This window comes from Dromiciops gliroides, chromosome 2, assembly GCF_019393635.1.
Source record: "Dromiciops gliroides isolate mDroGli1 chromosome 2, mDroGli1.pri, whole genome shotgun sequence".
Classification (NCBI taxonomy): domain Eukaryota; kingdom Metazoa; phylum Chordata; class Mammalia; order Microbiotheria; family Microbiotheriidae; genus Dromiciops; species Dromiciops gliroides.
The window spans coordinates 94,923,809-95,044,457 of NC_057862.1; the positions used below are offsets into that span (position 1 = coordinate 94,923,809).

At 38.7% G+C, this 120,649-nt stretch overlaps 1 protein-coding gene across 1 annotated transcript; it reads left to right on the plus strand.

The window, feature by feature from the left end:
• The first annotated feature begins 15,765 nt into the window (after positions 1-15,765).
• HSPA12A (heat shock protein family A (Hsp70) member 12A) lies at positions 15,766-115,516 on the plus strand. Its single transcript, XM_043985630.1, has 12 exons — positions 15,766-15,980; positions 71,853-71,938; positions 74,307-74,434; positions 79,146-79,332; positions 81,408-81,512; positions 83,859-83,975; positions 102,602-102,773; positions 106,025-106,111; positions 106,674-106,778; positions 108,182-108,440; positions 109,957-110,060; positions 111,018-115,516. The coding sequence occupies exons 1-12, from the start codon at positions 15,941-15,943 to the stop codon at positions 111,653-111,655; spliced, it is 2,028 nt and encodes a 675-aa protein (XP_043841565.1). The 5' UTR covers positions 15,766-15,940; the 3' UTR covers positions 111,656-115,516.
• The last annotated feature ends 5,133 nt before the right edge of the window (positions 115,517-120,649 follow it).

Sequence of the window (120,649 nt, forward strand, 5' to 3'; positions counted from 1 at the left end):
CCTGCGCAGAGAGCGCTGCCCTTTTTGGCTTCCGGACTTGATGGTGGTGGCAGCAGAGGACTTCACAGGAAATTTGAGGAAAGATAGGAATGCCAGGCTGTTAGAATTCTGTTCTCAATCTTTTTCTTTCTATTTTCCAATAAACCCTTAAAAACCTAAACTCGTTTTATCAGTGATTTTTAGTCAGTTTCCCCCAAACTGGGGGAACACATTAGAATCCACATTTAGTTTTTTTTTTGTTTTGTTTTGTTTTGTTTTGTTTTTATTTTTTTTTAGTGAGGCAATTGGGGTTAAGTGACTTGCCCAGGGTCACACAGTAGAATCCACATTTAGAATCTTAAATTACACAATATCATCTCCCTAAATTCAAGGTCATATCTAGCATAGGTAGGGAATACATTGATCACTCAATATTTGCGAAGTAATTCAGTTCAGTGGAAAGCACACTAATTTTGGGATTAGAACTGATTGAGGTTTTAATACTTTGTTGATGTGTAATCTAGGCAAGTCATTTATCATTTTTTTGTTTTGTTTTGTTTTTTTGGTGAGGCAATTGGGGTTAAGTGACTTGCCCAGGGTCACACAGCTAGTAAGTGTTAAGTGCCTGAGGTTGGATTTGAACTCAGGTCCTCCTGAATCCAGGGCTGGTGCTCTATCCACTGTACCACCTAGCTGCCCCCTAGGCAAGTCATTTCTAAGAGTCTTCATTCCTCATCTGTAAAATGTGGATAATAATATTTGAACTACCTGCTTCACAGGCAAGCGCTTTATAAAACTTATAGTGCAATAGAAATGACTTCTTATCTGCATGGTTTTTTATTATTATTATTATGGTGATAATAACCAAGGAGGAGAAAAACCTGAGTGGAATAGGAGAAAGGAAGGCAGAACATAATTCTTAGTGGGATATATTAGGTTTTTTTCCCTTAGTTTTATGTTCAAACCTGCAATTCCTCTACCTAGCCTCCCTCTTCATTTGTTAGGTTGTTTTTTCTTTATTCTAATGTAAGTGAAGATCTGAGGTATTCAGCCCAAGAGAATTTAATAGACCAGATGCTCATCTATCTAAGATGTTTTATGGCCATGCTTGGAAATATCCAGCTAGGATTCTGTGATTTGCATAATAAAGAGACTAAGGAGAAAAACCTGGCCCTAGGGGTGGGAGGGTGAAACTAGGCTTTTTCCCTATTCCCAGCAGCTTTATTGCTTGGTCATTCATTTACAAGTGATGCCAGTTTTAGACAAGCCTGCATTGTCATTGCAGCTTCCCAAAAGGGGAAATATTGTTCTCTCTGCATATCAAGCCTAGCTTGGGGAGGAATGGTTTTTCTGGTCTTTAAAGTCACCGCTGGATTTTGGAGTAGGGCTTTGAAGGAAATAACAAACATAGTTACAGAGCTTCTTGCAGTCTGGTGATACCCATCCAACCCCTTGAGGGTGTAGAAAAGAAAGTATAGGTATGTTTCACTTAGGAAAATATTACCTGCTTGTCAAGTAAGGAAGGCAGAGACGCCTACATTGCTAGTCCCAACACAAACCACTTCCAATTCAGGTAGCTGGTGATGATGAAAATGGCGACAGTTGTAGGTTTCCCATAAGCTCAGTTTTCCTAAGTCATGCTTAGGAGCAGACCTGTGGTTTGGGAATATTTTCTTTCTTGAGCAACCTTGTGACATGTCCTTCATGTGCTGCAAAGTTATCAGCTTGCTGTTAAAAATAATGATATCTCCCCTTTTATTTAGTCTTTTCTCGGTTCCACAGTCAAAATCCTATTGAAATGTAAATGTTATAAACAGTGAGCCAGTCAGGGAGAAGCAGGCAGCTCCTGAAGACTAGACTTGATTTTAGTGAAGGCCAGAATGTAATAGCAGAGGCAAACTGGGCAAACATTTCTCCAATCCCATTAAACAGTTTAGATAAACACTGTTATGTTATTAAATAGTAAGGGACTTAAAGTTAAGGGAATAAAATGGGAAGACTTTGATGGACCAATCTTGTATTGAGTTCTATCAAATCACTTGCCCATAGCAAGCAGTGTTCTGGAAAGAAAATAGATATCAATGATTGAGCTTGCCTTCACAATGCCAACCTAGGAGCACAAAATCCACAGAATGTGAGAGCTAGAAGGGAACTGAAGTCATCTAAAGCAAAGCTTATTAAACTGTGGGTTGAGTGGCTGAATGTGGGGCTCATGAAAAATTTGACAACAGTTAAAGGTCATGTATTATTTTATATACCCATATACCCAAGGTAACATAAAAATTTCTCAGGCAAAAAGGGGTTGTGAATGGAAAAAGTTTAAGAAGCCTTGATCCAGGCCAAATCTCTCACTTTCCACATGAGAAAACTCAGGAATCAAACCCAGTTCTTCTGACTCCAAGTACAACGCTCTGTTCACTAAAGAAGACAAAGCAGAAAACTGAACAAAAATGAGAAAGTATAATAATGATAATCATTTCTTAGCAGGCAAAGAGTCATTGATGGCATAATTATTCAGAATTCTGATGTCTCCTGTAGGCATTGAGATTTCCTCCTTTCTAGTAATCTAGCCCTTATACACAGAACATTATTCCACTAGTGGTACTCTATAAGCAACTTTCACTAAATGAATAAATAAATAAAGCAAATAAATGAAAATGTATTTATTAAGTACTTATACTAAGTACTGTAACGATTGGAGTGACATCACCTGCTGGAGAGTTACTGTAGGAAAGCTCTGCCATGAGGAAAAGGCGTCTGAGGGCAAGCCATGTGGTCAGTTCCTTGGCGTGAGGAAGTGATGTTTGCTCATGGGTACTGTCTATCAAAGCTACCAGCCAATCAACTTGAGGAGCCTCCCATTTCTGGGAGGAGAACACGAAGTAGGAAGCTGAGGCTGGCAGACGGGATCTTTCTCTTTTGGTTCAAGACATTGGCTTGGTGGCAGATGAAGACGTGGAAGGCTAGGATTTCCATGCTATAAGAAATCTGCTCTCAATCTTTCTCTCTCTTTACTATCTTGTATCTTTTAATAAACTCTTTTTTTTTTTGTGGGGCAATGGGGGTTAAGTGACTTGTCCAGGGTCACACAGGTAGTAAGTCTCAACTGTCTGAGGCTGGATTCGAACTCAGGTACTCCTGAATCCAGGGCCAGTGCTCTATCCACTGCACCACCTAGCTGCCCCTTAATAAACTCTTAAAAAGTCTAAACTCTTAGTGAATTTATCAGTGATTTTAGCCAGTTTCCCCTAAAACTGGAGGGGACAGGTTAGAACCCATATTTAGATTTTTAAGCACAAAAACCAAAAGTAAAAGCCCTTAGGGAGTTGATATTATTATAGGGGAAGACATTAAGCAATGGCGAACCTGGGAAGGGTTTTGGTCTGGGGAGTCACAGTAATGGTGGGCCAATCCATAAGGTAGTTAATGACACACCTTTTCCAGAATAATGGTAGCATAATAGTACTGAATTGATTAATAAGCCCAGGGCAACAGGTGGAAAGCTGAAGGGGGCAGGGTAGGCTGAGAGGAAAATATAAAGTGTTAGATGGGATGGGAAACATATTCTGGTATTCATGGTGTTGGTCAGGGGCCAGCTATCTACAGTGGGCTAGCTGAGTTCACCTTACCATTCAAGACAGCCCAGCATTATGGTGGTATAAGACAGTGGTGTCAAATATATAGAAATGGATTCCTGGGGGTCACATATTAGCATTCACAAATTAGCATTATTTACCTTCTATTGTAGGTTTTTTTGGTGAGGCAATTGGGGTTAAGTGACTTGCCCAAGATCACACAGCTAGTAAGTGTTAAGTGTCTGAGGCCAGATTTGAACTCAGGTCCTCCTGACTCCAGGGCCAGTGCTCTATCCACCGCACCACCTAGCTGCTCCCTGTGTTTGTTTTTATTAAACACTTCCCAATAACATTTTACTCTGGTTTAGGCTTTACTGGGGAGTTTCTAGCTGCCTGAATTTGATACCTCTGGTATAAGAAATACATACATAAACCACTTGATGAAGAATACAAGGCAGTAAAGTATCCTAGATCCATTATATATGCAATAAGAGAAAGGGGAAGATCAGTGTGACCAAAAAGAAAAAAAAAAGATGAATAGGGAGTGGGAATTGAAGTATGGGAAGAATTTCGTTTTCAGAGAGGAGAAAGTAGCTATAATTGAACATTCCTTATCCCTATTCTTGAAAAACAACTCCATAAGCTCATCTTCATCATAAGAGGTGATAAGAAGTGGAAAGAACATAAATTTAAGAAGGCTAGTCAGGAAGGTAGGTGGTGCCATAGTGGAGAGTGGTGGGGCTGGAAGACTCATCTTCCTGAGTTCAAATCTGGCCTCAGATGCTTACTAGCTGTGTGATGCTGGGCAAGTCATTTCACCTTATTTGCCTCAGTTCTTCATCTATAAAATAAACTACAGAAGGAAATAGCAAACCACTACAGTATCTTTGTCAAGAAAACCCCAGATGGGGTCATTGAGTCAGAAACAAATGAAAAACAACTGAACAACAAGTCTAGATCAGAGGCTCTTAACCCATGATCCACAGCATCCTAAGGGGTCTGTGGGGAGATTTCACAGAGTCTGTGAACTTAGATGGGAAAAACAAATTGTATGTTTATTTAAAAAATGATTGGTATCCTAAGTATTTTTTAATGTTTTTAAAAGGATGTTTGTGGGGGGTCCATAGACTTCTTCAAACTATCCAAGAGATCCATGGCATACGCAAAATTTAAGAACCCTTGTTCTAGAGGATCTCTAAGGGCCCTTTGGAATCAAACACTTATGAATATAAATGCCATCTTATATTCTGACCATGGCTCAATATTATCAAGAAAGCATTTTTTCTTCTTGATGGCTTAGAACCATATTTTTAAAACCCTACATCTTACACTGGACTTTTCCTGAGTTCAGATTATTACCAAGATCATAGTAATAATATCCTTAGTATGTTCCTAAACAAGGGAAGTATGGGTTGCTTAAACATGAGTATAAATACTGCCCGATTTTGAAATGAGGCTGGAATTAATTCCCTCCCCAGATAGGTCACTGGCCTCCTCTCACAAACTGCTAGACTGTTTGACTTGGCTAATGGGCCTGACTCAGGTCAGGAGCTTTGAAAGCCAAGAGGAAGGGAAAAGGGGCTGCCTAGTATGCTTTGACTGCAGGATAGATGAATAGACATTTACCCGGGGTCAGATTTCACAACACTGCAGAAATCTAGTTTGAAACTCAGGAAATGGGCTGAACACTAGATTTTTAGTCAGAAGGTATAGGTTCAAATCTCACCCCTGCTACTCCCTACCTCTGCTTCTGTTGAGGAATCCCCCTCATCTTCCTGGGACTCATTTTTCTCATTTATAAAATGTAAGTGTGTGTGTGTGTGTGTGTGTGTGTGTGTGTGTGTGTGTGTGTGTGTGTGTATGTGTATGTGTGTGAGACCAGAGGGATTCTAAGGGACTAGCCTTAAAGCCCATGATGCTGGATTTCTGGTGGCTCCTAAGATAGTTGCTGCTTTAAGCAAAATTAAATTGGTTTCAGTAGAGAAAAAGGGAAAGGAAAGGAGACAATGGTCTTATACTTCAAAGATGAGTTGCCATCATAAATAAAAATGAATGGTACAGACAAAAAAAAATTCCAGGAAGGCAGATAGTTTAAATATTATGATCCTCATTTTAGAGAGAAGGAAACTGAGATTCAAGAAGCATTCTAGTGTTTTAGATCATTTTAGTTTTCTCTTTCTACACCATTTCTAACTTGGTTGTGTCTTTTTTGAGGTATGGCAAACAAGATTGTACTCAGTTCATCATTAAATACTGTATGAACAAATACTGGCCATACGGTACTTAAAAATGTAATCTAGAAATTTGTAGGGCAGCCTACTTGGGGATATTTAACCATTCGTTCATTTAACAAATATTTATTAAGCAAGTACATCTCTGAAGTGATAATAACCACTGGACTGTTTAAGATTCTGATGAAAAACATTTTGCTAACTCCCTACTAACTCAGTTGATATTAGTAAAGTTTACATTTCAGGACTATGTAATTGTAATATTTGGGGATGTAACTACTCCCTCTCAGAATGATTTTTGTTTCTCTCTGAACGTCAAGATTATGCAAATGATGCATATACAAAGTGTATTTTGGAATGCCAAAAGATAAGTGATTTCTGCCAGCTGGGGAAGACAAATTAAAGGAAAGAGAAGAAGTAAAATTAGTCCTGATGATTATGATTTGGAACTGAGATTTTTGAAATGTGACATAATTCCATAGATCGTAAAGATCAGGGAATTGGGGTATGTTTAGTATTTTAAGAGACACTGTAGCATTATGCTAAGAACACCAAACTTGGAGAGGCCAAAGCCACTTACCAGCTGTGTGCTTTTGGGCAATCATAGGACCATAGAATCTTAGAATTGCAAGGGGTCTTAGAGGTCATTCATCCCAAGATGAATCTGACCACTGATCCTTTATGTAGAATATCTAATACAATCTTCATTCATCCTCCTCTTGAAGAACTATAGTGATGGGGAATTCACTAACTGCTGAGGCAGTCCATTTTACTTATGGGCAGCTATAATTATGAGTAATTCATTCCTTACAAGAATTCAAATTCTTGGGGGCAGGTAGATGGCACAGTGGATAAAGCACTGGCCCTGGATTCAGGAGGACCTGAGTTCAAATCTGGCCTCAGACACTTAACACTTACTAGCTGTGTGACTCCGGGCAAGTCACTTAACCCCAGTTGGCTCCCCCTCCCTGGGCAAGTCACTGAACCCTCATTGCCCTGGCCACCCCCCCCCCCAAAAAAAAGAATTCAAAATTTTCCCCTTTGCAATTTCTGGCCATTACTTCTAGCTTTGCCTCCTAGAGTCACATAGAACTAGTCTAATTGCTTATCCTTTAAAGATAATTATCCTGCATATCCCTAAGTTTTCTTTAGAATAAACAGTCCAATTTTTTTTCAATCAATGTTAAGGCTGTTCCCCTAACTGGGCACTCCCAGGTTTTCATGTTAGGTAATAACTAATAACTCAGGGGCCCCCTCCTTCAGGCTTCCTATTAACACTTACCTAGTAAATACAATTAGCTCTTAGCAAAGGCATTTATTCATATAGCATAGTAAAAACAGTAGCTGTAAAACATTCTCCCCATAAACCTGGTGTATACTTTTTCATAAATATGCAGAGTCTATCAGAAGAATAGACACAGAATACAGGGATAGTAAAGTAGGGCAATATGAATGGAACACAGGTGGCCAAGGCTAATAATACCAATAACTAGCATTTATATAGCACCTAATATGTACTGTGCATATATCATCTCATTAGATCCTTACAACAACCTTAGACAAGGAGGTTATTATCTCCATTTTACAGATGAGAAAATTGAGGCAAACAAAGGTTAAGTGACTTGCTCAAGGTCATATAGCCAGTAGGTATTTGAGGATGAATTTGAACTCGTTTTCCTGACTCCAAGTCCAATGCTCTATCCACTTCACCCCTTAGCTGCCAGACACCTAGTTGGCTATTCACTCCTTCAGTAATATGGGGCCTGGAAGACCTTCCACTCCTGGTGTATTCCTCTCTTCAGTCAAACTCTTTATTGCCAGAGTTAGCTGTCTCATGAGTACATAGACAATTTTCTTACGTGATGCCAAGAGTCACTCCATGAAGCTTCTTCTGCCTTCTAGTGACTGCCTCATATCCATGACTGTCTGGAGTATTGCTCTTCTTCTTCAACTGTGCTACAAACTTTCTCAAATTAACAAATTCTTTGATGTCTGAAGCGGATGAGTCTTTCTGAGCAAGCAGCTATGCTGCTGGATGCCCAGGTTGATGGGGATAGGGAAGAGAAAAAAATTCCTTTCTCTCAATTCCAATCCCAAGGTAGGGTAAGGGCATTGGATTCTCTCTGGGCTGCTGCCCCTCTCTTCAGCTAACTCTAACTTTTAAGTTCTTTCAACAGTCCAATTATCTCCATCATCTGTGACTAAATAACTCTGCTGGGGCAGGGGGACCAAATCTTCCCCTTGACTTTTCCACTTTAATATCAGGTTTTGAGGTCCCTCTTGCTCCTGGTCATTTTCCTCTGCATTCTACCTTGCTTGTCTTCTTTAAAATGTGGTTCTCCTAATTAAACACAATATTACAGATTTGGTCTGAAACAGAATACTAACTGCACTGAGACTGTCAATTCTCTGATTTTCTACATTATGGTTTTTTTTTCTTCTTTTACCAATGCAGCTGAAAAGAGCGTTAACTCTGGGGTCATCATGTTGACTCACACTGAGTTCCTAATGTACTAAAACCGTGAAGTCTTTTTTCACATATACCACTCTTTGGGTCTGCCTCTTCCTGCACTTGTATACTTGATTTGTAACCTAAGTATAGGATTCTGCAATTATTCCTATCAAATTTCATGTTCTGAGACTTGTCATTGTTTTAGTCTTTCAAGATATTTTGGGAGCCTGATTTTGTGATCTACTGAATTAGCTATTGATTTCAGCTTTATTTCATCAAAATATTTGATAAACATCCAATCTATGCTTTCACTCAAGATGGTGACATAATATTAAATGACATAGGATAAAGAACAGATTCCTGGAGGACTCCACTAGAGGTTTCCTAGGTTTAACCCAGTTTCCTAATCAACATTTTTTTGGGTTTGGTCATCCAACCAAGGTACCACATCCATCTGTCTTGTCATCTAGTCTGTATCTCTCTATCTTTTTCTCAAGCCTACCATAAAACATTAGGGTACCTAGATGACACAGTGAATAGATCCCTGGGCCTGGAGTCAGGAAGACCTGAGTTCAAATCCAGCCTTAGACATTTACTAGCTCTGTGACCCTGGCCAAGTAACTTAACTCTGTTTGCCTCACTCGGAGAAGGAAATGGCAAACTATTCCAGTATCTTTGCCAAGAAAACCCCAAATAGGGTCACAAAGAATCAGATACAACTGAAATGGCTGAGCAACAACTATAAAAGATGCCACACATCTGGTTATATAATTTAACTATGGCATTCCCTAATCTAAATGTTCATTAACTTTAAAAAAAATGACAAGATTAGTTTGGTATGTCTTGTGACTAAATCCATGCTAGCTCTTAGTGATCTTTGCTCTCCTCCTTTTTTAAAAGTTCTCACTAATCATTCTCTAACTGTATATTCTAAACTTGTATTAATTAAAGTCAAGTTTACTTTTAACAATAGTTTTAATAATATACTTTTCCCTCTTCCCCTTCTGAACAACAGGAAACTATTTTCACATCTTCATTCCTTTGGCAACTTTCCCATATTCTGTTGATGTTTTCTTAGTGTTCTGATATGAAGTTCATCCAGGTCTATTGAAGACCATGAGGGAAATTAGGTGCCTTCTTACCATCTCTTAATTTATCATGGCTTTCAATTATTTACCAGTTTTGTTCCCATTCTGAAAACCATTTTCTGTGGCATCAATAATGACAGCAAACAAGTGTTGAACAGTTCTGTCTTCTGTCTGTCATTTATTCCCCATAGGCAACAATCTTGTGCCTTGTTTGATCTTCCTCCTGTCCTTAATATAATTGAAAACAAATCCTTTTTTTTTTTTTTTTGTCTTTACTATTCTGGGCTTTAGCATCCCTTACATTATAACACTGGGTCTTTCTTTGGAGGGGTGGGGGGCTTTTGCCTCTACTTACTTTAAAAATCTCAGTGGTTTGATGCTCTCCTGTTATACCTACATGAGTGTCTTTAGAAATCTTCTCCTCTTTATTGCTCATTGGTGCCATTTCTGTTAGTGCCACAAAAATTAGAGCATACCATCTTTTGGAATTGACTTCCAATTAAGAATTTCAGGCCATGGAATCTCACCTATTTTTTCCCTGAACTCTTCGAAATCTGCCATCCCCAGACCCAGCATATATGTCATATTATGTATAGCCTTCCCTTCTCTGTCATGATCTAAAACATTCTGTGGTCACTTCCTCCCAAAGAGTTCTTCTATTTTTACTTTGGCAACCAATTCCTTCACAGTGGTTAGCATCAGGTTCAGAATAATTTTTTTCCTCATGGCTCACTCTAGCTTTTGAATAATGTAATAATCATTAAGACAAGTCAAAAATTTATTAGCTGCTCTTTTTATTTTTAGAATTTTGATATGTAATTAGCAGGCCATTTACTGACATCTAGTTTCAGTTTCTATAGGTAAGAAATGGGAATAAGAGCACTGCCTACCTTACCCAGATGTTAAAAAGATGCTTTCTCAACTTTAAACTTTTATATAAATAAGAACTATTGTTTTTCCCTGAACGGATTTTTGCATTTGTGTGTATATTATGTTCATATGTCATTTCTGCTAAATCAATCTTATTTTTTAAAAATAAAACTCATTTTATTAGGTCACTCATAAATGGGTCACTCACCATATTACTTAGTTCATATGCAGAACTCCAAGTACTATATACCTCAGAGTCTAAATCACTTTGATGTATCAGTCATCCGAAAATTTCCTCTACCAAAATTCAGCATTTGACCTACACTTAATTCTGCAGTCAGGGGACCCTCAACAACAGGATGACTTATGGTACTTTTGTTCGTTTGTTTGTTTACTTTTTGGTGAGGCAATTGGGGTTAAGTGACTTGCCTAGGGTCACACAGCTAGTAAGTGTTAAGGGTCTGAGCCTGGATTTGAACTCAGGTCCTCCTGAATCCAGGGCTGGTGCTGTATCCACTGCTCCACCTAGCTGCCCCAACTTATGGTACTATTGAGGTTCCTGTTGCTTATCATATGGTTTAGCAGCTGACCAGAAGAAGCTCTGTTGACCATAATAACTATACTGTATATCTGCATAGGGCTTCTCATTTGAGCCTCACAATAACCCTGTGATAGGCAGGACAGGTATTATCATCTTCCTTCTAGAGGTGAAAACCAAGGCCCAGAAAGATGAAATGATTTGCCAGGTCACCGGACAGAAGAGCTGAGAATAGAATCCAGATTTTTTCTCCCCTAGTCTAGTAATTTGCTTCTATAACTACTTTCTGGATGGAACTGTCTAAAAGTGAGAGTGAGGTGCAGTCAACTGCTCCTATGCCTAATACATTAAGTCAACTCCAATTTAAGTGAAACTTAAAATAAAACCTTATGAATTTCAGTTCAATTATTAACTGTCTGCTATATGGAAGTCACTGTGGTAGGTGTTGAGGATGCAGAGAGAAAATGAAAGGTTGATGTGTGTGAAATGTGCTTGGATGTGTGGTGAAAATTATTATGTATGCTACTGAGCTCAGAAGGAGAACTCTCCATAGGCAGTTTTTGAAGGACCTCTCCTTTTGGGGGTGGAAAGATTGAAAACTCCCTGAAGGGAGGTGGAGGGTTCTTCTGGGATGCTGGGCTGCTTCCAGAACTGGCTCTCAGTCTTCTGGCCTTCCGGTGGTGGCGCGTTCTCGAGCTCTCAGACTGTCCAGGTGTTGGTGAGTTAATTACGGGAAAACCGTAAATTCTTTTGAACTAGCTTAATTGGAAACAGTCTGGGGTTCATAGGTTAAGTTTAGAGTTAAGAGCATTTATCTGTATTTCTAGTCCAGACCAGAGTCCAGCTTTCCAGACCAGAGACCAGACCAGAGTCCAGTTCTCCTGATGACATCTTACCACTCCCCAGACCCTGGATGTAAAGCTGTAGGATCTTTGAATAGAAGACAAGAGCTCAGAGACTTTAAATAAACAGTTTTTTTTTTTTACTTCTGTTATTATATATACCATCTGTAACATGTACTCTCTGCAGAGGTCCTCCCTCTGCAGGCCAGTGTCAAAGCGCCACATTCATGAGGGACCACCCCTCTGGACAAAACTTTCCTCTCTCCCTTTTCCATATTGATATTAACATATTGTTTGCTAGCATGGGGTATTATATTCTGTTATTTTTGGCTGTTTCCTTGAGCAAACCCATATGTGTTTTCCAAAGAAACAAAGGGGGGGAATGTGGTAAAAATTATTATGTATGCTACTGAACTCGGAAGAAGAACTCTCCATAGGCAGTTTTTGAAGGACCTCCGATTTTGGGGGAGGAAAGATTGAATGCTCCCTGAAGGGAGGTGGAGGGTTCTTCTGGGATGCTAGGCTGCTCCCGGAACTGGTGCTTGGTCTTCTAGTCTTCTGGTGGTGGCGCGTTCTCTCGCTCTCCAACTGTCCAGGTGTTGGTGAGTTAATTACGGAAAACCCTAAATTCCTTTGAACTAGTTTAATTGGAAACAGTCTGGGGTTGCATAGGTTAAGTTTAGAGTTAAGAGCATTTATCTGTATTTCTAGTTTCCTATTTCCTTATCTTTGATTTTTATTAGTTTCACCTTTGTTGTTTAATTAATTCCCAAGTAATAAAATCTGATCCTTTTGTGAACTAAAGCTTAGAGGCTCCTTTCTTATTGGCCTGAGAGAAATATCTAAAAAGGGCAGTTCAGAGGGGAGGGTGAACCTAAAAGGGTCCCTCATATTTCCGGGATCTCAGTATTAAGGCGAGTCACCCACATAACTCTCTGTATATCAAATTTTGGCCCTCACAGATGTATGAGAATGTTCACCGAGGCTACATCTTGCCAATCAAAAAAAGAGAATAGGTTTTGCCTTTCTTGTTTTACTATAAATGAAGCTGTCAGTTTCTTACTCTCCTGAGGACCAAAGGTCAACCATTGTGCTCCCATCCCCCACTTCCCCACCTCCATTTACTTTTGCTTCTCTTGACATTAATGGGAGTTGTAGGCACATGGTGAGGATAGAACTCTGCCTACGGCATTTTGGAGTCAAGCTGGAGATGGGTGGCACTATTTCCCACTGGATATCATTTGGGCAGCAGTCAAACAGACTTTCTTTGTCTGCATGCCCTGTCCCTGGGACTCAAGCTCTGTCTATCCCAGCCATGTTTAGAGGCTGCCAGGTAGAAAGTGACCTTGCTAAGCAGATAGGGATGTGCCTTGGTTATGGGGTAAAATCATAGAATTTTAGTGCTCGAAAGGGCCCTCGAGATCATCTAGATCTCTGCCTAGCACAGTTAGGGCCCTGCACAAAGTAGGCACTCAATAAATATTTGATAATGATGTGAAGATGATCTTGTCTGTCATACCCCAGATTCTGCAGATGGGGAAGTAAGGCTTAGAAAAATTAAATGACAACCAAAGTAGAACGGAAACAGTACTGGCTTGGAATGAGTGAATATGGGTTTGAGTCCCTTAGCTCTGACACTTCGTAGCTATGTCACCTTAGCCAAGTCATTTCAATTCTCTGGCCCTCATTTTCCTCCTCTGTAAAATGAGGGGGTTGAAGCAGGTAATTTCAAAGGCCCCTCTTTCTCCAAAATACCTTTAAGAAACATCATCATCATCATTTAGTGTTTTAAGTTGTACAAAGCAAAAAAAAAAAGTTTATATATGTTATCTCATTGGATCCTCACAACAATCCTGTAGACTAGGTTTTCGTTTGACAAATAAGGAAACTGAGGCAGAGAGAAGTTAAGTGACTTGCCTAGGGTCATACAGGAAGCATCTGGAGCAGGATTTGAAACCACTGACCATGCACCCAACTGCCACAGCATCAGCATTTAAATCCAGGTACTCTAACTAAAAATCTAATAATTTTTTCAAACTTAGGTTTCCTCTTCAAAGTGAAAACAGAGCATTGATTGGAGTGACTTCTTTCTTTTTCCTCCACTCCAATTCCCCTTCCCCTTTTAAGGCTCTGTCTCCAGCATTTGCTGTACATTTTCTCATCCTTAGTCACATTCAGATACTGCACAGCATTCTTACAACTGTGCTCCTTTCTGGTTCTCCATTTCTCTAGCTCTTGTCTCTGAGGAGCCTAGGTGCTCTGGCGATAGTGAATGATTTTTGTTAACATTGCTCTGTAGGTAGCAGTGATGGATAGATGTCACTGACTTCCTCATGTAAGAGATGCAGAAAGCTACAAGGTTCAGTACATGTAAAGAAGGACATTGACTTGCCCCTGAAATATGGATCAGAGATTTAGAATTGGAAAAGGACTTCCTACATGGGGACGTTCAATTTTCTCTTTTAACAGGAGGACAAACTGAGGCCCAGAGGAGTAAAATGATTTGTCTAATGCCAGGCAGCTACTAAATAAGATGCAAGATTTGCAGGTGGATCTACCGTCATCAAATCCCGGCTACATGATCACACCATCCTAGATTGATAATCAGAAAGAGAAAGTCAGCAAAGCTATCCTTCACCTGCTCTTTCCATATTAAAGCTGCATAGACCAATGGAAATCAGTCCTTATCTCTACAGCAGCTATGTCCTTGGGAAATCCTTCCTTCTAGACACCTTCAAAGAGGGAGAGCTGGGTTTTTGCTAAAGATCTCTCATTTCCCCCAGGGGGCCTTACTTGCCCCATAAGTTTTCCTAGGATCCCACTGGTTCAAAACCGAAAAACAAGACCCCCAGGAAACACGTTTGGACCTTACTTCGGGGAGGTTTATGGTTATAGAAAAGGTCAGGAACTAATATAATAACCAGGGGCAACGGCTGCAAGTTTGTGAAGAAGCTGCATGGGGGGAGAGGTTCATGAAGATGACCGAATTCAATATGAAGCCCTAGCAATGTTAATATTATTATCATTAGAACTTAAAGAGGGACCGAATCTGAACCCACATATGGAAAGTTGCATGCGGCATCCAAGAAAACTTAGGCAAACAGTTGCTATGGAGTTTTTTTATTCTGGATTATTCACAACACCTACAGTGGAAGCTATATTCAGGCAGCCTAGCACCAGATTGAATGCTGCAGACACTGCCTTGACATTCAGAGAGAGGCTTCTATTTCTGGACGACTATTGGGTGGCTCAAAGTAGCTGCATAATCCCATCGTCTCCAGAAAGCATGTTTTCATTCTACGGAATTCTAGAATCTCAAGAGTCAGAACGGGACCTTGGAAATCTAGCCCAACCTTGACCTGAAGTCTGAATTTCCGTTTCTTTTTCGGAATTTTATCTCCTACACGTTTATCTTCTGTTTACATAATGTTTCTGTTAAGCGTCGGAGACAAAAGTCATGGGTTGGCATTAGACACCTCTACTCTCTAGGTACCGGTTTGTTAAGACGTCAAGGCCTTCTGGCTTTGGACAGTGCCGTGGTTCCCAAATTGAGAGGAAAACGTCATTGGGACTGCTTGAGGGGAAACTGAACTTGAGACCCTGGTCAGGGTGGAAATCCCGTGAACGTCAGGGTTTCCTATCCAGAACCAGAATGTCGAGCGCGTAGCTCTCTTTAAAAAGAGTTGCAGGCTCTGACAACAGAAAGACATCGATTTCGAAATCCTTCAGTTCGCTTTCTATCCCGTTAGGAACTCTATGCCCTGGGTGGGATCTGGAGTCAGAGACAGATCCTAGATGGTCTCCTGGTCAAGTCCTGGGAGGGGGGGGGGGGCGGCAGGAGTGGAAGGGTGGCGCGGTGAGCTGTGTAGTGAGAGAATCTTGAAAGGGAGGGGCCCTGCAGAGAGGAGAAAGAGGGGGAAGGAGGAGGAGAGGAGGGGAATGAAGGAGACAGAGGGGAGAAGGGAGTAGAGGGAGGAAGACTTAAAGCTCAAGGGTCAGACACTGAGACTTCCCTCTGGCTCGGCGCACTGGGCGGAGGGAGGGAGCGAGGGAGGGAGCAGGGCGTTGCGGTGAAGGTGAGAAGAGAAAGAGCGAAGACTTTCTTGGGGCTGCTCCTCTGGAGGGACGCAGAGGCTTCAGGAGCAGGAGCTGGAGGCGGGGGGGGGGGGAAGGAGGGGGGAAGGCAGGAGGAGGAGGGGGAAGGAGGCGTGGAGGAGGAGCCGCCGCCTCCGCGTCAGAGGAACCTCGCACTGCCCAATGGCTCAGACCCCAGAGTGAGCTGCGAGCAGAGGAGCGGAGTCGCGGACAAACGCCGGGGCTGGCTTGGAAGCTTTTCCTTCAGGGCTGTGCGGGCCGGGCGCAACCATGTCGGGGAAGGAAGCCGGGGGCGATGCGGGGCCCAGAGGTGAGCCCGCTCTTTCGCTCGCTTACTTGGCCCAGCAGGGACGGGGACGGGGAATCTCTCCTAGGCGAGCGCTGCCGCAAGGGCACGGGTGGGTGGGAGGGAGGAACGGAGGGATCAGTCAGCGACCGGCCAGCCCTCAGGGGCGTAGTGGGTGGAGCTGGAGCTTTGTCAGCATCCCTTTCAGGCTGGAAGCCCCCGGCGTCCGCACCCAGGGTCCTCCACCTAGTCCTCCTGCTCTCCATCCTTTTATCCAGGCTGAAGACTTGGAGATGAGGCGGATGGGGAATGGCCCTAATTCAGGCTGGGGTCCCTGTTAGCGTGGGAAAATGAAAACGTCCCCCGTTATCCTTCCTCTCTATCCTGCCAGTTTCCCTGGGCTCTTTCCTGGAGCCTAGAGAAAGGAGGCGCAGGAAGGGAAGCGCTCGGGCCGGTCTTTGGGCTCTCCAAGCTTTGGGGCTGGGACGGGATGCCCAGCGCTTGGAAGCAGAGGCCAGATCTGTCAGGAGCCCCGGCCTGTCACGTGCTCTCCTTCAGAGGAGACTCTGCAGCAGGGACCGCAGTCCCCCACCCCGCCCCCCTCCTCCCACGCGAAAGCCAGGGGCTTCCTCGTCGTGGGCTCCTCCTCCCTGCCCCCCGCTGCTCCACTCCGCTTTTCCTGACGCCACGGGATTGCACACAGCACATGCGACTCCCAAAGGGAGGCAATGCAGAAGACGCGAAGTGATCCAGGTGGAAAAAAAACGAGGGAGGAAGATCCCGTGCCCTGTTCCTCACCCCTAAGTCCATTTTGTATCCTCGGGTCCTCTTTGGATGGAGGCTCGTTGCTGGAGCTGTACACTTTCCCCGACTAAGAGGTTTCGGTGGTCCAAGGCAGCTCTCTTACCCACCCTTCAGCAACCCCCCCCCCCCCCGCACCTCTGGTCTCATTACCCTCCCTGAAGCCATGGGAAGTGTCTGAAGAATTTGCTGGAGGAAAGACCTTATAATATAGTCTCTCCCAGGCAAAAATAGCAGATTGTAGCAAAGTCAGGTTACCCTTAGCCACACATTTTTCTTCAGACCCACCTTCCCAGAAGATTAAAAAAGGAGTCGGGGGCGTGGAAGGGGAGGGTGGTGCAGTGAGGGACAGAGTCAAGAAATGTTAGAGGTCCAAACAGAAAGAAGAACTGGATTATTCTCTATCCCCATTCATTTCTAACACTTTCCTTCCTTTCTTTTCTCCTTTCCTCACTATCTTCCCTCCTCCCTCCATCCTTCCCCATGTACCTGAACACTTTGAGTGTACTAGAAGTCTATCTCTAGATATATCTGATTTGTTCTGGGTGGTTCAGAGAACGTTATAATGGCTGGACCCTATGCTGAATAGTGCTCTAGGTGTGTGTGGTGGGGGGAGGGGAGAACTTGGGGTGGGGGTGGGGCTGGAACTGTAGCTGGATGCTGGAGGGACAAAGTGGTTGCTGGGCTGCAGTGCTCATTCAGCAAAAGAGGCAGATGGCTTCCATTTTGAAAATATATACAATGGCATTGGTCTAATGGCACAGTAGACGGAGAGCTAGCCTCTAATCGAGGAAGAGCTGGGTTCAAGGCTCCTTTCTGACACATACTAGCTGTTACATTGGACAAGTTACTTAGCCTCTTAGAGCTCACTCAAGATTAAATATTGCAGAGAAAGTGCTCACCTGCATTGGTAAAGGAAGTTCCCACATCTAGGAGTTCTCGCTGTAATAATAAAATCACAAATTCAATCCCCGTTTCCTACTGAAGAACACCACCTCTTATTGAGGAGGGTGATTAAAATGGGGTGGGGTGGGACTAGGAACTTTTAAAAAAAATTTACTGTATTCAAAGTGAAAAGTCTTTTTGGGAAGACTTGGGCAGGGACTAGGATTGGATACTAACCTTTATGCAAATGTATTTTAAAAACACTTTTTAAGTGAAGACATTTCATTGAATGCTTGAGACCAGTTTCTGACTTGACAGAGCTATCAAAACGCAAAGTGACTAACAAACATTTTTTTAAATGGGGAGGAAAAAAAGGCATAACTATCCAGATGCCTCATGGAAGGGATAGTGCATATTTTTATACAGCTAATTACTGGTCTATTATCTTGTAATGATGAAATTAAATGACTGCGATTTAAAGAAAATCCAACTAGGAAGTGGTTATACTTTAAAAGGACACATGATACCAGTGAAATGACAAATCTGTCAAACTCCCAAATGCTGTCATCTTTCTTATTCTCCCAGGAGCACTCAACCTGTCAGGGAGATAGGAGGCTGAAGGAAATAGATTAATATCCTGACTTAATGATTGGTTAACAGCAGAGAACACCTTCAATCTATAAATAAAACCTCATGGCAGGCATTCTGCCTACCCCAAGCTCGCTCACACCTGCCACCCCAGCCCATTGTTCCTGCAGATGGAAGAGGTAGCACAGCATTGCAGTATCTGACATAGTGGGAATGGGAGGATCCCGGCACCAACTCTGATGAGAAATGAGCAGACTGGAATTTGTTGAGAAGAAACCACCCAGGAACACATTGCTTTGCACAGACTAAGTGCTTGTTGAATTGAATTTAGGCAACCCTAAGTTCCCGAGGGAGTGTTATAACTCTATTCTTCAACCCCAGGTTAAACTAGAATGTAAGATAGTTGAGTGGATCTACCAACTTGTGCTTGTCTGAACCCCGCTAAAGAACTCTTGCTAAAATTTCCCCAACTTCCTTTTGACTGAATAAACTGTTTTTTTGGGAGGTCACATGCATATACCTGAATTTTAATATGTGAAAAAGTTTTCTGTCTTGACTGTAGGCTTTTACAGAAGATGATTAATATAAAGACATGGAAAGATATACAAGTTAATTAAGATATGCACATAAAGCCATTGTTTTTCCTTGCATATGATTTTGCAATGGACAAAAGAGATTTAATCCATTCTAGAACTCATGTTATCTTCTCTGACTGCCTTTAGGATATTATAATCATAGATCTTAGACTCTTAGATCAAGAAGGGACCTCAGAGGCCATTTAGTTAAGCCCCCTCATTTTGAAGGTTAGTAAACTGAGGCCCAGGAAAGGTAAATGACTTGTCCAACATCATATAGGTAGTATCAGTGATTGGATTTGAACCCATATCCTCTTGACTCTAAAGTCAGTGTTCTTTTTGCTGTGCTAGTTAGAATAAACATACTATCCCCTAAGCATTTTTTCATATTGTTTAATATCCAGTAGTGTTCAAGGAAACTCCTTCACAAAGGTATTCATTCCCTAATCTGATTTCCTGGCACTGTGTAGAACTTTGTACCAGTTTGTAGAAGTCATTTGTATATATGATTTGATTCTTCTATGCTAGATTGTAAGCTCCTCAAGGAAAGCCTTATTTGTCTTTGTTTCCCCTCTCTGTACATAGCACAATGGATTCACAGTAAGCATTTAACTGCTTATTGAATGAATGGATGAGTGTTTGGATGAAACATTCAGTGTTAAGCAAAAGTAGCTGGATATGAACAGAGAAAATGCCTTATAAAATGGCTCTTACAAACCAGGCATCAAGTTGGTATTAGTAATAATGACTTTTAGATCAGAGACTGTTGAATAACTAGGACTAGTGTTGAGGTGGTTAAGTGGAAGGGGAAGAATGGTAACTATAAATTTTGTATTTTTGTTGTTGTTTGTTTTGTGGGGCAATGGGGGTTAAGTGACTTGCCCAGGGTCACACAGCTAGTAAGTGTCAAGTGTCTGAGGCCGTATTTGAACTCAGGTCCTCCTGAATCCAGGGCCGGTGCTTTATCCACTGTGCCACTTAGATGCCCTCAGTTGCTATAAATTTTGAGGTCAATGGAAGGGTGAGTTTGCTAGGCAAAGGGTTGGTTCTTCAATGAAGGGTTAGAGGTGGGAGGGAAAGAAAGGGAGGTTAGACAAAGCATGGCAGTAAGGGAGCAAATCGACTTTGCCTAGGGAAGGGTTGTGGTAAGTGTTGGGAAGAGACTGTAAGCCAACTGAATAGTGGAGAAGGGATCACACATCTTTCTTACCCCAGTTCAAGTCAACAATGGAAACAGAAGTGATACTAAAATCACCCAAATATTGCTAATTACACCTCCAGTTGTGGATGTCTGTCCACTCCCTGCTAACCTGTAGCTTAGTTACATCATTTAGATTTAGAAATATCCAAGGAACACTGTGGTAGGACTGAGAAATCCAATATCCCTTGTATCCTCTGTTCCCACATTCTGTGTTCATGTATTGAAAGAATTTTATTGAGTACCACTGCTCCTGAAAACTCATATGCACTTTGAGGAACACAAAGATAAATCAGGAGTCCTTATCATCAAGGAACCTACAAAATAGTTGGGGAGGACAAGCCATATGCTTTACTTTGAAAAGTTAAGCAATAACATAAGGTAGTATCTGAGAAGCACCCAATGAATACTTTTTAGAGGAGAAAAGTTTTGCTCTAGGTTAGCCAGGTTAGGTTGGTTTAGGATCATTTATTTGGAGCTGGAAGAGACTTTAAGGATCACTCAGAGTAAACTACTCATTTAACAGGTGAGTAAGCTGAGGCTTGGGACTCCCACAAGGTCACATAGGTAGGAAGTGGCAGAGTTGGAATACAAATTTAGGTTCTCTGAATTAAACTCTAGCGTTCTTTCCAATTCATGGAGAAGATGTCATTTGAACTAAAATTTAAGGACATGAGAAGTTTTGAGTTGGGGGTGGTAAGGGAAGATGGGTATTTCAGAGAGTGAAAACAACATGAACATGGGAGTTTGGGGATAAGCAAAATACAATTTAGGGAAAGTGGATCCAACAACCTTACCGGAGTGGACAGTTCATGTAGAAGGGTAGTTGAAGATAAGGTTAGAAAGATAGTTGAGGGGCAGCTAGGTGGCACAGTGGATAAAGCACCAGGCCTGGATTCAGAAGGACCTCAGTTCAAATGGAGCCTCGGACACTTGACACTTAGTAGCTGTGTGACTCTGGGCAAGTCACTTAACCCCCATTACCCTGCAAAAAGAAATAAAATAAAGAAAGATAGTTGAACATAAAGTGATGGTGGCTTTGAAAAGCAGAAATAGAAATCTAGATATTATCCTGTGGTCATTTGGGCAGCCACTGAAGGTTTCTGTGCAGAGAAGTGACGTGATGTAAGCAATATTTTAGGATGCTTACTTTTAGGGATGGTGTGCAGGACAAGGAGTCAGAGCATCTAGTTAGGAAGTTTCTCTGGGAGCTTGGATGAGAGCGAGGAAGTGAGAATGGAAAGAAAAAGATGAATTTGGCAGACATTAAAGGATCAGACAAAAATTTGTTTATATCAACTATGTGAAGAGAAAAAAAAAACAAGATTAAGTAAGATTGTGAGCCTGACTGACTGAGAAAGTATGTTGCCACTGAATGAAACATGTTATAGAGAAAGATATGTTCTATGTAAAACATGTTAAATTTGATTTGACTTTTGATATCTAGTTATACAGGTCCTGCAAGCAATTAGAGATGCAGAACTGAAGCAAGGTCTGGACTCAAGATTGGGGGATCATTGTTGTTGTTGTTTGCCCTTTGTTCTCCAAGAAGACCCAGACATTGGGTTGATGTCATGATTTGCAGTGAATTGGATTTAAATGAGACAGGGCTGGAGGATCATTAATGTAGGTAGAATAGATAAAGTCATGAAAGGGTCTCTTCATGAAAGTATATAATGAGAACAGCAGAGGAGAGAATGAACCTCGAAACACGCACAATGAGGGGAATGAGAGGAACCACTGTGACATTTTCAGAAACTTGCATTTATCTGGGGATGTGTTTCAGGCTATTAGGATTCTTCATCCATCCATTAGTGACCCACAGCCTGACTCCCAGTCTCCTCAAATGTTCTGAGGCTACATCACTACTTGGGTCAGAGAGAAATGAGAGACTGCTAGATTATGGCCAACCCAACCTGTAATTTCTGTGAATGCAGGCACCCAGGAATTGACATTACTTAAGGCAAAGAATAGGTTAAAGCTGTGGTGCTAAAAATGATGTGTGCTCCAGTATTCCTTTAGGAGATGCTACTTTGATTCTAAATGTGTTTAAGTGAAAACTTCAAACCTAGTAAGGCAAAATGTACCCTTCTATTTATTAAAGCTGCAAATAATTAAGATCACAGGGTTGAGTAAGTAGCTCTTAATGACTTAATGTCATCATTGAGTATTCCTTCCAAGGGTAATCTTGACTGAAAATTGTTTTTTAAAATTTTCATACTCACCTTTCTCCCTAATTTTGTTTTTTTGGGCAGGGCAATGAGGGTTAAGTGATTTGCCCAGGGTCATGTAGCTAATAAGTGTCAAGGGTCTGAGGCCGAATTTGAACTCAGGTCCTCCTGAATCCAGGGCTGGTGCTTTATCTACTGTACCACCTAGTTGCCCCCCGCCAAGTGTAATCTTAATATGCCAGTGATTATGCTGAGAGTTGAAAGTTAGAAGGTAGAGGATGAAAAGATTAAGGAAGTTGAGAACAAGGTTTAGAAATAAAACTGGTCAGGGCAGCTAGATGGCACAGTAGATAAAGCACTGGCCCTGGATTCAGGAGTACCTGAGTTCAAACGAGGCCTCAGACCCTTGACACTTACTAGCTGGGTGACCCTGGGCAAGTCACTTAACCCTCATTGCCCTACAAAAAAAATTTTTTTAAAAAGAAATAAAATTGGTCATATTGAAATATGTATGGCTCTTCCTTATTGTTTCTACAAATTCTCTGAATTTAGAGAATCATAGACTTTCAGAGTTGGAAGGGATCTCAGAGGACGTCATCCAGTCAAATGCATGCTTTCTTGTTTGAATACCCTCTATAAGATCTCCGAGTCATCATCTCTTCTTCCCTTGAAGTCTTCTGGTGAAAAGGAACCCATTACCTCCCAAGGTAGCCATGACAGTTTGAAAAAGATCATAATTATTAGGCAATATTTCATTATATCTAGTTGAAATCTGTTTTTCTTCAACTTCTACCCCTTGGTCTTAGTTCAGCCTTCTGGAGCCAAACAAGTTTAGCCCCTCCTCCCTGAGACATCCCTTCAAATACTGGAAGATATTTTCCTTAACCCACCTAAGTCTTCCTTCTTTAGTTTAAAAAATCCCCAGTCCTCCAGTTATTCTTCATTTAACATAATCTTGAGGCCCTTCACCATTCTATTTACCTTTCTCTAGATACACTACACTTTGTCTTTGTTCCTCCTAAAATGTGGTGCCCAAACCAAAACACAGTAAGTACTCTAGATGTGGTCTGACCCAGGTATATGATGACTTATTGTGTTCTGGACACGGACTCTCAATGGAGCCCAAGATCCCATTAGCCTTTTGGGCTACCATATAACACTACTGGCTTAAATTTAGTGTACTTTCCCCCCAAATTCCCGTGTCTTTTCATATAAATTGTTGCCTATTCACACCTCCCTCATTTTATTTGTGAAGTTGATTTTTTGAACCCAAAGTATAGGACTTTCCATTTATTTCTTCTATTTCTTCATATTATAAGGTTTAAGCTAAGGTTCCCACTTGTTTTGTTTTTGGATTCTGACTAATCCAGCACTGGCTGCCTCTCCCAATTTTGTCATATGCAAATTTGATAAGCACACCACCTATGACTTCATTGAAATTATGGATAAAAATGTTGAACAACAGCACAGTTTCAAGGATAGATGAACTCAATAAAGAAATATTTAAATGCATTTAAATTAATTACTCAAAACTATAATTACTCAGATAGTCCAAACCTCCAACCTACATTTTATCGTATGGATTAATTCCCTTTGCCACTCATATTCACCAAGTAATTCCCAGTTCTGTTGACTTTCTTTTTCCTTTTTTTTTCCAGGGCAATAGGGGGTTAAGTGACTTGCCCAGGGTCACACAGCTAGTAAATGTCAAGTGTCTGAGGTCAGATTTGAATTTAGGTCTTCCTGAATCCAGGGCCAGTGCTTTACCCACTGTGCCACCTAGCTGCCCCCCAATTCTGTTGACTTTCTGCTGGTCCACATTCATATATGCCTTTGGTCTAGTTTCTTTGGGAGGTTAGAGGTATAGGACAATTTCTTCTCTTTGTTTTCTCTAATGTCTTTGTCTGGATTCTGCTTAATTGTGGTATCCCAGAAGGGTAATTTACTTGGATTCCTTGTTATCACTCCCAGTGATACCTTAAGACTTATGCCATCACCTTTAAATGAATAACATAGAATCTCCCTAACCCTGTGGGGGGCATAAATGTACAGTGATGGAAGGGGACAGTACGTCAGAAAAAGGCAATAGAATAAACAGTCTCATGGAGTTAGAAACCGAAGATGAATTCAAGAAACAGCATGTAGAAAAGGAGTGGCAGATATTATAGTAAGAAATAAGGATGGAAAAGTTGGCAAGAGGCACACTCCAAAGGAATTCAACATAAGATCTGTCAAAAGACATCTGGCTTACATTGGGAAATTGAAAGATCTAGTTTGAATCAGAATATGCCTATTGGGTTTGTGGGGTTGTGGATAATTGGGGTTTTGGAAAGGTCTCGTGGAAATGCATTTGCAAATTCCTTTGAAGGTGAGGTTTTATTTATTATGCTAATAAATATATCTAATTTGGGGAGAGATGAAGTGAATTGGAGAGGTTAACATTATCACTTAGCATTCTACAAACTTCAGACTAAAATGGAAACTTCTCTGTAACTAGTTTAAATTCATACACCTAGTTCAAAGGATTTAAATCAAGGTGTTACCCATTCCAAATCTACCCCCTTTATCTACCATACATGCTGCTTAGGTCAATCATTGAGTTTTCAAAGTTTTTTTTAATAACTTAATAATATCCATTGATATATAACTTTTGTGTTTGTAGAACAGCTGGCATTCATCAGTGGCAGTGAGGTGTCTCGGTGGATATAGCCCTGAGACTGGAGTCAGGAATAACTGAGTTGAAATCTGGTCTCAGATTTACTAGCAGTATGTCCTTGGGCAAGGTATTGAACCCCTTTTGCCTCAGTTTTCTCATGTATAAAATGAGCTGGAGAAGGAAATGCAGATCACTCCAGGATCTTTGCCAAGAAAAGCCCAAACAAGGTCATGAAAAGTCAAACATGACTGAACAAGAACAAATGCATTCATCATCATCTTTGAGCATCACAACCTTGTGAAGTAAGCACTGAACACAGGTATTTATTATCCCCATTTTACAAATGAGAAAATTGAAGTTTGGAAAGGTTATATGACTTGCCTATGGTTACACAACTAATAAATACCATAGGAGAGATGATAACTAAACTCAGGTTGCTACTAACTCTAAATCTAATCCCATAGTACCCAGGATTAGGAATGCTCTAAATCTCTCTTTCCCCTCCCTCCCCAACCCAGGACATTTATCCCCCAACATAAACCCAATAGAATCATAAACTAAATAGATAAATTAGAAGTCATCTAGACCAGCATCCTACCACATGATGGGCTTCCTTCCTGGTTATTTTATTATTTTATTTTTTGCAGGGCAATGAGGGTTAAGTGACTTGCCCAGGGTCACACAGCTAGTAAGTGTCAAGTGTCTGAGGCTGTATTTGAACTCAGGTCCTCCTGAATCCAGAACAGGTGCTTTGTCTACTGTACCATCTAGCTGCCCCTCTTCCTGATTATTTAGGATCTGTCTGAATAGTGAAATGGACCAGTCATTTATTTCTTTGGACAGCTCTAATTGCTAGAAATTATATTGAGTCTTATATTGAACTGAATCCTGCCTCCTTGTAACTTTGATTAATTTCTTTTGCTTCTTCCATCTGTAGCTATACAAAGTATGTCTCATTCTTCTTCCTCACTTGGGTAGTCCTTAACTAGCTGAAGACAGTGATCATGGCCCTGCCTCAGTTTCTGCTTTTCCAAGCCAATCATCTCAGTTCCTTCAGAAATTGCCTTACAGTATGCTTTTTATCTTTCAGAAGTGTTCTCTGAATTTCTTCCTTGTCAGATATTATTTCTAGCTCTGTCACATCTGCTCACACTTCCTGCCTTTAAAGAGAAATGAGGTCTTGGTGCAGCTGTAGAACATGGAATATTTGCCAGACATTTATTGTGTGTTTCTCATCAGGGAACCTCTAAATCTAACTGAAGCTTGAGCCTTCATCCTATGTCCCCTTCTTCTTGTCCTTTTCTCATCGTCATAAAATCTGTAAGTGGGATGATAACTGCAGAGATCATGTTGGGCATTCTCCACCAAGAAAAATAAGTATCAAGCCCAATCTAAGACATCTTCATTTAAAGAGATTCTTTAATTTCCCTTAGCCTATTTCAGGCTTGGAAAAGTTTCTTCTTCTTCTTCTTCTTCTTCTTCTTCTTCTTCTTCTTCTTCTTCTTCTTCTTCTTCTTCTTCTTCTTCTTCTTCTTCTTCTTCTTCTTCTTGGTGGGGCAATGGGGATTAAGTGACTTGCCCAAGGTCACACAGCTAGTGAGTGTCAAGTGTCTGAGGCTTGATTTGAACTCAGGTCCTTCTGAATCCAGGGCCGGTACTTTATCTGCTACGCCACCTAGCTACCCCTTCTTCATATTTTTGTAGTTCATCCATCTACTACCAAGTTCAGTTTCTTTAAGAATTACAAAATTTTCTTGAACTATCTCTCCCATAAGGATTTCCTCTTGTTTCATCTTATTAGGAATTTTGGAGATGTGGTTACTTTATTATCCTTTACTAAGATTTCCCTGTACCAATGAAAGCACAAATCTACCCCTCAAAAGGCATTAATAAGATTGTATTCACACACACACACATATACAAATATGCATACACATATACATATACACACATATTTACATGTTGTCTTCCCTAATATAATGTGAGCTCCTTGATGTTAGGGACTGTTTTTACCTTTCTTTGTATCCCCAGCATTCAGCACAGTTTATGGCATACAGTAAGCACTTAATTAAATACATATTGACTGAATGACCAACTGATTCATATACCATAGTTTCCTTATAGATAAAAAAGTTCTTCTTCTCCTTCTCCTCCTCCTCTTCCTCCACAGGCTTGCCCTGCCTAAGATGGTTAACAATATATCAACATGCTGATTCATGTTCTGCAAATTGATTTGAAAGTCACTGTTTTAAAATGCAGCTTGTCATAGAGTCATGGAATATTAGAGATATAAGGCGCCACAGAGGTCATAGTTCTAGTCTAAACTCTCAATTTAAAAACAAAGAAACAGGCTCAGAGAAATGTGATTTGCTAAAGCTATATAGCACATTAAGGTTTGCAAAGTGCTGTACATAGGAAAGAAGGAAGAAAGGCAATAAGGATGGAAGGAAAAGAGGAAGGAAGGAAAGAAAGGATGAAGGAGAGAGGAAGGAAGGAAAAGAGAGTGAGGGAGGAGGGAATAAAGGATAAAGGGAGGACAGAAACAAAGGAAAAAGATAAGGGAGGGGAAGAGAAGAGGGAGAGAGGGAAAAAGAAGAGAAGGAAGGAGAGTAAGAGAGACAGAAGGATTTATTAAACACCCATTGTGTGCCAAGCACTGTGTTTAGGACTTTACAAATTTTTTTTTAAGATTTGATCCTCACAATTACCCTATGAAGTAGATACTATTATCTCCATTTACACATGAGGCAATGGAGGCTGAGAGAGGTTAAGTGATTTACTTAGTGTCATACAGTTCATAAGGTTCTGAAGTGGTAATTGGACACAGTTCTCCCTGACTCCAAGCCCAACACTCTATCCACTGCACCACCCTCACCCACTGCCACTTAGAGGTTGTTAACGAGGACTAGAAAGAACTCAGTTCTTCTGACTCTTAGTCCATTATTCTTTCCACCACCCCAAACTGTCTTTTCTTTGTCACTTACAAAACTGCATTTGTGTTTCCTTTCCTTTTCTTTGAATTGATTGCTCCAGTGGTTTTTCTTATTTCCTGTATCCTGGTACATGATAAAATGTCTATTTTAAAAATTATAATAATAGTATCAGAGTAACTTTTATGCACATGTATCTGGTAAGTGTAAAATCACATCCAAGTTCTTACTCCATCATTCTTTTTTTTTTTTTGAGGGGCAGTGAGGGTTAAGTGACTTGCCCAGGGTCACACAGCTAGTTAGTATCATATGTCTGAATCTGGATTTGAACTCAGGTCCTCCTGAATCCAAGGCCAGTGATTTATCCACTGCTCTACCTAGCTGATCCCCCCCATCATTCTTTTTTGTGTGTGGTTTTTTTTTTTTTTTAGTGAGGCAATTGGGGTTAAGTGACTTGCCCAGGGTCACACAGTTAGTAAGTGTTAAGTGTCTGAGACCGGATTTGAACTCAGGTACTCCTGAATCCAGGGCTGGTGCTTTATCCACTGAGCCACCTAGCTGCCCCCCCCATCATTCTTAATGAAAGAAAATCCATTTCTCCTGCATCCATCCAAACTTCATAGTATTTCAGGGTATCATCTAATCTTCCATTGAGTTCACAGCCGCATGCAAGGCCTTCCAATGTGAATGAAATATTTGTACTGTGGAGTTTTTCCATAGTTTTTGCTCTGATGTGGCCAGTTACCAATTTATTCATTTGAAATGAATATTATTATTGTTAGGTAATCTACATAAATAAGTGTGCTTGGGAAATTTCACACTAATTGGGGGAGTGGGAAAGGGAACAAGCATTTTTAAAATACCTGCTATGGGTCAGGTGCTGTGGTAAGCTCTTTACAAATTTTATCTAGGGTCTCAGAAGTAGTTATAGAGCAAATACAAATATAAGTAACTTAAGAAGAATATTTTTAGCCAGAACCCAGCCATCCCCAAATGGGATGATATTCTCAAATTTTCTTTTGTTATTGTATAAATTATTCTCCTTATTTTGCTTACTTTACTCCTAATTAATTCATTCAATTAAGCCTTTTTCAATTGAGCAGGTTTTTTTTTTTAAGCAGTCCTTTCATTGTTTCTAATTGCACAGTGGTATTACATTACATTCATATGCTATAATTTGTTCAGCAATTCCCAATTGAGGGATGTCTTCCCCTACCCCCTTGGTTTCCAACTCTTTGCTACAGAAAGCACTACTATAGCCAAATGTCACAGAGGGAAAACAGTTGGTGTTTCTGTTGTGGACCCAGTTCTATTTCCAAGACTCTTCATCAACTGAGTAACCAGAACAATGCTTATAGGACAAGATTTGAATTCTTTTGAATTTTACTATAACTATTTTTGTACATATAGATCTTTCCCCCCTATCTTTGGGAGTTAAGCCTAGTAATGGCAATGCTGGGCTACAGAATATTCATAGTTTGAAAATTTTAAAGTACCCTCAAATATGGATGGTCCAAAAATTGAATGGACTGCTTCACTGACTAGTCAGTTCTGCATCATTTCAAACAGAGGGTGGATAGCCACTTGTTAGTGCTGCTGTAAAAGGTATCCTTGCATTAGTCAGACTTCTCAGCTCTCAGGTCCCTTTTAATTTTCTGAGATATGAATATCTGGGGGTACCCCAGCATGATTATAGCCTTGTTTATCCAAAATGTCACATTTCCACCAATCTCAGAGTCTAGCAAGATACACATTTTATTAATAGAATAATGCAGAATAAAGCTGCAAGACAAATTATGTCTACAACTAAATAATTGGAGGCAATTTCAGTAGGTGACTAATTAGAGCATGGTCAGCTGGTGTGATTGTGTGTGTGTGTGTGTGTGTGTGTGTGTGTATGTGTGAGCACGCATGCACTCAGTGGATGCCATGAGTTTGCCCCAGACCAAAAAGAATATTACTATTATAATATTTTGATCATTGGACATAACCTCTCCCCACCCCCCAACCCACCATTCACACCCTTTCCTTGGATAGGTTACCTCCAGTCCTTCAACAGGGAACATTTTCCATTGTTTTTTCAGTCTGCTAGAAATAAATTCCAATTCAATTCAGTTCAGTTCAATTCAGTTCAACATTTATTAAATGCCAGCTATGTGCAGAGCACCGGGGTTAGGCAGAGGGGAGGGGAATGCAGTGATATATAAGAAATTCTCTGCTCTCCAGCAGTTGACATTCTGGTAGACCTGATTACCAATGAAGACTTTATCTTTTACAAGGGCTGACAGGAAGTCAGTGTGAAGTTGTCTGGATTATGTAGCTCTTTGGTGACTTGTTTTTGTTGGCAGGACAGGAAATAAACTCTGTCCTTCCAAACTGGAGATTGCATCAGTGCTCAGGGCTTGTAGGTCTTCTTTGAAAATGAGAGTGGCTTGGATCATGGCTGTATATACACAGACATAAAGTGGGGAATTGAGGGGGAAAATGCCAACACATTTTTCTTTGATTTTTTTCCCTCCTCATTCACCCTCTTTCCCTCTTGAATTCCTCCGTACCCTTTAAAGTCTCCAGTAAGCCTTCTCTTAGGTAACTGGGTGGCTCAATGAATAGAGCTTTGGTACTGGAGTCAGGAAGACCTGAGTTCAAACCCAGTCTTACTAGTTGTGTGACCCTAGGCAAGTTACTTAACCCTGTTTGCCTAAGTTTCCTCATCCATAGAATAAACTGGATAAGGAAATGGCAAACTACTCCAGTATCTTTGTCCAGAGAACCCCAAATGGGGTCATGAAGAATCAAACAACTGAACAATAAGAAAATCTTCCCTTAGCCACTTTTATTCTTAGATCTCAGCACTTTATTTGGCCCCTTCCTAAAATGCTTAACTCCTACTAGACCAGATGCTATCTAAAGACAGGGATCATATTTTATCTAAACTTTGTATCTGTAACAGTCTATACAGGACTTGATACAGGTTTGTTGAATGAATAAATGAATGAAGGAATAAAAGTTGGGGTAGAAGACTATTTTGCCCCTAAACTCATTAGATAATGACCTTGATTTAAACAAGTTTGTTTTTTTTTTCCTCTTGGTAGATGTGATATGTCCTTTCCTACAGGTTATTGAGCAGAAGAGCCAATTTTATGATCTGACAGGGTAGGTAGTTGCCATTGTGATATAGTGGACAATTGAGAGAGTAGGGATGTGAGAGGGGGAAATCACACTATCCAAAAATTTCTCCTTTGCCCACATGACCTTAGAGGACAGTGATTCATTTAAGATTTTAGAAAGGACACATTCCTTTGGGTGAAGTGTTGCTTCCTTCTTCCTAGGGTTCAAAGCTGGATATGATCTTAGAGATCATTTACTCCCATGGTTCTCAAAGTGTGGTCTGCATACTGCTGACCATCCCCAAGATCCATTCAGGAGATCCATGAGGTTAAAACTATTTTACAATAGCACTTTAATGTTATTTGCCTATTAAAATGCTCCTCAATTTCCCAAATACGTTTCTGTGTGAAACCGGATATCCTTTGTATATTTCAACCAAAACAACATACCACAACAGATTGAATGCAGAAGTAGATATGAGAATCCAGCTGTCTTCAATTAAGCCAGACATTAAAGAGATTTGCAAAAATACATGTAAGAATTCCACTTTTCTCACTAAATCTTGTTTTGGAAAATATCGTTATTGTTAATAAATGGTATGTTGTGGGTTTATTATTATTTTAAAATGAATTAATAAATATTTTAAAGGTATAAGTTTTAGTTTCTAATATGGTGATATATATGTATATGTACATATTTATGTATATTATATAAAAGCTCTTTGGTGTCCTGAATAATTTTTAAGTGTGTAAAGGGATCCTGAGACCAAGAAGTTTGGAATCATGGATCTATTCTAATGCCCTCATTTAAGAGACAAGAGCCCAGAAAGGTGCAGAGTGGCAAGTAGCAGAATCCATACTTGAACTGGGTTCCTTTGACTTTAGATTCAGTGCTCTTTCCATCACTGTGGGCTCTTAACCTGGGATCTATAACTTCAGTGGGAAAAAAAATGTATACATTTAAAAACATTTTTCTAAGAAAGGGCCCATACCAGGCTTACCCATACTGCCAAGGAATTTGTACCAGGAAAAAGGTTAAGTGACTTATACCATTGGTGTCCTTTTTAAAAATGCATATAGAATGGGAGGGGGGAGTAACATATTAAGTTGTTAATACCTTAGTGTGAAATAGTCTTATCTTAGCGTGAAATCTAATCATAGAGGAACCAAGTGTAGAAAAGGCCTTTTGGAGATCTACCCTCCTCATTTCAGATGAGAACACCTAGGACCAAAAAGTTGAAGTGTTTGCCCAGAGGGGCATGATTAGAAACTGAGGCAGATTGCTTTCCTAGCTGAGATCTTGGCTCTAAGGAAATAGAACATTTTGATTGGGAAGTAGGGAGGGCAGGGAAGGGTATGGGGTAGAGTGGGTGTTGGGAGGTATTACCCGTGATTGGCAAACTCCATTAAAGGGCCAAAGGTGGGTGTGCTCTGGGCAGCCAGAGCTGCCAGGGTTAAGAAGTAAGTTACAAAAGGGGAGGTGGGGGGGGCATCAGTCATCAACTAGCATATATTAAGTGCCTACTATGTGTCAAGAACTGTGCAGTCTAACATTTTACCTGGGGCAGGCCCTGCTGCCTGGCCATATCTTTGCAAATAATTATCCAGAATAAGTAGTTAAAAGAGAAAGAAGGCAGTGAACTTCTCATTTTCTGCAGCTCTTTCTGGGCACAAAACTCGATAGTTATGGGCTTAGCTACTTAGCATATTGGGTAGCTAGATGATACAATGGATAGAATGCCAGGCCAGGAGCTCTAAAGACTCATCTAGTTCAAATCTGGCCTCAGACACTTACTAGTTGTGTGATACTGGGCAAGTCACTTAACCCTGTTTGCCTCTGTTTCCTCATCTGTAAAATGACCTGGAGAAGTAAGTGGAAAACCATTTACTAGTCTCTTTGCCAAGAAAACCCCAAATGGGGTCATGAAGAGTCAGACGAGACTGAAATGACAGAGCAAGGATGAACACTTAGCATATCTCAAAAGAAGGTAGGGGCGGGGAAGGGTGTTCCATGTTCAGCCTCAAGCACGAGCAGTGTTTAAACCAACAGTCGTGTTTGTCATTTTTCTAAACGACAATGTTTGTGGAGTTGGAAAGGACTTTAGAGATGATCAAATCCAACTTCCTCATTTTATAGCTGCAAAAGCTGAGTCACAGAGAGTTTGTGACTTACCTAAAATCCCACAGCTAGTGAACAGCAAAACTCTCCATGCTGTGCTACATGCTGCTCTCTATTCCCCCACCCCACCCCCACCCTCAGTTAGGTAAGAGTTTTCCAAAATATGGCCTCTTTCTCTCCAGCAATGAGAGGCCCATTCAGGGAGGGCATGACGCAGTGGTTAAAATTATTGGATATTTTCCAAGTACAGCTCCAACATAAATAAATAGACTTTTTAAAAAAGTGAAAACAAAGTTTAAATCAGAGGCAACAAAAGCAAAACTAACGCAGGGAGTTTGCTCTAACCAGATGGTGATAGGAGACAGAGAACAGGGGACCCTGAGCAGGCAGCAGAGGAAAGATTGATCACCCTCCCCTCCTCCCCCCAACACACACACACACACACACACACACACACACTCCCTGCCTGGGGTCCAGGGCACCAGTTTCTTCCTGCTCTCTGCAGAGGTCTTGACCCCAGGGAGAACACTTAACTCCATCCCTTGTACTAAGTACCTAAGTAACTTGGGGAAGGGTGGGCTAGCTGCCACCATCTTTTTCCCTTTCACCTTTGAGAAGCATTGTGAAATAATGGAAAAACATGTTAAATTTGGAATCAGAGGACCAACATTCAAATCCTGATTCTACCACTTACTGTCAATTTCACATGTGTGACATTGGACAAGCCACTTAATCTATAGGAGACTCAGTTTCCTAAAATGTAAAATGAGGAGATTGAAGGCACTTTGTTATAATGGAAAGAATGCAGGATTTGGTGCTCCAGTTTTCTCATCCCTAAAATACAGTGGAGAACAAGCTAGATGACCCTCCAAAGTTTCTTCCAGTTCAGATTTATGATCTCTGACTAGCTGACCTTGAAGGTTTCTTCTGTCTCTAAATCTATCATGCCATGATTTTATGAGAGTGAATGCAGCACAGCAATGGTTATTTTACACATTATTGTATTGCTTGAGATTTGATTGTTTTTATAAAAATGTAAAAATGTTTAAATCTTATTTGAATAAAATTCAAACTAAGAAAATACTGTATAGCATTTTTCATGATAAATGGGAATGTGTAACTTTTTGGGGGTGATGGTGATAAAAAGAGTATTGCCCTGTAGAGCTTGGAAACCACTGTGTCTTTTCCTGTTGTTCATTTAACTAAGACATCCACAAGGGTGGGTAGCCACCATATTTCTATAGTTGACCTGTCTAGTTCCATGGGCATGGGTATTCCATAAGTATTTCATTTAGCATTTATTAAGCACCTACTATATGAGCGTATAATTGAAAATATAAGGAAACAGATACCCCTAGTCTTACTTATTGGATACTTTCCTGGAAAAATTGTGTTAGGTAAACATTTACACATCAATTGCCACTTTTCCTTTATCTTACATTATGAAAATAGGAATGTGTTTCCATAAGAGAAACTTATCTTAAGATATTCGTGAATGCAGCAAAACTCTGAAAAAATTAAAGCAAAATAAAACCTCTCTTCAAATAAAATAACTTAAGAGTAATACAATTTAAAAATGAAAATTCTGAAGATGAAAACAGTATAAATCCCTGTAGCAAGAGGACCACCTACATCATACTGTGAAGAATACCCTGGATTTTTCAAACAGGCATCCCCAATAGCAACCACTTTGTGCTTCCTCTTTTCCCTGGAGAGTTCCCTCTAGCAACTAATCACAGCATTAGCTTTTTGGGAAAACTATTTATGTTCAACTGGGACATTTTCAGTAAGCATTGGCAGATAATGGCTATAATTGCTAATGTGTGTAAAATAAGGGGTGCTAATGTTCTTTCAAATTTACTCCACTTTTTGAAAATGGATGAAACTGAAAATTTTTTATATAGTTAGAGGAAATAAAGTGAGAGTGGAATTTTTAGAGGTCAAGTAGTCCAAACTACTCATTTCAAGCATGAAGAAGATGAGATCCAGAGAGGAAAAAAAGATTTCCTCAAGGTTGCACAGTTAATACTAACTATAAATAAATAAACAAAAAATATATATACATATATATGTATATGTATATTTAAGGCCTATTGTACATATGTCATCTCATTTGAGCTTCCCAGCAACCCCTTGGGGTAAGTTAAGGAGTATTGTGATTTCCATTTTGCAGATGAAGAAACTGAGACCCAGAGATACTAAGGAACTTGCCCATAGTCATACAATGAGAGATTAGGATGGGAAGGATCTCTTCTTCATTAGGGGATGGCTTGATGGAAGAGCTGGACCTTAAAAGAATGGAAGGATTTCAGGAAGAGAGTGCATTTCATAGATGGGGGAATATTATGCATGAAGGCACATAGATGGGAGAGGACAGGTTGAAACTTAAAACAATGTAGGAATTCAGTTTGGATGGAATAAATACTGGGAAATAATCCTGGAAAGGTAGTTTAGAACTAGATTGTTTTGTTGTTGAGTCATTTTTCAGTCATTTCCAACTCTTCATGACCTTATTTGGCAGAGATACTGAAGTGGTTTGCCATTTCCTTCTCCAATTCATTTTACAGATGAGGAACAAATAGGGTTAAGTGACTTGCCCAGGGTCACACAGCTAGAACTAGATCATGGAGGACTTTAGATTCCATAATAAGGAGTTTGAATTTTTTTTTTCCTACAGGTAGGAACCACTAAAGATTTTGATGTGGTCATATTTGTACATTAGAAAAAAATTACTTTAACAGTAGTAGATTTGAAATAAGTAAATAAGTGAATGAATGAATAAATAAATAAATGAAAAAGCATATGTATATATTTTAAAAATGCATATGTATGTGAAAAGAGTTTTCATCTGAGGTGTCACAGGGATAATGACTTTACCATAGGGCAATCTACTGAAACACCCTTTCCAGAATTAATGGTAGCTTTGCCCAGAGCAAGAAGTGGAAATTGGGGGATGGGGAAGTAGTATGCTGGCTACAGAAAACATGAATCATGGTCTGAGCAAGGGCTAGCTGGATCCAATGAACTAGCTGAGTTTGCATTGAGTCACTCATTTATCAAGACAGATGAGTCCCAGAGACAATGGATTAAAGACAGAGAAGCCTGGTAGAAGCAGGAAGACCAAGCCTAATTTCATTTCTTTGAAGGCTTAGGACAGTAGCACTGATTTAGAATTGTTACCATATGTATATGTATATATATATATATATATGCACACACACATACACACAAATATATACATATATAAAATACATACACACATAACACACATATATGTATATATTTCAAATACAACTTATTTTTAATAATATATGTCATATATTTTAAATGTATATTTATTGACACTTTAAAATATGCTTAACTATACTTCCCCCACACCCTATATTACCTTATTTATTGAAAAAAAGAGGGACAAGTGAAACTTTAGGCATGCTGATAGAGTATGTGGCATTCCTCTCCCGCAGTCCACCAGTTTTATATCAAAAGAAAGGAAGCTGTGGCAATATCAGTTGTCTGGAATGATCATTGGTGATTATATTTGCTCTGAATTCACTGTCCTTTGGGGCTGATTTCATCTGCATTATTGTAGTCATGGTGTATATTGTTCCACTTCTCAGTTGGCTCCTTTGTACCTTGGGAGGTTTGAGGAGGGATGAAAAACCTCCACTGTCTTTGATGGAGAAAAGAATATGATATAGAATATTTGCAGACCTCTTTCATCTGTTAGCTGTCCTCTTTCCCATTACACCCTTACATGTCTTCAGGATGGCTTTGCTTATTGGGGTATCTTGCTGATCTTTCTTCAAACTGGTTTTACCCTTCACTGTCTCAGGGGGCAAAACTGCTCACAATCACTTCTCCCTAAACTTTTACAAAGAAGTTTATATTATAAATTTGTGTTGCCTTTGGTTGCCATATTTTTCTGCTTGGCAAATAAGTCAGGTGTTTGTTGAATGAGATGGTTTAGAGAATTTTTTTTGCTTTCTTTATTTTAGAAGTTGATCTTATATGAAACTGTAATTTTTGTTAATTTCTTTTATCTTCCATTTATGATTTTAAGCATCATGAACTTATTTAAATAAATCATTGGAGTTGTTTTACTGGCATGGTATATATTTTTCTTATTTTCCTTCTTTATTCTGACTGCGTTAATTTTTTATTTGCTTTAACAGATCAGTGGTCTGACTGGACACAGGCAGCTGATTCAAGGACTCCCACATCATTAACAAATCATTTCTTATCTTTTAAAAAATGTAATCTAATTTTTTCAGTTAACAAAAATGTATCTTTTCTTTTGAAACATCTATGTATGTATATATGTGTGCACATATGTGTATTATGCACGCAAAAACATTGTAACCAATAGGCACATTCAAGGAAAACAAATTCTTGCATTGGTTTGGTCAAAAAAATATGTCTCAGGCTGTACCCTGAGTTCATCACCTGTCAGGAGGTAGGTAGCATGTTTCATCATGGGGCCTGAGGAATTGTGTATAGTAATTGTCTTAGTTTAGAGTTTGAAAATCTTTCAAAGTCTTTTGATTTTTATAGTATAAATTGCTCTAGTTTTCATTTCCTTATGCATCGGTTTACACAAATCATCTGAGGTTTCTCTGAAATAATCATCTCCTTCATTTCTTATAGCACAGAAGTATTCCATTACCATCACATACCATAATTTGTTCAAAAATTCCCACACTGGTGGACATCCTTCAATTTCCATGGAATTTTTGCTAACAACAACAACAACAACAACAACAACAAAGCAACAAAAAAGAGTGGCTATGGGCCATTTTCGTCTTTCTTTGATCTCTTTGGAGTGTAGGCCTATGTAGGGATATCACTGGATCAAAGCATGTTCACTGTTTAGTAACTTTTTGGGCATAGTTCCAAATGACTTTCCTGAATATCTAGGCCAATTCACAACCACCACCCCGCACAATGTAATAATGTACCCACTTTTCCACCTCTCCTCCAACATTTCTCATTTTTTGTTAACTCAGACAATCTAATGGGCAGAATCTCAGTTTAATTAAAATTAAATTTGAATTTCTCTAATTATTAGTGATTTGGGGCATTTTTTCTCATGGATATTGATAGCTTCCATTTTGTTCTTAGAAAGCTGCCTGTTCCTATACTTAGACCATTTATCAATTGGGAAATGAGTCTTATTTCTTAAAATTTAAATCTGTTACTTTTCTTGAAAATGAGCCCTTCATCAGAGAAGCTCACTGCAAAGATTATTTTCTAGTTAACTGTTTCCCTCCTAGTTTTAATTTCTTTGATTTTGAGGGTGGAAAGTTTTTAAATTTTGTAAAATAAAAGTTGTCTCTTATTTTCTGTGATCCTTTGTGTTACGGATTTTTCCGTTATCCCTAGATCTGAAAGGCAATATTTTCCTTGCTCCTCTAATTGGTTTATGAGTTCACCCTTTATGTGTAAGTCATATATCCACTTAGAACTTATCTAGGCATATCATGTGAAATATTGATTTGTACCTAGTTTATGCACCTATCTTTTATTATTAACTTCATTTTTTGGTGATGTCATTTGGTATTTTCCATGTCCAGAGTATTCTGAGTCTTTTTTCAAAGAAAGTATTCATGAGCTCTAGGTGTGAGACTTCTGTGTAGTCACTAAATTTTGGATCTCTCTCACACCTTAGTCCAGAATCATATTTTTTGTCAACTGTCTATTTCTATCTTGCTTTAAACGTGTCAGTTTAGAGGATTTTATTGAATTATTTCTGTACTTTAAGTGATTTTATACTCTATAGTAGATGTTGGTACTTAAACTATTTTATGACAGCTTTTTTTTGCATATATTTAGCCATGAGCCCTATAATATGAGATTATCAAATGCCCCATGAAATGATGGGTTGTTTTTTGTTGTTGTTGTTGCCTTTGGCTACATGTTCAAAACCAACCGAAGCCAATGCCATTATTTATTTCTCTAAACAGAACTTGTCAGTTATCCATCCATTTTGCTGTAACTTCCTTCCTTGATGCTGAGAATATCAAGGTTGATACAATTCTATTCTTCCAGTCATAAAGGTACTTTTTGGTCTTTGGACAAAGTTCTCTCATTTGGAGTAACAATAGCTAAGTTGATTTTTAAAGTAAGTCTAAAATTTCACAAGTTGAGTGGCAAGGCAGTAACTTTGAATAAAAAATAAAAGATTTGGGAAGGTTTTAGTGATCTGAAAGCTCAATAGAACTCAATAGTGTGATGATACTGAAGCTGGGAAAGCTACTTTAATGAGAACTATACTCTCTAGACCTAAGATGAGGAGTTTATATTCTAGTTTATATCATATCTATTTGCAAAAATCGCTTTACTAGACTATACGCTCCCTAAGGATAAAGACTGATTCTTCTTTGTATCTCTCAGAGTGCTCTGCATAGTAAGTGCTTTGCACATAGTTGTTGTTCAGTCATGTCTGACTCTTCATGATCCCATCTGGAGTTTTCTTGGCAATGATCGTGGAGTGTTTTGCCATTGCCTTCTCCAGTTCATTTTAAAGATGAGGAAACTGAAGCAAATTGGTTAAGTGACTTGGCCAGGGTCACATAGCTATTAAGTTTCTGAGACTGGATTTGAACTTGGGTCTTCTTAACTCCAGGCCCAGCACTCTATCCACTATGCCACCTAGCTGCCATTGTACATAGTAGGTGTCAATAAATGCCGAGTGACTGAGTGAATGACTATGGTGCCTTGAAAAATATCAAGAGCTAGTACCAGGCCTAGTACCAGCTATGGGAATATAAGAATATACTTTTCAAAGATGCCCAAGTAATTAAAAAAAAAAAGAAAACTCTTTGAGATCATTTGGGTCTGTATCTTCAAATGAGTATGATTATTCCATGTGTTTGGATAGATGTCCTTATTTTGGCAAACAGGTGATTTTGTTACCGAGGAAGCTTCTCAGTTTTGAAAAGAAATACAACATTGGGTTATAATGGGATTTGCAACTAGATGTGATAGTCTAGTAGTTTGCTAATTAAATTCCATCATGGAGGACTACTGTCATATCTGGTTGTAACATGGGTGATAAAGCACAAAATGCCATCTCATTTCTTCTTATGGTGTGATAGACTATAAAAATCTGAGAGGGAGAACTGGAAGTGAAAGTGTGGCCTTTGCTTCCTGGGTACATCCTCAGAACATTTCAGCTTAACTCAGTTCAGCAAATGGTTACTAAACACCGACTGTGTGCCAGGGACTGTCTTAAGTGCTGGAGACAACAAATACAGTAGTAAGACAGTTAAAGAGCTTACCTTCCTTCTTAACCTGCAGTCTGTGAACTTAAAATATATATATTTTTTATATTTGATAATATTTTATAACTATATTTCAGGATAATTAGTTTCCTTTGTAATCCTGTATATTTTATGTATTTAAAAGTGTTGTTCTGAGACATAGGCTTCACCAGACAGAGGGGGCCAGGACATAAAAAAAGATTAAGAATCTTTGTGGCAGCTAGGTGGCACAGTGGATAGAGCACTGGCCCTGGAGTCAGGAGTTCCTGAGTTCAAATCCGATCTCAGACACTTAACACTTACTAGCTGTGTGACCCTGGGCAAGTCACTTAACCCCAATTGCCTCACCAAAAAAAAAAAATAAATAGATAAATAAATAAGAATCTTTGGGGCAGCTAGGTGGTACAGTGGATAGAGCACTGGGCCTTGGAGTCAGGAGGACCTGAATTCAAATCCGGCCTCAGACACTTGATACTTACTAGCTGTGTGACCCTGGGCAAGTCATTTAACCCCAATTGCCTCACCAAAAAAAAAAAAAAGAGAGAGAATCTTTGTATCGCACAGTAGTGTCTGACTTTGTGACTCTATTGGGGTTTTCTACTGGAGTGTTTTGCCAATTTTTTCTCCAGCTTATTTTAAAGATGAGGAAACTGAAGCAAACAGGGTTAAGTGACTTGCCCAGGGTCACACCGTTATTAAGTGTCAGAGGCTAGATTTAAACTTAGGAAGATGAGGCTTCTTGATTCCAAGGCCAGTGTTCTATCCATTGTGTCATCTAGCTGCTCATCCTTGTATTAGGGAGATAACATAATGTCCACAGATATGGGATATGTACAAAACAAAAGCATGGTGATTGGGAATGAGCAATGTTGAGAGAATTAGGAAGGGTCTTTTGAAAGAGATAATGCTTGCCAAATGTACATAGATAAAGGCACAGGTGTATTATATATTATAAGGCATTCTCTCTCTCTCTCTCTCTCTTCCCTCTCTCCCCTCACTCCCCCTCTCCCTTCTTCTTTCTCCCCCTTCTCCCTTTTTCTCTCTCTCCCCTCCCATCTCTTTCTGTGTCACTACATATATACACAGATAAACACATGTACACATACACACATACATTATTCCCAAAAACCCTAGTGGTTTTAAGTTAGTAAAGCTTATACTTTGACATTGAATAATAATGGGGTCTAACACTAAGTCTAATAGTCCAGTATTTTACTAATTAAATCCTATCACACAGCAATATTGTAAGTGCTTGGTTGTCACATGGGTGATAAAGCTCAAACTTCTATCTCCTTTGTCCTTATGGTTTGCCAGACTATAACACTAAATTAACCATGAAACTACCAAATCTTAAGCCTACACTAAGACTTTGGGGATATCCTGTACATACGTGTTTATACATACATATCACCGCTATTTAATACCTTCAAACTGCAGTAAGACTTTTGGAACATCCTGTATACCCAGATGCACATATATGCATGTATGCACATGTATTTACATAGAGTGCAGCATGTATGTATGCATAGTGGGGAGGAGGAGAGGGGCAAGGAGATAAGGAAAGATAAGGAGGAGAGAGAAAAAGGGAGGGAGATAGAGAGGGGATGAGAGAAAGAGACCGATGAAGACATACAGAGAGGGAGGGAGAGAGGAGGTGGAGAGGTAGGATGGAGAAAAAAGGAGGGGAATTGAGAGGGGAAAGAAATGCAGGGGGAAGGGAGAGGAGAGAGACAGAGAGACACAGAGACACACAGAGAGAAAAAGAGAGAGGAAGAGGTGGAGGAAGGAGAGAGACAGAGGAGTGAGGGGAAGATTTAGACCTGGAAGAGCCCTTAGAAGCTATTTAATCCAATCTCCTCATTTTACAGATGAGCAAGTGAGGCTCAGAAAGGTTCAATAACTTATCTAGGTTCACACAGCTGGTAACTATCAGAAGCAAAACTTGAACCACATCCAACACTCATCCAGGACACATGTGTACTTCTCTTTGCAGGTGACTCCCAAATCTAACCATGCAGCTAGTTATCCTCTCTCTGCTGAAATCTAGTCCTCAATCCCCCTAAAGTGGAAGTGATTTCTCCCTCAACTGATCTCAAAGCATGTTATGCTCTTCTAATTCGCTTGCCATATTCTACTTTGGAGTACATTTATCTGTATACCCATCTTATATTGTCCTTGTATATTATAAGCTCCTTGAGCTGATATGCTGGATCTTGTCTTTGTTTCTCTACTCAAATCTACTGTACACGCAGTAGGTATTTAAATGTTTTCTAAATGAATGAATAAGTGAATGAATGATGGTTATCTAGTTCAGGACTTTTGTGTGTGTGTGTGTGTGTGTGTGTGTGTGAGAGGCAATTGGGGTTAAGTGACTTGCCCAGGGTCACACAGCTAGTAAGTACTAAGTGTCTGAGGTTGGATTTGAACTCAGGTGCTCCTGAATCCAGGGCTGGTACTCTATCCACTGCATCATCTAGCTGCTCCTAGTGCAGGACTTCTTAAACTTTTTCTACTTGTGACTCCTTTTTGCCCAAGAAATCTTTATGTGACCCTAGGTATATAGGTATATAAAATAGGTATATATAACCTTTTACTGTTGCCAAATTTTTCTCAACCCCCACATTCAGTTGTGGGATGCCATATGGGGTCATGACCCAAAGTTTAAGAAGCTTTGATCTAGTGTATGTAATCCCAGAAGTGATACAGAATTGAGTTGTAGAATGTTCTATAATATACCGTCTAGTATTGCCATTGGAGATCAATTCCTCCATGTCCTTAGCTGGCCCACTGAGATTCAGGACCACCAATATAGTCCTGGCTTTTAAAGTCATCATGATAGCCCCCAACTGATTGTCATGTTTCCATGTCAAATGGGCCCCATAAACACAGCACTCCTCTTTCTAGTTCCCATGGATACCTTAATGGAATGAACACACTATAATCCAAACAGCAGGAAGTACAGTTTATTCAAAGCTTCTGGGGCTGTCCAATTCAAGAGAGATACACCCAGGGGGAAGATGGCCTAATAATAGCATCTCGTATTAACCCTTTTGTTTCTTTCCATTTTCCTAGTGTTGTTAAGCTGCTTCACCAATTTGGGGCTGCTTTCCTCCAGGTTCTAGATGTTTTGCCATCATCAGGAAATTCTCTACTAAAAAGCAATTTTTGGCTTTGAAAAATATTAATCTGAATGTGATTAATAACTATTTTGCTAGTAGTGATCATGGATAGGGCCAGATTTGCTTCTGCCCACAAAGCTAATGTTTATAGAGAACCAAGCCCAAGTAATAAAAGCTGCTCCCATTGTTTTTTAAAAAATCCATCCTATGAAGTGTGGCTATCTTCCATTGGAGAGTATCCTTCCTATGACAGAAACACCCCAATATTGGACATGCTTCAGTCATGCTCAGGCCTAGTGGGAATTTGGGGTCATGCAGTCACTCATTCCTTCTCACACAGATCCAACCATTATAGTTGTTTATAAATGGGGTTCACAAAGATGTGTTCACAGAATTAGTATTCCTCAAGGGCAATTAATATTAAATTCTTAGGGAAACTCTGGTTTGGTATTAATGAGAGATGAGTTTGGAAGAGTTTGGTAATGGCAGTGAGTAGATAGTTGATAGAGGGCTTTGAAGGCTGTATTGAGGAGCTTGTACTTAATGTGAGGGGAATTGGAGGGTGGCTACAAGTCTTTGAGGATGGGAATAAAATGACTCCACTGGTAGTTTGAGGAGGATAGAGTCTGGAAGTGGTATTTGCAGAGGAAGGGAGGAGGAGGGAGATTAGAGACAGGGAGAACAGATAGACTATTGAGGAATCTTGGCTGGAGATAATGAAGACATGGACAGGGGTCTAAGAATCTGCTTAGTCTTGTGTCATTGAGTAGTTTTATAAATGACTTTGATAAAGGGATTGGTGGTATGCTCATCAAAATTGAAGGTGATAAAAAGTTGTGAGGGACAGCTAATACAGTGGGTTTCAGAGTTGTGATTCAAAAGAATCTTCTAAGTTAGAGCTTAGCTTCTTAAACTGTAAGTTGTGACCCCATGTAGGGTCCTGTAACTGAATGTGGGGGTTGTGAGAAACTTGGCAATAGTAAAAGGTTATGTATACTTGTTTTATATGCCTATGTGCCTGGGGTCATGTAAAAATTTCTTGGGTGAAAAAGGGTCATGAGTGGAAAAAGTTTAAGAAGCCTTTGGGCTTTCATCTAATAAGATGAAATTCAGTTGGGATAAATGTAAAGTCTTACGATTGAGTACAAAAAAGGTAACTTTACAAGCATAAGGTGAAAGAGGTAGAGATAGAGAGTAGTTCTGAAAAAGGATCTGGGGTTTTCAGTGGATTATAAATTCAATATGAATCAGCAGTGGATAATGTGGAAGCCAAAAAAAAAAAAAAAGCTCATTTTTGTATTAGGTTGCATTAAGAAGGGCAAGCTTCCTGGAAGAGTGAAAAGACAAACCCCTGTACAAACATTGATAAGCTGAAGATTGTTCGGATGAGAACAGCCAGGATGGTGAAGGGACTTGGATCCATATCATATGAGGATTGGTTGAAAGAATGGCATGTTGAGTCTGGGAAAGAGAAGACTCAGGGTACCATCATAGCACTCTTCAAGTATTTAAAGGCAAAGGAGGGGCTAGATTTGTTCTTTTTGTCCCTAGAGGACAGAACCTGGAGCAATAGGTGGGAATTTTAAAGAGGTAAATTGAGGCTCAATATCAGGGGAAGCTTCCTAACAATTAGAGCTAGCCAAAGGCAATGAAATGCCCCCAAGAAGTGGTGGGATCCCCTTTCTTGGAGGTCTTCAAGTAGAGTAGGTTATATTTTGAGAATTTCTTTCATATATGGGTTGGATGCATGGCTTCTGAGTTCCTCTCAACCCTCAAATTCTATAAATTTGTGATTCTGGGTGGTGTCTGTGGAAACAGAAAGGAATATGAATATAGCATCATAAAGCAAAGAATCTTCAGGACTTGGCAATTGATTGGATCTGAGGGATAGGGGAAAGCTAATAATAAGAGTTACTCACATGGTGGAATAGGCTACTTTAGGGCTATTGTCGCAGATAGAAACCAGATCTACCTTATCCAGTATTCTGCCTTGGCTTCTGTGATGTTCTAATATGACAAAAAGATGACCTGATATTTGACGGGTAGTCCTCTAGGTGCTTGGACTTGAAGTTGGGGCACTGCCATTTCAGATAGAAGGCCAAGCAGCCTAGGAAACATAATAACTTGGTGCCACTCCCTCATAGCTGAATTCTCACTGGTGGTTTAAAGACAAAACCTTTGAATTCTGTTACTAATTCCTATTACTTTCTTGCTCAAAAAATGACTTTGCTCAGGATGGGTCAAGATCCTTCTTTAGGATTCTTCATTTGTCTGAATTTTAACTTTGACCTTTGCTTTCTCGGTTGATCAGTTTCCTTCTCAAAAATCAAAATAAGGACACCCCCCCTACCCCGCCTCAAAATGGCCATGATCCTTTCTGTCCATGGATGGCTTCTCCATTTCACAGGCTGTGGATTTTTGGTTATTTATTCCTGTCACTCCCTGAAATTCCTGTTCACTAATCCATAGCATCAGAATTGCTTCTTTAACCTCCAAGAGAACTTACCTTTTTGATTAGAAATGTGCACATATACAGAACAGTATTGTTGCAAAAACAATTGATTCTAGCCATGTGACTTTGAGTAACTAATCTAATCTCTTGAATTCAATTTCATCATTTGTAAAAAAGGACAATAATTCTTACTCTGCATATCTCATAAGATTTTGTAGGTGGGTATCAAATGAGCTAATGTATGTGAAAGTGCTTTCTAGAAGAAGAAAGCACTCTATAGATGAAAGGCATTATACATACACATACATATACATATATACACATACACACATATATACATACATGCCTCAAGTATGGGAGATTTTGAACTGTATATACATTCTAATTACCCTGGGATGGCATGCACACAAGTGTGTGTGTATAATACACACATGCATATGTATACATATATATACTATACACACACACATACACACACACATATATATATATAATGTATATACACACAATATATATACATATAGTAATACTGCCCACACCCCAGTGGACAGTTTTTATGAGTCTCTGTGGCTTCCCCTCTAAAATGATTAGCTGGTAGCCACATTTCTGGTGATAAGCCCCTCCATGCATAGCTAGTGTGCTCCTTAGTTAACAGTTATCCATCACTGATCTATATGTGAAGCCTTTCCAGTTTAGCAGGGCCTATCTGAGCTTGTGCCCCACTAGCATGACCTTCAAAAATGCATAGTTTCCTTCTCACTATTGTGAGACACTGAGATGGAAATAGGATGTAAGATCATAGGAGCCTAGATTTAGAGCTGGGAGAGATGTGAGTGGTCATTGAGTTCAACATAATCCTTTTGCAGATGAGGAAATTGAGGCCCAGAAGTTATTTGTTTAAGATCACACAGCTAGTAAGTGTCTGATTTGAGTCTTCCTGACTCTAAGCCCTGTACTCTCTCTGATTATCAACATTGTGAGGGTAAGACACAATACACCCATATCATATATACAATGTGCATGTATGGGCATACAGTGCCCCATACACACACACACACACACACACACACCCCAACACCACAATCTGTACCTATATCTATTTATATCTATTTGGGGTTTTCTTGGCAAACATACTGGAGTGACTTGCCATTTCATTCTCCAGCTCATTTTACAGATAAGGAAACTAAGGCAAACAGGGTTAAGTGATTTTCCCAGGTTGATGCTAGTCTGAGGCAGAATTTGAACTCAGAAAGATGAGTCTTCCTGACTCTAGGCTGGCACTCTATCCACTGCACCACCTAGCTGTTCTTAGGTACAGATAGACAATTTGAATAGCTCACATTCACATACATAGTGCTTTAATTATTACAAAGAACTTTATCCCTACTGTAAGTCTCATATCATCCTCACAGCCATTCTCTGAAGTAGGTACTGTTATTATGCACATTTTATAGATGAGAAAACTAGTACTGAAACAGGTTAAATGACTTTTCCAGGGACACACAGCTATTAAGTGTATCTAAGAATGGATTAGGATTTGGGTCTTCCTGATTCCAAGTTTGGAACTCTATTCAATACCTATGCTATATAGATAAATGGATAGATAGATATAGTTAGATATAGATATAGATAGAAAGATAGATAAATAGAGATATCCACATATGCACAGATATAAATATGTGTGTATATTATGCATGCTTATATATGTATGTGTGGAATAAGAAGGAGACATAGTATATCTGGGCATCTTTCCAGCTACACTTGGGACATTTGTAAAAAGTAAACCAAACGTCACAGAAAAAGCCAAAAGACTTCCAGATGCAGCCCTGTCAGATCGAATTGCCCTCAATCCTAAGACATTTCAAGTTCAGTTTAGACAGGACCTACAAGCCATTAAGGCCAATCAGGCTGTGTTGTTATATCCCAGGCTTGAAGAAGCTGTCAAGCTGATTAATTGAATCCTCATTGATGCTGTTAGCAATAACAATAAAGTCAGAAAACTTTCAGTTGCCCCCAGGTAAGCTTAATGAAGCAGTACAGCCACCGCTTACACACAGTGATAGAGGCAATAAGCTGGTATTGAAAGAATACCCAGACCAGGGGTTGTTCCAACCAAACTCCAATGTAGTTTGTTGAAGATTAGGCAACAGAACTCCATACTTCACTGGTTGCAGCTATCATCCAGGGTAGATGGCACACTGTGTGAGGATGAGAAATCCTTTTAGTTGAGAGCATCCTAATATATTCAACAAAGCACTTGCACGGAATGCAGTGTTCGAGGTCAGGCTAGCAGTTCTTGTGTTTGCCAAACCACTCCCACACCCCATGTATAATCTCGAATGGGATAAGCACAAACATTTAGAAAGCTGTTGCCATCTGGGCAGTTTCCCTTATAGCAAATACTGCATTTCCCATGGAACAATTCGGTGATACCTGCAGGCTGGGGCTGCTGACTTTGCTTTGAGAAGTTGGGGTTAGGGGAGAAGATGAAATTTCATTTAGGCAAAGGCTGGGGTGAGTTTTTTTTAGGTCTTTTATACTTTTTATATAGTTAAAAATTTTTAAAATTAAAATAGGAAGCTTTTCCATCTTCTGCTTGAAAATTTTCATATAAAAAAGCAAAACAGAACCAAATAAAACATGTAGCTTATATAGATGTAGCTCTTAATGATTTCCTCCCTAAACCAAGAGTGGCTAAGTGGGGTTTTAATGTTGGAGAGACAGTTCTCTCTGCTTTTATTATACTCTAACCCTAGGGTGGTTTGGTTTTTTTTTGCTTTTTTTTTGTTTTTTTTTGGGGGGGGGGCAATGAGGGGTTAATGACTTGCCCAGGGTCACACAGCTAGTAAGTGTCAAGTGTCTGAGGCTGGATTTGAACTCAGGCCCTCCTGAGTTAAAAAAAAAAGCACCAGCTTTATCCACTGTGCCACCTAGCTGCCCCCTAGCCCTAGGTCTTAAGCTTCCTGTATCTTATCTTTAGTGGGTATCCACTCTCTGCCAAATGGATTTAGCTGATGAGGAGAGAAGATAAACTTTTTTTACTGCACTCTCCTTAGGAAAAAGGCACTGTCCAGGTTCAGAGGTCACAGAGAGTTCATACTCAACAAAAACCATGGTATACAAGTTAACATTAGCATAGGGACAAATGCAAATTGTTTTTAGTTTTCCGTTTAGAAATGTAAAGCCTTCTGCTCTGGACATAGTTACTTGACATGAAGATTTGGGCAGATAGCATGCTCTTACTCAGAATCTACTATACCACAGATCAAGTCATGGGCCTCGAAATGTATCCAATGTATTCAGTTAAAAACCTGGCCTTGAATCTTAAGTAGATCCACTCCTTACTATCAGGATAAAAATCTACTGGGGGAAACTGATGTGAAAATCTATATAACAAAAACCTTTTTTCCATTAATTTGAGGGCGGATTCTGGACTTGAGATTTCACCTCTACTTCTGACTCCCTTCAACTGTAGAGGGAAAACTACCAATGAAAATGGGTGACTTCATCTTGGAGAGTTGCCTGGGGCACTGAAGAGCACCTGACTAAGGGTCACACAGCTCGGATCCATCAGAGGCAGCAGGGCTTAGACTAAGAGGTCTTCTCCATCCACAAATCCCTAATATTTTTAAACTCCAATATATTTTAAAGAGGAAATGTATGGAATATTTTCCGACTCCTTCCACATTCCCCAAGTCACCACTCCTTTCCACTTATATATGGCTAAATGACAAACAATTAAATAACTGCTTACTTAGTAGGCCTTAGAGAAAAAGATGGTGTGTGGGTATTAATTGAGTTGATGAGAGATGGGGAAAAGGAAGAAGAAGGAAGTAGAGTGATGCAGTCAGCCATCTTGGGGGGGAAGAATTGGGGTAACTAATGGTGAGAAAAATGGGGAATGGCTGGACCTATGAACATTTGGGGTTCGAACTCCAGTTATGTGACTTTCATCATAACATGTCACCTCTCAGGATCTTAGTTTTATCTGAAAAATGAGGGAGTTGTATTAAATGTCCTCTGAGCTCCCTTCTTTATGATCTCATGATTAGATCCAAAGGCCATGGCAACATTTAAAAAATATATATCTTCAGTGTTGGCAAACCATCATCTGAGAGTGGATTTGATTTTTGAAAAGAGCCAAAAGTTAGTTCAAGCAAGGTTAGGTACAGCCTTTTTAAGGTCCAAAATGAGGCAGCTATAAATTTATGGGTCTAATAATCTTATGTGACTTATAAATTGGCTCCAAATGCACATCTAAAAAAGGAGTTCAGCAATATTATGAGTGAGGGCAGCATTTTTGAAAGATAGAGCATGGTGGATAAGCTGGGCTTTTTATTTTTAATGGTCCCTGCTCTAAAGTAGCTTAAAGCCTATATAAGATGAAGAGATGAAAAAGATGCTTATTTGGAGTAGGGAGGGATCATAGTAGGCTTCGGTAGTCAGGGTGGGCTTTGTGAAGGACTTGGGGTTTCAACCTGTGCTGTCTATTCCCTTCAGAGCGTAAATCTTTGAAAGGATTTTTTTTTTTGCTAGTATTTGTATTTCCCACACTTAATACAGTGCCTAGCATATAATCAATGCATAATAAATGTTCTCTCTCTCATTTACCTCTCTCTCTCTCTCTACATATATATATGTGTGTGTGTGTATACAAATATATATTTATCAATCATCTGTCTATCTATTTACTTATCTATCTGCCTATTTATCTACTTCTCTATCTCAATCATTTGCATTAGCAAAGAGCACAATAATAGTATGGATGGTGAAAATTCATGGTATGTCCCTAGACCCAATCCTTCTGTCCTTTATTCCACCAAATCTTTTAGCAGAACAAGTATTAGCTGTAATTTGCTGTCATTTTATGTTTTTGCTTCTCAATGGAAGAGCTGATCCAATGCTTAGATGTGTGGGAGTTAGGCCCAAGATGAAAGAAAGAGGCTTACAAAATCCACAACCCAGAAAGAGTAAAAACCAGATCATGAACACCAGTGAAGATCCACAAACTTCATGTGATCTGGATAAAGAATTTTGTTTATAATGAATGGGTATCAAATTAGTAGTCAGAAGGCCTGGGTTCCAGTTTTGGCTTTGCTGCTAAAATTGTGTGTGACCTTGTACAAGTCAGGTGATTTTTCTATTCTCAGTTTCCTAATTTTTAAAATGAGAGGGAAGGACTAGAAACTCTTTTGGGTTTCCTTTCTAACTCTAAGATTCCAGGATTCAAAGACTGAGTTAACAGCAGCCCATGGGAGAGTGAGGTCCTGAGAAATATTGCATGAGTCAGTCAACTGTTGGTCTTATGGTTGGTTGACAGCAGGGTGATACAGGGTAAAGACTTTTGGTTTTGGAACAAGAGGTTGTTCTGTAGTCATGTCCAAATCTTTGTGGCCCAATTTGGGGTTTTCTTGGCAAAGGTACTGAGTGGTTTCCCATTTCCTTCTCTAGCTTATTTTACAGATGAGGAAACTGAGGCAATCAGGGTTAAGTGACTTATCCAGGGTCTGAGGGCAGATTTGAACTTAGAAAGATGAGTATTCCTGACTCTAGGCCTGGCACTCTGTCCACTGAGCCATCTAGCTGCCCCTTGGGAACAAGAGGATCTGGGTTCAAACCCCAACTATACCATTTGCTACCTGTGTGATTTTGAGCAAATGATTCAACCTCTCTGGGCCTCAGTTTCCTCATTTGTAAAATGAGCAGTAATGTTAAACTCAAATAGAAACAAGGGCCAATAAAATGTATGCAAGGATCCCTGCAGGTACATATTGACTTAGAAAACCACATATTACCATTATCTATGTTTTATTGTATTTTTCTTTCTTTTGTTAATATTTCTCAATTACATTTTAATCTGGTTAGGATCTTACCTGGAAGGTTTGTGGGACACAATACTGACAGTGCACTGAGTGTATGACACCTCTGAACTAAATGACCCTCAGAGACCCCAAATCTATGTTTCTACAATTTCTAAGGATCTCTGTAGCTAGCTGCCAGAAATCATGCCATTCACAGAATTTGCATACTTGCTGCCTTCCCTGTGCTGTGTAGCCCTGATAACACATACCTTCCCATCTGCGGACAGGAATTGGGAAGGTTATCTTTCCTCTTACTTGGCCTGCCCCAGTCCCTCCCTTAGTTCTCATGTCTCACTATGGTCCTGGTCATAGTTTCTGGCTGCTATTTATTCCTCTGCTATGGGAAATGGGGTTAGGAGACATAATGGGAATGAAAGGAAAATTGCTAATAGCCACCTATGCCTAGCTGGTGAAGGGAATAAAGAACTGCTATATTAAGAGCCATCATTTTCAGCTCTGCGGATTTTTCTTAGTGCCCTGATGGAACCAGTTCAACCTTGGACAGCTCCCTCAGAATGTAGCTTCTTCCCTTGAAAATGCATACCCATATACTGGTTTGTAGGATCCTAGACTCAGCTAGAAGGAACCTGAAGGTGAGGCTGACCAATTCTCTCATTTTATTGATAAGGACCCTGGACCCAGAGGAGTTATGTAACTTGTGCAAATTCACACTATGGTAGGTGGAGAGCCACCATTTGAATCAGGTCCTTTGACTTTAAACCTGGTGTTCCTTGCCTTACACCATGCCTCTTTTTTAGACTTCTGTCTATTGAGGGTGATGACATCTTTCCTATTACCAAAGTCCATAGTCTTGGAGTTGTTCTCTTCTTCACTCCCCACATCAAATCATTTACCAAATTTTATTGAATCGATCTTCTCACTCATGCATTTCTTTCTCTACCCTCACATAACCTCTAACCTGGTTCTGGCCCTTATCACCTCTGGCCACTTAATTGGTCTCCTGGCTTCTAGTTTGTCCACTGTCCAATTCATTTTCCATACAACTGCCAAAATAATATTCTTAATACATTGGTCTGACCTTGTTGAGTATTAACTCAATCTCCCCCTCCCAAATGTTGTGTTTTCTTATTTTAGCATAAAATGCATATTCTACAGCCCCATATTAAAAGTTTCCCCCTATACATTCCCATCTGAATGTCACCTATCATAAAAATTTTGATTTCCTATTACCTTCCTTCATGTACTCTCCATTATGGCCTATTAGCTATTTCCAGGACACAACATTCCATTTCTAGTTTCCTTGCCTTTGCATAGCCTGTCTCCCTTGTTTGGAATGCTTCTCTCCATTCCCATCTTTCAGAATCTTTACCTTCCTTTAAGGCTCAGAAGCCACATGTGTGTGAAGGTTTTCTTTTATTTCCTTCCCTTGGCTCTCCCACTTTATAAGATCATAGATTTAGAGGTGAAATGGACCTTAGAAGATATCTAGTTCTAGCTCTCTCACTTTACAGATGGGGAAACTGAGGCCGGAAGAAGTTAAGTGACTTGCCCAAGGTTATGTAGGTAGAAAGTGAGATGTAGATGTTCTTTGCCTCCTCAAATTATCATCTATTTATTTTTCTGTTGACATGTATTATGCTAGAAGCAGTGTAGTACAGTGGATTTTGGAACAGAGGGCATGGGCCCAGATTCTGCTTCTGTTGCTCACTGCTAGTGACTTGAGCTTTCCTTTTGGGGTCTCCATATCCATCTCTAAGAAGAAGCACTGGACCAAGTGGCCTCTAAGGTCCCTTTCATCACTATTTCTATGATCCTAGGTGCATTCCCTTAGCTCCTATAAATGAATGAAAAAATATTTTTAAAGCACTTATTATGTGCTTTAAACCAACACTGTGTTGTGTTAAGGATATAAACACAAAAGCAAAACACAACCCTATCCTCAAGAAGCTTACATTCTGATGGTGGAAACAACACACATGGATAATGGTGACCAGGAAGAGACACCTTGGAAAATTAAAGGGATGGTAAGCAAAGAGATTGGATTGGCACACTCTATCCAGAAGCAATGATAAAATTGATTTGATTATGGTTGAGGGGTGGGGAGGGGGGGCCAGAAGGAAAAGATAGGGGCTTCATAGTAATTTAGAACTCCTTACATTAGAATGTAAGCTCCCTGAGTCTGAAACTATTTTTGGTTGTGTCTTTGTACTCTGATCACCTAACAAAACATATTACCCATTACTGGGGCTTAATAAATGATTTTTGAAGGAATAAATAATTTCAGTATCTCTGAATGTATACTTTCAGCCTTCTCTCCTTTTCTTTTGGAAGTAGTGATTTCTCAGGTTGTTGTAAAGAGTGAAATCAGATGGTCCAGAAATGTCTGTCCACTCTTAATCTAGAATATAAAAACGAACAGATAAAATGTTAATGGCTATTATTCCAGACATAGCCATTATTTATGGTTGTAAAATTGTAAGCCATTTTCTTATAGACTTCATTAGCATGTACTGAGAAAATGCTTATCTGAAGTAAAAAATTCTGCAAACAACAACAAATTCTCTTTCAATTTCTCTGATATTAAGCTGCCCTAACTTCAACAGTTAACCAGGACCCCAGGTCTAGGTATGAGTATACAGAACAAACCAATCTACTTGAAAATTAAAATCCCATCAACGTCTTGCTTACATGATAGCAAACATCTTGATGTTTCTAAATACATAGATATTTATGGAAGCCCATCATACTTAGAGTGAGAGAGGGAATAGAAAACACCTTGGCTTTGTTATTGGAGTATCCTAGTTCAAATACTGGCTCTGTTACCTATTACCTATGTCATCTTGGACAAGTCATCATCTTTCTCTGTGGCTCAGGATCCTCATGTACATTGAGGGGATTGGATTAGCTGGTCTCTGAGGCCCCTCCCTGCTCTAAACTTATGATTTTGTGATCCCTGTGACCCACAGCTGGACTCACCATTGTACTTCATTGGTAGGTAGTCTGCTGGGGGGACAAGGGTTCTAAATTAGCAGGGACAGGCTTTCTTCTAGAGGGGAAATCAAGTTATTTAGCTGTGGCTAATTAGATACATGGAGGTGCTGGAACATACTCCTGAAAGATCTATTGAAAATGATGGTGTTCTCTGAAGTAAATGTGATAGTGAGACATACATGTGTGGTCTTTCTCCTTCCCTCCACTCCACCCAAAGAATTACAATTTCCAGAAGTACTTTTACTAGATATCATGACATCATTTGTCTGATAATCAAGACATCCAGGTTCTAGTCTTAACTTGGCCTAGTATACCAACAACTATCCATATCTCTTTGGGAAAATAAACTTGCCATTGGGTCCTCAAATTCCCCTTGTAAAATGAAGTGGTCGGATTATCAGGAGTTTGCCATCTATGGACCATAGGCCAAATTTGGCTTACTGCTTGCTTTGTATAGCTTTCAATCTAAGAATGGTTTCTTTTTACCTTTTTAAATAAAACGATTGAAATTATTTAAACTACTTCAAAATGCAAAACCGTCATTACCTCATGGGACATAAAAAAACAACACCAACAGTCAATGAGTCATATTTGACTTGTGGGCCATAGTTTGCCAATCTTTAGATTAGATTGTGAGAAAATAATGGGGTTCTAGGGGACCCAGAGAGCCTTGCCTGACCTTTCTTAAGGCCAGCCCAGAGTCAGGAGAATTTCAAAGGAATTCAACTCACCTTAAGACCACCTTCAAGTCATGTCAATCAATGGACTTGAATGTTACTGGCCAATTAGCTTGTATCAAGGTGCAGTGACCCAGGTCTACCTTCAAGAGGTTAAAAACCCTCGAGAGGGGTCTCTCACTCTCTCTCTCTCTCTCTCTTTTTTTTTTTTGCAGGGCAATTGGGGTTAAGTGACTTGCCCAGGGTCACACAGCTAGTAAGTGTTAAGTGTCTGAGGCCGGATTTGAACTCAGGTACTCCTGAATCCAGAGCCAGTGCTCTATCCACTGCACCATCTAGCTGCCCCTCTCACTCTCTTTTTGCATGCTCTTGCCCCTCCCAAGCTGCCCTCTGGGTCTTTCTCTCTATTGTAAACATGTAGGGCTTCTAACCATGTGCTCTCACTTTCTCTAACATTTAGTATGATTTAATAAATGCTTAATGCCCCCAACTGGTGCAGTAGCCTCTAATTTCTAAGGAACAATACATTAGAAACCCCAGCTAAATTCCCTAAAACTTGGGAAAGAGATAGGTACTCTTATACATTTTTAAATGACATAAGATTCCTTTCCAGTTTAAAATTATTTGGCTCTAGGGGTTTGCTTATTTACTACAAATGGCCAATCAGCTACTAAAATCTATTTTTTTAATATATGGAGAACATTGTATCTAGGGGAATTTTAAACATGCATTTAGGCCCTGCACTAACAAGTGCTGATTTTTTTTCAAGATTGAGCAGATACCGCATAGGAAGTAGAATGGTACCTTCACCTCACAAATTGCCCTTGGTTTTGTATACTTTTAGGATTATAGCCTTCGGAATTGGAAGGATCTTAAGGAATAGTTTAGGGAGTTAGCCAGCTCATGACTGAGAAGAGAGCCCTTCTATGTCATTCCAGATATCAATGGTCACCTAGCCTCTGTCTAAAGATATCCATTGATGAAGGCCTTACTATCTACCAGGGCAGCTCATCCCACTTTGGAATTCTTTGGATGTGCTTCCTAAGTCATGCCATCATTTGGCTTATTGTTCTTATATATACCCTACAGGGCCAAGCAAAACAGGTTTATTTTATTGCCTGTGACATGCTTCATATGCTTGAAGACCTCTCTCTCTCTCATGGCCTCCTCCAATTGTTTTCTTCCCTAGGATAAACATCCCCAGGTCCATCAAATGGTTGCCCAAATTGTATGGTTTCTAATTCCCTTGCAATCTTGGTCTCCTCTTCTGTCCTTTGCTTAGCTTTCTGTTTGTTTTTGATTTTTCTGGAAGTGGGTATGAGATCTATTAAGCCATCCATCCAAATTCACCACCATCTCCCTCTTAACAGATGGCATGTGTGGGTGACATAACATGTTTTTCTCCTTGTGAAGCTAACTGGCCTGTACAGAGATTGACCCTTTGACCTTGTCCTTAATACCGCTAATTGTGCTGTTAATACTGCTGTTAATAAAGAAGCACAAACAGAACACTAATAATACAAATTAGGAAGCATTTAAATAATTTTGATACAGATTCTAGGATCTCTAAGTAAGTGTGGGATCTCTTAGTATGAGAAAAGAAACAGTTCTGCCGATTGTATTTTTTTTTTAAATGTTCTACAAAACCAGGTTGGTAGAATGAGTGCTAACTCCAAATAAAACATAAAATGAACCATCAGTAGAGTTCCTAGGAAAATCTCATGGCTTCCAACTTTAGAAAAAAATTATCCCAGAATTAACAGAGTATCACATAAAAGAAATCAAGGCAGAATGCAAACTTTCAAACTTCATTCTACTGAAAAGAGTTTGCTTTGAAGTTTTCCATCACCAAGGTTTTTTTTTTCATGAAAGGCTTGGTATACCAAGTTTCTGACCAGAGGAAATTTTATTTTCAATTTTGAAAAATTAAGGAAATCAAGTTTCAGAGTAAATGGATTTGCTGACCCTTGGCCATGGTTGAGGCCACTGCTGCTTGTTTTGGTAAAGAGCCATAGCTTTTGCTGAAGGTGCCCCAGTTTTCAGAACATTAGTCAGACTTATTTTCCTTGGATTTATGAAGTGATAACTTTCAAACAAGAAAGTTGTGTTCTTTGTGTCGTCGGAGGGGGATGGGTGGAAGAAATATTCTAAACTACTGTCATTCCTGCCCTCACCCCCATCCCATGAAAGTTAGAATTGTTTTTTCTTAAAAAGTATTAACACCATCTTTGAGATTTGATCAGCTCAAAGGCTTGGGCCATTCATGTAATTTCTTGGTTCCCTGGATACAAAATAACCAGCGCAGAAGGGAACTGGAGTCCCATCTTGAGGTTTCGGCCTGAGACTGATAGGATTGACAAAACTGAGAAACTATGCTCCACTAAATCAATGCTTAATCTTGGGTGAACATCCCTTCCCCTGCTTTGGCTAACTAAACTTTTGTTAACTATGAGGTGGATTATGAATGTCTCATTTTGTTCCAATTTTGGACCTAAACTACCACAGTAATAGCCTGACTCAGGCCCAGTCTGTTACAAGGGGCATGATTAATATGTCTTTCTGAGTAGAGAGGAGAGAGAAGGCTTCTCTCAGATCAAGAAAAGGAAGAGATTACTTAAAATCAGGGCTTTTCAACAACAGGATGGGGTGTACTTTGATCAAGTGGGCTACTCATCACTAGAAGTGCTCAGTCAGAGACTGGCTAGGATTGTAAAGGAAATTACAACAAAAGACATTCAGAATTTACTTTACTTTTAGTGAGCTCAGCCTACCATCAACAGCAACGAAAATAATCTCTGATTTTTATAAAACAGTCTGTTTTTTCAAAGTGCTATTGCATTCTTTATTTCATTTAACATTTGTAACATCTTGGTTAGAGGAAGTAGAACCTGTGTATTATGTCTGTTTTACAAAGGTGCCCCCACAAGGTGTCTGACAGGGTAAATTAAACTTTGTGAAGATAGTACGTGTGTAACCTTGAGCAACTCACTTAATCAATAAACATTTATTAAGCACCTACTATGTGTCAGGTATTTTGGGAATACAGAAAGAGGCAAAACAGCTCCTGCCCTTAAGGAGCCAACAATCTAATGGGGCAGACAACATGCAAACACATAGAAATCAAGCTATATACTCAACCATTTTCAGTCATGTCCAACTCTTTGCATCCCCACTTGAAGTTTTCTTAGCTGAGATATTGGAGTGCTTTCCCATCTCCTTCTCTAGCTTATTTTACAGATGAGGAAACTGAGGCAAATGGGGTTAAATGGCTTTCCCTGGGTCATACAGCTACTAAATGTCTGAGGTCAGGTTTGAACTCAGGAAGATGAATCTTCCTGGCTCAAAGCATAGCATGCCTGCTCCACCTACTTGGCCTCTACAGCAAGCCATCTGCAAGATAAATAGGAAATAATTAACAGAGGGAAGGCACTGGGATTAAGAGGGGTTTTGGAAGTCTTCCTGGAGAGGATGGGATTTTATTTGGGGAGGTCAGTAGTCAGAGCAGAAGAGGTGAAGTATTCCAGACATGAGGTACAGCCAGAGAAAATACTCAGGGCCAAGAGATGGAATGTCTTATTCTTGGAATAGCCAGGAAGCCAGTGTCACTGGATTGAGAAGCTTGTGTTGGGGAGTAAGATGTAAGAACACCGGAAAGGTAGGAGGGGGCTAGGTCATGAAGGGCTTTGAATGCTAAAAAGAACATTTTGTATTTGCTCCTGGAGGCAATAGGGAGCCACAGGGAGCCACAGAGAGCAACATGATCATACCTGAGTTTTAGGAAAAATCACTTAACCTCTCTGGGATTCAAATTTTTCACCTGTAAAGGAAAGGGACTCTAAAGTTCCTTCCAGTTCCAAATCTAGGATGCTACGAACCCTTGGGCATCTGCTTCATAACTCCATTTTTTGTGTGTGTTCTTACACATACAAATTCTCTGGTTTTCCCTTCTTCCAGTTGGTTTCCCTGTTTCCAGTCACTTTATTGTCCATGGGGAAGATGGTTTAGAAAGGGGAGAGGCTTGAGACAGGGAGGTCACATGGGAAGCTATCACAATAGTCTAGGCAAGTGGTAAAAAGGTTCTGAACTGAAGTGGTGGCTCTATGAGTGGAGAGAAGGGGATGGATGTGGAAGAGATTGTGGAGGCAAAATCAACAAAATTGGCAACTGATTGGCTCTGGGAGGTGAGAAAGAGTGAGAAGAGAAGTAGATGGTGACTCCGTGGAGTCTTCTCCTTTCTTATGAATTGTAATTGAAGAGCAAACAACATCACATAGTCAATCAGGTATTTATTAAGGATCTACTATGTTCCAGGAATTATGCTTTGTACTAAATACAAGTTATCTCTTCTACATCACAGGGGTTAGGGGCACAGTGCCCCCACAATCTGGAGAATTTATGTAACATTTTTTGGCCTTCCTTTCATCCCAGAGAAGTCTGACGTTTTCCTTTTTCTTTTATGGGGTGTTCATAGTACCTTATTGTAAAATTTGGGTGGTTGTTGTTGTTGATGATGATGATGATTATTAGAAGGGCAGTGAGGGAAATGTGACTTGCCCAGGGTCACATAGCTAGTAAGTGTCAAGTGTCTGGGATCAGATTTGAACTCAGGTCTTCCTGAATCCAGGGCCAGTGTTTTATCCACTGCACCACCTAACTGGCCCTGGGTTTATATTATACAATACAACATATATATTTTATTCATTTCTGAGTTTCTAAGCTTTTTCTGTGTCTTGCCTTTGTGGGTCATCTGTGGCTTCTGCAAAATTGCCCCAAAATTCCCATTTAATTCTTTATGCTGACCTGTGATATATTAAAACCACCATGGGGAAAATTGTAATGCAGAAGGAATAGCTGTACAAAGAATGAAACAATCCCAAGGACCTTGCATTCCAGTGACAGAGACAATATGTTTATGTGTGTGTATAATTATATATGTGTGTGTATATAGATGTATATGTATACTTACACACATACAGAGAGAGAATAAATATAAAAGGAATTAATACAAATATATACAAAGTAGTCAAATATAAGGTTGTTTGAGAGGGAGTGCACTAGTATTTAGGGGGGATCAGGAAAGGTTTTTTGCAAATGATGGTGATTGAGCTCTATCTTAAATGAAGAGAGTCACCCTGTGAAACAAGTAAAGAATGAGCACATTTCAGGCATGTGTGTGTGTGTGGGGGGGGTGGAGATGGGGCAGTGATTCGTTCCCAAAACTGTCCCACTGAAGCTGCAGTATTTTATTAAGAGATTTCAGCTCAACAACGGTGTAGGTCAGATTGGTATTCCATACAACAGTTACCCAAAGCTAAGTAGGCTGAGCTTGGCCCAAAGTAGTTAAAATGAAAATTTTCATAGCTAGCAACCTGTGGCCTTGTATAAGAACACATTCTGCCTGCTTTTAGGCAGGATGAGAACAAGTGTTCATCTGGAACAAAAGGTCACAGGGTGAAATTTGACATCAGGTTTTAGGTATTTTCCCAACATTAATAATGAGACAAGGATTGGGGAGTAGCAGAAGATTGTGCTTATATATTTATATGTGTGTGTGTGTGTGTATACATATATACACACACACATATATACATACATATATAGTTAAAGTATTTCCCAATTAAATATAAATAATTTTAAAATTTAACATTTTAACATTAAATTTTTAAAACTTTTTAGTTTCAAATTCTCTCTCTTCCTAATAACCCTTCCCTTTTCATTTAGCAGGCAAGCACTGTGATATTAATTATACATGTAAAGTCATGTAAAACATGTTTCCACATTACCACATTACAATAGGAAACACACACAGAGACACACACAAACCCCACAAAAAATAAAGTAAAAAAGTATGCTTCAACCTATGCTTTCTATGGCATTAGATGGCATTTTCCATCATGAATTCTTCAGAGTTGTCTTGGATCATTGTCTTGATTGGAGTAGCTGTCTTTCACAATTGTTCATCCTTACAATATTGTTGTTACTGTGTACAGTATTCTGGTGAGTAGAGGAATATTGCAAAAATCCTTTATAAATGCTACTTAATTAGATTTCTGTCTCATTGGAAGATTTGGAAATCATGGCAAATCACACAGAAAAAGGGAAAGTCAGGATTTCTTTAATCCTTAAAATGGTAACAGACTTCAGAGTATGCAGAGAAGTTGAACAGGGGCATAGCAGATGGGCTTTGATATTAAGCACTGGCATATGCCCTCATTGACATTGATGTGACATTCTTTTGTGACAGTCCCTCTATTCTTTGTTGATGAAAGGAGACCCGATGGTGATAAAACATTATTTTTGTTAAAGGATGGTTATTTTTTTAAAATGTCTGTACCAGGTCTATATTCAGAAATCTGCCTACCTGAACATATAAGTAGGCCTACACTAATTTGACCATGGAATATTTGGGGGCTTGAAATGTTGTCAGAACCCATGTATAATGTTATAAGGGATCTGCCATTTTGGTTGGTTCAGACTCATCTTAAATGGTTCTCCACATTTGGGTTATAGACTTTTTTTTTTTAAATAAATGGGCACAGTTCCCATTTGGACTCTATCATGTACACAGATGTTCTAATTAAGGTAACATAGTTAATACCTTCCCTCACTTCTTTTTGTTTGCCTATGAAATTTACATAGCATTTTGTTTGTATTTACCTATTACACTAATTATTGATTATTTCCTATTATGGCATATGTATATGCTCCATTTGTTCCCCTTTCCAAGAAAATCTCCTCTCCCCCTAATGAGCATATAGGGTCATAGATTTAAAACTAGAAGGGACTTTAAAAGTCATCTAAGCCAAGCCCCTCATTTTATAGATGACAAAACTAAGATCTAGAGAGGTTAAGTGAGGTTGTGGTGACTCAGCATTGCTGTTTTCCCTTTGGGATACAGAGCTGTGGTTGGTTCATTTTCACTGATACCCATTACTGGAACCCAGAGAAGAACAATCAATAGTCAAAGAATGATGGGCAGTATCAGAAAAGGCTTAAAATTGTCCCTGACCTCTGGCCTTACTCTTGGAGCTGTGGTTTTATGGAATAAGAAATGATCATCCCACCTATTAGTGTTTAACATTTGGAGAGCAGTTATTTTATAGTCTCCTTGTTCTTTGCATTTGGAAAAGTCTTCTCTTGGTTCACGCCAATAAAATTTCCATTTGTTCCCTTCTCCAACTAGACTGATTTTAAAACCCTATAAATTATTTACTGAAATGCAAGTTCAGCTTACAGTAATGATCAAATTAGTTTAATAAGATATGAATACTCTTATTGGGCAATAAATCATTTTTTATTTTCCCTGTTAGGAAAAAATGTTAATTCTAACCTACATATGCCCTTGATCCAGTATATTTTCAAAGAAGAAACCAGAGAAGAGAACAAGAGAATAAATTTAAGCTATCTTAAATAGGCTAGCTTTTGGAATTTTAAACCAGTAAATACAGATATTTTGATTAATATCTAGAAGGAGGAAAAAATTAATATATATTTTGTATTCATTAAATCATAATTATATCTGGGGCTTAAAATTTCCCCTTTTCAATTGAGGGTTGCTTCCACATCAACATGTAGATCTGAAGAATATAAATGAACTCCATTCATTCACTTGTTTATTAAGTAATAAATAATAAATTAAATGATACTATGTGCAGAACACTGCACTAGGAGCTGAAGGAGTTAGAAAGATAATTTTAAAAGAATCCTTGACCTCAGGGAGCTTTTATACTAGTGACCTATGCATGTTCCATTACTTCAAGAGGTCTATGATGTTAAGGGCTAAAATCTAGCTAGTCTGTCTAAAATATCTAATGAGTGGTCGCCAATAAATTATAAGCCTTAGCAAGAGTTAGACTTTTAAGCATTTATTAAGGAGAATAAGAATTTGGTAAAGAGAGAGAAAGGCCTAGATTCCTATCTATTAAAGGGAGAGCACATTTCTAGCTCTGCTCTCCACCAGAGTCCAAAGGAAAGAGCCTCAGAGCTAGCGCCAGTCTCTTCCTTCCTCCTCCCACTAGCCCACGTCACTTCCTGACACCAAAGAAAAGACTCCTGGTCTTGCCCTCAAAGACCTTCGCTTCATGGGCAGAATTCTTCTACAGTAAGTCTCCAACAGGTGGTGTTATTCCAATCGTTACAATGATCTCATTATATAGATAAAGACTTAGTGAATCTAATCAATATAATGATCTACCACAATTCCAAAGGACTAGATGTAAAATGTTCCCCACCTCCAGATCAAGAATTGTTGTTCTCAGAATATAGGTTGAAGCATATTTTTTTCTCTTTCTTTATTTTTCTTGCTTCTTGCCCCCCAGAACATGGCTAATGTGGAAATGTTTTGCATGACTTCATATATATAATGGGTATTGTATTTCTTGCCTTCTCAATGGGGGAGGGGGTATGACAGGTGGGAGAGAAATTTGGACTGAAAATAAAAATTTTAAGTTAAAATTTTTTTTTCTTTAAAATGTGGGGATTCAGGGGCAGCGAGGTGGTGCAGTAGATAGAGCACCAGCCCTGGACTCAGGAGGACCTGAGTTCACATTTGACCTCAGACACTTGACACTTACTAGCTGTGTGACCCTGGGCAAGTCACTTAACTCCAATTGCCTCACCCCCCAAAAATGTGGGGATTCTTTCCAACCATGTAGAGGGCAGATTGTCACCCATCCATGCCTAGTAGTTTTGATTTAGACATACAGAGAAAAATAGAGCAGGACAGAAATAAGGAGACAGAGCTAGAGACCCAGAGAAAGAGAAAGAGACAGAGAGAGAACATTTATTAAGCACTTTATGTGTGGCAAGCACATGTAACATGGAATCTATCCATTGTTTTTCTCCCCCTCTCATTCCATTACTGACCTATATCTTTTCATCTAATCATATTCTTGTTTGATACTGTCCTTTATAATGCTTCTATATATTTCCTTGTGTGTCAGGCTGCAGCCTGCTCATGCACACTATGCACTTCTCCATCGCCATTTGGCTAGGGCAATGTGGTAAAAAACAGAAGTTTTAGCTGAATCTTTTGAGAGTTGAGCGCATGCTACTGAAGTGGCTTTTGAAGGACCTCTCTTTTGGGGTGGAGTCTGTGACAAAATTCTGGCACACCAGCTTAAAACTGAGGGTGGAACGGAAGTTTCGTCTCTCTCTGGCTTTTCAGCTTATCCGTGGTAGCGCGTTTGGTGCTCGGTGCTGGTTCTTGGCCTGGCAGGCAGTTTGGGATTCGGTGAATTTTATAAAGGAATATAGACTAAGCTTAGATCTAAGATTATTCATTTGTATTTCTACTTTCCTATTTCCCTGATTGGTATCACCTTTTGTTGTCTAATTAATTCCCAAACAATAAAAACTAATCCCTCACTGATTAAAGCTCAGAGGCTTCTTTTTCTTAGTGGTCTGGGAGATATATAAGGGAAAAGTTAAAAGGGGGAGTTTAATGCTTGTATATCCAATTTTAAATCTCACAACAGCTAGGTGGCATAGCTAGGTGGCACAGTGGATAGAGCACTGGCCCTGAATTTGGGAGGACCTGAGTTCAAATCTCACTTCAGACACTTACCAGCTGTGTGATCATGGGCAAGGCACATAATCCAATTGCCTAAAACATCCAGGGCCATCTCCAGTCTTCCTGATAACCTATCTTGCCACTGGATCCAGATGGCTCTAGAGGAGAAAGTGAGGCTGGTGACTTTGCATAGCTCTTCCTCACTTCAGTCCAATTCAGTGCAAATCATGACATCTGTCATGGTCTTCTTTGAGAACAAAGGACAAACAACCAACAAGAGCCATGTGGCTAATCCTATACTCAATAAACTCCAATGGCTTTCTATTACCTCCAGGATCAAATAGAAATCAGTGCATAAAACAAAGTATTATGAGTTCAGATGAAGAAGAGATTATTTCCATCTTGGAGAATTAGAGAAGACTCCATGGAGTGACATCTTAGCCAGACTTTGAAGGATAGATGTATAATATCAAGCGATAGTGATGGGTGTTGGGAGAGAGGGTATCCCACAGGGAGGGAAGTGGAAGGGTTAACTTTTTGGGGGAGGGGGCGGGGAATTGTTGCAAGCATGGAAATACAGCATTGGTACTAGAGTAGAATAGACTATTATAGCCTAAAATAATCATAACATCCTTCTGTTCTCATATTTTAAAATTGTTTATACATTCTAATAATACATATTCAACATGAAGTATACATGTGTGGGAGGAGAGAACTGTTAGAAAGTTAATTAATTATAATTCTGCTTATATTTTGTTATATTAATGCTAGACAGGACATTATGTTTTATTATATACTTTATAAGGTGATTTTCCTAAATTTTAGGTTTGACACAAACCCCAGCCCTTACTCAATACAATCTAGTGACTCATCATTAAGTCTAGGATAAATGTAAATTCTTTTGTTTGACATTTAAAGGCTCTTCACAGCCTAGTCCCAAACTTTCTATCTTCCCAATATCTTTTTTTTTGTGAGGCATTTGGGATTAAGTGACTTTCCCAGGGTCACACAGCTAGTAAGTGTTGTGTCTAAGGTCGGATTTGAACTCAGGTCCTCTTGACTCCAGGGCCAGTGCGCTATCCACTGTGCCACCTAGCTGCTCCTCTTCCCAATATTCTTAAACCTTTCTCTCCTCTACACATTTTCTGGTTCAGTCACAGTGACCTTATTTGCCATTCCTTTTATATGATGCTTCATTTCCCATCTCCAAGCCTTTTCACTGTCTGACTTCCCCATATTCCTATGTTCTAGTCTTTTCTTTTAGAATCCCTTGCTTTAAAAAGGGAAATATTGGATGTTGGAGGGGATATGGGAAAACTGGGACACAATTCCACTGTTGGTGGAGTTGTGAACAGATTCAACCATTCTGGAGAGCAATTTGGAACTATGCCCAAAGGGCTATCAAACTGTGCATGCCCTTTGATCCAACAATACCACTCCTAGGTTTATATCCAAAAACATCCCCCAAAAAGAAAAAAAGACCTATTTGTACAAAAATATTTATAGCAGCTCTTTTTGTGGTGGCTAAGAATTGGAGATCAAAGGAATGCCCATCAATTGGGGAATGGCTAAATAATCTGTGGTACATGATTGTGATGGAATATTAATGTGCTATAAGAAAAGACAAGCAGCACGATTTCAGAAAGGCCTGGAAAGACTTGTATGAACTGATGTATAGTGAAGTGAGCAGAACCACGAGAACATTGTACCCAATGATAGCAATATTGTTTGATGAAGAACTGTGAAAGACTTAACTATTTTCAGCAATACAATCATCCAAGACAATCCCAAAGGACTAATGATGAAGCATAGTATCCACCTCCAAAGAAAGAACTAATATTGATTGAACACAGACTGAAGCATGCTATTTTCACTTTTTGTTCATTTTTTTCTTCAAGTTTTCTTATACAAGATTACTAATATGGTAATGTTTTACATAATTGCATATGTATAACCTACATCTGATTGCTTTCTGCCTCAGGGAGGGGGAAAGGGATAAAGGGAGGGATAGAATTTGGAACTCAAAACTGTAAAAAAAATGTTTATTAAATGGCAAAAAAAAAAATACCTCAACAAGGAATGCCTTGCTTTCCTCAAGACTCAGCTCAAACATCATCTTCTGCAGAAGGCTTTTCAGATTTCCTAAACTGAGATTATCTTCCATCTATTCTGTATCTATATGGTATGTGCTCATTTGGGTACACAATGTTTTCTCCATAGAATGTAGACTCCTTTCTAGTGCTTGCACAGTGCATGGAACATAGTAAATGCTTATTAAATTCTTGTTGATTATTTTATTATCTCATTTGATTTTCTCAAATAAGGCAATTAGGGATGCTTTGAGAGGTCTATTGTCCGTGGTGGCACAGCTCGTAAGTTTCAAAGACAAGACTGCAACAAGGCATGTCTTTCCTAACTCCAAGATTCTTTCTACTATGCAATTACTAGTGATTGTCAGAATTAATATAGCATGGCGAAAAAGGGTTGGACTTGAAGACAGGAAAGCATGGTTCAGATTGATATGGTGGGAAAATGGGGGTACAGGTTGGGGTTGGGGTTCTTAGGAATTCCTCTTTAAAGAATTACACCCTCTTGCACACAAAACGTAGTTAGAATAAGGTGATAGTTTATTTAGGAGCAAGGGAAGGGAAGGGTGGGGGTAGGGAAACCATGAAAGAAATCCTTGGACTTTTCATGGGGAGATTTGGCATAAAGCACATGGCTCAGAGGTACCAAATCTCCTCGAACAGGAGACCGGAAGGTACTTTTGTAGAGGACTGATGGGGGTGGACCATCTTCCTGTGGAAAGTTCCTTTAGTGAGGGAGGACCATCCCCCACTGGTAGTGACTAAAGGAATTGGGTGAGGGGTGGCTACGGATCCCTCTTCAGAACATAAAGGCCGATGCCACACCCAAACTTATCTCCCCAGGGTAAGGGAGACCAGAATGAAGGGTAGGAATCCCAAACTAGCTCAGTCCAGTTTGGTTCAGCTTATCTCTCTAGGCGTTATCTGTCCTCTGGTTTAGTTTCTCAAGGAGAAGATTCCTCGGTGTGCCCCAGAGAAATTCTGGGGTGCTCTGCGCCCCATGACAAGATCTACTTGCTGTTCAATTATGGGCAAGTCAGTTCATCTATCTAAGCTTCAGTGTCTTCATCTGTAAAATAAAGGTAATAAGCTTCCTGGGAGTAGGGATTGTATAATTTGATACATTTGTATCCCAGATTCTAACATAATGCCTGACACATGCACTTAATAAACACTTTTGATTAATTGATTAATAATATCCAACTCACAGTTGTAAGGACCAAATAAAATGAGGTGTTTATATAAATGTCTGCTATTGTTATTTTAAATTTGAAGTAGGTTGTGAACAAATTTTAAATGTATTTAAATTGAATTTTATAGATATTTTGCTTCTCAGTGGGGATTCCAACTAAACCAACACTTGTTCTGATACTTCTAATTAAAGTATAGGGCTATAAATTAATAAAGGACCAGCCTTAACTGTAGGAGTACAGAGTCATAATTTGTGAAGTATCCTGCTTGTTCCTCTCTGCTCCATAGATTGACAACCATGGATTTTAGCCATAATTTATTATGTATACACAAAACAAACACACCATATACATTTTCTATTTTCCATCCATCCACCCATCCATCAAAAATCAGCAAATGAAGCCAATTTAGCATCTTTAAATTCTACTTTTATACACCAAGTACCTGTAATGAGGGAAATAATGGCAATCCTATTTTTTTCTAAACCCCATTCCAGTTGTTTTCCCAATTCCTTTCGATTAGATTGGCATTGAAAGAATATCTTGAAGTCTGTCTGCTTCTAGTCCTGGCTGACTAGTTAATCCATTAATCAGAAATTTACCAATGCCTCCTCAGTCTTCAGCATAGTGCTATGCATTGTGGGACAAGAATACAAAAAAAGTACTGGACATGGTTCCTGCCCTCAAGAAGTGTATAAGCTCTCATTAGGGAGAGAAGATATACACACAGCATCTTTTAAAACATATGCTCTTTATCAGCCAGTGCCATGACCTTCTGTGGAGGGTAGCATGAAAAGATAATTAGAAGGAAGCAGACAGTAGGGTGGATGGCTTGCAACCTGATAATAGCTTGTTTGCTTATTGCCAATCCCCAATTTTCTGGGCAATTAGTCACTTAGTTTCCTCTTAGACCCTTCTGCATAAATCTGGACAAATGGCCTCCATCCTTCCTTGCAGCAGGTGGGCTGAGTATTTGGATTGCATCTTCTTCACTAGGTTTGTGGTTTTCCTGGCTGTGCTTGTTCTCATCCCCAGTAGGTGTAGGGACCATCTGGTTGGTTACCTTGGACAGTGAGGCATTTTTCCAATGCATTTTCTTACTGATTTGGGGAATCTGGTTTGCTCTTTGTTTAAGAGTTTAGGTTCAAGGTACTGTCAGAAAACTTTCTACCAGGACATTAGATCAGCCTCTTTGTGTTATTCATTTTCCAGAGTGAAGGCAATATGAGCCACTCAGAATAGGAATTGGAAATATCTTCTCTCCAATGAACTTAATTTTTATCTCTTGTCATTCATTATCTGATCCTACACCCTGCCCTAAACTAGACTGGAATGGAGCCCTTTACATGAAGCAAAAAGCTATAAACGTGTAAAGTGATAAGGATATAATGTTTTCCATTTGATATAACACACATCCTTCTTTATGATTCATAATATGCATATCAATGCTTTTCACATTCTCTGTTTTATCACTATTCTCCCTCATTTCCTCATCCACTCTGCAGGAGAAGTTGTTGAACCCTCCAGGCTTAATTTAAAGAAAATTATCATTTTAAAAAGAGGCAGTAAAATTCTCTAATTCATTTGGAAACCTGATTAATTTGGGTGCATTCCTAGAGGCAGACATGGGGTTTCTTTAGTGATTCAAAGACTTTTGTTTTCTTTATCAAGAAGTATTTTGTTAAATTGTTTTTTAGCAAATTGCCTATTTTCCCCCATCTGAGAAGCCCTGTACTATTCCACCCCTCATGCCAGCTCCAATGAAGTCTGTAGCAAAAGAAATGAGGTTTTTTGTTGTTATTTTTTTTTTTTTGCTTTTTTTATTCCTAGATTCTGGCATAATCTTTTGCTTCCAGGGCATTCTCAGTATTTTGTGGTGTCAAAGTATTCTTTCCTTGTATACAAATGACACTTTTTGAACTTCCCAGCAGGATCTAACCCCAAACAGCCCTGTTCATGGTAATGTGTATTCTCCTTGTGTATGGAGTCCTAGAAAAACCAAAAAGAATTGAGTTCTGGGAAAGTTTTAGAGTAAACACCAATGGCAGAATAATTGCAACTTGCTACTGTGTAATTGTCAAAATGAGGGTAGCTGCTGCCTTACTATTGAAAGTAGTGTTGTTTGATCTTGTATCTTTTGTTGTGGCCCTGCGTCCCTGGGAACTTCCAAACTCTAATTTTAAACTATTAGCATAAGTATACTTCCTTCCTGCTGTGTCTGTCTGCTGTGGGTTTTTGAATCTCAGAAAACCATTAGAAAATATGTATGAGGGGGGTGGAGTTAACCATTTGGGGTCAAATTACCTTTCTGGGCTAATTCAAGATTATAAAGAAGGGCTAGTGAAGACGCTATGGGAGAGAGTTACTCTAAGGAATTACAGCTCACAACCAACTTCCTCTTTTCAGCGAATATCGAGGTGGAATTAGAAGGATCTTGGCACAGATTCTGCATCAACAATGACAAGAGTCGATTATTTTAAATCTCCCCCAAAATAATTTATAACATATGTTTGTAAGAGGATTGGTGGCTATTTTAAGGAGAAGGCTGTTGAGTTTGGTTTGTTTTAAATATCAAATATAACATCATGGAAGAAAGAAATATTATGGGACTTTATTAATGTCATGTTGATTAAGCTATCAGGATAGAATAATTAAGTTAGAGATAAATTCAAAATTCTTCACTAGGGTTAAAAAAAAAATCAGTTCTTCAAGTACAGAATAGGAAATGTTATCTAGACATGGAAAGGACCTAGGGATTTTAGTAGGTGGCAGAAATAATATAAGTCAAATGGTGAAACACAACAACTTAACTAATTTGAGGGGCAGCTAGGTGGCTCAGTAGATAGAGCACCAGCCCTGGAGTCAGAAGACCCAAATCCAAATTTGAACTCAGACACTTACTATCTCTGTGACATTTGGCAAGTCATTTAACCCCAATTGCCAAAAGAAAGAAAGAAAGAAAGAAAGAAAGAAAGAAAGAAAGAAAGAAAGAAAGAAAGAAAGAAAGAAAGAAAGAAAGAAAGAAGGAAAGAAAGAAAGAAAGAAAGAAAGAAAGAAAGAAAGAAAGAAAGAAAGAAAGAAAGAAAGAAAGAAGGAAAGAAAGAAAGAAAGAAAGAAAGAAAGAAAGAAAGAAAGAAAGAAAGAAAGAAAGAAAGAAAGAAAGAAAGAAAGAAAGAAAGAAAGAAAGAAAGAGCTCATTTGATCTTGGGCTCTGTCAGTAGAAATATGGTATCATCAATCCAAGGTCTAATCTGATCAGACCATCTCTGGAGTATTGTCTTCCATGCTAGGCATAAATTGAAGAATCTAGAAAAAGATGTTTAGTATGGAGAAAAGAGGACTTGTGGGCCTATCTACTGTCTTAAAATACCTTAAGTGTCTCATGGGGAAGAGGAGTTATTCTTCTGCTTGACAGAACACTGACCAATGGGTCAGCTTTACAATGAGGCAGATTTTAAATTAGGACTGTCCAAAATATGGTATGAACTGCCTTGGGAAACATTTGTAAATTCCTTATTATTAGATCTCCCTTTCAACTGACCACTTTTCAATTGTATTGTATAAGAGATTCATGGTTCAGGCATTTAGAATACATCTTAGGCCCCATTTGATTTTAATATTCTATGAGTCTATATTCTGAGCTGTCTAAATATTTGGGAAACCAAGCCATGGACTTTCACAGTAAGCCACCAAGCCTTCCATGTAGCTATCTGAATCAATAAATGCTGCTTCTAAAGATGGTATATTATCTTTTTCAGAAACAGCCCCCGCATCAACATACTCATCTCCTGCAAGAAGTTTGGGGGATACAGGAATAACACCTCTGTCTCCTTCCCATATTGTGGTAAGAAATATTAAATTATTGTTTTCTGCATTTTTCTTCATGGGACAAGTTCATGGAGTCATACTGAGATGGCTTGGGATATCACTTCTCTAAGATTTAATCTCATTTTTAAGAGAAAGGGGTTGGACTAAATGAACTCTAGGATCCCTCAAAAATTTAAAACATTATAACCTTGTAATTCTAAGATATTACCACCTAACTCTTTTGGGTTTTTTTGAGGAATAGGATATGGTATGTTGCAGGTCATTTGTGCACATGAATAACATCTTTTAGGTGTCCATGAAGTCCCTGACCCCTCTCTGTCTGATTTTTTAAAAATTCACAACTGCCATAGACCTGAAGCCCTCAGAGATAATTTTTTCCAATATTGCTTCTGGTAACATTTATTTGGCCAACCAGGAATGAGATAGGCACTGGATCTGTAATTTCATTGGTAGAGGGCACTCTTAATGCCAATGCAGATTGGCACCTTATTTGCAACTTAGTGTCTTAGGTAGTTGCCTGGATCACTGAGAAGTTAAGTGGCCCTCCCAGGGACAAGAAGTTACAGTATGTTTTAGTAGCAGGACTTGAACCCAGGTCTTCCTGGCTCTAAGGTCAGCTCTGTTAGCTGCAAATAAAACATAAATTGGTGAACTATGTAAGCAAAAATGAACCAGTTGAATTATAAGGACCTCTCAAGATTCATGTCCAACATTCAACAGTGTCCCTTGTCAATTGACAAAAGAAATCTAGCAGGATAGCCAGTGGTTAAACATTCCATCTTATTATGGTGGTGACTTTGTTAATTGCAGTTAATTGCATGTGTTGGAGAGATTCTATCAGTCAAAACATGTTGTAGTAGATTATATTCACTTCTCTGTTTTCCATAAGAGTGACAGCTTATTTTGTTTCTTCTGAATTCTCTCTTTACCTTGTGCTGTTAAATCTTCTCAACTAAATCTTTTTTCTAAGGGTTTGTAGATATATGAGAGAGGGAAAAGAAGTTATACATGGATATTCACATTATTAAAAAAACCTGAGGGGAAAATAGTGTTGTTGTTTTTTTTTATGCTATGAACATAACTGGAAAAGACTTTAAGGAATATTTGCTCCAATTTCCTAAATTTACAAAGAAGGAAACTCAGTTTCAGGAAAGTGAAAAAATTTCAACCACTGTTACACAGCTAGTTAGTGGCAGTGTTTAGACAAAAACCTTATTCTGACCCCATGTTTCAGTCTTGTCCTCTTTCCACTATATTTGGCCTTAAAAGCTTTGGATGATGATGGGAAACAGTGGGGTTCAGTCTTAGCTCTATCATTAATTCAATGCATTAGTGTCTTAATAACTCAGATCGTGTCTTGGCTTCCTAATTTGTCAAATAGGGTCAATAATGCCAGCCTAACCGACAGGAACAATACATAGTGTGTATGCATGTGTGCATATGTGCACATTTACATGTGTATACATGTGTATGTATACACAATACGTACTATATATTGTTCCTGTCAGTAGGCTGGCATTGATGCCCCTATTCAGCTAATAGGAATATACTTACATACTATATATGTGTAGTTTATATGATTATATATATATATATATATGTAGTACATATGTGTGCATAAAGAGATACACACATACACAATATGCACATATAGTACATATATACAGATGTGTACACAGCACATGTGTGTTTAATAATATATACATAATATACAAATGTGTTCATATATGCTTATATGCATTTACCATGCCATGTATCACATATATTGTATATGTCATATATTATACATACACATTCATAATACACATGTATCTATGTGTACACATGCACACATGTGTATGAATATATCCATATGTGTGTGTGTATGCACATACTAAGAATTATAAAGTACAAGATAGATGCAAGGTATTAATAGTTTCAATACCTTGGAATCTTTCATCTGTAGATTCAAATAAGAATTTGGCAGGTAAAAGAGGGTAAGTGTATACAAAGAGAAAAGAAAATTTAAAACTATTCAAGAAATCAATCCTTGTTTCAAGCATTTCAATAATTAGCCATACTCAAGTGGAGCTTTTAATTGGAGTAAGCCAGAAAGCCAGCTCTCCTAATTAACTCTGGTGAAGTATCCTCATTTACTATTCTTTGGGTGGCCCTTAAGCTTTATATTTGACTCACACTTAAGATCCATTAGGCTGGGTCACTACCCCTGGTGTGGGGCTAGTAAGAATACTTATTGGAAATTATGCTTTGCTGACCCATCCTGATCTCTCTTTGTGGTGTTCACAGGGCAGGCTTTCTGTCAGAGAATAGAGCCTCAAAAAACCCAGAGCATGAAGCAAAGAGCATCCCTCAGCCAAGTAGCCTCTCACTCTTTTTCTTTCCAGAATGACTCAGATGCAAACGTCTCTGAACAGCAGTCATTTCTCGTGGTCGTTGCTATTGATTTTGGCACTACGTCTAGTGGCTATGCCTACAGCTTCACAAAGGAGCCAGAATGCATTCATGTCATGAGGTATGAACTTTGGGGCAGCCTTGTCGCACCTTTCCAGAGTGACAGGACAATGACAGGTCACTTAGAGTAATTGGAAAGGCACTCCTAATGGCCCTGAGCATATACAAAAGATAGCTTGTGGTGACCATTTGGGAAATGGGTTGAGATATTAAATAGATGCATGGAAGTGAAGCAGTGGATTGGCCTTGGCCTTAAAGTAAAAGAAGTCTATAATCAACAAGCTGTATTCTGATTTTAACTTTGTTAAATTAAAGTGTGTAACCATCACTGCCCTCTCATCTCCTCCTCAACCTTAGTTTGTCAGTCTTGAAAACAGAATCAGAGGAGAAAGAAGAGTGAGAGCTATGGGGTGGTTTAGTATGAAGGAAGGAAAGAAACAAGCATTTATTAATTGTTCACTATGCATCAGACACTGTGCTAAGCCCTATGGATAGAGATCCACACATACATATATAGACATACATACACTCATATCTCTCACTCTATAAATGCTGCTACTGTTGCTGATTTAAAATTCTAGGAATGGGCATGTGTTCATTAGATATAGATTAGATGACTTTGAGATCCTTCTTATATCCCTCTTGAGATCCCCGATTTTATTGCTATTGATCCTTTGTTCCCAAATGATGTCAGGACTTGCATCAAATCGGATTTTTAAGTGTGGGAGGGCTGTGCAACCTCACTCTCTCCTCCAGAGCCAGCTGGGTCCAGTGGCAAGATCCATATCAGGGTGACTAGAGATGGCCCTGGATGTTTAAGGCAGTTGGCATTAAGTGACTTGCTCAGGGTCACACAAGCTAGTAAGTGTCTGAGATTAGATTTCAACTCAGTTCCTCCCAATTTCAGGGCCAGTGCTTTATCCAGAGAACCACCTTGTTGTCCCTAATTCCTGATTCTTTTAACTATAGGTATAGGTGCTAGCCCTGTGATTACATTTGTATTGGAAACTCCTGGGTGAGGAAATTCCCTGAGGCTAATATAGTTCTGAATCCTCTCTGGGACTTCAGGTGAAGTATGCAGCCAGTATAAGTCTGAGGCTTGTCTTGAAAGGTGGTCTTACTGGCCCCAAGGTTAGATCTCTATGCCACACCAATTTTCAATTTATCTTTGTCTTCCTAAATGAGATGTTTAAAATGTTAGTAAAATGAATGTTATCTCAAATTCTAGGTTTTTCTGATGTTGGCTAATATTCTCTTTCTTTAGAAAACTGCAATTCAGTAAGATGGCATATGTCATCTAAATTACAAAATAACTCTTTTCAAGGTGAAAGTTTGGATGGAAGGTTTGATTTAGAGACAGAAATACCTGGGTTCAAATCCTACATCAGAGATTTACTAGCTGTAAGATTCTGAGCAAGTTAACTTGACCTCTCTGAGACTCAGTTTTTGTAAAATTGGGATGAGTCCTTAATAAACTCTGGTTTCTTTCCTTTCTTCACACTAAGTCACCAGGTTATTATGAGGCTCAAATGAGATAATGCACACAAACTACTTCACAATTTTAAAGAATCAAATAAATGGAAGTTAATATAATTGCCAAGAAAAAAGTGAAAATCCTGTTTGCAAGGAGAGCCTAGGTTATGATAACAAGTGATGCCCTGTTGCTAACTAAGAAAGCACTGCCAAGTCAGTTAAATAAATGTCATATCTGTTTTGCTGTCATTGACAACATGAATGGAAAACAAGAAAAATGTGTTAGGTGAAGGGAGCTCAGCATAAGTCAATTTCTATTAAAGCTGGGATAAGTGTTTTTCATTTTCCAGGTAACGTATTTTTTAAGTGTTATTTTCACAGTATAGACTAACAACAGGGGACAGAACACCAAGAGATAGAGAGAGAAGTAACATAAATTGCTTTAGGAAGAAAATCTCTAAAATATCTTTTTGGCCATTTTTGGCTCCATGATGTTTTTTTCTAGATGTTATTATCATTTTTCTTCTTTTTTATTTTTGGTGAGGCAATTGGGGTTAAGTGCCCAGGGTCACACAGCTAGTAAGTGTCTTAGGTCAGATTTGAACTCAGGTCCACCTGAATCCAAGGCTGGTGCTCTATCTACTGCACCATGTAGCTGCCCCTAGATGTTATTATCCTTGAAGAGAAATCCATTACTGAGTTTTATTCCAACAAGAAATATTAATATAATCAACATATTGAACAATTAAGTTAAAAAGTAGAACGATGCAAAAGTGACTAGAGAATACATGTAATGTTTGTTAATGTAGAAAAACAACATCAAAAGAAAAGGCAACAGGAAAAGTCACTTGCAAACATTGTATTTAATAAGCATTTTTTAAATATTCAGTAGATAGGCCGTGCTAGGCTCTAAAAATGACATAGGGGGCAGCTAGATGGCGCAGTGGTTAAGCACCGGCCCTGGATTCAGGAGTACCTGAGTTCAAATCTGGCCTCAGACACTTGACACTTACTAGCTGTGTGACCCTGGGCAAGTCACTTAACCCCCATTGCCTGCAAAAAAAAAAAATATGACATAGTCCTCGAATTCAGTGACCTTTGCTGATTGCATGGGGATGTCATACATACACAGAGAATTAAATAAAAGGCAGGATGTTATGGATTAAAGAAGAGAGCCACACAAAATGATTTAGGAAAATTAGAGGAGGAAAAGAATTGTAGATGGGAAGGTGGAAAGAAAATGGGGGCAGACTGTTGTCGATCTATGGCCAGACCTTGCTAAATAAGAAACAAAAGCAATAATGGTCCAGAGTTTAACTTTTCACATGTTTTGCTCTTACAACCCAGTCTCATGCATCTTCTCTGGGTTGTGTCCTAATTATGTTCCCTTTGAGAAAGTCATATACTTTCATAGAGAGCCAACTAATTTATAGTAACAGCATGAAAAAACAACAACAGGGGACAGCTAGGTGGCACAGTGGATGAAGCACCAGCCCTGGATTCAGGAGTACCGGAGTTCAAATCCGGCCTCAGACACTTGACACTTACTAGTTGTGTGACCCTGGACAAGTCACTTAACCCCCATTGCCCTGCAAAAAAACAAACAAAAAACCCCCAAAGCCTCCCATGCTGCATTGCATTGCATCACACATGTACAGTGCTTCAGTCAAATGTTCCCAGCCTCTCACACTAGCTCTACCATAAGCTAAATGTCATTTAACTTTAAAAGATTTTTAGTCCAAGTCACTCATGGAAAGCTGTCTTAATAATTTGTGGGCTTTGGCTATACTACAAAGAGTGATGTCTGTTTATCACCATTTTAAAAAGTATCAGCTCAATTTCATGAAATGTTTGTCAAGCCATGTGGGAATCATTTGAAGAAACTGGGGGTATTTAGCCTGGAGGAGAGATGTATTGCAGGGAATATGATAGTTATATTAATGTATTTGATAGCTGCAGTGCAAAAAAAGGGATTAGATTTATTTTGTGGGGCCTGAGAGGACAGAACTAATAATAAGAGATAAAAAAGAATGGCAACTTTAGGCTCAATGTAAGGAAAAATTTCCCAAGAATTAGTGCTATGAAAAAGAGGTGTAGACTTCCTCAGAAGGAAGTTGTGTTCTCCTCATTAGAGGTCTTTAAGCAAAAAAGGATGGATTAACACTTCTTTAGGGATTATTTAAATAGAGATATTTTTGTTTATGTATGAGTCAGATTAGATGTCTTCTAATGCTGAAGTTCTGGAATTATGGGATGAAAGATATACAAAATCTTAAATAATAATTGTCTATAGATATTAGTGGCTTTGCTTTTTAGGGTTTTCTTAAATCAATCGAACTTTTACTAAATTTACTTTGATGTATAACACATCATATCATATTGTAAATAAATGAATGAATGAATGGATAGAAAGATAAACTGATTAATTCACTTTGATGTTCCTGACTTGCTAGCAGAAAGTATATTGCTTGGGAAATAGGGAGAATGAAAGTTTCTCGAGGGCAGGACTGTTTTGTTTTAGCACCTAATATCTCTGGTTCCTTGTACTTTGTAGGTACTTAATGCATGTTTGTCAATCATTGAATTGATTGCATTAGAGAAAAACATTTGATTAAAAACTATTTATTGAGGATCCACCGAATACTATGAGCTGTTTGTGGGGATGCAAGCATCAAATCACACTAATATGTATAACATTGGCACTTATAGACTAATGAAACCTAAAGGGGAGAAAAAGACAGCCATGAAGTAGAGAGATCATTGGCTTGGGAATGAGAAATTGTGGATTTGAGGTCCAGTCTTACTATTAGATTCAGCTACCTGCAAGGTCATACAGCTAGTAAGATTTGACTTTGGGGAAATTGCTTCATTTCTATAGTCTTCTGTTTCACCATTTGTAAAATAAGGGAAGTGGAGCATTCCTCCTAGTTCTGTAATAAGGCATGGTCGCTGCTCTTAAGGAATAGGGAACCACCTCCACTTATTTTAAATTTTACATAAAGTAACAGATGGGGGCAGCTAGGTGGCACAGTGGATAGAGCACTGGCCCTGGATTCAGGAGGACCTGAGTTCAAATCCGGCCCAAGACACTTTACACACTTACTAGCTGTGTGACCCTGGGCAAGTCACTTAACCCCAATTGCCTCACCAAAATAATAATAATAATAATAATAAAGTAACAGATGAACATCTAAGAGTAGCCAGTAGTAATGAGAATCCAGTTGCCAAAAATTACCCTTTTTCTGAAGGTGTGGTAATAAATGTGACAGCAAAAGGGTCTATCTTCCTTTATTTCCTAGGCGGTGGGAAGGTGGAGATCCTGGTGTATCCAATCAGAAGACCCCAACCACCATCTTATTGACTCCAGAAAGGAAATTTCATAGCTTTGGCTATGCAGCCAGAGATTTTTACCATGATCTGGACCCAAATGAGGCCAAGCAGTGGCTCTACTTGGAAAAATTCAAGATGAAACTCCATACCACCGGTGTAAGTAATGCTATCTCTTCCATGCACTAGAATTGGTAATATTTAATGAAAGCAAAGCAGAGGGAGAAAACCTCTGGTTCTCAACCCATAATGAACTCAGTTTTCTTAAAGAGCAGCACAGAAAAAAATGCTCACCTCTAGTTTAATCTTCATTCACTTCACTTTCAAATGTATTCTACACAACAGAGGAGATTTATTGTGGAAGAAGATGTTGGGCGGGTCATGTAAAAAAGATGAGTAATAGTGGATTACACAGCTAATTGACTGAATTCCATAGGACAACAAATTGCAAATTAGAAGATCAAAACTCAGTGAGATGAGCCAGTGGTCTGATTATTTGGATAGAAATGGAAATGGTGAGCAAGGATTGTTCATTCTAATGTTGAGTGGATCTGGACTGAGTAATGAGTGATGACGGATAGATGACCTCTAAGGACCTTTCAACACCTAAGTCTATGTTTGATCTTAAATAATATTGTTAGCACTTTCAGGTGTATATGTCATAGTGGTGAGAGTTTTGGAAAGAAGTTGCATAAGGTAGTTGAAGGAATCAGTCATTCAGTCTAATTTGATTCAGGGCCCTGAATTGATGCCAGAACTACTGCTTAATTACCTGTGTGGTTTTGGATAAGTCTCTTAGACTCTCTGGTCCCTAATATCTTCATTTTTAAGAGAGGGAATTTAACTAGCTAATTTTTAAGACCCACCTTCCTGCTCTTCCTCCAGTCCATGAAAAATTGATTCTTTGGATCTCAGGCAATTCAATCAAGAGGACATCACAACCTTATTCCCTCCCAACCCATCCAAAGTTGAGAACCACAATTCTAAAAAATGCAAGTGAGCAGGAAGCAGTGTATTTCAGCTCAGCATAGGAGGTGATGGTATGACACTGTACATACCTCAGGGTATAATGTATAACACTAGCCCGTGTGGGATGCCAGTCATTGAAGGCTGTTTCAAACATGAATGGCAAACATTAATTAAAAAGCTCAAATCAATCATGAATCCCCACTGATTTTATCAGCCATAACCGGTCCATTTGTTAAGTGGGATTTCTGCTTTCTTTTGTTTCTCTCCACTCCTATCCCCCAAGGAATTTCGCCATCATTTTTTAATGACCATTGTCCACCCCCATCATTTGATACAAAACCTTTTACAGGCCAACAAAGCTTCCTATGACTTAATAATGCTTCCTGTTGTTCCAGTGCTCTGGCAGGGAAAGTGATGCTACTTTTACCCCTGGGTTCTCAACAAATTACACAGCTTCAAGCCTTAAAATAATGGCTTTTTTATTTCAGTTCCTGAATTTCTCACTCAGTTTAAATGGAAATCTCATGTCCATACAGAAAGCATACAGTAGCATATTTGCATTATTAAGGATTATTGTCCTTCCCCTCCAGTCTCCACCCCTTACCCCCTGGGATTTTCCCAAGAGTTGAATCAAATTGTATTGTGTGAAGATTGCATCTGTATTCATATTTTAAAACTGCATGTAACTGGAAGGCATATACTTGTATCATATATATATATATGTATATATATATATTTTTTAAATTGTTGTTAAAATGTTACTATTGCTAGCCTTCAAGATGTCATTGTTTTTTATTGCTTTCTTTGGTGCTCTTTCTCAGACCCCTTTTTCTACTCCTGCATCATGGACCTATGTCATAGAATTATGAATCTTAAAGTGGTGAGGGTCCTCAAAGGTCAGAAAAGCCAATCCCTACTGGAAATATGAATCCTCTATAAATATCTTTTGTACCTGCAAAAGACAGGCATACAGATAATCAGAAGAGGCAATCCTGATCAGCAAAAGCCACCAGAAAAGGGGGCTACTAAAGGCTCCCAAGCCATAGTTTGAAGAATATCCACTTTGGAACATAATTAAGATAAATATATTAGAAGCTTGATCTACTCTCACAAGACAGGGGGGTAGGAGATGGGAAAGAAAACATCCTGAATTCCTTCATCTCATTTTCCCTAAATTTAGAGGTTTAGAATAAATTTTGCAAGACCCAAAAGGCACTTATTTCCTTTATATCATTCTTTCAATAATAGTCCTTCTCTTTTTCTAGAATCTCACCATGGAGACAGAACTGACAGCAGCAAATGGAAAGAAAATCAAAGCACTTGAAATCTTTGCTTATGCCCTGCAGTACTTTAAGGAACAAGCATTGAAGGTAGGACTGACTGCTAGTACAGTCTATCACAGTGTATTTGTCAGAAAAGTACATGCTGGCCTGAAATAAGTTAGAGATTAGAAGTAGTTGTGCTTGAGATTAAGCATGTCATCTTTTGTAAGAACTCTATGCCAATTTAGAATGCTGAAATGCTGCAATCAATTCTAAGTGTTTTCTCTTCTGTTAACATTAAGGGCTTTATCCATTGTGAATCATTTTGCCAATATTCCAAGAGGAATGTTACTGCCCCTATCTACTTCCTTTCTCACTAAGGACTGATGAAAGTGATTGGTGTATGAATTTCAGATTCTTTGATGATTTATTTTAAAGGAGAGAATTGCTTTGATTTATAAAGGAGTGGTAGGAGACTTGGAAACCAAGGGGATGAGAGAAGGGCAGGAGGTAATGAAGAAGTACATTTTAAATATTGCATTAATCCAAGAGACATGTGTGAAGTACCTACTATGGAATACCCTGTGCTAAGAGTTATGCAAGAATATAAAAATGAATAAGATATGTCTCTCCTTTAAGGAGTTTATAGTCCATCAGGGAAGTTAAGGCACACACACAAATGACAATAATTCAAAAAAGTATTTCTTAAGAATTATATCATTCCTGGTTGAGTTGATCATGGAAGGCTTTGTGGACAATTAGATTGGGCCTTTAAGGATAGGTAGGATTTGAGAGAAGACATGCTGGGCAAAAGGAACAGTATGAGCACAAGTATAGAGGTGAGAAAGCTTATGTCATAGTCAGAGAAACAGTGTTTGTCTGAAAATTCATATTAATCATAGGTTCTTGGGACTTAGAGTTGGAAGTGGCAGTAAGGGATATCAGGGATCATCTAACTGAAGTCTGTCATTTTAAAGTTAAGGAAACTTAAACCCAGAAAAGTGATTTGACTGACAAGAGCACAGACTCATGTTCAGCATGACCGACCATTTAGCAACAAAGGTATTCATTAGCTCAAAGGATGATTGAACAGTAACCAACATAGGCTTGGGTCAGCATTTACAATATACAGATAGAATGAAAACATTAAAAATACAGAGTAAATAGAGCATTTATGTTTTCTGTGTAGAAAATTATGTCCCAGATTATGGCCAGTAATTGATATTTTCCAAATTGTGTAACGTCTGAATGATCACAAAACACCAATAAAGGCATTTCTAAACAGCTTTCCTTGAAACTTGAGAAAAACTGTTCTTCACAACCATAAACTCTTCATGTTTAGAGTTTTATATAGCACATAAGGTAATAACATTTTTCTTGGATCCAGTCCCAAAACATGTCACATGCTTCACTGCATTTCAAAACATAGAACAGGCTTGGAAAAAGGGAAATTTTAAAAAATGAAGTTGTTAACTATGGCTGAATATTGGCTCAATACAGACACATCCAAAATGTTTTTGTTTTGTTTTGTTTTTAGGGGGAAGGAATGACAAATGCCAAGCATTACTAGTCAATTAGCTCAGTGGGAGGGTGGATCAAGTACAAGATAGCTATTCAAACTAGTGGGAAATATGAAATATTTGTCAGGAAAATAAATATTTGCCATCTCATTAATCATTTGAAATGTACTTTATAGCAACTAGAAGTACACTGCAAACTTGACTGAAGAGATAATTTTTTTGGGTTTAATGTCAATATGTCTACATATGTGGCAACAAAATCTAAGATTTATCCAACATAAGGATTTTTTATCAGAATAGTGGATGCTTTTGCATTTCTGTCAATCACACAAATGGATGGTTGAACTATCCTAATTATCTTAACCTTAACCTAAAGTTCAATTCAATGGCACAAACATGTGCAAAACACTGTGGTAAACTCTGGGGATAAAAAAGATAAAACCAAAATATTCCTTACTTCATGAAGCTAGTATTATCTTGGGGAAATACATAATTAAGAAAATACAAAATATATGCAGATTAATACAAGGTCATTTTAAGAGGGAAAAAGTGTTATTAACATGGAGATCAGAATAGATTTGATGTGGGAGATGACATGTGGGTCATGCTTTGATGGAAGCTAGGAAAGTTTATTTTTCTACTTTCATTGACCATCTTTCTTCCTCATCCTTCTCCTTTCTGTCAGAAGAATCTTCTTGGCATATTGCTTAAAGGCATGAATTTTAACCTTGCTAAGAGTCCCATACAGCCAAAAAAATGAAATCTCATCATCAGCTTTTGGTACTGTTATTAATGCTAGGTTCAGGATAGGCTGTATAACAAACACAACATGAGTCCACATGGCAGGAAAGCTCAGATTGTAATTGTCAAAAGAAAAATATTCTTGAGAGATGACTTTTGTTCATTTTTATATTACTGTTTCCTTTTGGTTTAGGAGTTGAGTGATCAAGCAGGCTCTGAGTTTGAAAATTCTGACGTCAGATGGGTCATCACAGTACCTGCTATTTGGAAACAGCCTGCCAAGCAGTTTATGCGACAGGCTGCCTACCAGGTAAGATAGTAGGATGAGGAGAAGGAAGGGAGGAAGAGAAAGTCAGATCCTGGAAATGTTGCCATTAGAATTAGTGATTATAACATTTCTCTAGAGCAGTGACCTAAAACACAATATATGATCTCCTGACATCTAGAAGTCTTCAAAGACCATTGTGCTAAATCATTTTTTCTTAAGGTAAAAGGAGAATTCAATATCTTCTGAGCTACCCAACTACTTTCAGTGATGTGAGATTAACAATTAAACCATCAGGCACAACAGAAAAGTAATCATACGTAGTTAATTTTTTGTTGTTGTGCACGGTTATTTTATATTTTCATCTTTATTTTTAGCTATATCAATCATCTTGGTCATGTTTCACCATAGATACTTTGGGGACAAAATTCTGAAATGAGAGTTTGAGAATTTCTGTATCTGGCTGGGTTCCATTTGGGTTGGAATTCCGATTGGAATCCAGATGGGTTCCAGTTATGAATTAGACTGGTAAAATAGGAATATCCAGATGATTAGACCTAAGGATATGGACAAAAGTAAAAGGGCAAAATCAATAAGATTGATGTTGTAAACCAAGGCAAAGGCTCTCTTAATGGAATTTAGATTTCTCTTTCCCAAAGGAGAAGACTGGAGAATGCAAAGGCCAGTTCTTGAGATTTCAATCCCCTTCTTCCTTAAAGGGAAGGAAAACCAGAGAAAGACAATACCTGTAAAAATTAAAAGAAAGATTTTTATTAAGCAGGAAAGAAAATAAAGCATGATCATGGGTGCTATCCAACCTAATCCTAGACAGGAAGCCATGCAATAGATAGCAAGGGTTTATATACAGTTTAAACAAAGGCAGGTAAAGAATTTGGAGGAAAGATGGGCTTAGAAAGGCCTACTCCCAAAGGAGTGCCTGTGTGTGTGTGTGTGTGTGTGTGTGTGTGTGTGTGTGTGTGTGTGTGTGTGTGTGTGTGTGTAGGTCTGGAGTGGAGGATGTGGTCTTTGATACACAAATAAAAGGCATTCATGGTGATAAGGTCTTGATGAGGAGATCTCTTCAAAAAGAAGAGGGATTATAACTGAAGATAAGGTCCATATCCATAGTCACATATCCTGCAGTCAGATAAGTCTTTGATTGGCTTCAGAGTTACTGAAAGTCCAGCTAAGTTTACTCTCCATCATGCAAAGGATTGTTGGTGTATTAGCCAATGAAGCCACTCTTTATATAGTTGTTCTGGTTACCTGGATAATAGAGGAGAGGGGGAGGTGTCAAGTAACTCAAGTTGCCCATTTTCACAATGTGGGAGATGATAACACATCTAGCACAGGATGTCAGTCAGTCAGTAAGCATTTATTAAGCACCTGCAAAGTTCCAAGAACTGTGCTAAGTGACGAGGATACAAAGAAAAAAAAAAGATAGTCCTGCTTGCCAGGAGCTCACTTCCTAAAGGGGGAGACAACATGCAAACATTTATCACAAACAAGATAAATACAGGATAAATTGGAAATAATCCACAGAAGGAAAACACTAGAAACAAGGGAAATCTGGAAAGCTTTACCCATAGAGGATGGGATTTTAGCTTGGATTTGAAGGAAGCCGGGAGGCAGAAATAAGAAAGGAGAGTATTCCAGGTATTAACAATATCCTTTGTCATCATAATGTTAATCATATGATCAGTTGAAGGTAAGGATTGAAAAATGTCTGATTTTTAAAATACTCTTAAATTTTATTTTTTAGCTCAGGACTTTAGATTCTGGGCATGCCTTTGAATGACCTATACTGTCCCCCTCTTTGTTAATTATAGTCCTTCCATTTCTGCAGCCACTTGAGATCTTGAGCCCAAAGAAGCTTTCCAATATGTGAAACAGCAGTGGTTGATGAACTAGGATAATCAGGAAATGATTATCTGAGAAAGCAACAGTAGAAATCACAGGAAATAAAAGTCATCCTTCTGACTTTCATTTTCCCGCTTATAAGGCAACTATAGACTTTAGCCAGTAAAAAAAAATGTTATTTCCCATTTTTAGCCCTGGGGAATTAGGCAAGAACAGATGGGTGACTCTTATTTGCCACTAAGTTATCTCTGGACAATAGTCCTGGAAAAGTACATTTTCTCCTGCAGAAAGGGCTTCAGAGGGTGTTCGGTAGGGTCTAGAGTGAACAGAAACAGGAAACCAAACACAATGGAAGCATCTGGAAGGAAATTGGCAGATCCTCCCAGATGTGGTAGCCCTAGTGAGAATGCCATCCCAGAGAGCAAAACAAACTGCTTTCAAGGGTCCCTCTAAGGCAAGGTTCTTAACATTTTTTGGTTATCTTAGATACCTTTGGCAACCTGGTGAAGTCTATGGTCCTCTTCTCAGAATGTTTTTAAATGTATAAAGTAAAACAATAAGATTCCAAGGAAAACTATATTGAAATACATTTATCAAAAAGTAAAGAAAGAAAGAAAGAAAGAAAGAAAGAAAGAAAGAAAGAAAGAAAGAAAGGAAGGAAGTGTTAAGGGCTAAAATTCTAGCTAAACTGTCTAAAATATCTAATGAGTGGTCGCCAATAAATTATAAGCTTTAGCAAGAGTTAGACTTTTAAGCATTTATTAAGGAGAATAAGAATTTGGTAAAGAGAGAGAAAAAGGCCTAGATTCCTATCTATTAAAGGGAGAGCACATTTTTAGCTCCCGTCTCCGCCAGAGTCCAGAGGAAAGAGCGCGAGACTGAGCGCCAGTCTCTTCCTTCCTCCTCCCACTAGTCCGCGTCACTTCCTGACTCCTGAAGAAAAGACTCCTGGTCTTGCCCTCAAAGACCTTCGCCTCATGGGCAGAACTCTTCTACAGTAAGTATCCAGCAGGTGGCGTTATTCCAATCGTTACAGTCCCCCCTGTTGTTCCTCAAGAAACAAAATGTTTCCTTGATGGAACAGTAAAAAGAATATAATAACTATTGCTAACTAATAATATGTGAACAACAATATAGAAAAGGAAGAGAGGAAAGTTTTGTTCAGAGGGGCGATTTTTTTTTTTTTTTGTCCTCATGAACCGACGCTTTGACATTAGTCTTGCAAAGGGAGGGCCTCTGCAGAGAGTACATGTTACAGATGGTGTATATTATAACAGAAAGAGAAAAAAACCAACAAAAAGAACAAATCAAAACTGTTCATTTAAAGTCTCTGAAAGTCTTTTCTCAGATGTCCTCTAGGTGTAGTCGTGGAATGGAAGTCTTTTCAGGGGTTGATGTGTGGATGCTGGTAATCAGCCAGGAAAATTTCCTACAAAATTGAGCTTAACACAACTTTAAAATAGCTTTGTCAATAATCAAATCAAACAATGAAAGTTCTCAAAAACATGTCTAAGGGAATTCAGAATCTTAGTTGTTACACATGAAACATATAATAAAACAAAAATTGAACCATTCTTTAAAATTATAATATTACTATAGTCCCCCCCTTATGGAGGGTAATTGAGAAGACAATTGCTGCGATATTAATTATTAAAAATAATTTTTTATCTTTGTTTCATCACTTTTTGCATCATCTGCCTAATTATCCTCATGCCATTATGAGAAATTAAAAAATCTAATATAATTGGTAACAGATGTCAAGGCCAAATTCAACACTGTTATTTATCATGACACCTGAGATAATTATGGGGGTTACCATAAAAGAACAGAGAAATGATGGGATATGAGCATTCCCACACTTGAGCAATATATACTGCCCATGCAGTATGCCAGGTCTAAAATAGGTGGATGGAATATATGTCCATGCCACCAAACATATTGGAGGAAACTGAGTCAGACTTAATCAGATACATGGGATTGAGATGTCCATGGCATCAGGCATATAGGAGGGAGCATAGAAGCCAGGTGTAGAAATGAGATGGGTGGGATGAATACTTCCAGCCATCTGTACAATATTGTGGGGAAAAATAAAATAAAATATTAAACCAAGAGAATCCAACCTCAACATTAGTCAAAAGCCGTTCCCTCGGCCATACCTTGACTTCATGCATGTCTCCCCTCATGTGACAGTTCAGTGTCTGCTCTTGCATGTATTCCTCTTGTGATTGGATGGCATCTTGGCCAACTGGCATCTGATAACTCAGAATAAAGGCAATTAATGTCTTAAATGATAAGTTCCCATAATCCAAGTCTCATATGGATTTAAAAATTGAGGATAATAAATGATTGCAAAAAATGTGAATACATCTTGACTCAGAACACAATATATAATTATGCAACAATTTCAAATAATACCCCTTTTTTTTTACTTAGTATACAATTACTTTTGTGAAAAATCAGAACATATTTAAATACAAGTTAAAGCACAACAGAATCTCAAAGAAAACTTTTTTTAAAAAAAGAAAACTTTTACAAATGTTCCCCTCTCTTTTTTTTTTTTTTGGAATATGCTTATCAAAAATAATACTTCTAGAATCAATTTACACTTGCCATGGCAACCAATTTGCCAGGGAAATGCTTTGAAGAGTTTGATCAAATAATCAGTTGAGAAAAAAAAAATAACAAAAACAAATAACTCAGAATATGGGAGCACAATACTCCTAGAATTAACATTGTATAATAAAATCAAAACCATCTTGCAATGTTTCAAAATTAGATAGACAAATGAATAGAAGAAAATACACATGGAACAATAAAAGACAATGAAATTCAAACTAAGGAAATCTAAATGAATATGAACTTAATATTAACAAGAGTATTATAAAATATAAACCTGATCACATGACTATAAAAAGCTTTTACAAATATTCTCCTTGTTTTAAAAACTAAGTATAAAACACAATCTCAAAAGCAGGAAAATCTCTACAAAAATAAACCCATACCATTAATTTCAAAATGTATATGTAATAGCATAGAAATCCTATGTAACCTCTGAACTGACATTAATACTCTGAATGAATTCAGAACACTTTTGATTCCGATATCTAAAATCCCCAATACTCATATCAATACCTTGCTGCTTACTTCTACATTTCTGTAAAATATATACCCTTCCATGGCAAAAGAAGCAGAGTCTTGAACTATGTTGATTGTCATTCTTATTCAGCTTAAGTTTTTCTTCTTTAACCCCTCTATATTGTCTGTCGGGCTTTTCACCATACAAATGCTTTATAAGATTACTAATTAAAGACAAAAGCAGGTTAGCAAAATTATGAACAAAACGAGCATATCTGGAATTTAAAGAGTTTTCTAAGGTTGTCTCAGAAGCACAGCCAGGCTGGGGAAGGGCTGAGCCTGAAGCTGCAAATGTAGTTAGAGAAAGTTGAGCATGCGCATCAGATCTCTGGACTTCCCAGGCAGGGGAAGCAATGGGCTTGGCCATGGGAGGAGTAGAGGGTGGGGTCTGGAGAGGAGGGGAGGGACCAGAGCAATTTGAATCAGACTTGATTTTGAACTCAGGCCTGGATTCCTCTTCCCCCACTTTGCCTCCAGGTGCTAGGGGATTAAAAGCTTCTAGAGGGTGGGTCATTGCCTCCAGGCATGCAAAATTAGAGCAACAATTAGTGTTAGAACTGGGAAAAGCTGCAGGAATCTCTTCAGGTTTCTCTGAAAATGCATGGTTGGGAGAGGGAGAGATATTTCCTTGTGTGAGTAAGTTGCTGGCTCTTTTAACAAAAATAAAAAGAAAAATAGAAAATCCACAAAAACAAAGCATTAACATGATCTTATCTCCCATTTGTCTGGTTAAACAGACTAAAATCAAAAATAGGGTAATTAGGGAGTTTAAAAGGTCCATTCGAAAAAATTTAAAGGAAAACACAGCCAGTGCGCCAGTACTTAGCAGTTAAAGGGAGAGGGAGGGGAAATTTCTTACCCAACCAGCAGATCAGAAGAAGACTGAGGGTTAGCTTTCCTCTTCGTGGTCAGCCATCTGTTAAGGGCTAAAATTCTAGCTAAACTGTCTAAAATATCTAATGAGTGGTCGCCAATAAATTATAAGCTTTAGCAAGAGTTAGACTTTTAAGCATTTATTAAGGAGAATAAGAATTTGGTAAAGAGAGAGAAAAAGGCCTAGATTCCTATCTATTAAAGGGAGAGCACATTTTTAGCTCCCGTCTCCGCCAGAGTCCAGAGGAAAGAGCGCGAGACTGAGCGCCAGTCTCTTCCTTCCTCCTCCCACTAGTCCGCGTCACTTCCTGACTCCTGAAGAAAAGACTCCTGGTCTTGCCCTCAAAGACCTTCGCCTCATGGGCAGAACTCTTCTACAGTAAGTATCCAGCAGGTGGCGTTATTCCAATCGTTACAGAAGGAAGGAAGGAAGGAAGGAAGGAAGGAAGGAAGGAAGGAAGGAAGGAAGGAAGGAAGGAAGGAAGGAAGAAAGGAAGAAAGGAAGGAAGGAAGGAAGGAAGAAAGGAAGGAAGGAAGGAAGGAAGAAAGGAAGAAAGAAAGAAAAAGTAAAAAGAAAAATCCCAGGTTAAAAACTCCCATTCTAAGCAAATTTTTTGGGGGGTGGGGCAATGAGGGTTAAGTGACCTGCCCAGGGTCACAGAGCTGGTAAATGTCAAATGTCTGAGGCTGGATTTTAATTCAGGTTCTCCTGAATCCAGGGCCAGTGCATTATCCACTTCGCCACCTAGCTGCCCCACAATTTGCATCTATTATATACAAGTGAGGATGGTATCTGAACAATAAAATCAAATGTTATAGACCAATATAATAAGCAGTCTCTTAATTCAGAATGCTTCCTCAACATATCTTTTTTTAAGGCTGGATTCCAGGCAGTATGACTTGATGCCAATGTGTGTGATAGAACCACAGGAAAGTACTATCTAGTTTTTCTGCTCTGTGGAGATGGACAAATAATTAAATGTCTATCTTGATTCGAGAAGGGGGAAAAATCCCATAAAATTGGGATTTTTTTCCCTCTTTTATAGATTATACTAGACATATCCCACCCGTATGTTTTCTGTAAAGGTAATTGAGAATGATATGAGAATGAATGCCACTTCTCTATGAGCAAAATTAGTGTCTCTCTGTTTTATTCATTGTGGAAGAGCAGGCAAGATACTTAACTAGATGAGTAAAAAGACAGACTGGACTCAGAGTCCTTCCTGAGGGTAAGCAACTCATCATAAATCAATGACAAATCCTTGCATGCTATACATGTGGATAAGATAGAAGGATAAGATGATATGATGGTGTGAGAAATAATTATTAATAATTGATATCTTGAGGAACTGAGTGATCTCCCCTTCTTTCTTAGTTCTTTCTCCCATTCCCTCCCCCTCCAAAGGCAAGTTCTCCTTGAAAGTAGGATTCATCTGGGTCAAACCCAACCCAAACTTACGAAGAATCTTGGGTGGAGATGGCTAAAGGACTTTACTGATTAGATTTGGCCTGCACAACCACACTAGGTGGAAACTATTGTGCTCTGATCCACCTGGGGTGGGGGGGGTCTACATTTTTCTCTGATGTTATTCTTACCAAGAGTTGAGTGACCTGAGTCATGTATCTCCGGACTTCATTTTAATATATCGCACCTCCAAATCATGTCAACCAATTAGATATGATTGCTGTGTGATGGGCCTCCTCTAGTTAGAAGGGTGTATAAACTGAGACCCCCACTACAATTAGGGTTTTTGGTCTGAGAGGGATTGCCAGTTGACCATCCTTTTATTAATAACCTCCTGGCCTTTAATAAAATGATTAAATTACCCAGATACTATGTCACATATTTTTAATTGTCACATTGGTTAGGTGAATTTTGAACTGGTCAGATGATTAGACCCCAAAGAGTAATCATTAATAGTTCAAGTTCGCCTTAGAAGGACACCTTCAGTGAAATGGCCAAGGGATTATGTGCCTGACCCTAAACTATTAAACATTTTTTAGTAAATGACTTGGAGAATGTCAGAGATGACTTGCTTGTCAGATTTGTAGATGACACAAAAACTGTGAGGGATTATTGCTAACACTCTCAATGAATGTATGGATACCAAAAGTTAGTGACAGGTTAGAATATTGGTTTGAGTTGAATAAGTTGAAGTTTTAAAGTAATAAAGTGTTATACTTACGTTCAAAGAATCAACTTGAAATAGAAATGAAATGAGGCTAGGCATCAATTTATTCAGAAAAAGATATGAGATGTAGACTGCAAGCTCACTATTTGTACACATTATGAGACAGTAGATAATATAGGCAGAACTATCTATCCTAGGGTCTATTGGAGGCAGGGTCCATAATGAGGTAGATAATGGTACTGCTGTATTCTGCCTTGGCCACACATAAAATGAAATCAGGAGTATAGAGGACCATTCTGGATATCACATTTTAGGAAAGACCTAGAAAGACTGGAGTGTAGTCAGAAGATGGTAACCAGGAGGACAAAGGAACTGTGTGACATGCTATTTCAGCAGCAGTTCAAGGATGTGGAGATGATTAGCCTGGAAATGAAGAGATGTAGGATGGATATGATAGATATATTCAAGTCCTTGAAGGGTTAATGCATTAAAGACTTATTGGGCTTATTCTTAGAATGATGGGTGGAAGCTACAGAGAAGCAGATTTAGGCTGACATAAGGAGAAAGATGCTTCCAAAAATTAGAGCTGTTGAAAAGTGGTATATGCTGCCTTGGGAGGGAAGTCACTGGAAGTCTTCAGGCAAAGTCGAAAATCTATCACTTGTTAGGTTGTTAAAAGGATTCTTGGTCAGGTACAGCCTGACCTTGGTGTTAGCTGAGCTTTTAGCTTCCATGTTACTGTGAGAACTTGGCTACGAGAGGCCATTTCTGTACTGGCCAAATGAAGTACTTCATTTTAAAGATAGCAAGTCCCTACTAGAACATTCTGCCTTGGAACAGATGATTCTTCCAATCTGCTGCCTTCAAAGCATCACCTCTACCTGACTTCAGTGCCAAAGAGATGTCCTTAAACTGTGTTTGTGTTTTGGAAATTGTTCATTCCCCCAACCTTTTTCTATCACTTGACCAAAATCATTTATTAAGTAAGCTTATGCTTTTAAACCTTAGAAATCATCTAGCCTGATTCCCTTTACAGCTCAGGGGAAAAAACAGATATAGGGAGGAAAAGCAGCCCACCCAATGTTAGACCACCCTCTGTTGCAGAGACAGAATGCAGGTTCTCAGCTTAGCCATATCTACATCAAGTTAGATGGATTCAGTCTTTGCCTGCTCAAGATCCAGTTAGTTTTGGGAAAATCTCTGAGGTAAAGTGCCCAGATATGAAATGAGTTAATTCTGTATCTGATATAACCTAAAGACTCATTAGGATCCTTCAGGCCCTTTGAGAATAATTCCTGTTATATATACTATGGTAGACTATATTGTAATATAGGAAGCTAGAAAGAAAGACAAAAACAAATCACCATTTGAGGCCCTTAAAGACTTAAAACTGGGAGGCAGCTTCTATTATGCAAGATGGCGCCAATCAAGACTATCTCCAGGAAAAAAGAAAAGTTAGCATTGTGACCTAAAATGCTCTCTATGTGTGAGTTCAGTCTATTACAGAATGTGCAGACAATCCCTAGCTGTTGGTCTCCTTTTCAATGAATGGCATTGTAGAGAATGGGGATTAGTGATTCTTCTTTGTACAGTGATCTCATCTACCACACAGACACGTTTTGCATCAGCTTTCCTTTTTAAATTAGCTGCAGAGAAAAAAAAATTAACATAGTGGGATAACAGAACTTGTGCTAATGCAGTCCTTTTTTATAGCTCGAATACATGCCAGCCTAACACTTACCCCTGGCTGGCCGGTTGTGTTGTTTTTTTTTCTTTTTCCCTCAGCTGTAGACACATTAACTGTCATTGATTTACTGGTAAATCTGTAGTAATTTGCAAATCTCTGGGTAGTAGAGAAGACAGTGAAGCAGTCTTTGTAAATATTCTCTTGCCTTTCTTTGAATGTCATTTCTCCACCCTCTTTACTCCTTCCCAAAATAAATTCATGAATAGCCAAAAAAAAAAAGTTTAAAAAAACTACTAGGGTGTCAGTTTATTGCCGCCCCAGATTTCTGGAGGAGTCAAATATGTGGTAACACATTTTTGACTCAGACACCTTCTGTTTGTAGAGTCACTGGGTCATATCTGTGAAGTTCTTAGATACAGCAGAGAAAGAGCTAAGATTTTTCAGAGCGGCAGTGATTAAAACAATGACAACATCAGCCTCTACCAACACCTTTGGATCAGACAACTGAATATTTCTATGTCAGGTCTTGGGTCCTGCTCAATAGATCTTATGGTCATTTTAAGGCCTTGGTGGAGCGGATGAAAATGTAGGAGTGTTTACCCGGAAGTGGTACACCGTTCCTCACATTGTGTTTTTCAACGGAATGCTAATGGCATCTCCTTATTTTAATGAGCCAGCCAAATTGATGGTCTTATACTTCCTCCTTTTCTTTTAGTCCATAGACAATGGAGAAAATATAATTTGTGTTCTTTACCGGGAGGAAAGCACTTTGTGAAACCCCAAACACTACGTAAATATGAGCTATGGCTAGAGATAGGGTGGTGTAGTTGAAAGAAGATGGAACCTGGAGTCAGAAATTCTGGGTATGAATCCCTGCTCCAAAATCTCAGCTCTGTGGACATAGGCATGACACTTAATCTTAGGATATTCAGTTTCTTCTAAATCACCAGGTCATGCCAAGTGAAGCATTTTGAAAGGCTGAAAGTGCCCTAAAAATGCAATATTTAAAATAATATAAAACTCCAAAGGGAAGAAAGAAAGGGGAGGAACCTATTTCTGAGTTAAATGGGGAGTTAAGTTTTTCTCTTTTTTCTTTCTTTCTCCTCTACTGCAGTTTGAGATTTGATAAGAACTGCTTGGATTCCCTGCTCAGATACCAGAATTCCATTGTTACTAGGGGATGTTGTGGGTAGAGCACCAGATTTGGACTCAGGAAAACCTGAGTTCAAATCCTGCCTCAAACTCTTACTAGCTACATGACCCTGGGCAGATCACCCAACCTCTCTCAGTCTCAGTTCCTTTCAGATTTAAATCTCTGTCCCACAATCCCTCCCCCTCAGAGCAACAAAATATCATTTCTTACACTTCATTCAGGTTGCAAAACATTTCCCATGCAGTCCCCCTGAGCACATGCAGATGTTTCAAACTGGCCAGAAAATGCAGTGATAGGATGGACTTTGTTGTAGTGTTTTGTTTTGTTTTTCTTTCCTGTTTGTGGTTCTTAAAAAGTTTGACCTTCTTTCACGCATCAGGAACTAAGTAGCTGTTTCTGGCTGAGACAATCCATGGCTGTTGTGAATTTGTTACTGAAATTTGCCAGAGTCTGCTCTCCAAATGGAGGAAGTCATAGTTGGAGAAATGACATATTGATCACAGACCTTTTAAGGTGTCGCTACAACCTTTGAAGGCAAATGATCTCCCCTTCCTCCCAATCTGCTGGTGTGTGAATTTTCATGGCTGGTTTTAATTCAGCTCATTTTCCTTTGTTTGTTTTACTTAGACTTCAGTGGCGAGAGCACGATATTGCAGCTGATAGTTTGTGTCAATGACCATTTAATAGAGTTCCTATACAAATGTTTCACCAATCAAAACTATGAGTTCCTGCTTATCATTTCAGTGAATATGTAAATCAAGGCACTGTTGAGTTCATTTGAGGCTGTGAGTTGGCCTGATGTTTTGTTGTTTTTTCCTCTGAAAGACCATTTTCCAAATGTTCTTTTTTGTTTTCTACATGTGAATCTGGGTCTCTTAGCAAATGACATATGATTCATTTATTCACTTATTTATTTATTTGTTTGTCTATCTATCTATCTATCTATCTATCCATTCATCCATTCATTTACCTACTTATTTATTTAGCTATTTATCTATCCATCTATTTATTCATTCATTCATTCACTCATTTATCTATCTATCTTTTATTTATTTATTTTTGTGGGGCAGTGAGGGTTAAGTGACTTGCCCAGGGTCACACAGCTAGTAAGTGTCAAGTGTCTGAGGCCAGATTTGAACCCGGTCCTCCTGAATCCAGGGCCAGTGCTTTATCCACTGCACTACCTAGCTGCCACCATGTAATTTATTTTTATCCCACTTCATGGTATTTTTCTGTATCTCACACTTAGGGCTGTCAAGTTAGGGTCTACCAGTTACCATTACCATTCCTCTCTAAGCACCTCAAATTTAACAAACAAATGAAGACAGGAAAACTTGTTAGTGAGGGAGTCACTCTCTAACCATGTTTTGCCTTGATTTGTTTTTACTTCCTTTTCCTCAGAAACATCTGGTGTCTTCCTTTTTGATAGGTTCATCATTCTAGGATGTTGGAGACTCAGAAGAGTAATCATATTCTTTTATACCGTTTGACATCCTTTAGTCATCTATTTTCTTTCTTTCTTTGTTTTTTTTTTTAGTGAAGCAGTTGGGGTTAAGTGACTTGCCCAGGGTCACACAGCTATTAAGTGTTAAGTGTCTGAGGCCAGATTTGAACTCAGGTACTCCTGACTCCAGGGCTGGTGCTCTATCCACCGTGCCACCTAGCTGCCCCTTAGTCATCTATTTTCAAAGGAGACTTAATGCATCTTTTTGAGCAATGAAACACTAGGGAGGCTCTTTTAATAGCTCAAACAGGGAATAATAAGAATCATAGTTTATGCATCAGAGATGGTGCCTGGCTGGCTGCTGGCTTGGAGCAGTCCAGAGTAAGAAACAATCCACGACATACGGATGAGAAGGCAAACTTTTGTGGTAGCCTCATGCACAAAAGGGTAGATCATACATCCTGAGTCTGGAGCTAGAAGGTATTAGGAGGGAATAAGCATTTATTAAATATCTACTCTTCTAGTCAGGGGCAGCTAGACGGCAAAGTGGATGGAGTACTGGGCCTGGAGTCAAGAAGACATCTTCCTGAGTTCAAATCTGACCTCAGATACTTCCTAGCTGTGTGACCTTGGGCAAGTCACTAGACCCTATGTTCCTCAGTTTTCTCATCTGTAAAATGAACTGGAGAAGGAAATGACAAACCACTCTAGTATCTTTGCCAAGAAAACTCAAAATGGGGGTCTCAAAGCGTAAGACATGACTGAAATAACTCAACACCAACAAAAATATTCCAGGAACAGTGCTAGGAGCTTTACAAATATCATATAATTTGATCCTCACAACAATCCTGTGAATTGGCTGCTATTTACAGTTGAGGAAGATGAGGAAGACGGAGATTATGATTTGCTTAAGGATGCGAAGTTAGTAAATGTTTTAAGTTGAATTTGACCTCAGGTCTTCCTGACTTCAGGCCCAGGGCTCTATTCACTGTGCCATCTGGCTACCTTAGAGTATAACTAGTCCATTCCCCTCCTTCCCCCCACCCCCACTTTAATTTTACACATCAAAAAGCTGAGACCAGAAAGTGAAGTGACTTGTCCAGGGTCACTTAGGTTGTAAGTGGCAGAACCATTATTCAAACTGAGGACCTCTGATTCCACTGGCAGATCATTTCTAGTACAGAACTAGTTAATATAGTTATTTGTGGAGGGAGTGGGAGTTTTTTTCCTACCAGCTCTCTGCTTTCTAAAAAGGAATCCAGGTGAAGGATGTTCTCTATTTATCTAGCATTAATGTAATAGTTTGTTTTAGTAAAGTAATAAAAAATTATTTTCTTATCTACCTGATACTATAATCTTAAAAAAAAAAACTTTTAGGGGCAGCTAGGTGGCAGAGTGGATAAAGCACAGGCCATGGATTTAGGCGGATCTAAGTTCAAATCTGGCCTCAGACACTTGACACTTACTAGCTGTATGACCCTGGGCAAGTCACATAACCCTTATTGCCCTGCCCCTCTCTCCCCAAAAAAGAACAGTGACTGCCCCAGACTTTAGTTGTGTGACCCTGGGCAAGTCACTTAACCTTTATTGCCCCGGAAAAACAAAAACAAAAACAAAAACAACCCAACAACTTTTTACTGTAGCTTTTCTTCTATTTTTCTTTTTTAAATTAATAAGCATTTATTTTTTTTCTCCCTCCAGTGCTCCTCTTCCAATTTAAACAGGAAAGAAAGAAGGGGGGAGATTTCATATAATATATGTATAATCAAACAAAATAAATTCCTTTGTTGGTATTATCTGAAAATGTTCATGTCATTTTGTATCTTGAGTTCATCACCTGTTTGTTAGGAGCTGGTGCTACTGTAATCTTTCAGAAATGCTTATTTGCTTGTGTTAATTAGTCAAGAAATATTTATTAAGTGCCTGTTGTGTACTGGGTGCTGTGCTAAGCACTTAATAAATGGCATCCAATCAATCAATAAAGAGAACCTTGAACTTGGATTTGTGCCACATTATATGGATTTAGAGCTAGTCCAAAATTTTCATTATAAAAATGAGAAAACTGTGTCCAGGAGAGAAGTGACTTTGCCCAAAAGCACAAATGTAAGGCCTTCAAACTCTAAATCTGAACTATTTCCAACCACCACACCTTGAAGCTCCTCTCCCGGTCATGGTGAGGAGGAGGGAGGGGTGGCACAACAGAGGGAAGAAGTAAGGTGAAGGCTAAGGCCTAGTTAGTGATATTCCTGACTTTCAGTCAAAGTGAAGAACTTCATCACTGTTAATAATGCCTCAGAGAGAATTCATGTTAGGTTTCATTCTTCTCCCCAGGCTTGGTTAGAAAAACAGATTTTTCCAGCTTTATCACTTCCTTCTCAACATCCTACTGTTGCCATTGTCAATTTATTAAGTATCTGCCATGTGCTAGGCCCTGTCTTGTCTAGATAATGGTGACACTGGTTTTTTGTATGTTTTGTTTATTTTTAGTTATTTCAGTGTCTTGTATACTTCAGGATCACAGCTGATTTATATGAGGGTGCAGGATATTTATGTGGTCAAACCACTTGGGCTGGAGTAAAATGTTGAGTGGGCAGCTGGGTGGCATAGAGCTCTGGGCTTGAAATGAGGAAGACTCATCTTCCTAAGTTCAAATCTAGCCTCAGATACTTACTAGTTGTGTGACCCTGGGCAAGTCACTTAACCCAATTTGCCCCAGTTTTCTCATCTGTAAAATGATCTGAAGAAGGAAAGGCAAACCACTACAGTATCTTTGCAAAAAAAAAAAAAAGCCAAACAAATCCAAAAGGGATCACAGAGTCAGACACGATTGAAACAACTCAACAACAACAAAATTTTGAGCATAAGAAAGAAACAATCCTGACATTATATCCAGGTTCCTAATACAGACCGATATATTCCAATATATAAAAATCTAGATTTATTTTCCTTCCTTAATGCTATGATTTTGAATCATATGCTCTTTAACCCAAGGGCAGTGCCATGTGACTCGTCAGTAATCATGGAGACATTACTTTTCTGACATGAAAATCTTTGTCCTAAAATAGATGAGACAGCCAGAGAGAAGCAGTTGTCCAAATTCCAGTACCCCTCAGTACCTGACAGCATTTCGAAGAAGTAGCATTTAAAGGATGGACAGGTTGAGATGTAGAGGGGGAGGTTTCATGAAGAGGCCTTCTGAAATCTTGAGAACAGATAGCTAAAACATAAAAAGTCTGTGATACAAAGGGCCTAGTTTCTATCTATTAAAAAAAAAAAACTACAAGAAGAGAGAGGCTCTAATTATAACACAGTAACTGTGCTACAATTGAAAAAAAATTAGGGGCAGAGGGTGAAAGCAGAAGTCTTTCTGCTTGCTCTGAGTCTAATGGGGTTTCTGCACCCTTGGTGGGTCTTCAGCTTTGTGGAGGCAGCTAGGTAGCTCAGTGGATAGAACACTGGGCCCGCAGTCAGGAAGACCTGAGTTCAAATTCTGCCTCAGGCACTTACTAGCTGTGCAACCCTGGGCAAGTCACTTAACCCTGTATGCCTCAGTTTCCTCATCTGTAAAATGGGCTAGAGAAGGAAATGGCAAATCAATCCAGTATCTTTGAGAAGAAATCCCCAAATGGGGTTGTGAAAAGTCTGAAATGACTCAACAACAACAAGACATGGGGTCATGTAGCGGACCCGACTGAACAAACCACTGAACAACAGCAAACTGTTTACAAACCATCTCTTTGAGTCTGTTATTTCTGCACATGGCTAGAATGTTTCCAAAATTGATTTCGTGTAGGATGCTGACACTTTTTTGGGCCTGGTCCCTGAATTCTGGGGGCATAGCATATTTCAGCCCTTCATTGCCTAGAAAATATAGGTTGAATAGGAAGTAGAACTTTCTGATTACAAAAAAAACACTTTACAATTAGACCCTGAGAATTGCTACTGAGATATACAATAGGATTTTTAAAGAGATACTCATTTAGTTTGGATTTCTTGTGCAAATGAAGGCAGGAGAATAGACCAGCTGCATCTCAGCACCAGACATATACACCAGACAGACATACTTTACATCCATAATTCTAGGCATTCTTTCCTGTGTGGCAGGAGTATTCTTATATGAACTCTCTTCTCAGTGCCTTTCTCTTTGACTTCCATTTATGCAAGACTCTTAAAAATTTAAACTCACATGAAGGAAAACATAGAATTAAGTTTCTCCTTTTGAGTTTCAAATAATTTATAGGAATTTTCCTTCTGTTTGTGGTCTATGAAAAGGAATCACTCAATTTCACTTGCCTAATATAGCATATAATCATTCTGGAATCCTTTTCTCAGAAGTCAGAATGGCAATGAATGGGAACATTTTAGGGAGGTGTCAACAGTGAAAACAAACAAAGGACTGACCCTATTCATTTTTCTACTCACCAACAGGTTTTCAACTAAGTTAATTCTGGTAACAGCATCAATTAGAAAGCTTTGGTCTACATTTGGGTTCTCATAGGGGAGGGAGAGGGAGAGAGACAAGGACAGAGACAGAGACAGAGAAGGAGAGGGAGAGAGGAAGAGGAGGGAGACAGACTAACAGATAGGAGGGGAAGGAGAGGGAGAGAGAGGACAGACTGAGGGTCAGAGACACAGAAGGTGAAAGAAACAGAGAGAAAAGGAGAGGGAGAGAGACACACACAGAGGAAGAGAGGACAAGAGAAAGAGAAAGAGAGACAGACAGACAGAGGAGATTGGTTATAGGTGGTCCTTGAAGCTCCTGTATTTGCTCTAAGAATTGACAGATGACTCTTGATCATTCTTACAAAGTGGAAGTATAATGCATTTCAGGCAGAAGGTCATTAGTTCATTAGTTTGTGTGCTGAAGGGAATGTGAAAATGGTCACTTGACTATATGATCAAGGAGGGGGAAAAATCTTTAATTGAAAATATCTCTGCTAAAATAGGGTAATTATGAACTGTTCCCTTTAAGCACACCCCCTCAGCTTCCTCCCCAGTGTCAGTCCCAAAGATAGGCAATAGAGCAGGTTACCACAGGTATCCTTCATTAATTCTTTTTTTCCAGGCAGAGATCATAGTCTACCTCAGAAATGAGAGTAATATTTGTAAAAAACTTAGCACAATGCCTGGAGCGCGCGCACACACACACACACACACACACACACACACACACACAATACACATGTGTATATACACACATACATATATATGTGTATATGCACACATACATATATACATATGCGTGTATGCTTATTCCATCCTTCCATAAGGGGTCTTCAAATAATTTTGATATTTCAGATGTGCTTCTCCATGCAGTTCATGTTTGCATCTCATCACTGGCATGGAAAGTCATGCTTTTTTTACTCTCTTCCATTGAAGTTCTGAAGATGATAGGCCAAAGCCCATTAAAACAAAAATTTCTGAATTAAAAAAAAAATTCCCAAGATTCAGCTGATAACCTCCCAGACCCTTTTTTTCCCAGGAGATATTCAGTACAAAGAAGATTCCAGAGCGTTGAAAGAAAGCAGATCGTACTTTCAGAATCTGTTCAAATGAACAATCTCCCTTTGGTTCCCAGTTCTGCTACTTAGTGTCTGTATTACCTTGGGCAAGTTTATTAACCTCTCTGGGTCTCAGTTTCTTCATGTCCTGTAGGCAGCTATGTGATACAGTAGATAGAACAACAGACCTGGAGTCACACACATACTGAGTTTCAGATTCTGACTCATACACTTACTAGGTTTGTGACCCAACTCACTTGATTTTTGCCTCAGTTTCCTCAACCGTAACATGGGAATGATAATAATACTAGCACATACTTCCTAGGGTTGTTGTGAGGACAAAATAAAATAGTATTTGTAAAGTATTTCATAAACCTTAAAGTTCTATATAAATGCTAGCTCCATCACCCCCAAAGAAGCTATGATCCTATGAGTTTTCAAAATTCATTAAAGTACAAAAGTTATGTATTTGTGGACTCCTGTTGAGTCTATCTGCATTGGTAAATTTCATTCTTGTCCCACTTGGGACCCTTTTAAGTTCACAGATGAAAAGAACACAAGGGTGTCCTGAGCAAAATCTGTTGCACTACCTTTGTAAACTCCGAGGAATAAAAGGACAAAAAAGAAGAAACAGGAGAAATATGTAGTACATGTCTGTCCAGTGTTCTTCCAGTACAACCTGACACTGGACTCTTGACTTCAGCTCCACCAGAATCCTGAATCCACACGGTGGAGACTTTCTGAGGAATTTGCAAAGAAACCAGCTTGGGGAAAGAGCATGCAATACTCCCCCACCCCCAATTTTCTCATCAATGTCAGTGTCAATCCTAAGGATAGGCCATGGAGCTGGTTGCCACAGATGTGCTTCACTGACTCTTTTTTCCAGGCGGAGATGGCCACCCCTGAAAATCCAGAACAGCTGATAATCGCCCTGGAACCAGAAGCAGCCTCCATCTACTGCAGGAAACTTCGCCTCCACCAGATGATAGACCTGAGCAGCAAAGCAGCTGTCAATGGTTACACCTCCAGTGACACTGTAGGAGCTGGGTTTGCACAGGGTACCTCTCTCTCTGTCTCTTCTTCTCCCTCTCTCTCTCCTCTGGTGCTCTCACTTTCTCTCTCTGCCTTTCTCTGCCTTGATTTGTTTATTTTTATTTGTTAATCAAGGGTTCCTTGAAACCAAGATATTCCATTAGAGCAAGGAGCAGTTTCCCAAGAGGTCAACCTGAATCTGCTTTGATCCATTTTCCCCCCACCTGGACCCTTGGAGGGACCAAATGAGCCAAGAAAAGGCTTGTTTTCAGCACATTCTAAAATGATTCTTATTAGAACAGACAAATGGGAAGGAATGTTCCCTGGCTGCTACTTCAGAGTGCCATGAGAGATCATAGCTCTATATTACATTTGACTATTAATCCTGTCTATTAACGGATTCCTAATCTAATATAACATGCCTGTTTCTAATTCATCTATGAGAACTATTTGCTTAGATCTGATTCATTCACTAGAACTATTTCATGTATTATTAGCCAATTGTATGCATTATTGGAAAATCTAGTTAAACTGGGAGAAAAAACCCAACCCAAGAAGTTTTCTTTACTTGTTTTTTCAATAGATAGAAAGGTATATACAGTTATAGGGAATGTAGTACTATGTTCGAGACAAACCGTTCCTTTTTAATGGTTTCTTGCATTTATGTCAATAAGAAGCTTGTTTTGTGTCCCTAAAGTTTCTTTTCCCTTTATCAAGGGTTCTTGGGCACCACCAAACTTGATGAGGTTTCCTTCCTCTTTGATCTCTTTCCCAAGAACAGCCAATGTGGATGGATATTAGAACTACTTGGAAGAGTTTCAGGGGAATGAATGGTCTTGTCTACCCAAAGTCTTAAATTTTCAAATGAAAACATAGAATGTGGGAGGAAAGCCACTGAGCCCATCTCAGAAGTCCCTCTTATACATTGGAGAGAATTAAGCCTGTGTACAGATATAATTCCATACCAGACTCTATTCATAAAGGTCAGGGGAGGAAAGGAGAAAGTTAGAGCTGACTGTTTGTGAATAGTTTCCACGCACAACCTCAGGCCTCATTTTCTTGGCTGACCATGATCCATTGAGTCTCCTAAGGACTTTGGAACAGGAACACATATGAGTGCTTTTAATTTTAAAATATCACTAACATTTTTTTTCATCATAAACATTAGTTTTGGCTAGATGATTCTAGACTTTTAACAACACACAAATGAGCATTTATGTGATTTTGGAACACAATTTAGCCAGAATTAATCAAGATAAGAGTCTGACCAGGTGAAAGATCCCAGTTTGCATTTGAGTAACATGAGAGCAGGATACTCCCAAATGCTAAGAAACATTCCAGAAGCCTCTTTTTTTAAATATGAGGAGAAATGAACATATCTTTAGGCAAACTGCACTGCATTATGAAAATAATATGAAAGAACAACCTGGATAGTCATAATGCCACATTTTAAAAAGAAATAACACTGCTGATTTATTGGATAGTCACCTTAGCAAGTTCTTCTCCAGAATAAATTCATTCTATATCAAGGTATTGCTTTGCTTCTGAAAATGCATTGCTTCTAAAAATAAGTCCATGAAGTAGCAGAAAATGTGTGCTTTGAAAGCCCTATTTTCTATTCATTTTTCACTATCATTTTGTACTTATCATGTTCTATGTCTACTGGTATGTTAAATTTTGGAATAACCATGTTTGCTCAAAGCATCTTTTCATGTTCATCATCTTCAGACAGGAGGCCTTCATGGCCCCAAAAGTGACATCCAAGAGTTTGAGAAGCAATTTTTTATAACACTTATTTTCACATAGCAATATTTTCCCCAGAAGTCATATTGCCTTGTTTCACACTAGCACTTTATTATAAACATGCAAGCAGAGATTAAGATGACCTGAAATTCAAGGATCCTCTCCCCTTGTTTACAATGATCCTGTTAAAACCAAGCTTCTTTGAATCTCAGTTTCCTTGTTTGTAAAATGAACCTGTTGGACTTTCTCACCTCTGAAGTCCCTTTCAGCTCTAAATCTGGGATTCTATGAATACAAATTAGCCTTAAGTATTGCAGTAGATAGCACAATGGATAGAATGCAGGGCCTTTAGTCAAGAAGACTCATCATCCTGAGTTCAAACCTGGCCTCACACACTTACTGGCTGTGTGACCCTGGGCAAGTCACTTTATCCGGTTTGCTTCCATTTCCTCATATGTAAAATGATCTGGAGAAAAACATATCAAATCACTCCACTATCTTTGCCAAGAAAACCCTAAATGGGGTCACAAAGTCAGACGTACCAAAAATGACTGAACAAAAACAAGTATAGTAGATATTATCTTTGTAGTTACACTAGTTTTATTCAAACTTAAATGCAAATATGATTCTAAGAGTTAGGGCAAAGCAGTGTGGTACAGTGAAAAGGCACATGGATAATCTGGATGGGTAATCAGGAGGCCTGGGTCCTATTCCGGGCCCTGTCACTAATCCTTGTATGGACATTAACAAACTCTCTGGTTCCATCTTTAAGGTAGGGGACATAATTGTGACTCTTATCTGCTTAATAAGTTGTCCTGGAGATCACCAGACAATAATGGAGAGGGAAATGTTTCTGTGAACACATAAGGAGCTATTACAGTTCGTAACCCAATAGCTGGACTAATATTGAGCTCTGAGCCTTTCTCTTGAATTTTCATTGAAAAGCAAAACCTGGGAATGGTCAGGTATTGAATGTGCCACCTAGTGGCTAAAGGAGGTATTTACTGACTTCATCAGTTTCAGGAAAATGACCAGGAGACAATGCAGCACTGGAGCCTTATTTCATTCCAGAACTAGACTCAGAAAACCCATCCCTTATTACTTCCAGCAGACATAACCCGTTGAGGTAAAGTTACCTAACGGAGGGCACAGCAAGGCTGGTTCATAGATAGTGCTATCCTGGATTTACTCAGTACAACAGTGTCAGGAAAATAGCTGTTTTTCAGTGTCTCAAAAAAAAAAAAACAACAAACAAATTAATATGCAGAAGATAATTTCTGCAAACTATTTAACAAGGATGAAGGCTTTAATTACAGCCTGCATGAATGGCAAAAGACTGAAGGGAATAATGACTTTATCTAAAAGGAACTGGTTTTATAATTCTCTTGTATTTATTTAGCCATGTTAGTCAAACGTTACTTAAAAGGTTACATCCCTAAACTTTCTTGTACTTAGTCTATACTTAGTATAGAGAACTCTACCAGCTTTTTTATGTCTTCTCATACTTAGTAATTTTTTTTCTATTGACAACTAGCTAAGGAACACATACGTCGTAATCGGCAGAGTCGGACCTTTTTGGTGGAAAATGTCATAGGAGAGATCTGGTCTGAATTGGAGGAAGGTAGAGTCCTTGAATGACCTTTACTCTTGTTGGTTTGCTGCTCCTGGCCAAAATGCATTCCCTTGACTTTGTTTTGAATTTATAGAAAAACAGTCAAAGTCAAGTGAGATTATAGATTGTCCTTTTTGGGGAGGTGAGGGAGGAGGGTATGACTTTGCATGCTATAAAAACAAAATAATCTAAGATGTTAAGGGGAAATTGGAACCGACCTGAATTTCTTCAGATAGGAGACAGAGCACCATGGTCCAAGGATAGGACTTGCATATCAAGCACTAAAAATTTCAGCAGCATTAACATAGCAACAGATTTCTTGAATGTGTGTGGCAGTTGCATATGCCTCTGCTTAATAATAATGCTGCATTCTTGTCATTCTCATTCTTTTCTTTTCATATTCAACCCCTACCATTGGGTAGATATTGAAAACACTCTTACTTATGAATAATCCAAGTGTGAGCTACTAAATAGGTAACCTCTTGCTTGCCAACCTCATCTCCATTCAGTGGGCTTCCAAGTGTGTTTTGATCAGGAGATCGATGTGAAAGGTCATCATTTTTTTTAACAGGTGACAGGTATGTGGTTGTGGACAGTGGAGGAGGCACAGTGGACCTCACTGTCCATCAGATCAGATTGCCTGAGGGACACCTTAAAGAACTGTACAAGTCAACAGGTAAGCTACTTCTCCATTTTAAACTCCATTTGTAGCACTAACTATCCTAGGATTGGAACATTTTCTAGCATTTTAAATAAGTTTATCTTCAGATGTATCATTAATAGGTGATTCATATTTATTTGGGTGCCAACATGTGGGATTAGGCTCACTGCCAGCAGGGATTACTAATGCCCATTTAGAAGTAACTCACTTACTAGCTACATGTACTGAAGCTAGACACCTCTGATCTCTGGGTCTCAGTCTCAACATCCATAAATGAAGAGATTAAATGAGATCATCTCTTAGGTATCATTTAGCTCTAAGGGCTATAAAGTCTATCATTCTAAAGCTATCGCTGAAGTAAAATATACATTGGAGCTTCTCTGCAAATACTGCAGCACTGTCACTGTAATGCTTTCTCCTATAATATAGTCATCTCTCAGCACATATGCTAATGGAGAACCAAATTCTAGGATGTGAGTGGTATAGAATCAAAGAATAATAGAAATGGAAAGACTCTGGTAGTTAAGTGACTTGCCTAAGATAAAGTTAGTCACATCCTCACTTTTTTAAAATGTTGCTAGTTGATTTGGGGCCCATTCTGTGATCTGCCTTTATGTGGAGAACAATTCTTAGTAATTTGTAGATTTAAATATTGTTTTGGGTTTAAGTGAACTTTCAGAGTTTTTCCAGATTTTGAAAAAAAAAATTTCCTCAGGAGATAGTGTCATTGAAATTCCATGGTCTTTTATGACTGATTGCCTTTAGCAATTTAAAATGTCATTTATTTGACATTTATTTAAGTTAGTGCATCAAAGATCTGTAATTTAAGTAGATCACTAAAATTAATGAGTAATTTGAGAGAAAAAATGCCTCTGAATAAAAGAGTTCATAACTTGTGTGTGTGTGTGCGCGTGTGTGTGTATGTGTGTGATAACCTCATTGGGCAGGCTGGTGAAGTCTATGGAGCCATTTTCAGAATAATGTTTTTAAATGTAGAAAATATGTAGTATTGCAAAGGAAACCAATTATATTGAAATAAACTTATAAAAACATATTTTTTAAAGTTCACAGACCCAGAACATTGCCTCTACATTGAATGAGAACATTAAAATCTGTCCCTGATTTTTTGCAATCATTGTCTCAGAATTTTCAAGCTGAAAGAGAACTTGAACACCAACTTAGGAACCAAGGGATGATGTTATAACTTGCTTCTTAGAAGGGCTTCCATCTTTGTTGGTTTAAAAAATGAACCAAAGATAGAACCACTTACTCATCCAAAGTCCTGCTGATCATAATTTTCTAGAGCAACATTTTGATGGACACATCTGTGATTGGGAAGTGCTGAGCCAAAAGGCCCACTGTGCTTATTGTTTGTTAACTATTCTCCACATAGAAATTAAACATTTTTTTTTACTTAGGTGGACCATATGGTTCCTTGGGAGTGGATTATGAATTTGAAAAACTTCTGTGTAAAATATTTGGAGAAGATTTTATCGAACAATTTAAAATTAAACGTCCGGCAGCCTGGGTAGACTTAATGATTGCTTTTGAGTCGCGCAAAAGGGCTGCTGCCCCTGATAGAACCAATCCCCTAAATATCAATCTGCCCTTCTCCTTCATTGACTACTATAAGAAGTTTCGAGGTCACAGTGTGGAACATGCCTTGAGAAAAAGCAAGTAAGTAAATAAATCCTTACTAGAGAGATGAGTAAATTAGCCATTCAGTGCTTTACTAAATGACTATTCAGAATTATTCAGGAGAGTGAGGTGGGGATATTCTGGGGCAGACTCAGAAGAATCATGGTGGAAATATGGATAAACTGCTTGCTTTGAATGGATAAGGCAGCAAATGGGAAAAGCTAGGAAGTCCTGGAGAATGATGCCCAGATGTTACTCCCTATCACCTGTCTGACTTGGCCACATTATTCCTCTAAGTTGAACTGTGTCCTTGCTGGACTGAGGCTTCCCCAAGGGCAAGAAACCAGTTTCTGGAAGAAGATTCAGCCAGCTTTCCCCCAATAACCTGCTAGGCTTATGTGAGAGTTTCTATTTTATAGAGATTTCTGAGTATGTTTATAGTAGGCAGGTGGAAGGGTAGGGAAGAAAGGGTCCAGTGGTACAGGGTGAACTTACCTTGATTTTTAAAAAGGTAACTGAAAAGGAATAGGCAAACCATGATTTATAAACTTCTTAAGCCCCTGAGGGCAGTCTCAGAAAGAGTAAGTGGAAATTGCCAAAAGACCTATTTAAGCTTGATGTCAGGGAAAATGTCGTAATGATTAGAGCTGTCTAAAAACAGACTGAGCTACCTTAAAAGGTGGTATGTTCCCTGCCTTCAGGCAAAGGCTATATTACCATTATGTCTGGCATATGTTTGAGTGAGAATTCCTTTCATGTATGGGTTGACCCAGATGGACATCGAAGTCCCTTCCATCTCTCAGATCTGTGATTCTTCAAGGCTCTCTCACTTACTGGTCTGATGGTAGACAGACTACCTACCTCACAGGGTGGTTATGGTTATTAGGGACATGTTTTGTAATCCTTAGATACTTATATAAATAAAAGCCATTATCATTAGATATTTTGTCCACTAGCTCTATGCGAGATGGTGATAAATATGTTCTCTGTTGACTGGTACATATCTTGTGTTTGATTCTATTTCCCACCAGCATTGTCTAAGAAATCTTTGTTTTTCTTCCAAAGCGATTAATTGACAGTGATCTATGTTGGGTTTCTATGTGGAACTCCCAATTGCAAGTTTAGTTAAGAAGAGCAAGAAAGAAGACAGGGTTGGGAGGCATGGGGATATTTCTAATGTCCTGAGACTCAGGAATAGGTTAGCAAGGACACTGTGCTTGAATGTGGCAAGGAACTCAGTGTAGTTGACTCCTTGGAACTATGAGACAGGTGTGGTGCCTAGTCTAGTCTTGTTATATAGTACCTTGATTAAGAAGAAAATGAAGAAGAAATATATCTTTATAACTTGAGTTAGTCATTTGATAAAAATATATTTTTGGTGATGATATGTATGTGTGTATATGTACACATATGTGTGTGCATTTCCTTGTACTGCTTATCTCACAGAGTTGGTGTGAGGCTCAAGATAATATACACAAAATGGTATAGAAATGTAAATTATTATATTGTATACACATTTATAATTTCATTTTTGTTCTCTGCAATGTTTTTGCAGTGTAGACTTTGTGAAATGGTCATCCCAGGGAATGCTAAGGATGAGCCCAGATGCAATGAATGCCCTTTTTAAGCCAACAATTGACAATATCATCGATCATCTCCGTAAGTAAAAAATAGTAGAGATGGGGCAGCTAGGTGGCACAGTGGATACAGCACCGTCCCTGGATTCAGGAGGACCTGAGTTCAAATCCGGCCTCAGACACTTAACACTTACTAGCTGTGTGACCCTGGGCAAGTCACTTAACCCCAATTGCCTCACCAAAAAACAAAACAAAACAAAAAACCCAAACAGTAGAGACTCAGTTATTCAATGCAATGGAAAATAGACTGGTTTTTTGCCCTGTGCAATAAAATCAACCAGCCTCACCACAAAGGACCTTTGGGAGATTCATAGTGCAGTGTATTTGCTTGTTAGCATGTTGTTTCCCCTATTAGAGTATAAGCTCTGTGAGGGGTGGGGCTATCTTTTGCCTCTTTTTGTATCCCCAGTGCTTAGTTAGCACTGTGCCTTTCATATATTAAACACTTAATCAATCTTTATTGATTGATTGATTTTTAAAAAAAAAACTTCAATGTCTGTTTCTATTTTCTTTTCCTTCCTTCTTTGTTGCCTTCTTTCCCTCCTTTATTCCTTTCTTTTGAAAACTATCACTAGTGCCCTCTTCCTACAAAATTAAAAAGAAAAAGACAGTTCTTATTAACAAATATAAATAGTAAAAAAAAAAACCCCCACAAATCTTCAGCTTTGTCACATTCAAAAATGCAAGTCTCCTTCTTTCCCCTGAGTATAATACCTCTCTGTCAGAAGATGGGTTACACTTCATCATCTGTCTTCTGAAGTCTGAGCTTATTTCTTGAAAATTATTCTGTAGATGAGACTTTTCCCTCACTCTAATTAGTGTGTGTGTTTTAATAAGTGTTAGTAGTTTTTCCTGTTTCTTTTATTTTCAGTGTTTTATGAGATAAAATCTGCCATTACTCAGGTGAACCACCTGATATATTTCACCATGAGGATGTTCTCTCTCCTTGAACAAACATGCTGTGGTCTTTCCCTTTCAGGGGACCTGTTTGAGAAGCCTGAGGTGTCAGATGTCAAATTTCTCTTCCTGGTGGGTGGCTTTGCAGAAGCCCCTCTCCTGCAGCAGGCAGTGCAGTCAGCCTTTGGGAACAAGTGCCGAATCATCATTCCTCAGGATGTGGGTCTTACCATCCTCAAAGGAGCAGTCCTCTTTGGGCTGGACCCTGCTGTCATTAAGGTGCGGCGCTCACCTCTGACCTATGGGGTAGGAGTCCTGAACCGTTATGTGGAAGGGAAGCACCCACCAGACAAGTTGCTGGTCAAAGATGGCACAAGATGGTGCACCGATGTCTTCGATAAATTCATTTCAGCAGACCAGTCCGTTGCCCTGGGAGAAACAGTAAAGCGTAGCTACACCCCTGCCAAGCCCTCCCAGATGCTCATTATCATCAACATCTATAGTGCTGAGCAAGACAATGTCAACTTCATCACCGATCCAGGAGTAAAGAAATGTGGTACCCTCCGTTTGGATCTCACTGGGACCAATGATACCCCACTGGCCACTCGGAGGGAGATCCAAACATTCATGCAGTTTGGGGACACTGAGATCAAAGCCATGGCCATTGATATTCCCACCTCCAAGAGTGTCAAAGTTGGGATAGATTTCTTAAATTACTAACTCTCACCTTCCATCCCTCCCATCTCCCATTCTCCCCTCCCCACCTCAACTCACTTACCTGCAATGCTTTGGTTTTGAGGGCGCCATTCTTTCCTTTTCATACTTGCCATCACACCCACTTGAATTTCAGCAGGATAGATGAGAACAGACAGAACCGAGAAAAGTTGAGGATTTGGAGGAGGAGGTTGAGATATTTAGTAGGGTTTTGTAGGGATTCTGACACCATATGACCGTCAGGAAAAAAAAGCATGCTGTATAGAAATGAATGAATTCAGGGATAGTCAAGGAAGGGTAGCTGGTTCTCACATAAACAGAAGTGGTCAAAAACTCCCTCAGACATTGAAAAAAATATTTACTGCATCATTGGTTTGTCTTTTAACAGATCTCAGTTAAGCAGAACTAAGGCACTTTTATTATAGTATTTTTAGATTTAACAAGATCCCAGAGCCCAAGGGACACTTTTTGATTTCTTTTATCATAAATATGTGTGATTTTTTAAAAAAAAATTGAAGGGCAATATAAAAAGAACTATAAGTCTGTAGGTATTCTCTTTCTTTGTCATCATGTTTTTCAAGTGGTGCTTAATTGGGAGCCTGGAGTGTTTTATAACCCGTAAGAGAAGACTGCCTATTCTGTGCACTGATATTCCAGGTTCAACACAAGATTTTAAATTTCAAGTGAACAAAAAATCTTTAAGAAGATTTATTCTGTGGTCTCTGTGAATCCAGGAACTAATAGCATAGGTAGAGGGAGACCTGATGTTAAACCCTACAATAATTCAGTAGACAACGCTTGCTCTTATGTAAATAGATTTAATTGCTGATCTGCTCAAAGTATTACGTTGATCTGTCCAAACATAATCCAGAGATGACACAAGTAAGCTGCTAGTACTTCTGATGGGCAAGTCAAATGTTGATATCAAGTAACTCATTTTGGAGCCCTAATTAATTTTAGTAGAAGATGCTTATGATATTTCACAGGATTAATTAAGCCTAGCACTTCCAAAATTTGTAACAATTGATAAAAAATAAATTTCTTGGGCCAAACTTTCCCTTGGAATAGTGTTGGCCATTCTGTTCCCCATTTAGAGGAGGAAAAAAATCAGTGCATAGTGAGTACAGTATAAGAAGTGAAGTTCTCCTTTGAAATGTTTCAGCAAATTCTTTAGTTCAAAATGTTTTCCTACCTTACTGAAGGGGACTTTCCAAATATATACATTATGGATTAAATAGCAGGCTGAAAACAAAGGTGCTCTAGAGAATAGGCCCCTAGGTCTCTTTCTCTGCATAGGCTAAAAGCTCTTAGAAGCAGGGTGTCCAAGATTTTTTTTTCAAATGTTGTAATTCGGGGCAGCTAGATGGCGCAGTGGATAGAGCACTGGCCTTGAGGTCAGGAGGACCTGAGTTCAAATGTGACCTCAGCTACTTGACACTTCCTAGCTGTGTGACCCTGGGCAAGTCACTTAACCCCAATTGCCTCACCAAAAAAACAAAAAACAAAAACAAAAGCAAACAAAAAAAGTTGTAATTCAGGAAGATTTGTCGGAGGCTGACCTTGTTTGAGTTTCTACCTTACCTTACTCTTAAGTACACACAATAAGGAATAAAGAAAAGAAAGAATTAGAGACAAAAACACATGGTAGTTTGGTAACTGTCTGCCATGGATGTTATAGATTTAATCTTTTTTAAAAGTTACCATGTTCCTTCATGATTTCTCCAAAGGCCCCCTCATGCAAAATCCAGGACCAAACCTCCAAAGTGATTGATTGTATGAACCTGGCTCACAATTTAGCTGACTCTTCAAATCTGTATTTTCTACCTGATGAAATTCATTAAGCTTTAAAGCTGCTGGGGGTTTCATGAAAGAATAGAAACTTTACCTGGCATTTAGCTAGTTGGAACTACAAACCCATTATTATGGCTTATTGATCTTCTAAATGACATTTCAAAATTTCATTGAACATTTTACATTTTGCCCTTGTTTTCACTTTAACATCTCTTTATAGAATTTCCTCATAGAATGTGAACCATGAAACACTAAGAATAAATCAAGAATGCTAGTCACATAACTTGGCATAAAGATTTCCTATACAATTACAGAGGTATGCTTGCTAGCATTCTATTTCTTGCTGCCTGCTATGCTTAAAAAGCTAAATATTACAGGTTTTTCTTTGGTCTTACGAACCAGAGTTTACAAATAAAATAAGGAAGACTTTGCAATTTAGTCATGAACAATATAATTTTATGTACATACACTATTTGAATAATGTACAGAATCTTTATTTCTACAAGGCTTCTTTCTTGTATAAAAATGCTCTTTGCTTTTTGTTGAATGCATTCCACTCTGGATTGTTACTGATATCATTTCAATCATTCTAGTTAATGACAGGCTTTTCAAAACAGGAAGCCATGCAATATTTATGGAAGGAAGGCTGACCAAAGGAATGGAGACAGATGGCTAGGGCTAAATGTTGTTGTGAATCGATTGTACTCATCAGTGATCACTACCCAGGTCAGAGCAGTAGTCTGCATTCTTTCACTATTTTCTTTTAAAAGAATGAAAACTTCTAATCACAGATGACTACTTCTGTCACATACTTGAAAGTTTATCATTCTGATGTCTGTAGGCAGTCTGACTTTACTTATAAAATAAGGCAGATTTTTCAACTCCTTGCTTCCCATGGGAAACTTTGATGATTCTTGAAGCCCCTGCTTATTGGGTAAAAAAGCCAAAATTCAGTCCATACAAGTGGCTTTTTCAGTGTGTCAGCATTTAAAGGAAGGGAAAGAAGGGTGGATTACTCCATCTTTTCTTCATTTTAGAGTGTGAATAAATTATTCAAAAGTAGGGTTGCCTTTAAAGGGACTTTCCCTCTATCCACACCTTTCTCCTTTTCCTATTGTCAATATTCTCCTACCTTGCATTCAAGATATGTCTCTTTAAGCCAGGTAGACTAGATCACAAACCCCATGAACTGTAGTGTGGGCGGATGTGATTGATTGGGGCCAGAAATTCTACTGGACTCTGAAAATGCAGCCCAATTAGACAAACTCATTAAGAATGCTCATATATCTAGTAGGTTAAAAATCATATTGAAAATTCCTAGAACTCGATCACTATACTTTAATAAGACATGTTCTGATCTTATAGAAAGTTTTGAAAAAAAGATGTATCTTCTTGACCCACTTTACTGAATTGCCCCCTCGGCTGTCATCTGGGTAATTGAATCATAAATATCTTGAAGGTAGGGACTGTAGAATTTTCTTTGCAACTTCCCCACTGCACATACACCAAGCATGAATAAGTGTTGTTGAATGAATAAGCAAATAACACCGATAGGGAATAATAAATAAGATATGTTTCAACTTGAGTGGAAGTTGGCATAAAATGTTCAAGTGAACTTTGCAGAGTGATGACTGTGAGAAAAGACTGCAAAATAGACCCTATCCCTTCATAGTTTAGGTCAAGTTTAGCTATTAAGGGTCCAGGTCCAGATTAGGCTGCTTATTGTCAATATGTCAAGGATGGTATGCACCAAAATAAACTGGAGTCAATAATGTTCATATGGGAAGGTTGGACTTCATGCTGCAATGACTTAGTGGCTGTCATACACTGTATATTCATGCTAAAATTGGCTTAAGCAGATGACTAGTAGAAAGAATTGTTGAGCATAATGTTGAGCATTACTCACCTGCTTGGAGTACTAAACAATATAATAAAATATTAATCATTGTGGTCCTTCACCTCTCTGCACAAGAGAAATGTGAATCTCACTCGGCAGCAACTCACAACTTGTCAGGACTGTATTTTCAAACTCCTATGTCTTCACAGGTGTCTAATAAAGCAAAGTAAAGCTCTTGATTTTGTATGACCAAACTGTGTATTTATTGTTGATCTCCAGGGATTCCAAATGCAAATTAATAATAGTAATTTAAATAATAACTAAAAATAGTTTGCAAAATGCTTTACAAATACCTCATTTTATCTTTACAACCATCATGGAAGATAAGTGATATAATGAACCTCATTTTACAGATAAAGAAACTGAGGCAGACTGAGGTTAAGTGACTTGCCCCAGATCATACTGCTGTTAAGTGTCTGAAGCAGAATTCAAATTTAGGTCTTTTGGATTCCAGGTCCAGTGATCTATCCATTGTGTCACATTGCTATTTCCCCTTATAGACCATATTGTCCAGAAAACAGGATTTTAAGAATATCATTGGATTTTTCTTTTTGAAAAATGACATCATAGATTTTAAGCTTTTAAAGTAATACAGAATTAACTTCATAGTCTATCCTACTACATTCAAGGTTGAAAAAGATACTTCAGGGGGCAGGTAGGTGGTGCAGTGGATAAAGCACTGGCCTTGGATTCAGGAGGACCTGAGTTCAAATCCAGCCTCAGACACTTGACACTTAACTAGCTGTGTGACCCTGGGCAAGTCACTTAACCCTCATTGCCCTGTAAAAACAAAAAAAGAAAAAGATACTTCATTAAAGGTTTTTCTTGCTTTAGGGACACAGATAGATGATACATGGATAGGGTCCTAGGCTTGAAGTTAGCAAGACCTGAGTTCAAATTCTGCCTTAGTTATTTACCATTCTATGACTTTAGGCAAATTGCTTAACTCCCTCAGCCCGGATGGTTTCTAAAGTTCTCTTCCAGCATTGGACTATCAAAAAACCTTGAAGACCAGACACATCTGTCCAATCTGTACCTAGAATGAAATGTGAAAGTGAATGATACTTCCTTATAGCTAAATTTATTCCTCCTTTCATGTATTAGCTAAGAGGATGAAGAAAAAATAGATGGGGGTTACAGCCTTGAATATGCATGACTTATCATATGTCAATGAGAAAGTCTCTCACAGAGAGATGTGGGCTAGACAAAAGCACAGTTGGGGTAGATTTGGGATTGATTGAATGGCCATACCCAAACAGTCATTATTAATGGGTTGATATCAGCTTAGATGGAAGGATCTGGTGGAGTGGCTTAGAGGCTCATGCTTTGACCACAAGAATTTTTATCAATGACTTGGAAGAAGGCATAGATGGCAAGATTGTTAAATTATCCATTGACATGAAGCTCAGTGACACAGTTAACATATTGTACAACAGTCCAGGTCCCAAAACATCCCAATAGGTGTGAATTATGGGGTTGAATAAAATAAAATATAATCTGATAATATACACACAGATGATAGATAGATAGATAGATAGATAGATAGATAGATAGATAGATAGATAGATAGATAGATAGATAAATGATACACACATATACACACTTTGGGTTTTAAAACACAACTTCAAAAATATAGGAATGGGAAATGTGACTGGATAAGAGTTCCCATGAAAAAGTTCTGAAGATCTTAATAGATCACAGACTCAGAACTCAAGATTAGTCAAGATGGTATCATAACAATGAAAAAATGAATATTAAACATCTCATAGCATGCAGAATAAGAAGTAAAAGTTCTGCTATTGGTCAGAGTGTATATGTATACATACATATATATGTATATGTGTATGTATACATATATACACATGTAGATATCAACATATCTCTATATGTAGAGAGAATACTGTCTGATATACTTGGGTCAACAGCCCACCTCCCTGCATGTCAAAACATGGGAATCACCATGGATTCAGACTTATAGCACTGCCGGGATACAGTATATCACTCTATATTAGTATTTCCTGGCCAGCAATGCACTCTGATCATATAACTGGCCAATGTCACTATCCAGCTTTGATTGGTAAAATGTAACTTAGTGCTTGTCAAAATGTCAGTGGATTTTTATTGATCCAAATTTGAAATAAAACTCCACACACATTAATTATTGTTAAGAACAATTATCAATAATAACACTTCAAAGTCAATGACTCCAACTTGTGTGTGGGTAAGGAGATTTACTCTTTTTTTTGTTTTTGTTTTGTTTTTTGTTTTTGTGAGGCAATTGGGGTTAAGCGACTTGCCCAGGGTCACACAGCTAGTGTCAAGTGTCTGATACTGGATTTGAACTCAGGTCCTCCTGAATCCAGAGCCAGTACTCTATCCACTGAGCCACCTAGCTGCCCCAGGAGATTCACTCTTAATGAGTCTTCTACTGGCTAATACAATAGTTTTCTTGGTGGTCATGACTCTTGTGGTAGAATTGTACCCGAATCCTTTAGATTGGTATCAATATGTAACACTAAGACTTCAGGGTTTTCATCCCAATAATTACTAAATGGTTCGTGTAAATTTAGCTCATATTGCTTCTTCTTTAATCTGTTTTCACTTCTTTCCAACCATATATATATATAAGTGACATTCCTGAAAGACTTAGCAATTAAGGCATAGGTCTTCACTAATAGTAGACATCAAATCCTATAGAGAAAAAAAGTCTTTGGTTCTCAAAAAAAAAAAAACACCAAACTGGACAATTTCAGGTCAAAAGCCCTTCTGTGTTCTTAGGGTAAGTACTTACTTCCTCCTGAAAAACTCCATGACCCATGCATTTGATGGAAGTCTTTCAGAATTAGTATGTATCTTTTTTTTTTAAGTTTTTTATTGGTGTCTTTTCATTTTAAAATCATACCATTTGTAGATATACCTCTTTCCTAGAGAACTGAACCTTTCCTTGAAACCAAGAAAATAATAGTCAGGTAAAAATACCAGCTACTGACTGTGCTTGACAATGTATGCAACATTCTACACGTCCATTTCTATACCTCTCTGCTGAGAAATGGGAGGTATATTCCATTATAAGATCCAAGATTTCACTCTACATCAGTTCATACAAATTTTTCAAAGTTTCTCTGAATTCATCACATTTATTTTTTTCTTACTGAACATAATATTCCAGCACATCCATATTCATATATTTTAAGGGTTAGATGATATCATGAAAAGAGCACCAGATTTGCATTAGAGGACCTGGGTTCAACCCTTGGTCTTCTTGGGTAAATCACTTGAATTCTTTGGGCCTCAGTTTCCTCATCTGAAAAAGGAGAAGACTGTCCTAGCTATCCTAAGAGGTATCTTCCAGTAAAACTAGTAACTGTCAATTGGGAGCTTTTGGCCAATGGCTTCTTGGCATTCTAAGACTTTCGTTCACTTCTCATGTTCTTCCAATGTCTTGCCAAATAAGGGTAGCATCATGGTATAGTGAAAAGAAGATTATCTTTCTTTTCTTTTCTTTCTTTTTTTCTTCAGGGCAATTAAGATTAAGTGGCTTGCCCAGGGTCACATAGCTAGTAAATGTCAAGTGTCTGAGGCTAGATTTGAACTCAGGACCTCCTGAATCCAGGGCTCGTACTTTATCCACTGCGCCACCTAGCTGACCTGAAGATTATCTCTTGAAGATAGGAACTGAGTTCAAATTCGACCTCATACTTACTACCTAAGTAACCTTGAACTTAACCTCTCCAGACCTCAGTTTGCTCATATGTAAAATGCAGAGGTTGGAAAAGATAAACACTGATCTATGATCTATGATCTATGTGGTGAGATATATGATACTGTGGTGAAATCATTTAGACACTGCAACACTTCCAATCCATTTGTGTCACTAATTACTTTTTCCCTAAGTCTTTGAAAAGTGGTGGAAGCTCTAGAAGTTCTTATTGTGCTCTTATTGATAGAATATGACCAATCTCTGAGAACCCCATGACTTTTCCATCTATTTATCTGCAGTTCCCTAAAATCTTTCCATATGTCATACAGATTAATTCTATTATATGTTATTAATATCATATAAGAAAGATAAATACCATGTTATCGAACCTATAGGAATAAGCGATTTAAATCTTGAAATATCGGTATCAGTATCAGTAATGAATACTGATAAGGAAATTAAACAAAATCCTAGCAAAAAGAATATAGTGATGTCCAAAAATTATTCACTCTAAGTAGGATTTATACCAGTGATTCAAGGATAGTTTGATATAAGGAAAACAATTAATCATATTAAATCATCGTATTAAATAATCATATTATATCAATCATATTAAAAACCAAAAATACCAAAAGCAACATGGCCATCTCAATAGATTTTTTAAAACCTTTGACAAATTTCAAAGCTTATTAATTCTAAAAACTCTACAAAGTATGAGCACAGAGGGGCTATTTTAAAAGGCAATGAAAAGTTTATGCCTACAGCCAAAAGTTAGCTTTATTTGCTACGGGGAAAAAACTCAAATTTTTCTTAAGGAGTACAGAAGTAAACTTAAGCATGCCCCTTACTCACTATTATTTGACATTGTTCCAGGAATACTAGAAACAATAATAAGGCAAGAGAAAGAAATCAAAGACATAAACATCATAAAAGAGAAAGCCATTCATATTTTCTGATGATATATTGGTTTATTTAGAAAACCCTGAGAATCCACACATAAACTAAATGATACCAAATAAACACATGATCTGAATATTAGAAGTCATGACATCAAAAAGTTTAACAAGTAAGATTAGGCACTTTTTTAGTTATGGCTAAGAGGAGAATCCTTAACCAAATGTAGGAATGATCACACAAAAAATACAACTAATTTTGAGTACATAACATTGAAAAGCTTTTGCAGGAGCAAAATCAATGAAGCCAGGAAAAGAAGGAAAGCTGTCAAATGGGTAAGTAATTTTTCATTAAATATTTCCATGAGTCTGATCATCAAAATTCCATGGGACCATGATGTCTTAGAGCATGCCCAGACCATGCCTATAACATGGAAGCACCCTGTGTCTATGAATCCCCCTAAAACAGTGGTGGGGTATTTTCCTTTGATCACCTGCACAGCCAGAATAGGTTGTGTCTCCAATTTCTGCCAGACTGGGACGGTCCCTTTTTCTGCTTTGTCCAGAGGTTGAAGATTTCACTCCCTGCAGAGGTGCCATGAACTAAACTGAGAAAGGTGTAGGGAATGAAAGGGGAAGACAATACTTCCCCTGTTCTCTTCTTTAGGCCCCCGCCTTGGTGTGTGTGTGTGTGGGGGGGGGGGTTCTGTTTATGTTCA

What these genes read in the sequence shown, in the direction of transcription:
- HSPA12A (XM_043985630.1), top strand. Translation starts at nt 15,941, where the DNA reads ATGTCGGGGAAGGAAGCCGGGGGCGATGCGGGGCCCAGAG. An exon ending in CTGGTCTGAATTGGAGGAAG is followed by an intron (nt 106,112 to 106,673) that starts GTAGAGTCCTTG and finishes TTTTTTTAACAG; the next exon opens with GTGACAGGTATGTGGTTGTG. An exon ending in AGAACTGTACAAGTCAACAG is followed by an intron (nt 106,779 to 108,181) that starts GTAAGCTACTTC and finishes TTTTTTACTTAG; the next exon opens with GTGGACCATATGGTTCCTTG.